The following is a 121,896-nucleotide window of genomic DNA, read 5'->3' on the forward strand; positions in this document are numbered from 1 at the left end:
AAACCAATCAAACTTTGTTGTCAGTAATAAAGTTCCTTCATTTGAAGTGCTCTTCCACTCATACCTGTGAGAGGTGCATGCCAGCCAGAGTTCCCACAGATTGGAAATAAGGCTGGTGGTTTGTGTCCCAGGAGAATGCCATTTTGCTTTATGCTGCATACACATGAGGGATTTTTTTTTTTCCTCCAACAGGAGAGTTCAGTTTATGTCTCAAACTGTACAAAGCCAGCACCTTCCATCCCCCAACAAAAGTCACTAGCAATAGGGTTCTATCTAGACCTCTTCAGAGGTGTTGAAGATAACAAGTGGTTCAGCTGTGACACTGAAACTAGTAGACAAGATTCTCACACAGAGGGGGAAATTACAGATATTTCAGTGCCATTTCTATTGCAATAACTTGGAATACCTCCAAGCACTCTGGCAGGCAAAAGGCAGTATTTTTCCACAAAGTAAGTTAGGTCCCTTTTCATCAGGAGCAGAGGGCAGTTTCTGTACCCTTTGCCAGGATCATCCACATGATGGACGGAGATGAAAGGAGATGGGAATGGGAACACCAGGTACAGCCCTCTGTTCACCTCCCCAGCACCAACACCAATGCAGGGAAAAACCAACCGCCCCAGCACCAACACCAATGTATGGAAAAAGTCCTGTCAAAGGTGGGAGTGAGGGAGGAAGAAGAGAATAGTGTGTTTGCCATGTCCCAAAGTTTTCCCTTCCACCCTCCACCCCCCTGCCAATCTCCATGGCACCCCTCAGGCAACACAAGGAATGGTCTGGAGGCTTTGTTTGATTTGGAGGAAAACCGAGAAGTACTCTCAGTTCTCTGTGACTTGTCTGGGGAAGAATCATTTTAATTGTAATGCCAAGGCTTAGCTTTAATGAGGATTTTAGCCCCAAGCCTTACCTAAAGATTAATAATTTAGATGGGCTGCTCAGGTTGTGCCAGTGCCAGTGAAAACAGACAGGCTCTTTCTCACCCTGAAAACAAGTAGGGAAGAGGTGAAATCCAGGAAACCCTGCAGGGACCCATTTCTCCCTTTCTAGAAGGATTGTGGATTCCTAGCCTGGGACTGCATATCTTACATTCTGGCAATTAAAATTAGGTCAGAGGTGTCAGGCTTTCTGCACTATGGCTTCTCTCTGTTAAACAGAGAGTGAAACTCATTCCTGCTTCACAAGGGAGTCACAAGGATGAATTCAACGTTGTGCACATCAACATTGTGCTGAGCACCAGCCTGAGCCCCTCAGCACTTCATAACTTTCATTCCAAACAGCACCAGCAACTCCTAGAAACAGAATTAAATGTTCTTTTTATGTGAGCTGGTGAAAGTTCACACATCAGTTTCATACTTTTTCATGTCAGGATTCAGCTAAATAATGAATCCCAGTGAGCATTTTGCTTTAGAAAAGGATTCCAAATAAATACCAACAGGTTTTTGATATTTTTGAAGCTATACTGAATGCATAGCTTAATGATAATGAATGGGTGACTGCTGCTTCTTATCACAGCTCTCGGCCATAGAAAAGTTTGCCAAAACCCTACTAATGGAATATTACAGATTGGGGAGCAACTGGCTGCAGGAAGGGAGTGCTGGCAGGGAATGAGTTACATGTGTGCTGGCAGCAGGGACAGCTGGCAGAGCCCTGGGCTGCACTGGCAGCAGCATGACCCGCAGATGTGGTGAGGTGGATTTTCCCCTTTGCTCTGTGCTTATTGGAGCATATCTAGACACGGTGTCCAGTTTCATCCATCCCATCCCCCCGTGCCAATACAGGAAATGCTCTGATAGCCTCGGGTGAATTCAGTGTAGGCCATTCACCACAATGGCCATGGCTGGAGCACCCAGCTTTGAACAGAGGCTGAGGGACCAGGAGTCATTCTGCCTGGAGAAGCTGTGGCTTTGGGGTGATTTATCAGTGGCCATACAGCACCTATGAGAAGGTTACCTTGAAGACCAAGACAGGCTCTTCAGAGGCACATGATGGGAGAATGAGAGACAAAAGCTGTACTTCAAAACAGGGGAATTTCTGATTGGATGTGAGGAAAGCAGTTTTCCCCAAGGACAGCCAAAGCATCAGCAGGTTGCCCAGAGACACCACAACATCTCTGTCCTTGGAGGTTTTCAAGATCAGCTAAACAAAGCCCTGAGCGATCTGGGACCTACTGTGAGCAGGAGGTTGGGCTAGATGAGCTCAAAAGGTCCTTTTCCCACCTGAACTTTTCTGACATTCTTGTACTGCAAACTGTTATTTGTCATGAAAGAAACAGTATCAATCATCACTGAGTATCCCTTGACACATAGGGCAGATAAGCTACAATGACCTGTGGGCCTTCTCTCCAAGAGCAATGTATCCCCTTAGTTAAGGGACTTCTGAGGCAAGAACTCCCAAAATTACTTTCATTATAACTACGTGAGCGGTCATGACTAAATGCTGATCTGCCAAGACCTGGTCTGGAGCCAGGTGAAGTAACTGGAAAGTTTGAGGGTACACATCAACTGATGTAGATGTCCAAATTTGAACTCATTATTGGCAACTCAATTACGCTCCGTGAAAAGACGCACTTAGGCAGAAAACTAAAATAGGTCAGAGTGATTTATGCCAAAACACATTTGCTCTGCCCTGCTACAAAGGCAGCCTGACTACTCCAGCCATAGCTTTGTGTAGTGCACACCTGTGCAGTCAGATCAGGAGGTTCCTGCCCCTACTGACTTCAGCAGGGGGATAAGGTGATGGATTATGCTTGAAGTCTATTGAGGTCAGCACAGTCAGACTCTGAACAAAAATGCAGAAAGTCCATGCAGAAATGTATTTCTGGTGCATCTTATTTGTTGAGAATATATTTTCCTCCTTCACTATGGGTGGTACTGTCTCAAGGATGATAACAAGAGACTGGGTGAAATTTTACCACAGAAATCATGAGGAAGGCCAAGGAGAAAAATACCTGACTACTAGCCTATCTTACAAGTTATGACTGTGCTGGGGGATCTGATAACTTTTCCCTGAAGCCTAGATACATTGTGCCAAGCTTTTTCCCAAGTCCTGGACAAAGGCAATATGGGCCTGTTCTCACAGCCCCAGCAGAGGAAAAGGCTGGTGCCACCTTCCATGTTATCAGGGGGAATGTTTCCAGCAGATGCAGTTGAGCTGCCCAGGCTGAGAAGGGCTTTGGGAAGCATGAAGAAGCTGGGGTTAACTCTGTAGTTTCACAGTCTGTTTCTGTTGGCAGAGGCAGGAGGCCATGGGGTGAAGCCAATCAAGGCTCCAGGGTTAAAAATAACAGCATGGGAGGAGAGGGCTGCTGGAGGGTGAGGAGGGAGAGAAGGACAGTGGCCAGCTCTGCTTCCAGACAGGCAAGTGCCTGGCAGGTGGCACAGGATGAAGGGTGGGACTGATGCTCCAGGCAGCCGTCCGCTCATGCTGGCTGGGACCTCTTCTAGAGGAAGCTCTGGCAGATGAGGAGCTGAGCCTGGGTGAGGGAAGGTGAAGGAGGGTCTGACTGCTGCCCCAAAACACCCCCAGTGGGGAAACAGAGCAGAAAAGAGTGAGTGACAACAGCTGAAAGACAGTGTCATTCCCACACACTGAAAATATGTTTATCCTGGTCAGTAATATGTTTAGGTTGGAAATTAGAATAAGGTTTCATTTCCTCTTCATTTCACTTATTTTCTTCAGTCTTCATCATTTTTGCCTCCACAAATAAAACAATGTCCAAACCAGAATCCCTCCGGCATTCACCCTCCATTAATAAATGCCTGAAAAATTACTTCTCTGTCTGCACCCTGGTGATGGGCAGAGCTACAGTACTACAAGAATATAAATGGCAATCAGGTCTCAGAGAAGCAATAGCTTGCATTAGGCAAAATGAAATTAAGAAAACAACAGAAAAACTCCCAAGTACAGAGGTCTGAAGAAATGTCAGGTGCCCAAACCTTATTTGTTTCCTCTTAGCAAATATGCCAGCCTACAAGTGTGAACTTCCCCCATTCCCCACATTTTTCTGAGTTGTTAGGTTTTCAGCTCACACTGTCCTTGCTTCCATTTTATTTCATTTCCATTTTGTTTTGCATTCCTCCTACATTTACTAAGCCACCTCCAGGTACTCACCACCTGTCTACCTACACAGTGGAGCTCAGGACACAAAGTGTTAAAAATGGGACAGAGATGATCATGAGGGACAGCATGAGCCCTGAAGGTCTTGCAGGCAGATCCAACACACTTGCCTAGGTACTTTGGAAACCCTTTGATAAAGATGTATCAAAGGCCCTGAGTATCCAGGCCTCACCTCTAGCTTTCTCCCTGCATATTTTACCCCTCTCCTCCTGCAGAGCCCTGACACTTGCTCTCTAAGTAGCTGGCAGCAGGCACACAAGAAACTCTGGCTTGTGCTGCCTCAGCTGCCTCAGAAAAACCCACGCTGAATGAGCTGCGCATCTAGAAACAGCTCCCACCCAAAGGAAAGTGTTACAATTACCATCACTATCACAATTACCACAATTAACATCTCATCTCAACTCCCAAACACGTAGCAGAAGATTCACATCCATTTCAGACCCTCTTTTCCCACTTTTGGAAAGTGGCTTTGCAATTCTTGTGTAATTACTCAGGGAAAAAAAAGAAAGTAATAAAGCCAATTATCTTGTCCTTGAGTCATGCCACTTGCAGGCTTAGTGCTGCGAACTGAATTCCCCAGCTGACCTCACTGAGACAGCTCTGTGGAAAGTTGACACAGTGTTTGGGAATGCCAAGCCAAGCAAGCAAGCAGTTTATCAAAACAGACTTTTCTAAATCTGTCCCATGAAGCTGAACAAGCACATGGGTAACACCATCTCTATGGAAAGTGGGACCCCAGTCCTTAAACCAACTCCATACTTTGGCTCTAGCATAGCTGTGAAAATAAATTTCTGTTAAAAATCACCCCATCTAAAACCTGCTCAAAGGGAAGGCCCCAGTATGGACAAAATCACATTAATGTCACAAGTCCTTCTTCTGATGGTAACATTTATTCCAGTTGGGAAATTATTCTGGGCTATAAATGGGTGTAAAGTCAAATTCTTTCAGCTTTCCAAGAAGTCAAAGTACATCAAAAAACAAGATATGTGTTACTCACTGCCTGTGCAAAAAGCCTTGCTCTGCAGTGTTTGTTTCAGAAGGAAGAGGAAGGCCTTACAGACAGAATCAAGAGGCTTTTTCAGTGTATTTGTTCTGCAGGCACTCATTCCTGGCCACGGCATGTTAAGCAGGATTGTTAAGGTATCAAACACTCACACAGAGGATGTGGATACACATACATTTTACCACATCAGTGCAGCTCACACATGCCAGAGGTTGCCCATGCTGACCTCTGAGGTGGTGGAGGCAGATTGCTCAAGAGTGAGACTGTTATCTCTACACTGAGTAACGACTCTGTGTCTCTCATTCAACTCCTGTCTCCCCCTCAGAGAGGTTAGTGAGCCCCTGCCTCTCACTCCTACTTACCTCCCATCACACCTCACACTCTCCAGAGTGCAGTCACTTCATGTAAACCAGAGGTGCTCCTGCTCCCCTATTATTTTCAATCTCCTAAATCAGCAAGGAATACCTTTGCAGTGTGCCTGCTACCTAACAGAGAATGCCCTCTCTTACATCCAAGAGCAGCCAATATCTAACATTCCATCCCTATTGCACCCATGGAGGAAAGCTGGCGACGGTCAATCTTGATTCACGTGTGTGCAAGCCAGTGCTTTCAATCACTGACAGGTTCCCACTGTCCCAAAACTAGGATTCAGATCCCACAGTTGACTGAGAAGCTCATCCTGATATAGACTTTCCTACGTACAGATGTGCAGTACATCTGTTACTGCTCAGCCCTTAACGTGTCTATGTACAGTTTGCCTAATATTTGAATCTACATTATTTATATACTGATGATATAACAAATTTGAGAAACAGTTGTGGCACAAAAATTCAGTGCCTCACAGGCCCACAAAAAAGCCATCATTTTTATTACGAACTTTGTTCTTTTATTAAGAACTTTGTCCTTTCACATTCTTCTTGAAAGGCTGCCCACAGCCCAAAAACTACAGTGAAAATCTTCACTTTTGTTTATTGCTTGCAATGTTCAGAAGTGAAGCAAACCCAATAGTAACATCCTGGCTGCAGAACTAAGTAATTGGTAGCCATGAGGTGAAAATGATTATTAGATCTGTATTTCATCCTTGCCTGTGTTTTGAACAGGTTTGTGATACTGAGCCAAAGTCTGGCTTTCCTCTGCGGGGAATTTAATCTCTAGAATAGCACAAAGCATGTATAAGGACAGACCTTCCTCCCTAAGGCCCCCACAGTGTTACCACAGAACCACCCCAGTGAGCCTTTGCTGGGTCTCCTCACACACCTCAGCTCCTGAGCACAAGACGCCCTTGCCCAAGGGACCAAGGAAAAGCCTCAGGCTATGGAGATGGGGGTGTATCCTGCCTGCTTTAACACACACCAGGAATGGCAAACTGAGCTTAACACAGAGTGCTGGATGTGGGAGAAATCAGCCCTGTCTAGAGCATTTGAAACTCATTAATTCTCTTGGTCTGGCCTGCTTGAACTATAATGCCTACTGTGCTTTTACCACAAATTCTTGTGCCTTTACCACAAGCTCTTCTTTACCAGAATTGTATTTTTTTGAAAAGGATTCAGTACTTATTCCATGTAACAGGCAAACCCTACATCCTGAGTTAAGCAGTCAGTTGCTGGCACTGAAAGAAAAAGGCATTTTTAGTTGCCCTTTTTCTAACCTGTATTTGTCCACAACCAGCACCTAACCACCTTGCCATGTCCAGAGATAATCTGCCATTATTAATTGTCTCCCTGCTTTCAGTTGTTAGTGGCAGAATATAAAATGTCATCTTTGACAAAATAAATTTATTTGATAATAAATTGATTTAGATTCTCTTGCCTCTTTTTGGACAGCACAGTTCAGCCCATGCTCATGCAGCTCAGGCAGTCTCTGTTCTCAGCCCATCTGTCAAAATCCTTTTAAACCCGTAAACACTTCAGAAACGGTCTCATTAATGCTGTACACATGGAAATGTCACCTCCTTGACCTTTACTCAGCAATCTGCTCCCATCAGGGACAGTAACATTTGCTTTTGGGTACACTGTATCACACAGGAAGTGCGTGTTTAGCTGGCTATCCATTACAAACAAGCCTGAGTCACTGGTTTCCAAAACACAATCTCCCAGACAAATAGCAAAGCTACGAAAGCACATCTTTGGTCTGTTAGCACCTTGAATTTGGCTGAGGGTTCAAATACATATTTTTGGGGATGAGATCAGTTTACCAGACAATGCAGAAGATGCTAAAAAATAGGCATGTCCTTGACATTGTCATTTATTACTTCATGTCTGGTTGCATCACCATCTTTGTCTTTGTCTAATGAAATAAGTCATGGGTTCTTAGGTAAGAGCCCAAGCAACTGAGTACTCTGAGCCTCAAAGAATGAGCCCCTTGGTAAATCCCTCAGGGACATCAATTCTGAATGCCTCCTCATTTACAATTACTTTAGAAAGCATGACTATTAGCTAGATTGCAATTAATTGGATGCCTTTATTTATTGTTATTGTCTAATATTGTTAGAGCGTGGGTGTTTTGTTTCCTTTTTTTTTTTACTCAGAGCATCACGTGGAACAAAATCACGTCTCACAGAAATTTCAATAGGTGTGTGTTTAAGTTGGTATCAAAAACTTTACCAATCAAGCAGACACCATTTTACCAAAATTACATTGCAATTAGTTCACAAGACAGTTTTACATTGATTACCATGAATTATATCACCTTTTCCTAATCCCTTCCTAACTTCAGGTCTCTATTGGCTTTCCTGTGATTTGCCCTAGAATTTATCAGATTGCTATCCACTTTTCAACTATTTGAGCTATTTTTTTCTTTATTTTTGGCTTCAATGTCCTGACAACTGACTTAATTCTTTTCCAGTTCATGGTGCTAAAACATGACAGAAGTACATATGAGTGCAGTAAATACTGAGAACACACGTTTTCTCAGGCTGCAGCAGAAAAAAATGATTTTTCTTGGTCATTCTAACTTCTTCTACATCATGTCTCCTCTGCTGGATTAGAAAGAAAATTTCTGCATATGTGCACAAACATGGCTGCTTAAGGAAAAAAAAAAAAAAAAAGAAAACCTTTTAAATGTTAAACTCTCAAAAAACCCCGAAACTTCAAACTCTCAAAAGTTTCACCTTTGCTCTTCTTTTGGTTAGGAGAAGAAACCTGTTGGAAGAGTTGCAGGTGGAATGTATCCCTTCTCACACCAACCTCTTTCTGAAGTGATGCAACTCCATCACTCCGAGACACATCATTTGTTAAGTTTTGGGCAGCACCAAAGTCAAACACAGCCAAATCTGACAGATCCCTGCACCAGCACTGCAGTGCAGTGATGAAAGGATAAACCAGTAATGAGGGGATAACCCTCCTGTCATCCTTCAGCACCACCTCCCCCTCTCCCCCTGAAAGGAGCAACAGGTTTAACTCAGGGCAAGGAAACAGGGCAGATCCAATATGGAAAGGAAAAGCCTCCTCTCTAAGCATATTAGCCCTTGACTCCTCTGGTTCCTTTAGGATAATCTCTCTCTATGGCACACAATTGGAGCAAAGGCAGACACCAGAGGAGGGAGGAAGGGACAAGTGGCCTTCAGGAGATGACCATTTCTGCTTGGTTCATCCCTGTGCGTGGCCATTACCATAGGTCTGCACAACTTGTGCTATTTAAAGAAGGGATAAAGCTGTGACAATTTGAGATTAGCTGTCTATGTAAAATGATAGTGAGAAGCAGAACAGAAACATCCCAGCCTGGACCCGGTAAAATGGATTAGTAAAGACCAGTATCTCAAATTTCAGGCTGGAGTCCGCTGCTGTTTCTTGTTACATAAATGGAAACACAGGGCAATCTATCAATTCACTGCTACCTCACACTCTAACTCGCTGCTAAACGCCTGCAACAGGAGCTCAGGTCACCTTCCAAATCCAGGTGGAAGGTTTTAAGAACTGAATTATTACTTACATACCACAGGAAAGTAACTGATACTCTGAAGTGTCTTTGATGAATGTATTTTGTCTAACATTTAATGTGCTCCAAAATTGAGTCCTATTTATCACTTCTGGCAAGAAATAGGATCACTTGTGTGGCAAGCTTTACTGATTAAGGTTGAAAACAATTTGTCCAATATTATTGCCACCTCTGTTGAAGAAGGAACAGCTGCTACCCCTCACACCAGCTTTAAAGGGCAAAGATGGATGGCTGGAATCTGCACAGGCATTCATGTGGGAAACAGGAGGAAAGGAAAACACTGGCAAGACCCATGCTATAAGCACATCTGGGCTCAGAGAACAGGCATCCACTATTTAAGGAATGGCTCCCTGATGCTCAGCTTTGAAACTGGAACAAATATTTAGTGCTGGCTCTGAATTTTCCAGCTTTTGAGTTTAGAGCAACATGAAACAGCCTTTGCAGCATGGAGCCATTCCACACTCATTTGCTCATTGGGTTTGGCTTACAGGGCTACTCTGGGGATGGCCAACCCTCAAGAGGTGATCCACTGTGCCTTGGCTGGCTCTGGAGTCAAGCCACCAAAGATCATTGGAGGTTTCCAGAGGCCTCATCATCGCCTCATTTAAGCACCATTTCCTTGCTGATGCACATACTTGGAAAACTAGGTAAGAGTTAAGGACTTTCTGGAATTAAACAGGGGTGTGACACAAGATGATTAAGAGGATTTTGGGAGGAAACCTTGCACAAAGTCTTGGACTCCACCTTTTTCTCCCTTTTCATCAGCAATACGCTTCCTCTCCCACAGCCTGCCATGGTGTTCTCCCTGTGCCAAGCCCTCCCAGCAGGAAGGGCAGCAGCAGCTATCACAACAGCAGAGTGGCTCAAGGGCAGGGAAAGCCTCACTGACCTAAGGTGTTTGACATAAAGCACGTTTATCAAGGAGCAGCAGGCAGCTGACCTGCTGGAAGGGACATTTTTGGTCAGCCTTTTTTAATGCAGGAAAGGGTAAGGATCATTTGTCTGAGGTGTCAGTGGAAGATGGAGCAAGAATTATTACATAAAGCCTCTTTCAACCTAGCTCATGCTGTTTTCTCAGGGCAAGTCCTCTAGGACTTCCCCAGCAGCTCTACTGCTGTGCTTGTTCCTTTGAGAGAATTCTCTGCAATTTCAGATTGGAAATTTTAAAATATCATTACAGGACAAATAAGTATTAAGGCTGCCCTTGATGGCAGCAATGGATGGATTTGCTCACACTCTGTTCATGGAGAGTCCTAGGCTGTGACTCTTCTCATTGGCTCTCAAAAGCAGCAGGGAGCAGGGGAGATAAAAAGGGAACAATAAAACTCTGAAGGAGGAAAACTCAGTGAAATAAAGCACCAAAGCAAAGAGGCAGAGAAGAGAGTTCCTGAAATTAAGTCTTAGAGGAGGTGGCAGAACAGAAGAGTAGGTCAGCCTCCAACGGTTCCTGCTCAATCAGCAAACAAATCATCGCTCCCAGGATCTCATCCAGATTATTTATAAGCCCATTTAGTGGCAGTGTCAGCAGCCCTACAGACTACACAGCATTGCTGATGGCTGTGGGACAAGCCCTGGGTAAGGAGGGTGAATGATTTCAGTCCTGCTTGGTTGGTCCTACAGGGACCTACCTGGTCCCTGTGTTGTTGGAAAACCCTGTAGGCACTGCAGCCTTCTTGAAAAGCCTTCTGTTCATCACAAGAGATGTCAAGAACACTCCCCCTTACCTACACACATCTTTGTGGTCTGTGGGGGAGACATCTCCAGCTCCTCAGCATGGCAAAAGAGGGTCTGGGCAGAGCTATCATGGCTGGGCCTCCACCTCCTCCACGGAGGTCTCTCCTCCCTTCCTGCAGGGTGAGGATGTCAGAGAAAGCTGGAGTCACTAGAGGAGAGCAGAGGAGGTAGGGTCAGGATAGAGCACAACAAAATTCAGTTTTCCTGTTGTCTGGCCTCCAGGTTGTTGTCCGGCCTCCATGCTCGTGCATTCAATGGCACTTCCCTGCACAGCCCAAACCTCCCCACACCCCTCCCTTCAGAAACACCATCATTTTTATTTTATGAGTGATGTCTGGAAAGCATCAGAGAGAAAGTAAGTACCCCTAACATCATGTGGGAAAGGCCTCTGGTTTGAGTAGTTCCACTAAGAGACTGAATGGGCCAGATTTCCTTCCCTTCTCAAAGAGCATTTGCAAAACTGTCGTGGGGGACACTGCTTTACTGCTGAATCCATAATAAACTGGACTAGACACAAATCTTCTGCATCAGAGAAAACATTTCAGGCTTTGATGGAATTATTCTAGAGAATAATCTAAACGTACAAAACAAAAAAAACTAAAATGCACCCAGCCCTTTTTTCTCTCGCTGTTTTTGTTGGGTTTTTTTCCTGGCTTTGAGGACTTCAAAATATATTGATTTTTTTCCTAGTTTTGGGGTCCTTATGACTGTGTTAAAATTAAGGTAATTTTGAGGCAGAGCTTTAGTTTTGAGCTAGAGTTTACTATGTAAAAAATATCAAAACAGGCCATTCAAATAAAAAATCTGAAATTTTTACAGCTAAGTCTCTCAGAACTACCAATTCTCATAGAAAAGGTTAGTTTTAGACAAAGTAGGATCTAGTTTTGATAAAAAAGGATCTGGAAAAAAAAACATTCCCAAACAGCTTATCTCTAACCAGGCCGTCAAATGCCCTGTGTTCTTGTCCCAGGGAAACTGTTTTGTAAACTGAAAGTTATTGCTATTGCAAAAGCAGGAAGACTCCTCTGACCTCCACAGCTTCCACGCTTAGAAAAGCACGTTCCAGTGCCACCAGAAAAAAACTGACCTCTTGTAATACTCCTCTGAATGCACAATCTCCTCTGTCATTTGCTCAACAACAGCAACAAAAAAGTTTATATGCAACTATGAGTTTGTGACAGCTGGCAGACCGGAGCAAAAAGATTGAAATTGCTTTCTGATTGCCCCTGTGTGCATCTGAGCACTGCTAGGGCCACCAGAAAGTTACAAATCCCAGTCCTGTCCAGTGTTAATCACTTAGCACATTTAAAAAATGTGTCACCTGTTGAAGGGCAAACCCATGTCCTCTTTCCCAGCGTTTGAATCTGCTGTCAGATTTGACAGAGTTGGCACAAGCAGTGGGATTCACTCCTCTCAAGGCAGATGGTTCCCACAGAATCAGGGGACCAAGTCATTAAAAAAATGGAGGAGTGGTATTTTAGACCTGTTTTCATTTGTTACATGTAGGGGCAACCACATATTTTTATGGATACAGCCAGGTCTGCTAAGATAAGCAAACAGAATGACCCCTTTCATTTTTATTTGCTACTTTTCCCTTTGAAATCATTCTCAGCTGCAATTGAACATTAGTTCATTGATGTTGTTCATTGCTGTTGTGCAGAACTAACCTGGGCAGAACCTCGAACTGTCAGGTCTTCACTGCAAATCGCTCAGTGGTTTCCCTCCAGAGACCTGCCTCAGGAAACTACAACTCTCCCTGATGCTCCAGTAGGTGCCTTTTTCCTGCACTGAGCTATTTGCACTGAAGACACAGCACCATATTCAAGGTTCTGCCCAGGTTAGTTCTGCACAGCTACACTGCAGTGAACCAAAGTGATCAATTATCAGATCTATCTGTAGCCACAAAGCATGGAATAACTGTTCCACATGCACATCCATCCAAACAGCCCAGAGATGAGAGCAACAGCTACAACAGCTCTTACTCCCACACAAAATGATGCGGTTGTGTGCTGTCCTGAACACCCCAGGGAAAAGGGATGGTCTTTCCCACAGGAGGAGCAGAGGACTCCAAATCATGGTCAGAGCTACACAACACACCACTGGACTGAGCCATTAACGCTACATTCTACAGTCATTGCCCTTGCAAGGGATCAAACTCTGGTTTGATTATCAGACCCTCTGAATGACAGCAGATTTGCAGCACTGTGGGCAAAACAGTCCCAGCCCCACACTGCACCACAGCCTGGGCTCCCACGGGCTGAATTCCCCTGGAGCAGACCCAAGTCAGGGTCAGGCTTCAGTTCCTCATACCGTCTCCTAGGGGTGCTAACCCCTGTGGCACAGCTGCTGGAGCATGAAACTCTCAAGAGTTGCTTTTGCACATGAGAAAACTGAATAACTGGGGTTATTTGCATGGGTGGCTGAGCCACCTCACACAGCACATTTCATCACAGCCCTGTTTGCCTGCCAGGGGGTGTCCACCCTGCTGCCACCCTGCAGCCACCCCCCATCTGTGCCCTGAGCTCATCTGACCCCCAAGTTAGTGAGTTCCAGGCAAGCATCCAATGCAATAATTCAGACCTTGCTGCAAACAAGTGTTTTTCATTATTGTTGGAGTTTAAGGAAAATAGCTTACAGAACTTTGGGGACAAATAAAAGGAAAACAACAAAAACAACCAAAACCCCATTGTATATATGTATATATATATACATCTATGTCAGAGGATTGCTGAACTTGGAGAAGCATTTGGTGCCAAGTGGCTTGCCCTTGTTTTTGTCAGCAAAACCAACATATACATTTGGGCTTGGATGATTGCCTGACTGGGATGCTAAGGAGATGTTTATCTAGGGATGTAACTTGCTGTGACTGGGGGAAGAAAAGAAGCCCACAAAAACACAGAGGAAAAATGAATTACAAAAATGTCACCAGTGGTGTTTCTGTATTTATTCCAACCCTGAAAACAATTACCCTTTGGCAAATTTTCAAATTCTGTTTATTTGACAGTGCTGCACGTAAGCCAGGGGAAAATAAGCATGAAAGGGAACAAACTGATATTCCTGATGCAGAACTGGATTGGCATTTAGAGGCAAGCATACCCAACTTAACCTCCAAATGTCATATGCACGTCATGACATAAAATGAACGAGGTACTATTTATAGGGCTTCAAATGAGTAACTGACAACTGATACTTAACTAGGCACATTTAAATACATATCTTTCTTGGGTAACTCCTGCCTTTCCCATAAACACATTTGGTTTCAATGAAAGGGTATGCTTGGGGATTTATTTACTTTTTTTCCTCCTGCCTCTGGCACAGCATACAGCCAGTGTAAGCTCGTGTATGGTCAGAGCTGCTCTTCTGGGTTATGTTCACACAGGCAGGAGCAGTCTGGGACAATGACTTCCCCAAGGATCCTGGTTGCACAGAGGGGTCCCATCTCCTTCCAAATACATGGGCTTGAACAGGGTGGAACACCACCCTCCTGACAGCTGCCTAGGCAGAACCTGAAAAGTGCCTGCAGCTCCTCTCCCCTGGCAGGCCAACCTTGGCTGCTCGTTTACTGCCTGGGACCATGCTGGTTCCTCATAAATTGAGCATGTGCACCAGAGACTGCACAAGGCTACGGGTTGATGCCTATCTGCATCCATCAGGCACCAGGGGGGCTCCTGGCATGCTGATGGGAAGAGTAGGACTCCAGGAGGCAGAGTTTGGCACCCCCCAAGGCTCTGCTCTGCTGCCTGTGACTCATTCTTCACCTAAATTAGAACACGAGGGCTCCTGCTGATACATGCACTTCCAACAGGACAGCCAAGCTTTATTTTTTGTTAGCTCTCAACTATGGTATTTACTTTTACATTAACTCATGTCTGCTCTGTGTGCTGCTCATGAGGCCCTTTAGTACTCCCTGTTCCATGAGACTTGCCTCCTCCTACCCGCACACACCCCTCAGGAATCAGTGGGTGGCAACCACCACGCTCACAACACTGTGAATGGGATTAGGTGAGTCTGTAGATTTTCCCAGGAGCAAGTACGTGTACAGTAGGTGTAATCATCTTCCCCGGGCACTTCTCTCAGTCAGGCCATGGGTTTGAAGCCTCTGGCTTTTCCACTGCCAGGCTGCACCTCCCAAAGTGTGGTGGGAAAGTGGCAGGGCCTGGTGCACACTGAGTGCTCACTGGTGCAGGACGTGATCCCTGTTGTTTAGAGGTTTAATCCCAACCAGAAACTAAGTGCCATGCAGCCACCCACTCTCAGACCCTGCCACCCCTGCAGTGGGATGGGGAGGAGAATTGGAAAAAGGTAAAGTCCACGGGGTTGAGATAAGAACAGTTTAATAATTGAAATAAGATGATAATTATAAAATAGTAATTGTAATGGAAAGAGAGACAACCAGAAGAGAAAGAGAAATAAAATGTGAGAAGGACAAGTGATACAGAGCACAGTTGCTCACCACCCACTGACGGATACCCAGCCTGTCCCCAAGCAGCCATCAGCCCCTCCTGGACAGCTCCCCCAGCTGACAGATTGAGCAGGATGCTCTATTGTATGGAATATCCCTTTGGCCAGTAAGGGCCAGCTGTCCTGGTCATGCTCCTTCCTGCCTTCTTGTGCACTTCCTTGCTGGCAGGGCATGGGAAACTAGAAAATCCTTGACTTAGGGTAAGCTCTACAGAGTGACAACTAAAACATCAGTGTGCTATCAACATTACTCTCCTACTAAATCCAAAAATACAGCACTGTGCCAGCTACAAGGAAGGAAATTGACTTTAACCCAGCCAAAACCAGGACTTGGATCAATCTCTTTATCATTGTTCCCTACTTGCAAATATGTTGAGAGAGGCCCAAAGCAACAGCTTATACCTAAAAGTTCTCAAAAGTGGAAAGTACAGAAGAGTAATACAGCGCTTGCATCCATCTGCTGTAACTGTCCATGCGGAATTTCCCCTCGTTTTCCTACTACTCTGCAACAGATGGGACAAAAGCTGTCAGACACTTCCAAGACGTAGCCCAGCTTGTTTTTTTCCTGAGCATTGAATTAGCACTGCTGAAAAACAGGCCTGGCACAGTTTGCTCAGGGAGCTGACAGAGCTCAACCCAGCAGCTACAGAGCATGCTGTCAACAGAGTGTCAGCAGCCTTTGCTGTGCCCCACAGAGAAAAGCTGCAACATCCACACTCCTCTGACATGGAAACACAAACAAATTTCATCCACCTCCAGGAGCAAAAGGCTGGAAAAACTAATCTTTGGTTTTGTTTTCTTCCTCTTGCTAACCTCAGGCAAGGCATTTACCATCCTGCTGCAACTTGTCGTGCCAAAATCAACACCTTGCGTCAGCAGGATATGTGCTGCAGCCCACTGTTTTTTTGTGAATTAATATGGCAAAATAACAGAGGCAGCCACCAAAACCTCTCTTCTCTCTTGTCCAAGTGCAGCCTCCCTACTGACACAAGAAGCATTGTGCATGCCACACTTAGCTGGTAGTGCAGGGCCCTGCATCACCCTGCTTGCTTACACCTCTCAGGAAGGCTGAGAAGCTTTAGGCCCCCACTGCCGAAACTGTCCTCTCACAGGCAGAATAAAGGCTGGATGAATAAAAAACAAGCATGGGTTTCACATCAGCATAAATGCTTTAAATATGTATGTCCATAGATGCACACACACATCAATCCTCCCTACAACATCTCAGTCCAGCACTACTAGCATCAAAAATGTTTACAAATTAAAAGAATACTGTAGCTACGAAGTCGAGTACTCTGAACCCAGACTGTACAAAAACAGCCTCCGTGTCTGCATTTCTTAGCTTTAGTCCTCATGCACATGCCCTTTATCACCTACTATTTGCCCACAAGTCCCTTACCTCCTTCAGTGCCAGTACTTCAAATGCTACTCAGGGGCTGTGCTCTAGTATCCTGTCTAGAAGAACCCTGCTTTATTTTCTGTAAAAAGTTATAATAAGCTGCTGAAGTAGTGAACATTGTATTGAAAGAAAAATCATGGCATCTTATATCAAAAATGCTTGCATAACTTCAGATTGTATCCATGACATTTGCACAGTTCCTGCAAAATGCCTATTACCTTATATAACCCCAGACTTTAAAAATAGTTAATTCATATTCATCTACTTCCAATTAGTTACACTGAAACATTTTTGGCCTGCTGTGCTAGGATGGTACATACATGCAACAACAACCAAAACCAGAGGGCTATACTTAAATTAATCAAGTAGCATAAGAAAAATGTTATGTATAAGTAAAAAGGGTTTGGGATTTCTTCCTCTTTATCTCACAGTTCATTTTGACCTTAAACAAATCTGGTTTTCATTTACACCAGCCTGTGAGCAAAGCTGGGTCAAAATCAGTAAATAGTTGTCAGCAAGTATAACAAAAAATTCAAGCATTTAGGTTTACTCTTTCTCAAAACAAAACTGTTTAAGAACATAAGTATCTAAATTTTGATATTAAAAGCATGCTTAAGTGGAAATGAAAAAAAATATTTTAGATTGCACACTTTTACATCACTAACCCCCCCAAAAATTGGAAGCAACAGACTTCAGCTCAAGAGAGGTTTTAGACATGCCTTTCCTCACCCACTGAGAAGTGGCTCAGATGAGATGCCTGATGGCAGGTGCAGCACATCCTGCCCTGGATGATGATGAATTAACTTACTGTGCTCCTATGCTCCTCTCAAAACATTGCCTCTCACCACTAGGCAGAAAAACACTGTATGGACATCTACAACAGCAGCACTACCTGAGAGCCAAACATAAAAATAACTACATTAGCTCTGGGCTGAAGGGGTCATAGAATATCCACCAGATCATGCATGGAGCCATACAATGTGAAAAGGAAACCTACTGAGTGTGCTGCATGACAGGGAGAAAAGTTTTATGATTCTCTTAACTTAAACTAAAGGTCATACAGATGACCTTGACTTTGGCATGTATCCACTATTGAAAGTACCATTAGAATTATTGAAAAGCACAAACTCACATTAATAGGATGCTCCTAATATCACTTAATGTTTTACAATAAATATACTGACACAACAGATTTTCACTTGTGAAAAGGGCTCTTTGAGCAACATTTACACCTCTCTGCTAGAACTAGTGCAATAGCCTATTATTACTCCCTTTGGTCCTCCCAAAAGGTGGGTGAGACAGCTTCCAGCAGGTTTGCAGTCTATTGCTGAAAAAGGAAATGCAGACCTGAAGGAGAGTGACCTCTGGGGTAATGCTCCTCGACCAGTTACTCTCCAGATTGCTTAACAGGCTGAGAGTATTTATGGTCTAAGTGTGGAGATTAAAGTTGCAGCCCAGTGCAGCCATCAGACCTGGCCCATGCAGCCACATCAGGAACTGGGACTGCTTACAGGATCTGTGCCTGTGGTTTGACCCCAAAGCCATCAGCCCACCTGGTCTAAGCCTGGCAGACCTGTAAATGTCGGGATCTTTAGCTTGTCAGAGTGACCCTGAGAAAAGTTCTAAGGTCTCTTTTCTCAGCCCGGCACTTGAAGACTCGGGGCTCTTCATTTCTCGGTCTCAAGGTTGTTTATTGTATCTTATCTATAAAATTCTTTCTCCTGTCCTGCCAAGGTCTGTTCATCAGGTCAGACAGAGGCATTCTGCCTGCCCCTGGGGTGGTGTTATGTCTTTATATGAAAAATTACGTATGTCTTTATATGAAAAATTACGTGTACAATATTTACAATTACTTTCCAGTACCTATCACCTAGGTTAGACAGTGAGCTTCTACTCTAAACCAATCTAAAAGTGCCACCATCACAGTAGAAGATGGAGGTCAAGAAGAAGAAGGAGAAAGGCTGGACACGCCCAGATCCCTCCATCTTGCCCCCTGAACCTCCATTCTAAGAATCCCAAAATTTACTTTTCCATCCCACAATAACTTCACTATTATTCTACTTAAACTGTTGTGGCTTGCTGATCTTCATATAAGGTTGATAATTTGCTCCACGGGTCATAATCAAAGCCACAGGTGTTTTGGGCTCCGTGTCAGGGCTTCTGAGCCCCCTGGCAGGGATCTTGGTCGTCCTGGAAAGCCAGAGGGATGTCCTGGGTTCCCACATGTAAACAGCTCCAGGCAGGATCTTCCAAGCCAGAAGCATCTGACAATTCTCACTGCAGGTGATTTGGAAATTAGGACACATTCCCTGAATGTAGGGTATGTTCTCAGTTCCCATGCACGTTCTGAACAGCAAAACCAAAGACTAACCAATCAAGGCTTATGTCTCAGCTATCTAGTGGGAGGTCTCTCTGTCCTTGGCAGTGGGTTGGAACTAGATGATCTTTAAGGTCACTTCATACCTAAACCCAATTTTGAGGCGAAGTAAGGTCACTTCATACCCAATTTTTTGATTCTATGATCTATCCCTTTATTTAGTCAGCTTCTTCTGGTTCTCTCCACTCTTACCTACCAACACTTTCCTTTGCATTTCTACACCTAGAATTCTTCTCACTGGCTCCCCTGTAAACACAGTATGTTAGATAGCTATTTCCAGCTGCAAGGGACTACAGCTGGAATCCTGCCATAGCGAATTGGCAAAGATGAGACCTTCCCATGATGCCTAAAACGTGGACTCAGTTGCCCAAGCCACCCTTACAAGTAATTTCAAGCCCTCATCCCAGGGCTCACTCTCTCACTGTTACCTGCTCAGCTCACAAGGATTGCCCCTGCAGCCTGTTCCTCAGACTCTTCTCCTAATCAGAATCCAGTAACTTCCTGCAGCACTTCATTTGTACCTGAAAGGGCAACAATTTGAAATACACTGGTGAAAACAATATACCTAAATAAAAGGTGAATTCGGTGTCAGGGAATAAATAATCTGTTTGTGAAGCAAAGGCAAAGAGCATTTGTTCATTATGGAGCAAGAGGAGGAGACAAAATCCCTTATGGCAGATCTGCAAGGCATGTGGGTTGTGCCTTATTTTCTTTCCTCACTGCTATGAGAGGGTACAAAATAAAACCATGGAGCACACAGAGCAGCAGTCAGCCCTCTCAGTACAGAGTTGTCCTTCTTTAGAAGAGGGGGGCTTAAGATTTTATGTTTGCATTTGACAAGGATTTATTTAGTGCTTTTATTTTAAAAAGTATTTTAACTATCTGTCTTTCCATCATCTTTAGTAGTATGGTTTACCCTCAAAAACCACATGGATCAATAATTTGCTCTGGTATCATCTGGGGGGAAAAAAAGAGTTTTTTGTGTGCCTCAGACTGCACTACAGAACTGAAAGTATTAATTGGAATGGCAGGGTACTGATCCCAAAACACTCATTTGAGAAACCCTTTTTTACCTCTGGAGTGCTATTTTGTCACCTAAGCTATAAAGTCAAGCTCAAGTATCCTGCAGGTTCATGGGATTTAGCATGAGGTCACTGCTGCCTAACACGGAGGCAAGAAATGCAATTTCCTTCAAGAGTCTCTGAAGTAAGCAAGAGAAATGAATGCTCTGAGCACTTCATAAACTGGTTTCATGCCTTACTCTTGGGCAGTGGCAAAATCCCACACCAACAGATGAAATAACATGTCAGCAGACTTCAGACTCGATGTCCTAAACAAAAGCCATTCTGCTTTGCTCTGTTGTGTGGATTCCCAAACCAGTGGCTCTCTCCAGTTCTGTGTTCCTTCCCAGGCTCAGCATGCATCAGCAGCTCCAGATCACATCTCAGGAAAGCAAGGGACTGCTAGGATCAAACATATTGCCTGTCCTGCCATAGCTGAGAGTTATCACTTCATAAATATCTCAAGGGGACTGAGCTACACTCTTGATCCACAGGCACAGGATCTGACACTGGCATCACTGCAATGGCATAACCTCACCCTACAGCCCTGCCTGCAGGATTCCCACTGCCTAAACTAACTCCAGCAGTGCCAGCACACTTCCTGGGGCACAGGAGAGATGTGTATTCAGCAGAAACAAGAAATCCTGCCCAAGCCATCACTCCCCTGAATGGACACAGGGCAGGCACAGACAGCCCTTCCTCAAGGTCACACCTTACAGAGGAAAAGGTGCCCTGGAGGGAATACAAGGGAGGGAAATAAGGCTCCGGCCCTGTGCCTCAAGAGGAGGGACAAAAGCAGCCTATGAGTCACATACCACAGGGGCTGGAGAGGAGGAAGAGGGGAGCAAAAGTGATCACTAAAGCTTTTTCAAAACAGGGTCCAGAGAGAGATGAACTAAGTAAGGCCAACAGCAGCAGTCCTGCAGCAAGGCAGAACATGCTGCTTTCATGAGGAGTCCCCTCAGAGCCATCTCCAACCTGGCCAAACTCTTTGGCAATGTCTGATCACAATTGTGACAATATATTGTACTAAATACCCTGGGTTTGGGGCATCACCTCTGGCTCCTTCATTCCTCTGAACTTGAGGTAGGTGATGTACAGAGAAGTTTTTGATCCTGTTCTTTCAATCTTCTGCAGGCTGGATGAGGAGTAAGCAGTTGGGTCCAACATGTTGAAAACATTTCAGAAGTTAGGAGGACAGAGGGAGTAAACAAGAAAAAACACAACCAGCAGCCAGCAGCTACTTGCACACAAAATTGTAATTTCTTTTTCTTTCCTGGGAAGTTCTGCTTCTGTGCTTAAGACCCAGACAGACAGGAAAAGCCCTTGCCGGGACATCAGTTTTCCTCATTTGTGGGAACAGAGAAGGGAGGCTGCTGTGCAACCTTTACCTACAGTCTTGCTGTCAGCTGAAGGACCCTACAGCTTACTCAGGGCCTTTCTTATAAATCTGTTTTGGTTGGGAGTGGTGGCAGCTGTTAATGCCATGATGGAAGCATACTTTAAGGTAGCAGTCATTTTGTGCTGTCATGTCTCCTGTAACTTTGGACAAAGCATTAATGTAGTCTAGAAGACCTTGGGGCAGGAAGGAAGTCATGCCTCCTGAATTCTCCACATGCTACCAAGAGAATAGTGAAAGCATTTGAAGTGCAGGAGCCACTGCCACAGCTCAGAGACCCCCCCAGCCCCAGGAAGCCAAAAGAAACAGAGGCATTTGTTACAACCCCTTTCCTGGATTTGGAAGTACAAATAGTGAAAGTTACCAAGCTCTACAAAAAAAAAGCAAGTGTGCTCTGTTTCCAAGGTTTCCTCCAGCCTGATTCTCCTGGCAAACAGAAAAGATCCCCAAGCCAAGTAACTCTACTCAGCCTCATCCTGTGCCTCGCATGCTCAAAGGATTAATTTATGGTTTACTGCAGCCATACCCGGAGCTCGCCTAAAACTTCACACCCTTCATGGGTAGCATAAACTCTTTGCATATTCCTTTAACTCACAATTTTCTCACAAGCTTGCTCAGCTATTTCCTGACACCTCCCACGGGTCATTTGGTGGGTTTTTTCCATGCAGTTCATCTTTGAAACGTGAAGTGTCTCAGAAAATTCACAGTGAGTAATTGGTTGTCGGTGGACAGTCACCACTTAATGCTCTGGAGGCAAATTCCATGCAGAATCACAGTTTCAGCATCCCTTATCAGAGCAAGGGTGGGGCCTCAGCACTGTTATGTTTATGTTTGTTGCCCAAGGCAACAAGCAGGTTTAAAAAACCAATCAAAATGACCTTTGAAAGTCGTGACAGCACAACTGGTCATTTTAAAGCTAGATTAATGATCTTCAGTGTAGAGATTGACCCTTTATTTTATGTTTGCATAATCCATATGGTGGGTCTGGCTCCAGACACTGTCCCAACAAGAAGAGCAAGAAAAATATTTTTTAGAAGTCTGAGTTATTCAAACTCATAAAGAATTATAATTTCAAACCAAAATTGTGATTTGGTTGTGCTTTGGTTTACCAACTGCATTTCTCTCAAAGCTTATTAGTGAAGCCCACAAAGTAGCTGATTTTACCCTGGATGAGATCTGTTTGTCCTTTAGGTTCCCCAGCACAGAGCTGCAACATAGGCTGCAGATATGCAGATGAAGGTACTGCTGAAATAAGTATTCCAGAGCTATTGGGTATCAGCCTCCCCCATAAATGTATAGGGAGCAGTAAAGTAAGGCTATGCAGCATGCATCAGTTTATACCTGCCAAAATTCCTTAGACCTTTACAGGGATAAAAAAAAGCCATGCCATTGATTAAAAACATATATATTGCTGATAGTGGCAAAGTTATTTAATGACATTTTGGAGAGAATCAGAGCTTTTTCCTGAGGAAAGTCTTGTGCACCATCAGGAGAGGCATGCAGGGAAACCCTGTGTGGAACAAAAGTGTTTGAATTGGCAGGACAGTAAGTAAATGGAAAGACATTTTCCTCCTTTGCTCATCTCTGTTTCATTGACCTTTTCTTTCAGAGGGTGGAAAAAAAGCACTTGGGTCTGTGAAGAAATATTTGGAACAAGGAAATCCTGCAAGTGAAAAGAAGTCCTACAACTGGGAAAGGCAAAAAAGCAGCCAGTGTAACCACAATACTGGATTTCCTATGGAGATAACCATCATCAATGCACAAAGCTCCTGTGTTCCTTCAATTAACATACTGTAGGTGGAAGCCAAAAACACTGGATAATGGTAAGTTTCACTTTCTACAAAGTCAAAAGCTGTTTTAATAGAAGCTTAAGTGCCTTTCTTTTCAGTTCAGCAAGAAAGAGAGTATTTTCTCAGAGGCTGACTGAACACCCACGTTGTTCAGAAGCCAGGCAGAGCGCTCCCTGTTAAGCTTGCTTGCAATTAGTTGTGGAGTCAAAACTAGCAAGAGCTGGTATCCCGGGTAGGGATAATGCTGAAAGTCCTGGTAGTAAATGCATTTTCATTGAGCATATTGCCAAGAAGATTTTCTCTGGCAAAGAAGGGGATAGCTTGTCTCTAGTAAATGATGTCTCAGGGGATTGGTACTGCCTATTGGGGTGCAGTACATATGCACAAAGACATGAGCAACTCAGTCCATCTTCCCACTAGACATGAACTTTTGAAGAACACACCAGTCATTTCTCATATTTAAGGGAAAGTTCTAGATGTCAACAGGAAAAAATTGAGTATCTCCTATACACAGTCTAAGGATATAGGAAGCCCTGTATCCAACCATTCCAATACCTTCACAAGTTCCCAAATTCATGCTCCCCATTTGCTGGTTGGTCCACAGCAGCCAAATTTCCCTGCACAGGACACAAACAGTGAAAGAAAATGAGATTAAAAATGCTGCTGATCTGCACATTTAATGAAGCATTTTTTCTTTCTGTCAGCCCAAGACACAAACATACAGGCATGTCTATGCATTACCAGACACCTACTCCTCAGCATTTGAAGCCTAGATGACCCTTGAGGCACGAATCACGTCATGCAGAACAAAGCACAAACTCCATGCCATCATAAACATTTTTATCAGTAATGAGACCAAATTGGAGCTGAACTACAATCTTAACTTTGCTCCTTAGCTTTCACACCCAAAGAACACTCATAGAACCTACATCCTTACATGGGCGATAGAAAAGATAAGGAAGTATATTTATGTTGTAATTAAATAAATCATGCTGGTCTCCAGTAATGAACCCATTTCTAATTATCCTGGAGTCATCTATTTTGCCTGTGCTGCTTGCACACTCATTTAAGGTGCTGCCAGACAGCCTTGTCCGTAGGACATGGCTGCCAATAGAAACTTCAGAGCCCAAATCTGAAGCCAAGGCTTGCATGCCTGTCCCAGTCTCTAGCACTGTATTAATTCTTGAGAAAACCATTTTAAAAGAAAACCACAGAGCAATTTTGAAAGGGGTCTGTGTGTAAGAAATCAAATAAGATCTTGGAATTGATGATTTCATAAGCAACATAAAATACCTTTTCCACTTCATTTTAATAAATGAAATGCTTTCCAACTTTCAACATCAAACAGCCCGAAGGGTTGGGTTTGATAAAGGAGAGAAAGAATCTCCAAGTTTTTTTTTTAATCCCCTAATATCCCAGATGCATCTCTTCATATTTTTCATGAATCTTTTAACATATGTCTTTTTCCAGAAGTCATACTTGTTTAGGGTTTACTCCTTGCCCCTTACATTTATTCTCCTCACCTTTTGCTGTTCCCACTGTAAATGAAAGTCATGGTTCCTTTTACCCCTTTTAAAGAAGATAAGCGCATAAATAACCACCAAAAATGCGTCCTGCATAAGGATGTCAGTTATACAATTAAACATTTTCTCCTTCTCGTGATATGTTTTATTGAGGTATAAATCAGGACTACGAGGCAATTTAACACAGACAGGAATTTTATGGAGGGGGTGTGCAGATCCCCTGGGCTTGTCTGGAAAATGAGAAACATACTCATAGATGATACAGCTTGCTGGGTAAAAGATCCACAGGAGCTAGAGAGCACTCTGTCTAGACTGAGATTTAACTCTCTCGTTTAAATCAAGTGAAAAAGGACTGTGCTGGATGCAATTGCATTAAAACCTTTCTGCGGTGGATTAAGGAGCTTTTTGCAAAGCCAAGTCACACTGAAGAAATTGTGCGGGCAGAATGAATTGGTGCCAAATCACAGGGAGAAAGCAGGAGCTGAAAGGCAGCAAAAGTCTCTCTGTGTTTAACAAGGCTTTAGCTACACTCACTGTCTACCACTAAGCAGAAACTTTCCCTTCTCTCCTGCTACTAAGACAGGCAGAGAAATCCTTGGGACACACTGCTTTCTTAAAGTCAGGAGTCTCAGTTGCAGAGCCCCCTTATTTCCCTCTGGGAAGGTGTAAATTGAGGTCAAATAAAGAACTTTGGCTTGCTTGCATCTGGAACGTGCCTGGAATCAGACAGCAGGATTCAGATACAGCTTTTTTCTTACCCTCAGACACTGGCCAAAACCACCTCCCTGCACTTTGGCCAAAAGGCAAAGTCCCCATGATGGAAGGGAAGTCTGTGCCTTGCAGTGCTGCCCAGCAGAGGTGATTGTCCCATTGCCACTGATGGAGGATGGAGTGATCCTGTTCCTCTCTTAGCTGGGCTGTGAGATGGGTACAATCACATTTGTCCCCATGTATCCCACTCAGACATTCCCTCCCACCACGTCCCAAGTCCATACTCAGGATTTAGAGAAGGAAGCACCACAGTGCTTTATCTCTCCAGCCAGGCCTGCACCCAAGGATCTGGAGCATTAGCATCCACCTCCCCTAACAAAGACAACTAGCCTTGGTTGTTCTCTCCATAGTCAATAGGATCTGGTGTTAGACCTAACAGGCCCTGGAGACACCTCACTCTCAGCATCTCAGCCAGGCAGGACACATTTCAACCTTCCTGCCCAGAGAAATATAACTATGTAACTAACACTAACAACTTCCAAAAAACAGCCAGCTGAGCTCTGCCCACATATCTTAATGCCTGCACAGTAATGGGGCAAGGGCAACATTTTCCTCTCTGTGCACAACCCAACCCACACCTGGATTCAGGGCAGCTACATGAGTCAATTATATTGTCCTCTTAGCTGCTTATTTGGAAGCAAATGGCAGAAGCAGGCACAGCAGTGACTTACAAGCTGAAACAAGTGCACAGGCTCAGATGGCCCCCAGGCAAGTTATACTTGAGTCAGGTACCTCCCTCTTGACATGCAGCACCTGAAAGCACACAGCATTCATTCTTTATCCTTATGAGCCTTCCATTGTCCAGCACTGCCAGCTCATGATACATTCTCCAGAGAACAAGACCATGTGTCCCACCAGCTCCCAGATTTTGCAAGAATCCCAGCATTCACCTAAATGTTTTAGCAAAAAATACATGATTTTTACTCAGCCCTCAATGCTTTATCTGCTTCTGCAGCTCAGACCACAAGACCCATCCATTGGTTTGTTCAAGCAGCAACACCAGGCCCTTCCTGAGGACCTTCTCTCCCAACGTGGATTTTCTCTGCACATTCCCTGGTGCCTTGCTCCACAGTAAATGGAACTGCTCTGTGACACTTGTACAGCAGCTCATCCCCAGCCCCTGACCTTCTGCACTTCCCCCTCGGCTTCCAGCTGAACATGTACACCCTGGCTGATTGTTAGGGTTTCCAAACAATAGCTAAACAGAGCTCTGGCATCAGCAGCAAGCTCTGAATCAGGCTTCAGTATAATTGCCTGACCAGAGGCTAGCACGGGGAGAGGCCCCTTGCCAATGGAGAAGGGAAACTGGGATTAATATTGTACCAAGACCCACAGAGAAAGAGTGGGAGGGCTGGAAGAACTCCTTGTAAAGAGGGTGAGGGTTAACAAGAGAGCACAGTGCCTTTCAACCCTCTGTTTTGTTTTGTACTTCAAGGTGCAGTAAAATGTATTTATACCCAATTCCTCAGTTTACAAGGAAAGCAGGTTGCCCTAAAGGTTTCAAAACTGAGAACTGCTTCTCAGCAGTTCTCCCAGACTGGATTTTGGGGATTACATTTCACTCCATTAATAATACTTTCATTCATTTTTTCCATCTACAACCTCTACCTCTAGTTGACAGAGATGGTTTATTTTCATCTCCACTGATAAACAGAAAGATAAAGGTCTGAAGTAGCAACTACCTAAAATACAGGCAATTACAGAGATGTTGTGCATAGAGCTTTAGGTCATTAAAAATCCTCATGGAGAAATTTGGGTATAGTGCTGAGTGAAACAGCAAGAAAAACAGAATGGATTTTGAAGAAAAGTGCCAACTTTGATTTTTTTATATATATATATATGTACGTGTATATATATATTTAAGGGGGAAAAAAGGAGCTTCAGACTAAATTAGCAGTGGAGGCAGAAAATATACAAGCATGCAATGTAGATAGAGTTTTGTATGCTTTCCATTTGTTTCCTATCTGCTGTGCAAGTAGTTAGTTCATCAATATATATTGGCCACAGTTTATCTAAAGGAAGCCTGGCCTTGGGAGCAGCTCCTGCATTTACTGATCTTTAATACAGCAGTGAGACCTCAGGGACAACTCATAAGCAGGAATTCCATCCCCTGATAATCCTCATACAAAAGAGAGCAGTCGTCAGAACATGCTGGCAGACACACAAAGTATGGAAAAAAGCCTAAGCCTGCTCTGTGTTACCCTGTGTCCAAAGCAGTAAGTCCTAGACTGCAGCCAGGTTCAAGTTTAAAGCCAGCTTAGTCCTCCTTCCTTTCCAAGTGTGCCAAAGTGCAAGCGAGGCATATGTCATGCTCCAGCCAGCTGGAGAGTAATGAGAAGCAGAGATACAGAGACTTAGCTGAAATTTTGATTATGGATTAAAGCATCCTTGGATTAAGGTATCCCTAAGTTAACAAGGATGAGTGCAGAAGGGAGAGCTCAGGGTCTAGATGACAAGTTTAACAGCTGTTGAGCTATTCAAGAGCTGGGCTCTTCCAGTGTACAGTTCTGTAATATTACCTTCACCAGGTTAAAGACAGCCTCTACTTGTTATGTTTCACTGTTGTGTGGGGTTACCACAGTGTGTATCTGGACACCAGGATTCACCTAAGAAACAGCAGAAGTAAACACACTGGGTACCAATATAAAGCCTTTCTTTGAATGGCCATTCTATATAAACCCCTATCACACGGTCACCATTGCTATTCCACTGGAGAGGGGGGGATCCAGAGCAGCTAACTAAATACAGATAGATATAAAAGGGCTGGAATAGGTCAGTGCAAGCATGAAATGCTTGGAAACAACGCTTTGATGGTCAGAAGCAGTCAGATATCAGGGACAAGTCAGAGAGAAGTCCCTTTTCATCCGGCTGAAGCCATTCGTTCTGAAGAGCACAAAGAGAAAACCAAAGCAGAACAAAGCCCCTACTTTTCACAGTTTCTCTAATGTCACCAAAGCCAGAAATACTCAGATTTTACAAGAAAGACGGATCTACAACACACCCAGCAATGCAAACAGCTCAGTGGAGTGTGGCAAGGCAAGACACCCAGAGGGCCACCCTGAGAGCTGCCCACACGAGCTGGCACATGCAGGGACACAGGACCAGCCACCACACCTGCAGGCTGGGCTCACACCCAGGGCAAACATTTGCCTTTCACAACACAAACAAATTAAAGGCTTTGGGTTGCCCCAAATGAACATAAATATTTTTCTCTAGGAATTTTTCGGTTTTATTTTTTGTGTGCATTTCTTTTTTCTTTAAGCTAACACAGAGCAGGGTACATGTGAAGGGGCTCTCTGAAAACACTATAAAGATTTATTTACTTTAATACTAAAGCAAGGGGATCTAGCATCTACTTCAGTTCCACGAATACACAAATTTCTTATTAGCAGCATTATAATGCCATTAAAGAACAGATTCACTCATCTGCCTACAAATTATTCTGCCTTTGCTCACAATGCCTGTTCATTTCCCAGAATATTTTTAAGAGGTCTTATTTAATGTTAGTCTTTTTCTCCCTTCTCTCATTCATGACATTTCTGTATGCTCATGATTATTTATCTGGCATGGCATTTTGATGTAAGAGAACAGCCAAGCCTTGTGTGCATACATAGCACAGAATTTCCACTTTAAGGGACTTGGATTCTGGAATTTATAGATGGCACAAAAAAATAACTTTAGGAGTGAAAGCTGAGAGGTGTTATCTGTGCATGGCTTTTGGCAAGACAAATTGAAGTAATATCATCAGCTTTAGCTTTAGACAACTTTTGCCCCTGGCCCTGAACACAATATTGCACCTTGAACCTTGCTCTGCTATTGAGCCAGAAAAAACATCTTGTCTCTATGCAGCTGGCCTGCTCTAGGGGACTGCCGTACCACCAGCAGTGGCACCCCAAGCCTGCTCAGGTGGACAGGGGAAACAAAAGGGTGGCTTGGCTCAAGCTCTCTGCATGAGAGCTTAGAGACAGACGGCTCTGTAATTTCCTCCCAGAGACACAGAGCTTCTCCCAGAGCCGGGTGACTTCTTTCACAGCTCAGCCCAAAGCCATTTGCAAGCAGCAGAAGGATTTAGTGACTTGACCGGATTGCGGAGCTCACCTTGCTGATAATTCATGCTTGCCCAGGTTAAGCAGCAAACAAAAACACTTCCCTGCATCACACAAAGGATGATAGCAGCAACACGGGCCATGCCTGCTGCCTGCTTGCCCACAGCTATGCAAACACTAATAGCTACAGACACCTGGAAAAGGAACTGCTGGCTGCTTCCCTCCCTGCTAATGAAGCATTTGAGCTACAGCCACTGTTTATTCAAGAACCTAATAAGAGATGACTGTGGCTATTTTCCACTTAACATCATTAGTTAAAAAGAAACTGATTGCAGATGGAGAACAGCCATTGTATTTTATTACCAATGATTTGTTTCCTGGGATTTAAGAGCAGATCTAGTTTGGCAGATCTGTTCCCTTAGGCTGCAGACACTACAAGGTGTGGCCACACTCCGTGTTTACAAGCCATTACCAGGGCTGCTTTTGGCTTTTTTCAGCTCCAGGCATGTCAATAAGTCTTAAAGGCTCTGTGTGAGAGAAGCTGAGTAGAGCTTGGTTTGTTTGTTGTCAGTCAAAAATTGCTGACATGCTTTATCTCATAATAGAAAAGCTATCCACTACAGGTAATCATTACTTGCTTTCAACAGAAGACCTCAGCAGCCTTGAACAGAAATGGGCAAAAAAAGGAACTAAATGGCTTTTATATATCTTAAGTCATTCAAGCAAAACACAAAAGAGAGCTCCAACCCACCCAGTTTAATTTGGCTGGGCCTTGCCACTCCCCCTATGCTGTATCAGATCAGATTCGAAGAACTACACCTGCAATAGCTGGCATGCAAGCTTGAACATTGTCAGGCCCATCTTTCCACATTAACACTGAATGCATACGAGATCCCACTCAAAATTTTCAGCTGGTGCTTATTAAAAATGAGACCAAGCTAATTAAAACAAGCAATGGGTGTTCTATCAAGCAAATAGCTTCAGAAATATTTACTGGCTCCCAGGACATAGTGGGAAACAGTGCAAAATACCACTGTTGAAAATCTTCTCCGGAGCCTGTATCAGATTTTTTTGCCTCAGATATCCCCCTTCTGTGTCTTTTCCCCTTTGATACTCCAAGGACAGGTGCCCCAGGTTCCCATTCTGCAAGGTACCCTCATTTATGGGGGATGTCAGCAAATGACAGCACTGCTAGGGTCTTGTAGGACGTGATTCTCAGCATTTAGCCATGCAGTATCTCTGGAGCAATGATGTTACTGGCAAATCCCTTTCACTGTGTGCCCTCACCATCTGATGGAGCTTCCCTCCCAAGCCTGGCAGCTGGAGGACATAGGAGCCACCACAAAAACTAACTGTCCTCCTGATCCATGTGCTGCTTTTGGTGTAAAGCCAACTGTCTTGCTGAGGTACAAATAACCTAGCAGTGTCCCCAGAGGAGATGTTTGTCCGTAACTTCCATTGGTTACAGTCAGCTCATGCCTCAGGTCTGAAAATTTATAGCCCTTCCACTGGCTTCTGACCCATACCAACCATAAAGCCATCAAATACCTGCTGGCACCCACCTTATCACTGGGATGGATAAACTCAAACAAAGAAATTGATAGATTGTCCTTCCAGGCTCCCCATGACCACAGGAGCACAAAAAAGAAATGGTCCACCCTGAACCTTGCCATCCTCACTTCGCATGACCATCCATGGAGACACATTTTCATGAAGGCCAGAGATGGCAAAACTGTATTTACATATTTTTTTTACCTTCCTTCCTCCAAATAGAAAATTTCAGGGAAAATATTTTCAGGGAGTTACCGAGACCAGTTGCAAAATGCTTTCCATAGTGCCACATACAGCAGCTGATATAGAAAACACATGGCATATATTGTAATATTTTAAATACAAAGCTCAATATTCTGCTGACCCTCCCTAATGTTATGTCACATTTTAGACTAACAGCTTGGCCCAAACTTGGACCAAATTTGCAGCAGGTACAAATTATGCAGGGCATGATTTCTAGCAAATCTAGTTGGCTAAGTGCCACAGAGTTTTCTTTCATGTGATTATTTCCTACCCAGTACAGTGGTGAATATCAAGTGCAACAATGGGAATTTCTTTCTCATATGAAAAATTCTGTATTATTTCTCAATAATAAATAAATAAATAAATTCCATAAATAAATACCATAAATAAATTCGTATTTCACAAGAATTAAAAGTCCATCTGCTGTGAAAATCTACACAGTTTGGTGTCACTAATGGGTGTGTTAGCACTGCCTCCTGTGTGACCTTGTATAGTGGTATGGCCTTTGTTAATTTGTTCAATGGCACTACAATCAACTTGCAAATTCAGATTTCATGGAAGAGTTTTTGTTCTTAGCAGCAGGACTGCTGGCAGCACTGTGTGTGTTGTGTGAATTGCATGTGGTGTTTTGTGCAATATCATCTGCAACATTTTATTTTAGATCATCCTCCCCGTTCCTCCCCAAAATGGGACTAGACCCTTTAAGTGTGAGAATAGATTTTACAGTGGATGATTGAGAGCTTAAACTTCATGGGGCCTCAAGATAATACTCCATCTGTAGAAAAAGAATAAAGAATCTGCTGCAAATACATTAAGATTAATGCAGTAATCATCTGCTGGCATAGCACACCCTGGGAAAGAGGCTAATTAAAAAGGATTTGTGGAAAGTCATGTAGGATTACTCTACTAAAAGCAGTGGCAAGATATTTGGGTTATCAGTGATTTTTAAAATTTCTAATTAAGGTTCTAGAAAACAGTTTTACCAAGAAATTGAGACCTTCAACTTCATCTACACTGGTAATACTCTTCATATTAGTTCTGCAAGCATTTACAGCTTTACAAAACTTGGAAAAGTAAAGACTAGCATTCTATTATCTCAATACTCTAAATCCTCTTCCCATAAACTGCTGGGGTAATGACTTCCATTTACATCAGTGACATGGTCTGAAGAGAGAAAGCAGTAAAGTTCTGCTGTTTTATCAGCTGAAGCTTGTGATGCACAGGACATGGCTCCCAGAAAATTAAACTAGCAACCAAATTAAGGAGCTGAAATGCCAGCTCTGCTCTTCTGGCAGTTATTAATTTTTCCCAAAAAACACATAGTGTTGAGTTTTTAAAAGAAAACTAGAAATTGCATCAGAGGACACCTCCTTTTCCATCTCTTTTCCTTTGAGGACACTGCTGTGCACTTCAGGAACAGATGTTCATACACCTGGTTTTCACCTACTACCAGGAAAAGCTTGATCTTTCTTGCATTCAGAGAAGGAAATAGTTCAATTACAGAACATCTGTAGCACGACCAAAATTCCGTCTAACAACAAAGAGGGACAGACACAGGCAGATGTGATTTGAGGAGCAGGCATCCTTTGGGGTGCCATTCATAAGAAGAGACGCAGATTGTGTCCCTGAGCACACAGCCTCCTGGGGAAACAGCTCAGGTGCTCCCTCAAGCCAGTCTCAGTCAATCACAAGCTACAGCACATGTGCAGGAAAGCTGCATTTCTGCACTCTGTCCATCACTGGGTCTTGCATCTTGTCCTGGCCTCAGAGCAAAAGGAGCTGCATTGTCAGGGCCATGCCAGCCAAGGTTCTGGCTGAGGAGCATTGAGGGGTGGTACAGAAGAGTAAATTTGAGGTAATCTTTACAGAAAACACAATTTCATGTCATGATAGGGCCTCCTGTTTGTAAACTGAAATGTCTTAAATCCCCAAGCCAGAAGGAGAAGAAAACCTTCCTTACAGAAGCAGCAAGAACCAAGACAAAGAACCTTTTTTCTTTGCTTAGTAACAGCCAAGAGAGATACTTCATGGTTTTGTAATGCCCTGAGAGGGCAGAAGTAGCTTTGTGCACAGATGTGGTTTGGTGGGATGAATGATGATGTGCATTTAATTCCTGTTTTGGGTTACTGGGGAATGATGACTAGAGAGGGTCATAAGCCATGAAGTTCAGATCCAGGTCTGAAACACTTTGAGCATTTCAGAGCATGGGGTGACAGACCTGGGGCTTGGGTTTTGCTCCAGATCATTGCAGAGAAAATAGTCAGCAACACAATTTAGCTGTGGAATCTATCCTGAATTTGTCTAGATTCATGGTTTTGGCTTGGACCCTTTAGTGGTAAAAATTGTGAGCGAAAGCACAAGGGAGGAAGAAAAGATAACACAATAGCATAAATTCCAGTAGCTCCTGGAAGAAATACATTTGACCTTTATTATCTACTAACTTCTAACTGTGATGCTTAGCTGTGGTTTTTCTTTTTAAGATATTGTCCCTGGCAGGATGGAGTCCAAGGAGAAAATAGACTCTGGAAAAAGTGTGAGACTCTGGGGAGACAGTTATTTACTGGCAGTTTCACAACCATCCCTGCACTTCTAATGAAATTGCGTTTGTCAAATTCAGTGCAACTTGGTGACAAGCCAAGCTTATTCTGTCTGCCTTTTAGCTTAGACACATCCCTTTGGTCTCTTGCTCTCAAGAAGTGCCTTTAATTCATTCGAGATTTAAAAAATAAAAAAATTGCAGCTTGTAGCTAAAAAACTGTCCTGAAGCTCTCATGGACACAATTTCTTATTTTATTGTGAAAAATGAGTTAAAATTTTGAACTGCTGTTAACACCATGTGTAATGAAACATGTTCCTCACCAATAGTACTTCAAAGGGAAATAGATACAGCTTTGCCAAAAAAAAAAAAAAAAAAACCAAACAAACCCAATCCACAACTGGTTATGATTTTCTATGGACTCACCACTGTCTGGGATGAGGCCACCTAATAGGAGTCTGGTCTTAACATCCTTCCAGCACTGGATGAAACTCATAGCTTCTAAAGAGGGAATGGATCTAACTCGTTATTGATGTCTCTTAACAAGTGAGGCAGTGTTTGTCCACATTCACTTGCATCACATTCCAGTGGTGGGTAAACCAGCTGAGCTATTTTGACTTCTCCTGGTTAAAATACTACTTTAAGCCTGTTGAAAGTTTTTGCATGTTTGGGTCTTAGAGTAGAGCTGTCAACAGAAACAGTCACAGGTTTTCTTTGGATTTAGGGAAAAGGAGAATTAATGAGAAGAGTTCGCACAAACAAAATGATCACACTTACTCCATTGTTCAGGAAAAAAAGAAGAAACGAACCCAGTGATTTATTTTAGACAGCCTGAATAGCTGGAGACAGAGAGCTAAAATATGGCAAGGAAATTGCTACCCTAAACAAGTTTCTGTGAGGAATTTGTTGATTTTTTTTTTTTTCTTTTCTGCCTGAATTATGGGCCCTTGGAATGCACATGCCATTGAATTGCTTGGTAATTTGCACAAACATCTCTTCCTGAGGTCCTAAAGCCACTGTATATCCCTGAGTGGAAATATTACCATGATAGAGAGGGACAGAGTCCAACTGTTTGCCAGAGTCTGGTTACATAACCCTGTAAAAAACAAGAGACACTCCAGCTTCTCCCAGGAAACATGGGAGCAAGTGAACATGTGCTGTCACACAGAGAGCGGTGAGCATGGGGATGCACACACCCACTCACCCTTCGCTTGAAAACTTGAAATTTCTGTTCAAAGCTACCCAAAATCTCACAGAAGCATCATTGCTGGGGAATTGAACTCCTGGCTGCATGTCTGGGGGTGTGAGCATCTCTACTGAATGGGGCCTCTTCTTCCTGACCTGTTTGTGCCATGAAATGTTTTCTTTTGTTAAAGAGGTTTGTTTGTGTTTTTGTCTAAAATATAAACACAACCATAATTACAAATAGAAACAGACCACAGTTTTATGTGATGAGATTTGTGTGGGTGGTTTGGGTGCCTAATTGCCATGTTCTGCTCAAAGCCTGTGGTTCCAACCATGGGAACCTCTGCCTGCAGACACTTGTTTTCTCTTCCATTAGCTCCAAACTGCTTTGTGCCTACTAAATGTTAAATACTGGTTAACTACAACCCCCCAAAATACATGCTCAAGTGGAGGCTATGAGAACTATGCCACTCTTTTATAAAGGGAGCCAATGGCCAAATTCGATTTCTGGGACAGCAGAAGCAAGAGGTCAAATTTTTCTTTGCCTGGTATGAAACAAACTGGTGCCTGACAAAGGTTTCTCAGACTCCCAGGAGCAGCTATGTTACAAGTTTATCTGGGAGTGATCCTCCCAGTGTCTCACCAGAGGGACTTACTCCATTCTGCTCCCTCACCTGAACCGGGACAGAGATGGCACGGGAAGTAAGAGGGTACATCAGTAAGTTGGGTGCTCATCTGGAAGCTGGGCATCAAGCTGCCTTTCAACATTCAATTACATCAGGGGCACTCACCATGTGCCACCAGGGAGAAGGAGACCTAAACTGCAGGACCCCCTCTTCTTTCAGTTCTTTGTTTTCCCTGAGGAACAGTGGGCAGACTCTGAACCCTTGCCCCAACACCCTGCCAGTCCCAGAGGCCAGGGAGGGACCCACTGGGAATGGTGCAGCTCACAGCCTCACCCTGGGGAGGGACTGCAGTGTCTCCATGTTCCCTCCTCCTCCAGCAGCACAGTTCCCAGGAGGGATCTGTTCCTCCCTCTCAGGGTGCATCGGGGACACCCCGATTTCCAGCAGTCGGGGATTGAGTTCACTGACTCACACAGCTCAGCCTCCTGTCTAATTCGAAATTTATCTTAGAAAATTAAGCCTGAAAGAGACCTGCTGAGATCATCGTATATCATTTTCTGCCCACAGGCAGGGTCTAATATCTGTGGGCTAACCCCAACACGTGTTTATTTAACATGCTCTGGAAGGCATACGAGAAAGGAGAACTCATAAACTCATTCAGATTCCTGCTTCACTACTTTATGCTTACAGAATTTATCTTTTTTGTCATACAGTCAACTAACTAATCTTTACTTCAAATTTATTTTCTTCCTCTCCCAACGTGTCTGAAAGGAAATATTAACTTGATGTTAAAGTACTGAAATTAAATTTCAAAGTTAAATCTGCTCCACTGAAGCTAGTAATTAGTAGGCAATTTTTCAAAGCAAAATAAAAGAGAATTGCTAAAAAGAGTCATATCTTAATGCTGTGTCACAGTGTATGGAACCTCCTTTTAGAGCTTTGCTGTGGATGTGGCAGCTCTTTGTTTATTTTGAAAGGATAAGTTAAGCAGTCGCTCAAGGATGGGTAGGAAAAGCCTGAGGCTGGAGATTACCATGTAGCTTTCTAATTAGACTGGAATGAAAATAGGTCTAAATCCATTGAGTAAACAAAATACTTTTGCATACTTGGTAATTGATAATAATTATGGTTCCCTTTAACAACACTAAATGCTTAGTTGTTATTTTGTGACCTCAGGCACAAAATACCCTACAAATGAGTAGGGTATTTGTTTTCCTTAAGCTGACAAAACTTGTAAAAGAGGCCACCACAATGACATTCCAGAGCACAGGGAGAGCTGTCATTTCATCTGCTGGCTGGTAAAAAAATAATATATGATTTCATAATGTCATCCTACTAAATGCTTGAGGTATTGCACATCTCACTAGCTGGAAGGATCTGAGAATTAAAGTTGAACAGTTCTAACTGTGAACAAACTTGGTCTTACCTCAGTGCAGGATAGGCAGCCATGTACACCAGCAGCAACACAAGAACAAGCTTGTTCTAGAGAAACCAGTGGAAAAGTCTGACTCTTGTTTCTTTACATTTAACAAATTAAAGAAAAGCAATCAATAAGTCAACTTTCAAAATACCCAAATGCAGACACAAACTATGTGGTGAACATGTGTTAACTGACAGGCAAAAAATTCATAAGGAATCATTGTGGTTATCTAGGGAGGGAACAGGAAAAAAACCAAGGGTATATTCATACAATGGATGGTTGTTAAAAGCTGACCTTTTTCTTTGGGATCTGACTTAAATGGTCAGGACTTATGCAAAAAGAGGAGAGATTTTCAGCTGCATGAATAGAAGTTATGCAAAATCACTCCCAAACACACAAGCCTGGTTAGCACGAAGAGAGGTTGAGATTTGTATGTTGAAAGCATGACAGCAGCCACACATTGCCTTGTGCTCATTTCTGAGAGCCACTCACCACTGCAGCCCCTGTAAATGTGCCACAGGACAAAACTGCACTCGAGGGACCAGCACAGTTTTGTTAAACTTGTCAAACTGATCCTTAAACTGACCTACAAAATGCCCATCTGTATGAGCGTGCACCTGTGGGGGTGGAGTGTGTGTGCCTGGTTTCCTAAGGAAATGAAAGCTTCAGGGATGCACGTGTATGTATTTATTAGAAACTTCACCATGCTTGCAGATGACCATTTATCTAAACTTAAGAAACTCCCAGCTCTTGACTTCCAGAGAGCCAAGGCTGGTAGCTCACTCACAGCCTATCGCAGTGAGGTGGAATTCCAAATTGCCTGTGAAACCCTGGATGTAGGTATAGTAACATCACCAAGAAAACCATCTCTTTGCAGTGCAGAAATCCCCTTTGTAGCGGACATGCAGCTGCAAGTTGATTTTGCATATTTAAAATTCTGGGGATTTGTCAGGGATTTCACAAAAGGAGATGATCTGTCTGCACTATTAGTGTCTCTGAATACTTTATGAGACAGCTTCTTTCTGCATTTTTGGTATTTGGGATTAAACTTGGCAAGAGATGTGGTTTTCAGGTCTGGGAGATATTTAATTTCTGGACATGCTCAAAGCAAGCTGCTCGGTTTTCCAAAGATTTGGGAGATTCATACATATTTAAAAATACTTCAGTGCATTTCAGTGGATGAGTTCCAGATACTACAGTGTCCTGCAGAAGTTTCTGGCTACCTCCTTTATGGCAGCCTGGATTTTAGAGAAGGTTTTATTAACAACAGGCATAAGTCCTTTACAGCACTACCTGAGAGAGCAAGAACTGTTCTGCTGGGTAGGCAGGCAGAGTCTTAGTCTTCTTTTGTTTATGTGAATAAATAAACTACTTCAGCTGTAAGCAAAACCATGATGAGCAATAAACACAGAGTTTTTAGTCTCCCAGTGGAAGGTGTTTACAGCAGTAGACGCTCATAAAAATATTGGCCTAAAGGAAGGAGAGGTGCTAGCAGTCCAAGTGCTCCTTGGAAGAGGGAGAAGTCGATCAAGAGCTTAAATTTATTTACATGTTAAACAAAATGAAAATAAAAATTAACCTCCCCAGTTATTGCAAAGGTTTTATTCTCTGTAATTTAAAAATGCAGGGAAATATTTTGATAATCTTAGGAGGCAAAGGGAATAAAACACTTTCATGCAACATCCGTACACTATTCACAACTAGAAACAGGGTACTACTTCCTCAGACTAGAAACCCCAAAGTTTCACCCTCCTTTTGTACATGAAAGAAAAAGGAAATAAATCAGTCAGAAATACCCCAAAATAAAAGCACATGTTGTCTCTTCCCAGAAACCAATTAATTACATTGAAATAAAGATCATTTGGCTCTTTTTAAAAATCTCTGTCACCAAAAGTTTAACAATTCCATGTAGAAAGCCATGCAGTTTTTTTCAATCTGCCTCATTACCTGCTGTAAACAGATATTTTGATACACATAATTTATTTGCCATCGTGCCACTATTCTCAGGATACAATTTGATGTCCATGTGGTTTCATATACCAAAATTACAGTCCTTAGCTAGGCTCTCATCCACCTGCATTTTCAATATAAGGGGACAACATTTGTGGGCAATACAATATTCACAGGTAGGGCATGGAACAGAAGGAAAGAAAGGACATTTTTCTTCATTGTCTTAAAGGTTTCCTTCAATAGTAAACTAGAAAATAATTTCCATAAAATTAATTTAGCTCATAGAAAAATTATCTTAAGATAAAGAAGAACGAACAGTCTTTAACTATCAGCCATTTATAAATCTGTATGGAAGAACTTCACATACATGTATAGTCCAAAATCTATGTAGCAGTTGGATGTGAGTGGTCATATTCCAGGAGAAATGAAGGCTACCCATTCTGAAAACATCTGCAGAGGCAAGTGGAAGTTCCCAAGTTCCTTAATACAAATCTTTTGCTAGGAGAATTGCAATTCTAAATCCTGTTTTGAAGAAGCCCAGGGAGGTAGGGAACAATGACTTTCAGCAAACACATCCTCAGTTTTAAAACTACAGAGGGAAATGGTGATGATATTCACATTTCCAGCTCTTCCTTGTTCTGTCACCCAGAAGGGGACCAGGTTTAATTACTCCATGTCCATTTACTGGTTGTTTGGGGGCTTTTTGGGTTTTTTTAAGCTGAACTAGAATGATGGAAAGATTTTTAGATGCAGTTTCAGAAAGTGAGTAAGGAGGCAAGGGGAACAATTTTTCCTCATTAGCCATCCAGAAGCCCATCCTCTCAAGAAATAGACAGAATTTTCAACCAGAACCATCTATGTTTCTTATTGATCTGATTTTTGTCCTTTTGCAGAGGACTAGCAACAACTACGGAAGTCAAAGGTCTATATAAAGGTAAAAGGGAAGCTTTTCCTTGATTCTCTAAGAAGAGGCAATTGAAAGGTGGGAAGCAGCATGCGCTAGGGGTCTGGTACATCTTCCAATCTAGTAGAAAGATACTGGACTTAATCCAATGCAAATGACTGGATAGTCAGTCATAAAAACCATGATTGATTATCATGTAGTAGAGATCATTTCACTCAGCCATTTTGAAAGGCCAAGTCCCTGATAGTGAAGATGTGAGTTGATTCATTCAAATCAGTGCCTCTGGGATGACTTATGCTAAGCCAAGGGAAAATCCTGCAGTTTTTACACTTCTTCTTCTTCTTCTGTCTGCACTTGACACCAACTGGCGATTTCTTTATGTTTCAGATAAATTGAATTCCAGTGGCCACTTTTAAAAAGAAGATTTTAGCCATTCCTTTTCCTTATTCAGGAGGATACCTTTTAAGTTGGAATACCTCCAGCTCTTCAACTCAACCTCTCAATAATTGATGTCATATGGCATAAAAGAGGAAAAAAATGTGTCACATTCATTTTGCATTCCTTTCTCTTTGAGGTGCTTGTTGCAAAATTCCTCACTACATTAATCAGCAGAGGTGCTTGGGTCACAGTTGGTTGCACTTCCCCAGCCAGAATATTTACTTTTCACTTGCACTAATGAAAGAAGACAGACAATTCACCCAATACCAGTGCTTTGAATGAAGTACGCATTCAGTACTTACTGACTGTGTAAAGGTACACTTATGGTACTTAAAAAACAGAGAAAATTTACCCTATGGGTTGTAAACTGGTTAAACTGTAAAGTGAGTATCTTTACACATAGATATAATTTTCACACATGTAGATATTTTAATATCCATTATTAAATTGGAAGTAGATTGCTGAAAGCCATCATTCTTTTCAGAAAGTACAGAATCCAACATTTGGTTATCCAGACTTAAAACAACTTGGTCAATGAGTAGCATATTGAAATCAGTCATGACACTTCACAAGTGAAGAAAAATCCTCCCCTAGACACAGTTTTAATAATCTGGCCTATGGACTTCTGTAAAACTTCTGTAAGAGCTGCTGCAGTCCTCACCATTGAGATATTTGCATGCCAGGCTGGTAGGAACAATTTGAAATGTAAGTGTTCAGAAAATATTCAGAGAAAAGAATGGCCTGGGAGCAGATCCTGTCACTGTTATTTAAAGTGAAGAGCATCCAGTTCTCCTGGCAAACTTTGTTCCACGTGAAATGACCTACACTATTAGCAGAACAAAAGATAGCTAAATGTACACAGAATCAGGCAGGGTTCAGGTTATTAGAACCACATCCTGGAGTGCAAATACAGAACGACACTGCTGTTTGATAGAAAGGTCAGGCCATTTTCACCTGTGTTTGATATTCTCTGAACTTGGAAAATTATATTAGAGAAAAGAGACATTCTCACATGTTAGCACATCAAAAGCAGTGCTGTTAAACTGAGGGCTGGCTCAGTAACCACCAGATCCACCCATGAGTGTGAGCCCCCTTGAAGCTCCTTCATTGCTTCAGGAAGAAGCTTCACAGCTGCAGAACAGGGCTGCAGTATTAAATTAGACATAAATATTGCATGTTGACATGGCTAGATTTGGAAGATAGACTGTGAAAAACCAAATAATCCAAGATTTTAGAAACTTTGAATCTTATGAATGATTCAGTAGACCTGAGGCTGTTTAACAAAAAAAAACCAAACAAACAAACAAACAAAAACTACAAAAGCAAAACAAAACAAACAAACAAAACCACAAACAAACAAAAACAAAAACCCAAACAAAAATACACAACCCACCTCCCCCCCCCAAAAAAAAGAGCTGGAGAATGTTTATTTGGGTTAATGCAAACACGCCCTGAGCTGGCCCTTTATTTTTGCATCCCCGCACTACCACGTAACTCAGAGTGGTTTGTTTTTTTTAAGTATGGGCTTAAATTTTGCAGTAACATGAGATCCAGCAGCACTTACCATCTCTTACCCTGAGTGGTCTTCTGCCATACCAATGGCAGGATGAACTGCTTAGGCCAGAAGCCATTTTGACAGCATTGTGCCACTCATTAAAATCCCAGATGAAATCAAGACCAAAAGTAAACGGTTGTGAAGCCTGTTTTTCACATTCAAAACATATTTATGGGAAAAGGAACCCACCCTATGGATGATGATTATGCTCTAAATATTTTCTTTTGAGAAAAAGATAAGCGAGTCCAGCAAAAATGAGATACTCTGGAAAATTATTAGAATGTAATACAAAGTAATGTTCTTGTTCTTTTAATAGCTCTTCTTTGAAATGAAGTCATGAAGCTAGGTCATGGTTTTAGGGAAGTGTTGCTTTTTTTATGAGGTCAGAGACCACAAATTATGTAATAATCTCAAAAGCCTGTCCTTAAATATCAGTTTACGAACTGGTGGGCAAATATTTCCTTCAAACTTTTTCTTTGGTAGCAAAGTTTCAAATGATGATTCTGAAGGATTTTAGATTATAAAACTTTTTCTTTTTTTTTCTCTGTGTCCTCTAAAGAAGAAAGATGAAGACTTGGTTCCAGTGCCAGCAGTAAATAACTCCATGTTGAGCATGATCCACAGCTCCAATTCTGTTAAATGTGATTCTGACATAAATGTATCAGGGAAAATTAGCAGGCCCTGACCCTCTGGCCAAAGGCAAGTGTGGCAAATGCCCACAGGATGAGGGCAGATATTGAACAGCCACACACATCTCCTGGTCACACCAGCAGCAAACAGCCTCAGCACACAGCACAAACAGCCTCAGCTGTTTGCCAGTGAGCAGAGGAATGTCATTAGCATGGTAAACCCTCTTTCTTCTCCATTTAATAGCAAATCTGTCACAAAGGAGGACAGAAAACCTTTGGTCTTCCTGTATAAAGATGCACAGACTGCTGAGCTCCCAGCAAAGACTGTATCCCTCCCTGAAGATATAACTCCTCTGATGGTGAGCAATGACTGCCTGCCAGAAAAAAAGGAAGGACAGTCCTCTTTCCTGTGTTATGACATTCACCAGGATTGAGTTGGGTAAATTAATAAAGCTTCTTCAGCAGCACAGCTAGTCCCTGCTGACCTAGCCCTGTGTTCCTAGAAACTAGCCCGTTTAGAAGATGCTTCAGGACAGCACTGCATTTGCTTTTCCCTTTCATTTGGTTTAAGGAGTAGATGTCCCCACCTACATTTCATCCCTGCTAAGCCTCTCATAACTGAATAAGATTTAGTTGCAGAAAGTAGCTCCCACAAGCTCCTCCAGCGAGGCCCTTTGCAGATCCCAGACCCAAAAGGGCTGACTCTTAAACACTGGCAAGGACTTGGCAGATCCTTGGAAACCAAAAAGGTGGCAGGCATATAAAGATTCCTTGTATAGGGAAGCTTTAGGTATGGAATCAAACCAGGAGGCAAATTCTAGTTATGTACCCACCTAGGAGGATGAAAAACTCGAGATTTATTGCAGTGATACCTTCAATATAAGCAGAAACCAAAGCAAAAAGTAAGGGCCAGTTGTACTGAGTATGTGGGCAAGAATCATCATGCTGCATATTTCCATTTGCCCTCCTGTCCTAGTTATTGTCCTACTGTACCCAGAAAGCAAGCTAAACTGAGTCTAGGCTTCCCAGCACACCAGTTGCAGTTCAGAGGACTAAAACAGTGGGTTTCATCTCTTTGTGAAGAATAAAGGCAAAGCATGGATCCCAGCTGGCACACTATACAGCAAACTTTCTGAGACCATTTTGCCCTTGCCGCTCTGTATAGCGAGCTGAAAACCACATCCTGAATGTGTGTGAGTTTGAAACCCCCGGTGTAAGGTGTGATTTCAATCTAAAAACACAGAGAGACACATTTTGTCATGGCAACTAGCAAGGCAGTCTACTGATGCACAGAGCAGGATATTGATGCATTAATCAGTGTTAGTTAATCAGTGATAGATTTGAGGGTCTTTTATATATTGTACAAATTAGTAGAAACAGAAACCTGGAGAGAGCAGTTTTTCTATACATTATTTTTGCCTTCTGTGTGCATTCCATCAAATGAACAGGCTTTTCAAAAGTCCTGGGAAAAACTTACTGACTACTTTGAGCACTGAGATGCTTGACTTCAATGAATCATTTTCTGTTCCTTGCTGGACCAGGGAAGAGGCCACATTGTTTTGAAAGGATCAAAGAAGCAGAGGTCGTGGTCGCCTAAGCAAACAGGCTGTGACAACTTCACAATGGATGAATTTTCACTTGGCTGAACCTTAGGGACCAGAAACTGGCCCAAATTTTTCTACCACTGTTACTCTAACTTCCAAATCTTTCCTGCTCCCAGAACTCCTGGACCAAATTTTCACCTGGAAGCAACTCAAACATATTTTGAAGATGTGATGATCATTATTTTATGTGTTTTCTCCTCTGCATGTCTGGCTCCTACCAGAAGAAATTATTTGAAGAGAGGGAGCAGCAGTTCTCAAACTCCAGCTCAGCTTTGCTGAGCCAGGACATTTAGGTATCTTGGCCATGATCCCAATAAACATTCAGGGGTAAGATTTAAAAGGCTCAGGCCCCCCATTCTCAACTATCCATGCAAGTGTGGGTATAATGCAACTGGGCACATTGACTATTGCTGTATTCCTGGAGCTGCAGCTGTATGTCAGCTGGGGCACCCCAAGACAGATGTGTCCACAGACTCCACGCCCAGGGAACCCAGTCCCATTCCTGGCAGACACACATTTACTCCTGAAGGTCTAGCCCTCAATATTCACATGCCTAAGTGAGCCAAACATCCAAACTACTTTGATTTTTGAGGACAAGGACAACACAGGCCCTAGAGCAAGTGAAATCCACCCTGGTGATATTTGTAGCACTGCAACACAGGCAATGATGTAGTGAGGGAGATGCAGTGAAAATACAGAAGCCCCATCTATATGTACTAAATCAGAATTATTACCCTACACATATGAATGCAACTATCAGCTACTTCAACACAAGCTTTATCAACTGGACTGGTGTCAAGAAACAAGTGATGACTCAGAAAACTGAGGAGCTTCAGTGTACTTGTGGGTTCTCAACACCACCAAGATCCTGAAGCAATCAAACACCATCTCTAGGATGTATGGCTCATTTAATCAAGCAGTTATATCATATATGCCTTTAAAACTGGCATGCCTGATGTAGCTTAGATTATCTGGGGCACCTGCTTGCAGACAATACATCTGAAATCTAGAACTACAACTATATAAACATGTCACATACATGTTTGTTTTCATGTTCTGCAGAACAAACCCTGTGATAGAAAACAACAAAGGCTAAAGCTGAGCTGAAAGCTGTCCAGAGCTGCAGGTGGAAAATTCCTCTCTCCAACAGGTGTCTTTCATTGTATCACCATGCAAAGAAAAGGCTGAAAGATGCAGACATACTTTTTACTCACACAGATTTTTGGGTGGTAATAAATAGAAAAAAAGTGACACAAAATCACAAGTTTTCATGGAACTCCAATTTTTCTAGATAGTAAAATAATGAAACATCTACTGTCATACTCAAAGGTGAGAACTGAAGTCAGCAAACAGAGCAGGCTCAAAGCCTGAGAGAAAGGGACACTTGCTACTCACCATATGAATGGCAAGCAAAGAAAAAAGCCGACCTGACCTTTCAGGGAGACCTGGAAACAGCCCCAAGAGCTCTGGTCATTAAAACAAAACAAAACACACAAAAAGGCATTAAGAAAACCTCACTCCAGCGGGAAGAGGAAGTGGTTTAAGGGGATTAGCTCCCAAAAAACAAAGCTCCACTCTTCCTCAGACTGCTGAGGAGCCCCAGAAATCTTCTATATTGAAGAGGGCTGTGAAAATGGACAAATGTTGGCAACCACTCAACAAATGATAGTAATGTGAGGTGACATCTCTGGACCTCAACCAGCCAGCACACAATTGTCTCATTTTCATGCTGTGTCAAATTAAATTCAGACTTTAGCGCTTTGCTAGTCTTGCGCTGTTACCTCCTTTCCAGAGCAGAACACAGAGGAACATTTACAAATTTACACTGACTTTGACCTGCAGACACAAATGCCAGCCCGCAAAAACTAGTGCTAAATCATTTCTTTCCCTAGCTGCGACCTTTTTACCCCCCCCCCCCCCCTCTCATGTCACACCATTTCTTCATGAGAGATGCTCTCCTGCATCTGCATCACAGCAGCTTTTGGGAAGAGCTGGTGGGTTTGCACTGAGCAGCTGCAGGGATGTTTTCTCAACCAGGAGCCTTTCATGTTGGGCAACAAACATGGTGCCCCTTTGGCTGCCCTGCAGCAACAGCCATGGCAACCACCACAGCAGCAACCACAACCCCGGGCAGCTCAGTAACCTATTTCACAAAAGTGCAACGCCCCAAAACCTTGGGACGTTAGAGAGTGGCAAAGCATTGATTGGATACAAAATAGACATCAGTTCTGTCTTGGCAATGTGAAAATGGGATAATTGATTAAGTCTTCTCTACCTTGAGGCTAAACTGATGATACAGTGGTGTCACAGCCACACTTAGGTCAGCTGTGACAGGACCAGGATTACACCCTCTCGCTCTTTTACTGGAGTAACAACCTCTTCAACTGTGCAAACCCAGCCCATCTGGAAGTACTGTTACTGAAACCAGACACTTTAAAAGCCTTGATGCTTTTTTTGGAATATTAGGAGTCCAGTGTCTTGCTGCATCAAGGCAAAAACATCAATCGCTTCAGTTGCAAAATTACTCAGAGATTTGAGCTTTAAAATGGGAGGGAGTTTATGGACTCAAAACGGGGCCAAAATTATAAGTCCTTGAAGATGTTTAGTTGATTGTGTGACTTCAGGAGACTCTGAATTTGAATTTGAATCTGACTGAACAGAGAGCACTTGCAGAGGTGGATGAGGAAGCAGAGATATCAAAATGAAAGCAGGCAGTGCCAGTTGTGGGTAACTGCTTGGGGATTTTTGAAAAGAGCTATCGGTATGACTGCTAAATTAGATCTGAATAAGCCTGAGTTTACCACAGAAAAAGAGGCATATCTTGTCCCAGCTGCTTCTGCTCAAGCTGGAAGTACTAGAAAAATTCCCTCTGCTTGTGGCATTTTGGCACTTCTGAGTTTAGATGATCAGTATACAGAGATGAATAAAAGTCAGGGAAGTACCTGAACCAGAATTCTATCCAACATCCATGTATTTGAGAACTCACTGCACATGGATCAAACTTTGTGGATAAGTTCAATGGGAGATGGATACAGGAGAGCAAAAAGCACAACGATTTCTCAAAAACACTGAAAAACTAACTCTTCTGGAACAGAATTTTGTTGTGCAAGTAGACAGAGACTTATCAGGGACCCAGTTCTGTGAAGCACAGACACAGAAATTAATAAAGGACTTGAGAATGTGTGTAAAATTAGGCATGTGCTCAGTTGCTCTGCTGATCAGAATGTAGATTCTACTCCCTAGCAGTCATTTCCCATTTGGAAAGCCTTGTCAGGAAGAGAAAGGGGAAGAAGGATGGTTGTTTAGCATGATATTTTTAGATAGATTTTTAATGGAGTATTTGTTAAGCTTTCTTCCACCCTGACTCCCCCATGCCTGCTGTCTGGGTTTTGTGTGTGTTTTTTTAATGGCTAGCAATGCATCACAGTGTGGCTGCTGTTTAAATATTTGCCTGAAAAAATGTAGTCTGTGCTTAAGAAAAGTGGTTTGGCACAAACTGGACATTTTCAAACATCCATTTACCAGATGGATCACTTTGTTCAATTACAAAGAAAAAAAAAGATGGTGAAGGAGTTGAAAATCGAGTGGAATGTTCCTAAGCACACAGCATTGTTTACTATCTGCATGTCTCCTGGCATCCTGTGAGAAACTATCAATAGGCTCTTCAAAAATGTTCCTTTCCTTTCAAAAGTCTGCATTTTTAACTATAATAAAAGGGCAGTAAATATATTCTACAATAGCCTGATGGAAAAATGTGCTAAAGTATTTCTATAAATCAAATGTAGCAGTTTGGCATTAGCTCTGAGGCAGTAAATTTAGTAAATTGGGACCAGATGATTTTAAAATAGAATCTTACATAACTTTCTAGCATGATATATTTTTGTTTTAATTTAACACAAGTTTGTCTGTCTTCATAAAGTTATCTTGGCTGCTACCAGAATGTGGTTCAGTCTTTAAGGACCGTATTTTTTGTTATTTATAAAGTGTAGAATATTTAAAATATCAAAGTAAGAAGTTGAACAGATTTCTCAAAAGACAGAAAAGGCCATAATATATACTGATCCACATAAGGTGTGGGCTGCTTTGTATCCCTGATGCCCCTATTTCACTCCTGTTATTTTGATTAATAATAGTTTATATCTCTATTCTTCTTGCTTTTTTTGCCCTCCTTCCCTTTTCCCACAAATTCAAGGAATTGTCTCCCCCCCATTACTCTCTAGAGTGCTTACAGCTCCTATAAAAGCAGCTTGGTCCAACAGACTTCTCCCTCACCCATGTGCTTAGGTCAGCATTTGGAACTTTGCATTTCTTATGTTATCCCACTTTGATCTCTGCACCAGAATATCCATCTCTGAGAAATAAGGAAAAAGAAATTATAAGAGGAGTCTAAGGAGCTCCAGTCTAAACCTTTTGGCCCTATCTACACATATATCCCTGAAACCTGCTCTCCCAGCACACCTTTGACTTTCCTTTCTGTGCCAACATTTACCCCACCAGACAGTCACATCAGATCACTGCTTATGATCTGAGGAGAGGGGATGTCTGGCATACATTTGTGCTCCGTCGTCTTCTTTTTGGGCAAACACTCAGCCATACCATGGTCTTTCACTGGAGGCAACAACTTGTGGAATAGCTACAGCGAGCCATCCCACAGCAGCTGTGCTCACTAGGGTGCTACAGTGATTGGGAAAGCATGATCCTCTTACAGAGCACCCTCACTGAGCCAGACCAACACCCTCTATCTCAGAACTTGCAGATAAGGGAGGGTCTCTGCTGTGCTGACTCATGGCTTCCAGACAAATGTACTCCAGAGCATTATGACACAACTGAAGAGCTAAGCCCCTCCTCAGAAGCTGTAAGGACACATGCAGACAGACCTTTACATCTCCCAGACAGGGCTGAAATCTGAGGATGTGAAGTGCCAAATCGTTGTGACTCAAGCCCTCATCAGACTTCAGAAGCAAACACCATGAGTCAGCTGGGATGTAAGGGAAAGGGCAGACAAAGACAAGAACTGAGGTGTTGAAGGTGAGGCCAGCCAGAGTTGTGCAGAGTCCTCCTTTCATACGAGCTCGAGACTGGTGCTTCCATCACCTGTGCAAGTATCCAGACCAAAGGAAGCAGAAGGATAACTGAGGTGGATACTTGTGAGGGCTGAGTTATCTGCAAGTGCTGTCTCCCTCAGCAGAGCCAGCCTGCTGCGAGGAGCCAGTGAAGTCCTCAGTCCAAGGCTTGGGATGCTCCATGGCATGACCAAATCCTTGTCCCATTCAAGACGAGAGAAGCTTTGCCAATGGGAGCATGCTCTGTCCTTTTCACCCTGTCTTTGGCTACCCTAGTGCTGGAAGCATTCAGAGTTTGCAAATGGAAAAGAGAGGGAACAGAGTTCCCACGTTCCTTCTCCTCTAGCATTGTTTCCTGAGAGTCCTGCAACACACAGCAATGCAGTGATCTTTTCTCTAAACGACACCACGCTGAAATGCTTGTTAAAAATAACAGAGGAGGAGGAGGGGTTTGAAAGTCAGTCATTTTCCTTTAAAGAATGATTTTGGGAGAGTAGACCATAAACAGATTTAGATGGCAGCAGAGAAAACCTTTTTTGGCAGTTTTGTAGAGATGCAAATTTACGCTGAGTATGAGATGAGAGCTTAAGCACCAACAACCCAAAGAAGAGAAAAATAAGTCAGACATTGTGAGACATTTCATATGCTGTTCTCTGTTGTTATGGATATCAACTGATCTCCACAGATCTGTTTGAAGCAAAAGAGAGAAAGATGATTGCTTTCCTATCTTATATCCTCCCTCCAAACGAAGGAATTCCTCAAGCTTCAAAACACATCTAGGCTGAGACTTCATGGGAAGCTTGGCAGTAAAGGCAAAACAGAACTTTCTCCACTGTATTTTTTTTTAATCCCAAACTTGCATTTTATTAAAGTTTTATTTTTGCTTCTCCTCCTACTGGAAAAAACTTGCTGCTGGCTAGTGAACAACCACTGAGCTGATGGCCTTACCAGAGAGAAATGCTTTTGGTTTGAAAGAGTTGCTGATGAGAGACGAGGAGAGAGAAAACATGAATATATAAAATACAGCAACAGCAAATATTTTTTTCTGAAAGAAGTGTGGGAGATTTAAAACAAAAGGTTTTAAAAACAGAGAGAACAAATCTAACAAGCTTTGCAAAAGCAAAATGATGAGCCCAGTCACAGGACAATTCATTGAATGATGTGTAAAACTGATGGACAAGTTATGGTCAGGAGAGATTATATTTTTGGGCCATTACTGATATTTTGCCAAGTTAGAGTAGTGTGCATTTTGCAAATCAGAGGAAGGAGAGAGTATTTTGACAAGGTTGGCTTTGGTCCTGACTCCCAAAATGGAGTTAAGACACACAAATGCTCTGTACAGAGGATTCATGGGTTTTCAAGGATTCTTATGCAGTATTTTAAATCTATCTAATATATGTATGAGGAGTTCAGCACACCCCCCTTGTTATACACCATTTTTGTACCTTCATGTGTCTGTACAAGCTCCTTCCACACAAGTTCAGAGCAAAGTGCTAGCATATGTGCCTGGAATTGGGCCTCTCCACCCTGCCAACTGCAGGGCTGGGAAGGCAGGAGGAGAGGAAGGAGAGGTGGGCAGGAAAAGCAGACAGGAGCAGGGCACTACAGACAGGAAAGAGCAGAGCTGTGCACTACTGTGCTCAAGAGAAAGCTTCTGGGGATGAGTGTTGCTGCATATTATTCTGTGTGCAGGTGAGGAGGTGAGAGAGGTTGTATTTCCTGAGAAAAAACTTGCTGATCTTAGTCTACAAAACCTTACCTTCCCAGGGTGTCATAGGAAAGTGAACCTTTTTATTCCTGATCACTCTTTCCTGCTTAATTGTCCACGCTCACACTCCTGCTTCCATTTAGAAACTCCTCTGCAGGTGGGCTATGTGCTAATTGAGTCAGGATTTTGTTCCCACAAGCCCAGTATGCTGGGTGAATGTATTCAAAAGAAAATAAATTCTCAACTTGATTAATTCCCATTTTAACAGTTTTAGTATCTAGTGGAATAATGTAATATGTTCCATGTGAATAAAATCCCAGCTCTGAAGTTTCACCCAGCATGGGGAAAGTTCAAGTAGAAAGTTCAGGTAAACATCTGAGCTTTTGGATGCCAGCACTATGAATTCTTACAACTGCATGAAAAGGTTAACATGCCTAAACTTTGTGCCCAAGTTTCTTGTCTGAGGCAATTCCGGTCCCAATTCTGGATTCCTTTCATCTTAAACAAGCTGTGATATCTAAACATACATTTCCTCTTGAGCAACCTCCCCGTATTTATCATATTTCATCCACACAATTGTGAACCAGAGAGAACAGAAGTCCTTTGCAGCCTCCACAGTTGTGCTATTTCTCAGTTTTTCTTAGGAAACACAAGAAAAACTCTTTTGGCATCAGTAGGTTGAATGGCATGCACGCCACATGTCTGGAAGCAAGCTGGAATTTTTTAAGCCATGCATTAAATATATTCTGTGCTGGAGGGGAAAATAAGGGAGTGTAGCCTGCAAGCATGACTGTTAGACTGGTTTGTTTGTTTGGGAAATGAATAACCCTTTGACAGTATCTCTGGAAGGAATAGGCTAGTGCGTGCTCCATGCTGACATTCTTTTCCCTCTCCAGTCTTCCCTGGATACCTCACATTCTTCCTCCCCTCCCAATAACATGAGTTCCTAGGCAAACAGGCACTGGAGACCCAATCTGCCAGTCTGTACCCACCTGGAAGCCATGGGCTTCTGACATCTCTCCTCTCACCAGTGGTGCACCAAATCTGTACCAGTGCATGTGCCAAGGTTCCCAGAGCTCCTACAAAGGGCTCATGACCCTTTGTGCTGTCCTCCACAAATTCCTCCCAGCACTGCTGAGAACATGAAGACTCAAGTGCTCCACACCAGCCATCTCCATGGGGAGCTGCTGCACGGATCTGGAAAAGCTTTCCACAGAATCACAGAATTTGCTGATTTGGATCATTGAGTCCATCTCCTGGCCCTGCATAGCACACCCCAAGGGTCACACCATGTGCCCAAGAGCATTGCCCAAATGCTTCTTGAACTCTGTCAGGCCTGATGCTGTGACCACCTCCCTAGGGAGCCTGTTCTAGTGCCCAACCACCCTCTGGGTGAAAAACTTTTGTCTAATATTGGCCTTGGTCATGGCAAATTTGGGAGGAAACTTCCAAAGGGGTCTCTCTAGAAAGCAGATTCAAGTGGCCCCTCCCCCAACTGGTTCAGGAAAAGATTTCCTTGGAGAAAAGTGGAAAAAAATAAGCAAAGTATTCACAAGCATAAAACCCCAAATAATATTACACAATAAAATCTCTTGCTCTTCTGAAGAGATGGCAAGTTCAGAAAGTCCTTTTCATGGGGTGTAGCTTGGCTCACTCAGTCTCTTATCAGTCCTTCCTGAGCTGGAAAATGCCGTGTCCCAGGCCCAGGTGGGCCACAGGTGCGAGCTCCCGGTGTTTTTCTGGGTTTTCAGTCCAGAGCAGGGCTGATTAGTTCCAGGAAAAAGAAAAGCCACAGTCCAGGGAACTTCTCTGCCTCAGCTAGCTAAAAAAACTGACTAAAAAGCAAAGGAGAGCTCTCTCCCACTGTCCATGCTGTGGACAACACAGTACATGAGAGAGAATGTGTGGGAGAAAGTGGAGCTTCTGCAAACAAACTCCACACTTCTTTTCCCCCCCTTTGCTCTCAGAACCAGTCTAAAAGGCGCAGAACTTAATATCCAGCATAAACAGAACAGACAATTGGGGATAAAACATCATAAAGTCACCCTAGGACAAATATCCAACCCGAACTTCCTCTGACACAGTTTCACACCATTCCCTCGTGCCCTGTCACTGGTCACCAGAGGGAAAAGATCAGTGCCTGCCCCTCCTCTTCCCCTCATGAGGAAGTTGTAACTGCAGTGAGGTCTGTCCTCAGTGTCCTCCTTTCCAGGCTGAACAGACCAAGTGCCCTCAGCTGCTCCTCACACGGCTTCCCCTCAAGGCCCTTCACCATCCTCATGGCCCTCCTTTGGATGGTTTCTAAGAGCTCTATGTTTTCTTTGTACCCATGTCCTTTTTCTTTGCTTGTGCCTCCCAGAGCTGCCGCCAGCACTGGAGGTGAGGCTGCCCCAGCTCAGAGCAGGGCAGGACAATCCCCTCCCTTGCCTGCCTGGCCATGCTGTGCCTGATGCCCCCCAGGACAGGGCTGGCCCTCCTGGCTGCCAGGGCACTGCTGGCTCATGTTCAGCTTGCCATTGATGAGAATAATTTCTGTGGCACTGATTTCCAGTGCTGGAACAGAGATAAATTTACTTCTTTTAAATTTTACATTACTTTTCTCCAGAGAAAGATGTGTCCCTCATGCTGTTTTAATAGCCATTCCACTGTTTCCCTTTCCCTTGTCCATTCTCCCCTGAGAAAGTGACTGCTTGCTTCTCATAACAAATGAAAATTGTAGTGGTATTTATGCCCACCCTTTTTTTCCTTTTTTTTTTTTTTTTTTGGTTTTTTTTTTTTTTTTTTTTTTTTTTTTTTTTTTTTTTGTTTTAACTGAACAAGGTTTTCAGGTTTTATTCACTGAGTCAGTCTGGTGGCTTAGTGACAGCCAGTGCCAGAATATCTAAATTCCAACTGCCTTCCATGATTTCTCAAGCTAACAAAGGCTGGATTCACTTTCAAAACCTTTTGGGTGGGAGGAACACCAGTATGTTTCTTTCTGGCTGGCATTTGAAGCAAAACAGAGAGGATAGAAGGAGCTGCATTTATTCCCCTTATCTGAAGGAGGGGCACTAAACAGGGCCTTGATGGTTGACTTACAAAGTTAAATGAGCAATTCCTGATGAAACACTGCATAAAATGCCCTTCTCAAGAATGTGAACAGCTTTTGTGCTTTATTGTGAAAGGAGGTGGGATGCCTCTAAGATTAGTTAGTATATATTAAAGTAAATGTAGAATTCTAAAGCAAGGCAAGTGAACTAACCCTGTGGTTAAAAGGCATCTTAGGCATCTTAAAATGGCAAAGCACAGGCAAATTTAAGAAGATAATTCTATGTCACAATTTTTATTCTCATAATTTGACCCTTGCATTTAAATCTCACCACTACAATGACTGTACCAACTCCTCCATCTGTCAGGACAGATTTCTCATACTGTTAAATGGAATAGAACATTTGCTTAAAAATATTTCCATCACTGCTCAAAGCAAAATCAAGCAGAATTTGTTTTGGTTTGCTGAAATGCAAAATATTCCCTTCTTTGGGTGAGAACAAAATCTTTTTCTTGTTATCTCCTAGTGAGGTGGGAGAGGGAGCCTCTCTATGCAGACAGACACAGAATCCTGCCTGTGTCAGTGGTGAACTTCTGTTAACGTTCCTCTCAGAAAACAAGAGCGTTTCATCTTTTTTAACAGATATATCCAAACAAGCAAATTCCACCACTCTTGAGTGCGTGTACAAAACCATTCTGCACTGAAAAAATTCCATCCCCTTCATATCTGCTGAACCAGCCTGGGTAGTATTACATAGGTGACAGGACATGAAGCTAATTATGACTCCTATGCTCAGAAAGTGCAGTGGCACTATAACTAAATTAATTTTAATCCAAACCCCCTGGCCAAGTATCACAGCAAGAAGAAATGCAGATGCCGCACAACATTATCCAAGAGATAGTTAGGCCTTTGTGAAGAGGGGGGAAAAAGAAAAAAGACAGCTCAATGTTTCCCAAACACAGAGCTCACAGACCCTTCCTGAAAAGACTCTCTCAACTGTGAGGGAGACACTCTGCTGTGTCTCTCTTTTCTCAGATTGTGTCAATGGGGAAACGGGAACAAGGGGATTTTTGTTTGAGTAACCTTTCAGAGCAGGATATCTGTCTCGTGTTCCCCTATCAATTGTCACAAGGTGATAGCTGGCTGCTGTGCTTCAGCGGGTATTCCCTCCCCAGCCCTCTGGCATCTCTGCTCCGTGCTGCATGCCGAGGGCTGGGGCAGGCCAGCCGCAGAGCCCAGCTGATAAGCAATCCCTGTGGCTGCCCCGTGGGATAACTTCACCTGCTACCACCTCCCAAACACCTCAGCACCCCAGCTGGCAGCCAGGAGGGCAGCGGGAAGACACAGAGCAGAGACATGATTGGACATAAAGCGCGCAATAGGCTCAGCAGGATGGGGTATGAGAGCAGGATACAAGCAGTAGGTTGCCCAAATGAGCAGAGAGTAATATTAATTGCCCTCAGCAAAAGCAAGGAAATAAACAAAAGCCACTGACAGAGGCACAAGACGAAGTCACAGAACCCATTTGCTACTCTGCTAGAATTGCAGTGGAATAAATATGAGGCAGTGAATCAGGCCATTGCTGTGCTGTGAAGCAAAAAAGGCACATTACATGAATTACCCTCTTGAGAACTTCAATGGGACCTTGCAGTTATAAATCCTGGCAATAGAGCTAAAGTTGCCTCTGAAACACAGACATCAGTAATGCCTGGTCCCAGCTTCCTCATCAGCAAGTTGCATTGTATAATTGAGCTGATTATCCAAGGCAACCGCCTCAAAACTTCCCTAGGCTGTGCCTGAAATACAATATTGCACAGCAAAGGCACGCCCGCCGCCAAGGTCACCAAGAGCAGCGGGGCGCTTGCACCAACCACAGACGTGCCTGCTGCAATCCCAGCTTCTTACAGCAAAGCAAGGAGCTCAGCAGATCACGTTTACAAATCCCTCTTTCAAGGTATATCCAATTCCCGATATCTGTGATAGACCACAGAGCTCCGCCATGCTGCCGGCTCTGCTGCGAGTGTCCCTATGAGTGGGAGTGTTCCACCCTGGGGGAAATTAAAAACTCCCTGAGGGGAAATGCAGTAGGTGAGAGAGGGGCAGGGAGGGTGAATAAAACGAGCAGTGGGACTTTGCCGCGCAGTGCTGAGCGATGGCAATCTATTTTTGTCCCCATAAAATACCAGTTCCTGTGCCTGCTCCTTCAGAGTTGTGAAGTACAGCTACAGACAGCACTGTAAAGTACTGTAAAGTACAACACTGACAGACTTTGGGGGTTTGTGCCCAAAGTGCCATTCCAGTGGCATCTAAGTAAAAGTATTTAATAAGAGTTGTGGAGAGCGATAAAGGCAAAACAATACATGCGCAGGAACACTCCAACCAGAATTTCATACTGACACATCTGTTGCCTCATACTAAAATCAGTCAGGGACTTTTTAAACACATTAAAAGCAATGCAAGCTAAAATAATAGCAGAAGGCACAGCTTCTCAAATGTGCTTAGGTTTCATAATGTGATTGTAAAGCATTCTGAAAAAACACCAATTACAAGAAAAGCACCACTATTGGTGGGATGACTGGAAACCAGATGCTCTCTGAGTTTAAATATAGGTGAAGTCAGAAATATTATGTTACTTATTTTTGTCTCCAATACTTATTTGGTTCTTGCTGACGTGGTTCTACAGTACTTAATGCATTTATCTTCATGGTAATGGCGCCATGGGAAGAGATTAAACAGAGTTTATTCAAGGAAGGAGATCTGGATGCTAGTCCAATATCACACTAACACCTTAGCCATTGCATCCTCTGTATCTAAAAGTAATTTTCTACTTGGAGTATGAAGAGCAAAAACATGCAAAAAGAAAAACAGTGTTTCTTTGATTCTTAACTCTTCAATTAAGAAATGCTCCAAAGAGATTTGCACTCTCTTAATAGTAAGCTGGTTATACATAATCACTGGAGGAATTCCTTTCTTAATTAAGGTGTCTAAGGACACAGCACACAAGTGAGTTTTAGTCTCTTGAAACTACCCACATTTATTTTGATGCTGCACTTGAAACAGCCCTGCCCTAAACCCAGTGCACATAAAATATCATCTGTCTCACGTTTCTTCTTGGGAAATCAGAAGAATCAACAACAACAACAAAAATGTAAAGAAAGGCCCAGAGAAAAACCCCTACAAGGGGTTGGAGCAGCAAAGCTACAGCCCAGCCACAGTGGCTCAGAAAGCAGGAGCTTGTCCTTCTCACAAATTTCTGAGACTTATTTTGTACTGACAGGGATACACAACCATGAGCTATTACAGCATGTGCAGTCAAGAAGACAGCATAAGGGGAAAAAAAGCATTTTTGTATTCAATTAGTAAATTTGTAGAGTACACATTTGTAGAGCCACATATTTTATGCTGGAACTGGAGAACAGAGGAGATTGCAGATAAAAGTATGACATTCTTTATCAGTCAAGAAGCCATTTTAGCAATAGGATCCCTCTCTAGAGGATTAGTCACATGAGAATTTAGGGATAACATTGTACTATGGAATGTAGTTATGTTTGTAATCTGGTAGTACAAGATTATTCTTTGCTATTTTTCCTTAGGCCACCAGAAATAGCCTTGAGTCCATCTGTGTCCTAAAAATGTTGGGTAAGATTCAGCTTGGGCAAAAAGGAGAGAATTTATTTCCTGTTCCTCTAAACAAGCTGGAGTATGTCCCATACACAAAGATTCCTATTACGTGCACCATATTAATCATGCCTGATTAAGAGATCTAACTTGAAAAGCATGGAGGATCACCACACATCTATTTTCCCCGCTCTTTCTTGCTTCTAAGATACCAGAGTTAATTATTACTCTCTTCCAAATAATCCTTATTTACAATGGTCACTCTTTATAATGGACATCTCCAGACCATTAAAGCATTCTTGGCCTCTGGAGTCTAATCAGTGTTAAAATTGCAGCCAGGCAAAGCCAACACTTGGCAGATTGATTTGAGCAGTAGTAGTTGAAAACGATCATCTTCTGAGGATGAGTGAGAACAAAAATAATTGCAAAGACATGAACAAGGCAGTGTTCAGCACCTCCAAGAGCTGCACGTGAGAAAAATGCCTCTGGGAGGGATGGACAGAAAAGGTTCACAGAATCAGTTAGGTTGGAAAAAGTCTCTGAGATCATGGAGTCCAACTCTTGACCAAACACCACCTTGTCAACTAGGCCATGGCATTAGGTGCCATGTCCAGCTGTTTCTTGACATTTGCAGGGTTGGTGACTCAATCACCTCCCTAGGCAGCGGATTCCAATGGCTTACCCACCCTTTGCATGAAAATATTCTTCCTTATGTCCAACCTGAACATCCCCTGGACATCTTGAGGCTGTGTCCTCCTGTCCTGTTGCTGGCTCCCTGGGAGAAGAGACCAAACCCCACCTGGGTACAACGTCATGTCAGGCTAGAGAGTGTCAAGGTTCCCCACTAGCCTCTTTTTCTCCAGGCTAAACACCCCCAAGCTCCTCCAGTCTTCCTTCACAGGACTTGTGCTCCAGACCCATCACCATCTCCGTTGCCCTTCTCTGGACCTGCTCCAGCACCTCAAGGTCTTTCAGTGAGAGGTCCAGAAGTGGACACAGGACGTAAAGTGTGGTCTCACCAGTGCCCAGTACAAGGGATAACTGCCCTGTGGACCACTGCTGGCCACACAAGTGCTGATCCAGGTCAGGATGCCATCGGCCTCCCTGGGCACACGCTGGCTCCTGTTTACCCGTTGTCAACGTGTGCCCCCAGGTCCCTTTCCGCCGGAGAAAAGTGAAGGCGAGCAGCTCTGAAAAGGCATGGCGGGGTCCCTGGGAGCAGGGCCGCCAGCCCTCGCTCTGCGGGGCTCTCTCTCGCCGGCCATCGGCGGAGTGAAGCGGCGGAAGGCGCCGCGCCCGGTCTCGAACTCGCGGCCCCGCCGGCGCCACCGCGGTCCGGGCGCGGTGGGGGGGGGGGGGGGGGGGGGGAGGGGGTGCGGGGGCGGGGCCGGCTCGTGCTCGAGCGCCATGCAAATGAGGGTGGCGCTATGCAAATGAGCGCGCTGGGCTGGCGGGGCGGCGCGCGGCGGAGCGCGCAGAGCGCGCGGGGATGCGGCGGGGCGCGGAGGCGGCGCAGCCATGAAGTACAAGGTGAGCGCGGCGGGCAGCGAGCCCGCACCGCGACCCGCACTGCACTGCGGGCCGGGTCCGACCGCTCGGGGCTCCCCTCCGCACCTCCTCAAGGCGAGCCTGCGCCCGCGGGGCGGCCAGGTCTCCCTTTTGCCTTCCGCTGCGCTGCCTCGGGGCGCAGAGCCCGGGAAGGTGCCCGCGCGGAGTGGGAAACGAGGGCGCAGCGGAGGGGTCGGGCTGCGGGGACCCCCGGGTGCTGTGGCAGTGTTGGCGGTGCAGGAGAAGGAGCTCCTCTCGCTTTTCCCGCTGGTGCTGGCTGTGAATAACGGGGTGAGCCCGGGATCGCGGTGCGTGATGGCCAGGCGCGTTTGGGACAGGTACCCCGATCCTCCCCGGAGCTCATTCACCTCCTTCCAGGCGCTTGTGGATGTTTCCTCATCGCGGTGCGGTCTGTTTGATGGATCACAAGCGAGGGGGAAAAAAAAACCCTAGCATTTTTAAAAAATGGGTAGCCTATCCCCCATACTAATTCCTATCATCCCCGCTTATTCGATAATCACTTTTAGCGACTTTTTACCAGAGGGGGTTGTGGTTGGTTGGTTTTTTTTGGTTTTTTTTTTTTTTCCAAAAGACACAAATGTGGAGCCTTTTGTCCTAATATTACTAAAAAACGTCTGGGCAAGGTACAGAATTGCCCACGGGGCATTAGATTACTGTACAGACATACCGTAATCTTGTGCGATTGGAAAAAAAGGGGGAGGGAAGGAAAAACTTTCCTTGCCCTGCCAAAAATAACTTCAGCGTCAATAAAAAGGTGATTTTGGAAATGTCACACGCTATATACTTACTTGGAGGCTGAGTTGCTTTGGAAGTGAAGTCCATCTCTGTACTAAAGTGAGGCATTGTGGTGTGAAAGGGTGCTGATGGAGTGGCAGTGTGTGTGAGAAGTACAGTGATACCCAGGTAAACGTGCAGGGATTTTTGTGCTCCTCTGTACATCTCTGAGCTGAGTCCAAGTTTTCAGAGTCTCTCAAGCCAAACTTTGGGAAAGGTCAGAGTTAAGTTTCCAAAGCAGCTGCCAGTTTCTCCATCTCATGGAAAGACAAGGGAAAAGAAATTGTGTTAGATGTGTAGATGTGGGTTGACAAGGTAATCCGTGGCTTTCACAATTTTGAGGTGGAGCTCATGGCTTTTTTTTTTTTTAAATCGTGTCTCAAACAACTGACTGATTGGAAGTCTGAGATGAATTTTATCTGTTCTCCTCTATCTACTCCACCTCTGATCAGCCCAGGTAGACTTTATACCTGCCTAGAGAAGGTGTTACTCTGAGCAGAAAACATCAGGCACTCGAGGGTAGAAGAGCAGTGTTGCTGTTAGTCCAAAGCTCACAAACTGCTTTCAGGCTGCCCAGGGACAAGGAGCACTTGTATCCCAGTAGCAAAATAAAGGTCCTGCATAGTTATACAGCTTCCTGATTTCTTGCATGCAGGCCAGTGGCCCTGCAAGAATAGGGACAGATAAGGTGGCTCAAAAGGGGGAAGTCTTCCCTGCTCTGTAATGTTTCCTTTGCCCTGTATTGTGGGAATGAGGATTTTGGATTTGGTTTGTGATGATGTAATTCTAGACAGAGAAGACTAGACAGAGAAAGAACAAGCCATTAAAAATAAATAAATAAAAAGAGAAGAATGAGTGGTTTGGCCTCAAAAACCTTCTTGCTGGATTACAGTGTTTACTTTCCCTGGGAAATGTAAAGTAGTTACAGTGTTTAACTGGGACAAACATTCTTAGATCTATTTCTTATCCCTAGAGTAATACACAAAGGAAATACCTGCACATTCGGTCTTTGTTCTTTTGTTCTTTCTGTATTTTCTCTCTTTCTTTTATCTTCCTATAGAAAAACATTATTTTTTTTATTGTACACATGAAATAAAGGAATGAAGAATGTTAATGGCCTGCCTGGGGACATATCATCACTTCAGAGGAGGCTTAGCATCCAGGTGCGGATTTGGCTCTGTTTACCTGCTCCCAGTGTTATACTGGGGCCTGTCATTCCTTCCTTTCATTGTGATAGTCTGTAAGGCCTCATTTGAAGAAATTATTGAAATGCTCATTGTAGTTTAATTCAGAGTTTTAACAGTAGGACAGAACAGGAACTGATTCATGGGTGAGACCCTGAATATGTTTCTCCATCACTCATGACTTTGCTTTCAGTGTGACTAAACCCAAGGTCATTTCTGGTCTAGAAATCCTTTTGGTACACAATCTATACATTTTTTATTCAGACATTTTCAAAACTTGTTCCCTCTCTATCTTCTGTTATCTAAGCTTCTTTTATTGTCCATTGCATTTTTCCATCTTAGCACTCAAGTCTGAATCCTCTGAAATGGAAGATCCCTGTGGACTTAAGCAAGTTCAGAATTTTACCTTAAATATGTCTCTACACCACTGTCTAGCTTTTGCACACTGTGTGAAATTCAGTGATTCTGTGACTATTTAAAGCAAAGAGAAACTTAACCCCAGGTCAGGTCCTGCTGTCCCATTCATGTACTGCTTAAAAGCCTGAGAACACAGAAGTTATTTTAGCTGAGCTATGGAAAGATGGGAAAGGTTAAGCATAAGAAATACTTCTGTTGGTTTGGAGCATTTCTTAGTCTTGTTTGTCTAAGAGCTGCTTTCAGAAGTAATTCCTGCAGGGGTGCAGTTGCATGAGGGCAGCACCTCAGCTCTTTGAGGACAACAGCTTGCTTTTGAGCTTAATCCCCATGTACAACAAAACTGCACCCCATCAAGTTCTCACAGGACTCCATTCCAGTGTTCTGTAATCTGGAGTAGGGTCAGCCTTTTCTGGAACCAAACACAGGCTGTGACTCCAAGGATGGAGCAGTTACAGCTAGCTACAATGTACTCTGTAGCAACAGAAATTCCAGTGGGTTTCCATGATGAGGGAGGGACATGGATGGGAGAGGGTGTATCTGGCCCCCAGTTCCTGCACTCTTATCTCAGGCAATAAAAGTGCAACAGAAGCAAAAGGGAGAAGACATTATCATAACAAGGCTTTTGTAGCTGGGTGGCTGTTCACATGGAAGACAAAATAAGAGGGGGAAGGATGGAAGAAAAGGGGACTTGTCTGCTTACTAAAACTTCCAAACAGTGAAAGAGGAGAAGAAAAAAAACCTGCATTCCTTACCTCATTTAAGCCAAAAGGAATGACGTAGATGTAAAGTATGAGGTCTTGATTATCTATTTTTAGATAATTTGTTGGGCAAGGAAGAAACCTAAATAGGGTTCGAAATGCCTGCCATTTGCGCTAAGGCACAGTCCTGTAATATATAGACTTGATTACAATGTCTGCACGCCAAGACAAACAAAATAGTGTCCCTGGGAAGAAATACAATATTCCCAACCAGAAGTGCTTGTGAAAAGCTGCTTGTAACCCTGGCAATGAAAGACTTTGAGTGCTGGACCATGTAAAAGGAAAAGAACTGTCTGTACTTTATTAACCAAATCCTCTCTGTTTCATTTATTCCTTCTTCCTCTTCGTTTCACTTTTTATTTCCAGTATCTCAGCAATCACAGGGTGGCAGTCAAACTCACAAGTAAATAAGAACTGTAAAGTCTTGTAAAATGTAGTTAGGAGAAGAAAAAACTGACAAGGGGAAAACCTGTCCAAGTTTGTGCTGTCTCTCTTACTGCCATGGGTTTAGAATGGAAGTTTCGTGATTTTTCTCTCACCTGTGCACCTGCAGGATGAGGTGGCTGAGGCCTAGCAGGGTCAGGCCCACGTCAGCAGCAGCAGCACCAGTGAGATGTAGCCAGAAGGACTGTCCCCTTCAAAAAGTTTGGAGGGCCACTGTCAATTTCAGGTTCTGGCTGTAGCCTCTGTGTGCCCTCCTTCCCCTCCCATACTCCCCCTGTAGATTTATATTTGTATACTCAATAGAGGAGAGTGCCCCAGTACCCCAGGGTAGTTGAGAAACTCCAACAGTTGTGTCCACTTGCCCTACCAAAGTCTTGGTGGGACAGCAGAGTGCTTCTAATTCTGTTTTATATGGAGCTGCTGAGGCTTAGAGATGTTACAGGGCTTATTTCAGAGGAAGAATAAGAGCCATGACAAAGCATTGCAGCCAACAGCAAGCAGTTTTTTTACCTGATTTCTAAACTTCTGTCTTTTTATGCTAACAGCTGCTCCTGAGTTATGTAGCTGTGAATCTATTGCATCAGAAACTGGCAGTCTAATCTGTCTCTGTCCAGTAGTTCCTAGTGTTTGATGGGGAAGCAGAACTACCAAATGAACAGCCTTCCCTATTTATTTGATTGTCCCAATTCAGTTTGATTCTAGATAGAGCAAGAGGCATTAGATACTTGTCTGGGATGGTTTTACTTTTGCTTTTAAGGTCCTGCAGGAGGTTGCAGGTTGCATGTTAGACTATTACTTGGCCTAAAGGTATCTTGACTCAAGTCTACTGATTCCAAACAGTGCCATACTATCAAAATACCTCATCCAGGGGGACCTATCGGATCAGAGAGCAGGAAAGCTGTCTAATAGGAAGACTTTATGGAAACATCTGCTGCAAAGGAAAAATGAAAGCACATTTCAATGGTTATTGTCTTAGGCTGCAGAACTCTGCTATTTTGTAGAATATAGTCTAGACATCAGAGAAGTCTCATGAAGTGTTATTGGGAACTTGCTAAAGTTCCTAAGACTGCAGACAAACTCATCTTTGGAATCTTACCATCTCAAGCCCAGCAACAAGTGGGGTTAGAAGACTATACTTGCACTGATACCTGATCACTGAACACTGAACTCCTGTGTGTGGTGTCTGAGGAGAAGTTTGTATTTGTGTATTGCCTGTGCTCCGTTATAAGTACCAGAGTAATTGCAGCAGGCCAGGTGCATCTAGAAAAGTAGAAAACCAGGAGCACAGAGCTTCCTACATGTCCTATTGCTGTTATCAAAGGTGTTAAGGGCATGGGAGTGCCTTCTGCACACAATAGATCTGCTTAGGTCACTTAAGGGCCAATGGGAAGTCACTCTTGCCATGCTTATTTTATTTGGACTAACTTATTACAGCATTTTAAGTATTTAAATCCCATTCATACCAGTAGCAATTAGGAACCCACCTGTCTCCCAGGGTCCAGAGTTTAATTCCATTTTTAAAGCACCATGAGTGCTTAAGAGGAGTATGCACAGTCTCAGCCTTGGCTGCAGCACTTGTGGAGGACCCTTATCTTGCACTGTTCCCATTTCTGGGTGCACTTGATGGAGACAAGTAGCTGAACTTCTTAGGACATAAAAGTCCACACGCCTCTCTAGGAAACCACTTTCAGTGACATTTGGAATCACAAATGCCTAAGTCACTTTTGAAGAGGCTTCTTTACATAACAGATGCTCTCTGAGCATCCATGAAAGCAGTGGACATCTCCTGTTAGAGCAGTGGCCCCTGAAAGGTGCTTTATGCCGAGCCTTCAGTGGGCTAGATCAGACTATGAAAACAGTATTTATGGCAGGTATTGAGCAATGTTTATTAAGTCAGGCCACTGCTAAGAAAAGCTGCATGTAGAGGCACTTCTGCCTGTAAACGGCTGCAGCTCTCAGCATCAGTGAAGCTGGGTCACTTTACAGCAGCTGAGAGTGCAGCCTCTGCGTATTATTGCCTGATTATCACAGCCTGCTCTTGGCAAGTGCCCGTTTTCTTTTGCCTTTTGGTCTAGACATTACAGTAGTGGAAACTGTCTTAATTTTAAGGAGCTCATTTTTCCACAGCAGATTTGGACGTAGTTTGTGTTTGACATGAAACAGGGCTGCTAAAGCTATAGTTCACAGTCCTAGAAACACAAGTGCATAGCATGACAAAAATTGTATATTTTTTTTTGTCTATAGGGATGAGGCCTATTCTCACCTTTCTATTTTTATGTTGGTTTTGAAAACACTTTCTTCACAGTCAGAGTGGATCAGCCTGCCAGAAAAGGAAGAGAAATGAGAATGGGTTCACTCTACAGGAATGCAAGTCAGCACATCAGAAGCCCTTTCTTAAGCAGGCCTCATTGACAGCAAGGTTGAAAATTTTAGCAATAGCAATACCATAAATAATTTGGCAACAGCAAGTCTTAGAAAATGCTGAAGGAGCCTAGGATCAAATCTCAGTTCTTCCAGCAAATGACCTGCTTAGCTGAAGACACAGAGAGGAAGATACAGATCATTAAAAAATCAATAATTCTCTTTCTAAAGAAGTTTCTGATCCAAAGGGTTAAGTACAAGACAACCAGAAGTGTGCACTCTGTTTAAGATACAGCTAGCAGTAGGTGGTGTCATGAATGCCCTTGTCCTGTGGACCTTACATCCCGTTAAAATGCTTAGGGTAATAAACCAATTTTTACTGCTACAGGAGGGCGTATTTACAAGCAGATATCTTATTTTGCTTTCTGTCTCTCTTTTTATACTGCTTTATTTTATTTGCAACCCAGGAACTGCCCAAACCAATCTCTCACAAGATCAAGATCTTACATGATGAAGCTGAAGTTGAGCTTCAGCCTGAGATTGAACAGAGTAACCAGAATTGCTTAAAACTCATTTGCACCTTCACCATCCCTCTTCTCTGGGGGTACACTTACCCAGAAAATGTCAGCTTGCCAAAATTGAGCTGTTCTGGGAGGCTTGGTGACTTTTGGCCACTGCCTGTAGGATGGAGATGGCTCTGACTGGACCTGGCAAACATCAGCTGCCAGCCAGGCTTGGCTCCCCTGGAATTCTCATTCACAGGCAATGTGCCTCCTGTCCCACCAGCCTGCTGAGGGCTGGAAGCAGCCTGGAAAGAGGAGTTCCTGAGCTTGCTTTTCTTTAGTTAGCTGGACTCTCAGGGCATCCCAAATTGTAACTGCTGTGTAGTATCCCAGATGGTGACACTGAAGTGACAGAGTAGGATGGCTTTCCCTTCTAATGAATTTTTATTTTTTGAGAGACCTGGGGGAAGAAGAGCATGTCCTAGTTCATCGAGGTTCTAGACTTTAAAAAAAAAATTTAAAAACATACTTTTAAAGCTGAAGCCGTCAAACAAGGGAATTGGTGGCAATACTGAGGTCCTGTGTCTACATAGCTGTGGTTTCTTGACAATCAAGTGGGAATTGTTTCCCCAGAGCCGCAGAAGGAAGGGTTAATTTTGGAAGGAGGGTTTGGGTTGTTTTTTTTTTTTTTAAGGAAACTTTGTCTGGGAGAGGACTGCTCCCAAATGCCAGAAAGTGGAAAACTGAGAGCTCAAAACACACGTTTTGGGATTCTTTCTTTCCGTACTTTTTTTTCCCCCCTTCTGCTCTGCTTCTTCAATTCTTTAGCATTTAACATCCGATCTCCTTTCATTAAGTTTTTAATTGCTTGCCTGAGGGAAAGAGGTTAAGTTTTACATCTGCTTTTTGATTCTGATGTATTGTGGTTTAATCACAGTGAGATCATATTTACTCTAAGGGTATTGTTTGCATGCTTGATTTTTTTTTTTCCTCTCTCCCTGTTGATGTCACAAAAGGCACACAGCCCTCAGACAGATTTGAAAAGGCCTTTTAAAGTCATGGAACGAGATCACACCCTTCCTTGGGTGGGGGTGAAGGAAACCAGTTACGAGGGTGAAGCATATACAGAAAGCTTAGTGAGTTAGGTGTGGTGGAATTTCCCAAAATATTAATAGATCTCAGAAAGGTAAGTCAGGGGATGTGATTTGTAATCCCAGAGAGAGTAAAGAGAATGCTATTTCGGCACTCCTGTCAAACCCCAGGAGTTCAGGGGGAATGAGAGGAATGAGAGGAACATGCGATGAGTGGATCAGCGCTCTGCCCGGCTCTAGGTGTTTCTGTCGTGCTCCGTGTGTGACGCCCGCGATGGCAGCATCGCAGGGTGGGTGGTGTGCCAGCCCAGCGGTGCCTGCTCGGTGCCAGGCTGTTGTCCCGGGCTGTTGTCCCAAAGGAGCATTGTCCCAGCCGTGTCCCCTGCCCGCGGAGCTGGGACCGCCTGTCCCACTGGCTGCACGCAGGGAAAGGGAGCGCCCCGCTCCCCTTGAGCTCCTCCTGCTCTGTGCCATGCACGTGGGGTTTGGGATGAGGTACAGCCCTGGCGGCATCAGGAACAGCTTATTTAACACCTAGGATGTTATGTTTCTGTGATTGCCTTTGTAATGCCTCTCACCCCCTCGAACTGATACAAAACTGGGCAAGACAATAAACCAAAACTCAGTCAACAGATGAAAGAATATTGTCTGAGCAAACAGAGACAGCCTGGGGTTTTTTTTCCCTTCTTGCCAATGGAGAATTATCATTTTGTTGCTCTCAATAGATACGAGCCAGAAATCTTTCTTTTCAACTCACTTTTCCATTGGGAAACATCAGGCATGGCAATAAGCTGATGCACTCAGTGCAGAATTGTGAAGTATTTTATTCACACAGGCTGGAGCACCAGTTGGAATTGTTTGGGTGAGCAGCACTTGACCAGAGAAGTATCTTTGTTAAACCAAAAGCTTGTGGGTTTTGGTGTTAGAAAGCAAGAGAGTGCCTGAAAAGCAGAGCTATGAGCTTTGCCTGAGGAGTGAACTGAAGCATTACCATGGTGAGCACTTGCAGCTGGGCTCCTTATTTTGTCATCAGCTGGGAGAGCCAAAGGAGCTCAGAGTTCCAGAGCCACGCTCAAGCTGGGTGCTCGGGGCCTTTCCCCTGCTGCAGCTGTGGTAGCTGTGACACCCTGCTAGTGCAGAGGCTCCTTGATAGGGGCTGTGGTAGCACTTCCTGCCGCCTCTCTGTAGCTGCACACTTCATCTTGACATAAAGGGCAAAAGCCTGCACACACTTGTTGCTGGCAGTGAGTTGTTTCAGGGCTGTACATGGATGGGGGCTGTTGTGGCCAAGCGTTGCCATTCCATGGTCCATTCCCCATGTCACTGCCCACAGGGACCTGCCCAGGAACATACCGGGGCAGCTTTGTGTGTATCAGGTACTGCCTTTGCTGTTCACACTGCCTTCTTCCAGGTTTGAGCAGACCAGCAAAGACATTTTTTCAAAGCTGAATGTCTTATTCAGTGACCTTATTCATTCGACTTCTGTTAAGTAGCCTTTGTGATAGGTTGCTTGTTACAGATAGACCTGTTACCTGCTGTGTCTCAAGAGTTGCTTTCCTTGCCAACACAGCACAATGAATGCTTTATTCCAGGGGCAGTGACAGTGAGAAATAGAAAAGGAGAAAAGAACCAAAGTTAAACTGTCCACTGACTCTTGCACTGAAACCCTTCTGTCAGAAGGCACAATAGAGCTAAAATTTTCCTCTCTTCTATGAGTCCTGCTTGTAGGCAAATGGTGTATCTCAGAATAAAACTTTTTACAGGGTTTTCAGAACAATCGTTTTATCTCACAGGCAGATCATTACTGCTGGGCCTAATGCAGCCCTACAAGGGTATGTAAATGTTTAAGCTTACTTTGGAATACCAGTCATTCATTTTTAAGAAATCTAAAAGATGGGAATCTGTATCAAAAATATTATGAGATGGATAACTAAAAGTCATCCAACCAAAATTAAGCTACTGGTTTGTTCACAGACATTGCCCCCACCTTTCCTTCCTTTGTTCCTCCCTTCCTACTCCCAAGCTAAACATAGGAGAGAAGCTGTTTCTCATTTTAAGAAACAGTTTGCCCAATAATAGAAAAAAGGGGTCCCACCCTCTTTCAGTGAAGAGCAGAGGCAATTTTCCCAGTCGTGTTTGCACATAAACTCTACACACAGGAAGCAATATTCTAAAACAAGACAAAGCTGAACCAAAAATACGCCTCAGCAGCCAAGAGCGGGGATCAGTATCCTCCTATTGCACCTCTGAGGGATGCAGCAGGAATCCTTTGAGCTCATGGTTGGTTGAGCCTTTTCCTCGAGCGTTCATTCATCGTGGAGCTGGCAGAGAGGTTCGAGTGGGCAGCCCTGTGCTGGGAGCCTGGCACCGCCGCACTGGGCCCTTGAGGAGACCATTGTGTTTAATCTCCTGGCATGTCATTTGTTATTCCTGCCTTCGCTGCCATGGCTCTGGGCACCTCACACACTCTCGTTACCCACGTCACTGCCTATGTTTACTCTAACACAAGTGGTAGATGTTTCCACTCTTCTCTTTAACTCTTGCCTCTTTTCTGCCACTTAGCCTCATCAACAAGCACCTTCTTCATCCTCCAGACTATGAATTACAGAATTCTGTCAGTTCTCCTCACTGCAGAGAAGGGCAGCCAAAACAGGTCGTGATCTTCAAAATATTTTCACGTGTCTTCATCCAACTGCAAATGTGTCAGCCACCAATTGCCACAGGCTAAGGAGAGAGCAGACACCTCTGACAGTTCTGTAATAGACTTCATTTATACAGCTGAATTTGGCATGTTGTTCCTCCAAGATTTGAGAAGAAAAATAGTTTACAGAGTCTTATTTTTTTTTGTTTGGGTTCTGCAAGTAGAACAGCTGACAATTTTCAGAGCAGCATCTCTTGCTTACTGGGTCATGCATCCTAGGTGCAAAAGAAAGAAAAATCTGAGGTGTACAGAGAATACAAATTTTCCCTTTCCAGCTTTTATCTAATGGACTTTAAATGGCATTAAAGGAAACCTCAGACAGAAGTTTCAAATCCCAGGTTCACTTTACCCTAGAGGGAGCTTGAAAGCTTTACTTTTGTCTCAACCAGTGTAGAAAGTTGGGACCATGGGCACTGTAATCTGCATTTGATCTTGAGAGTATCCATTTCCGTTCCCTTACTTTTAGACAGTTTCTGACAGAGTCAGCAGAGTCTGCTGAGCCTTTTCCTGCAATATGTTCCAGCTGAAATCCCCAGGCAGCAGTCATTAGGGTCAGGCTCCATTTTCACTTTGACCTGCTGACAACTGAGATAGCACTTTGTTAAACAGAAGACTGTAAAACTTCCGATTTTCAGTGATTTTACATAAGATGCTTTCTACTGCACTCATGAGCCCAAGGTTAAGAGGAATTTAAGCTTCTTGAGAACAAATGTGGGGTTTTTTTGTTTTGCTTGTACAGAGCATTAACACCGTGGGGGCCTGACCCTGGCTTCAGCTTCCAGACATCCCAGTATTGCTAGCAAGGCTTGACACAAGAAGCTGAACTGAGTCTTTCCAATCCACCATTAGCTGCAGAGAAGCACTCATGACTTGAAGTAGGGCTGTCACAACACTGGGAGCTCAGGAGAATGCAGCTGCTGCGCAGAGACCACAGGGACTTTAGGATTGTGAGGAGGGCACCACTGCTCCTGTCATGTAGTTAGTTTAACTGGACCAAAGGAGAGCAACAGACACTCCCAGTATTAGTCTTATTAAAAGAAGCTGGTAGCTGCCAGTATCTTCATTTTGTGAAATGCAGCTGATTTCTATAACAAAATGAATTTTTTCCCTATCTAGCATCAGGTAATTTTCCCCAGCCTTTACAGAACTTGATTTTGTAGCTCTGCATCTGTTGCCCTCCCTTTTTTTCCTTCTTTTTTATTGGGAATATAAAGTCCCTTTAAGGGGACTTTTGTGCAACTTACTAGTTTTGAAAACAAGTTCCAAGGCAATTTTCTCATTGCCCTTTCTCTAGGAAACAGACAAGGTTTTTTTAGCATTTAGCGATACAAAAAGGTCACTGCTGTACTTTTGTCTTCTCATATCAGATCTTAGTGCTTACTTGGTGCCAGTTCTCAGGCAGTTGAGTGGACAGGTCCATGCCTCTTCAGAGCAAGTCCAATTAATTTCATGTAACTGTCCCCACTCTCTGAGCTGATGAGACCAATGAGAAGGAATATTGATATATGGGCTACAGTGCCCACAGAATGAGAAAATGATTCAGATTTGTCAAATCTTTGGAGATCAGGCCCACAGGTGTTGAAAGATGTCTTTGATCAGAACTTCTTTCCGCGTGATGAAAAGTAGAGATGACCATCGCGATCACCACAGCAGGTAAAAGGTACCTGTGGTTTCCAAAGCTTGCTTTCTGTGGTCACAATTGCAATTTTCTCAAGGCTGATTCTGCTGACTTGTGAAAGTGACTGTGACACTGTTTCTGAAGCTCACACTAAGCAATCCTCTGAAGGAAGAATGAAGTGAGGGAAAACACAGGAGGTTTGCTTAGCAGGAGCAGCGCCTTTGCTGCTGGCACCAAGCAGCAGGCTTAGTGTTTCTGGTCCCAGTGCTTATTTGGAGGAATATTTTTCCTGCTTCACTGCTCCATCAGTGAATGGTGCTGGTGGCATGGCTCTGGGCTATTTAAAAGGCCTCGGGGAAATGGCTGTGAAACAAGTGGCAACCAATTAGTATAATTCACATACTGGTGCCTGAGTTAACACCAACAATGAGAATCTGAAGCTGTTTGCAGCAAAGAAGTTCCTGAAGCACATCCAGAAAGTGTTAACATGCTGCATGCCAGGTGGTGAGAAGGTCACTGGGACAGAGAAAATGAGCAGCTAGAAAAAAAAATTCACATGGGAACTTTTATCTGCTCTAATTCTACCACCATTTCAGTTTTGTTCTGAGAATTGCTTTGCTGCAGAAGCTAATCAAGCTTTTCAAATACCTTTAAACACCAAAGTACAGAAAAATACACATTTATCTTTGATTTTGCCTGCATGGTTAGTGCCTCCCCCACCTAGCTGTAATCTTCCTCCTTTAAACAACTCCCCCTGTGAAAGTCTTCTTAAAGTTGCACAGGCTCTGGTCCCATTAGTAGATTTCCCCTGTGAAAGACGTGCTAGAAAGAAATGTGGAAAGATAAGAGATTGACTTGAATATTCAGATTAGGCGGGGGCTTTTGTTTTCTGAGCTTCAGATCCACTAAGCAGCCTGGTTGACACAGCAAGAGCATAGAGGTAGTGCCCAAGAAAAGACTACTGGTTTTGACCATGCTTAAATAATAGTTCTACAGTCCTGCCAGGGTATGGACAAAAATTGCTCCCTGCTTTATCTGTATTGGGATATCTTAGTGTTGCTGACTGATGAGCTGAGTAGACATACATCAGAGGGAATGGTGGGCCCCAGTGCTGCTGTTTACATGGGAGTTCAAAATGGCAATCCTGCTTTTCCAAGCCAAAGCTTAATTTATACCAACCTCGCTAATGATGCTGATGAAAGGTAAAGCCAGTGTTTCTCATACATTTGAAAGCTGATCTCCCATTCAGAGAAGAGGAAACTGATCTCGTGCACCCCATTTCAACCCTGCATGTCTTGGGAAATGCATGTTCACCTACCTTTTATGTGATACCTGAGCTTATCCCCCTTCCATCCACCAGTCAGCCCTGCACACAACCTGCTACACTGAGCAAGGTCAAACTAAAGTCTTTGTCTTGAGGAAGCACAGGAATGATGGGAAAACATCAGTGTGTCAACAGGGAAAGATATAACAAGTGAGGGATGGTTAAGAGAAGAAGTTCTGAAGTGTCCAAGAAGGAAGATAAATATGACAGATAAAAACACTAAATTGTACTTGACGCTATTCCTTTGATATAGGAAAGATAAATCTTTAAGGCAGCTGCATATCCTTTTTGGTGGCATAGCACCATTTCAGTTTGTGTACTGCATCCAGATATTTCAGCTTGAACACTTCAGATCCAGGGCTCTGTATATTTTTTCAAGTGCTTACAATTGGATTATAACCACCTCTGCTGACTGCCTTCACTGAAAATCAGGCAATCATGGAGCAATTGTTTCCAATATGTCTGGAAATATCACCAGAGCCAAGAAATTAAATCTTCATGGCCTTTTTGAGGGGTCCAAGAATGTTAGTGCAGACAGCCTGCCTACTTTCCATTGAGTACCTTGGCCAGTTACTCACAACTGGATGTGCCACAGAGGCCTGCAAAGAAGAGGAAAGGGAGGTGGGTCCGTCTGGGAGAGGAGATGGTACTTATTGGTAACACATCACAGCCAACAGTCTTCCATCAACTCAGAGCTGGCTTAAAACTGCATAGCAGAAATGCTGCTGGGAGTAGAACCCCAGCAGGAGAGAAGTCAGGGCAAGCTGCAAAGCCTGCTTGGAACTCTGGGCAAATGCTTGGGGGTAGAGCTGTGTGAAGCTCCTTGTGTTGATGGTACTGCTCCACTTGACATAATCAAGAAAAGTGCATCTAAGAGTGCTTAAACTGTGTTGACACAAGTCAAAGACGCTCTTTGGCTGCCCTGAGTCTCCCCTTAAGTTACACACAGAGGCTCTTTGTGGGGCTGGTTGATACCTACATTCTTACCTTCTTTTAGATGGGCACCACTTTCCTCATGGCATGGGCATGACCCTGCTTGGGGTCACTGGGCACATTATTTTTTAGAATTATATTTCTCTCTTGAAGATCTTTCTACAGAAAGTGGGCCTCAGAGGAACCATGTTCTTTGAAGTTGGTTTGGAGGGTTTTTTTTTTTGTGGGGCTGGTTTTGAGGCAGCAGGGGAGGAAGGGTTTTATCTATTAAGCTACTGCTGTGCTATGCTGTGCCCCTGAAGAACTTTGCAGAGTGAGAAGGTACTAAGCTACATGCAAAGATGAGCATCGTAGCTCAAAACCTGTGATGTTTTGTCAACTCATTTTTAGATGGTCTTTCTTACTAGGTGGTCTACAGATTCATCACTTTTAAGGCCACCTGCAGGTGTCAGCTAAAAACGCCAGGCCACTGTCTTTACACTAAATGGGATCTGCACCTCCCTGGAAAGTCTTTTGGGACCCCACAAATGTAAAACTGGTTGGGAAAAATGACTCTGGATTACTCACTCCTTGTGAGTCTTGCTCAGGTTTATTTTTAATGGCTGCTTGCTGGCTGTAGCAGTACACAAAGCATGTTTGTAGGGAAATCAGTGTCAGGAGATGAAGGTACAAGCCCCTCATTCACAGGAAGAGCACCTCAGTGCCAGGAGCAGCACTCTCTTGACTTTCTGTCTGTTCAGGGGACTAGGCCATATAAAGAGCTTCTATCTGACCCACTGTTGCTGGAAAATTTCTCACTAGCAGTGTTGCTAATGCATAAGCCTCTCATTTTCCCAACTTGAGACAGAGGAATCCTGTGCTGTATGATTTTCCATTTTTTTTTTTTTTTTTTTTATTTCCTGCGCACTTCTTTTTCAAATTCAGTCCATATTTCCTATCACTTAGAATGTGCTTGAAGATACGGAAAAATTCTGGCTTGTTTGTTGACGTGCTATTCTTGCCTTTGTTTCTCCACAGAATCTTATGGCCAGGGCCCTCTATGACAATGTCCCCGAGTGTGCAGAGGAGCTGGCCTTCCGCAAGGGAGACATCCTGACGGTGATAGAGCAGAACACCGAGGGGCTGGAAGGATGGTGGCTCTGCTCCCTGCACGGCCGCCAAGGCATCGTCCCAGGCAACCGCGTGAAGCTCCTGGTAGGTGCCGTGGTGCAGGACAGCCCTCCTGGCCAGGACGTGCCCGGCTCAGGACTGATGAATCAGCCCTTCAGCCACCAGAAGATCTACCAAGTGCCGAGCTCGCACGCCTCGGCACGGGACCCTGTCTACCAAGTGCCGCCTTCCCACCAAAACCAGGGAATTTACCAGATACCCACCGGTCACGGTCTGGTGGGACAAGAGATTTACCAGGTGCCACCCTCCATGCAGAGGTGTATTGATGGTCCAGCTGTGACTAACAAGGTGTGTGCATTTGCTTTTATTTCATAGCTGCAGAGCAGCTCACTTGTGCTGAGAGAAGCATGGGATTCAGGCTCCTCCCAGGCTGAAGCACATTTGGCCTGTGGCGCTCTCACATTATATGTTCAAAAGAGCTGCTGCAACTCATCTTCATCTTCATGAACTCTCCCACTTCTTAATGAACAGTTACATCATCTGCCCAAGTAATTTTTGTTTAATTAAAAATTATATACTGTCTTGCTGGAGCAGTCCCAGTGGGTCTAAACTACAAAGAGAAATCAGTGATTGATGTGACAAGGGCCATACTTGTAAGAGTGAGGAAACAAGAGAATAATGATAATGAGGGATGTTTTAATACTAAACCTAAACCTTTTAAGAGTGCACTTGATGTTTATCTACAGTTAAATTTCTTGGTTGAGAGTGAGAGCTGCAGCAGCTCCATGATGCAGTCATTACTGCATTATTGCATTTTGCAAGGGTCGCCCCTTGTTCCTGCTATTCTTCTTAAGTTCTCCCCATCTTCTGCCACTCCCTCATTTTACCTCACGGGATACCTGCCAGGTACGCTGGTGACAGAAAAGGATTAAGGAAGATACCCAAGGAAGGAAGTATTACAGAGCCAAAAAGAAATTCTTTCAGTCTCTCCATTCCCAACAGCTCCAGATATCAGCATCCTGCTTACCTTAAGAGCTCAAAAATTAATATCCAATTTATGTGAGTGGATGATGGCTCTCTCAGAAAGTTCTTTACTGGTTTAGACTTTCATCTAATTTAGTTTGGCAAGACTGTCTGTTTTGTGTTTTCCCCCCACATCACCCACAACTCAGCCTTTTTCGTAGGCCTTTGGAAGACATCTTCTAATGCTTTTATTTCCTTGTTATAATTTCATTTTCCTTGATAAGAATAAATGGATTTTTTGTCTTCTGAGCAAGAAAGAAAGATCTGTGAAACCATTCCAAGTCAATTTATAAAGAGGTTTGCTTGCTCAGCTTTTCCATAGTTATGCTTTATAGGCTGTGCAGGCAGATAATACAAGAAAATTGCACTTGCTGCACAGGCAGAGATAGGAGCTTTGTTGGAGCAATTATGTGAGTTTTCTTGATAACTCCCATGTATTTTCTCTCATTTCCTTCTTTCTATATAGACTACATACATTGAAATATTTTCCAGGGATGGTATTGTTTGCATATCCACAGTGGATACCCTCCAAGGTAGTTAGTGAGCACCTGGTAAATAGTCTGTTGATGGGGCAGCAGAGAAGAGATCTCATTTTAGGGTATGGCTGCAGGAAACATTTTACAGCACTGTTCAGAGGTGCCTCAGCTATCCAGCCTGGGCACAGGAGATGCACCATACAGCAGATCTGCACTAAAGTCTGTAGGAAAGCCCAAGGAATTAGTTTGGAATGAGCACTATGTACCTTCATTTTAGTACCTGATTTGCGTTAATACTATTAGGATAGTTTGCTTAGCATAATTAATGTGCATTTCTACTCCACACAGAAAGAATTTTCCAACTGATAAGAGGATTTTTCTTCTCCCTCCTCCCACCCTCTTCAGCTCCAGTGAAAATAACAGGACATTCTGCATAAACCTGTTGGCTGCTAGGACTGTGTAAAACCCTCGAAACCCTAAGAGACTGAAATCTTTGTTTTAGTCTAAGTGCAAAGTTCTTGTTGAGATACAAAAATCAGAAGCTGTGAAGCTCCTGTTTTCTCCAAGTTTCTGCTGAGAAATTTTTTCAGCAGCCTTGATTATGAATTTTTCTGAATTCTTAATAGATAACTTTAGAAAGTTATCTATTTGTCAGAGTTGTGACTTGTTTTCATTTAATTCCTTGCCACCCATGAAAGACCAGCTATGCTGCTCACTGTAAAATAACTAAACATACACGTTTATAAAGCATTTCATCCTCAATCAAAGTAAATGCCAACCTGCTTAGCCCTAGCCAATATTTGCTACTTGCTTTAGTCCTGACTTACATTTATTTAGCCCAAGAGTCCTTAGTCTCAGTATTCATTGTGTTGTATTAGTGGCTGGCAAAGCTCATGGCAGCATCCTGCTTTGACCAGAGGTAGATATATCCTTGCTCCTTGGGATTGCTCAGTTCTACACTAAAAGGAACACATTGGGATTGAATCCATGGCAGGCAAGAGACAACTTAGCAGTGAAGGAGGTGTCTAAGGTAAAATACTTTGTTCTGTATCATCCTGATCTTGCTAAGCTGCTTTTTTACAGCTACAGCTGCAACTCTGCTAATGCCTTTGTGAAAGAAAAGCCTAATTAAAGGGAAGCACTTTAGCGCTTGTCTCCTTTGTATGGAGGAAACAGTCTGCCCTCCAAATCCTTCTCCTCTAGGGATCAGTAAAAACAATCCTTAATATTAAGAAAAGCTGGGTATCTTGAAGGTTTGATTTGGGGTCTCTTTGCCTTGTCTTCCAAACTGAATGATATCTTTTCTCAGACTTGTGACACCTGCTTCAAAGGCTTAAATGAGCCACTCTGGCTCCTTCCATCAGCACAGCCAGCTGGTCAGCAAGCTGTGTATTTTGGTAGTCGTAAGGACATTGAGAGGTTTTGCTGCAAGTTCTTGCTGTATGCAAGCCTTCTCCCTTCCCACAGCAGGAGCTAGAGAAGAAAACTCTGTCCTCTGGACACCATTCCAAGCAGGACCAGCAGCAGTTTCTGTGCCATCCCTTTCTGCACGTGTCTGCTTGCTTCCCTTGTGCAAACGTGCTTGGCTGCCGTGCAGGTTTTGCAGGCAGGGCTCAGGAGCTGCTGTCAGGCAGGAATTGTCTAGCCTGGAGCAGCAGTAAATCAACAGCAGGCATGTTATTAAGCTGTGCTGAGGTAACCCATCTCCTAAGCCAGCAAGGCAGAGCGAGTCAAAAAGGAGTCCTGAGGCAGGTAATTACAGTGATTAATTGATTCTGGCCAAACTGGTTGCTGACAACAGAGCTGTATTGGCTCCCTCTATCAAATGAAAATAGCACCTTTTAGAACTAACCCTACCAATGACAGAGATAAGGAGCCTTAAAATTAGCCTTGGTTAGCCCCAGGCTTTTGCAGCTCTGCTGCAAGTTCAGTCACAAAACCCCAAAGCGTGGAGAGCATCTGAGGGGTGTAAAGAGGTGGAAGCTGTGTCTTAGAATTTATTCCCTCTTTCTGTACTCTGCCTTGGAACTTACTCTCTTTTGCTGCAGCCAGCAAAGAGAAAGAACCTTCAGACAAATCTGACATTCAGGAAACCTGGTTTTTATCCTTGTCACAGAATTCTGCATGGTCTTGAGTGGTTCTTTTGCATCTCATCTGCAAAATATGTGGGTTAATTATGAGGGAACTCATTCTGTACAGATTGCTTTGAGAGCATCCTTTGGGAAAGGTGCCAACAGAGCACAAAGATTCTTTTGCATCTGATTAATCATTAGTGATTAATCATTAGTTCACACCTAAGCTGTGAAGTAGGGAAAGCTACACATGAAAAAAAAAGTCACTGCCATAATTTAAGCACTCATTTTCTGGTTCAGTGTTTCTCCTCACTGATCTGTTGTGCTGTCCCTGCCATCCTGAAAGTAGCATTGGCCAAAAAAAATTAAGGGAATTATTTCCTTGTTGGAAAACAGCTTTCTGTAGGAACCAGTAGCTGTCAGGAGAATTGTTGGTCAAGGAAACTCTGCACAAAACAGAGTGAGACTGATGTTTGTCCAGGGAAGAGACCGGACTGTGGGAGTTTACCAGCCCTGAACTACAGCTTCCACAAGGCACAGACCAAATCAGGCAAATAGAGATTAATGCCAGCTTGCAACAAATCACCTTTTTTGTTTGTTGGTCTGTTTGGACTGGAACACTTCAGTTCAGGAAACACTCAGATTTATCCACCTTTTAAAAGTGGATAGAGTGGAATACGGAAGGAACTCATCTTCATCCCCCACCTATTTCCAATTATAAACATGTCCTTGACAAATCAAGGGTTTCACACCCCACCATCCTACTTTATCAAGAGGTCACTGCCTTCAGCAGGAGATTTGGGTAAACCATGGCTATGGGAACCGACCTTGTTCCCTGGGTTTTATTTATGTTAAGAGTCATGCTGGTTCAAAGCACGAGAAAGTAGAAACACCACCCCACAAGCAGCACCACCCTGACAATTCTGGCACAGACTTCAGTATCAGGAGCCAGTTAGCCACATTGTGACATTTTTCCTTCCAATTACACAAGTACTGTCCTAGCTGGGAAGAAACAAATGGCTCCTTATAATGTTAGTTCCAGAAATAAGCCTGCCTTTACATTACTGTCTTCTTTTCCTTGCCTATTTTTACATTTATGAAATAAGAAGATAAAGACATTAAGCACAGTAAAGAGTTGTGTGACAGATTATTTTCTTATCAGAAAGAATGAGATCATATCTAGTGTTTTGCAGTTTGTTGGTAAAATGTATTTACATTCCAAGATAATGTCCCCATTTACCCTCAGGCTGAAATACCACAGTTTCCTGTGATGGGGTTTCCATAAATGGCCCGAGCAGTGATCATATAGTCATTCTTCTCTTCTGCTTTCACATTACAAACTCTAGTTTGGGGAATTGTATCCCTCATAACAAAATAGTGCTTCTGTGTTAAAGTGCTGAACACACAGGAAGTTTGCTGAGTGCAGCAGCAATGGTAACACATACCTCAACACTCAGAGCTTGCTTTCACAAGATGTGCTCTAAAGGATGAAAATACCTCAAGTTAAATGCAAGCTCAGTGGTTAAAACAGCTCACAGCTGTTTTCTTAGGCTCGGGAGTTTCCCTTGTAACTTTCCATGTGACGTTAATAGGAGAACAACCATTTTACTGATAAAAAGTCAGTGCAGTTAATCCCTCATCCACAAGGCAGAGTAAGCAGTAGTTAGTCACTGATGTGATTTGTAGAGAAATATTTCAAGAAAAAGACTGCATTTTATTAGGCTGAGCAAATATATGAGCTCAGCATTACTCCCTGTTCCTCCCTGAGCACAGGGCTCTTTTTCATCAGTTCTATTTGTAGACCAGAGGCGCGCATTTTTCCCCTGGAGTATCAGAAAAAAAAGCCAGTCCTGCAGTCTCATCCAATAGCTGAGGGCTCCAAGGGCACAAATCTGTCTCCCCAAGAGCAGGATCAAACCTTTGCTAAAAATAGTAAAACAATAACAATAGTAATAATAAAAGACAAATGCAAGCTTATGGGCTCTTTCTTGGTGGTTAAAAACCTAACTGAGCATTTGTTTATGTCTGAAACAAAACACCAAATTCAGGTAATCTAAATTGCCCTCTAAGTACTAAAAACTAAGCACAGCAGCAGAGCATTTTAGAAAAAAAAATCCACATGAGTGGAAAACTGATTATTCAGAAAGTGAATCTCATCATAAGGAGGAAGTGTGGTTTCTGGAGATAGGAAATGGGTAGATGAAGACAGGTTGCTGGCCATCAGAAAATACAGTTCTAGTGAAATCCAAAGTCTTGGCAGGCATTCTATGATTTTTTAGATGTTTTGATTTGAAGGATGACTAATTAGCATCAGAATATCATCATTCCATATGTTTGCATGAAGCATTTCAGTTTTTCTTTTTTATGTAGCAGTGGCAGTATTGCATCTTTTTTTTTTTTTCTAACATGAATCTAAATTAATCTTTCTCCCCAAACAGATTGTTAAAATGGGTGCAAAGTGAAATTAAGGTAGCTAAGTTCCCAGGAGACAGGAACCTTCCATAAACCAGTCTATCCCTAATCCTTAAAAGACAGTAATATATTCCCATTGGGTCTTACCATCACAGCTTTTAAATATACACAGACAGTCATGACTGAGGTCTGGCAAAAAAACAATTAAGGATGGAGTTTATATCTGTTTAAAAGGTGTCTTTGCCTTCCATAAACTTGCCAAAGCAAGCTGTGCTAATCTAAACACCACTTAGTAGAAGCACTTGTCTCTACAGCTGCCCTGAGACACCCATGCAGAAATGGAGCCAATACAGCTTGTGAGCCAGAGAGCCTCTACAAATGAAATAAAATCAAATCAAGCTTCTTCCTCATGGAAGGTTTTATTTGCCTCTCTCTCGCAGAGCAGTGTAGTTCCCAACTTAAATGATTTAGGGGCATTTCCATTGTTTCTGCCCAAGTGTACCTCTGAGAGCACTCTTGTGGAATTGAAACTCTGGCAATGCTTTGTCTCAGCCATTTTTTTGCCCACTGGGAAATGCCGATTCACAAAAACTGAAATTGATGACAGGGAAGGATCTGTTCTGAGAAATGTCTTAAAGGAAGGGAAACGAGAAGTCATGGAAAAACCCTGTTACAACAATTCCCAAATGAAGCTTTCTCCCTAATCTAGAAATTCAATGGAGGGGGAAAGAAATAACAGAAAAAAGATGAAGCACCTCAAAAGAATTAAAATTATTTGTATCAACTGAACCAAACTGGTTTTTGATTGTGAGCTTTAGGATTTCATGTCATTCACAGCAAGACACAATCTGCCCTATCTGTCTTAACACCTCATCCTTTTTCTTTCTTTCCTCTTCTCTGCCAAACTTGCCCTAAACTTGGGCTTCTGTCTTTGAAAAGAGACAGTCATAGTATTATGAGCACAGAAAACAAGCTCTGGTTTGCAGTTGGTTCTTCATGTGACAACCTTTTTAAACTGGGGAGACTAGACAGACTGGGATGGCCAAAGCAAGATATTATATTTTTTTTTATCATGGACAAGAGACCCAAATGCTGAGGTGCTGAGTTTTGCCACATACTTTTCGTTTATCAAAACTGCAGCTCAGACTTAATCTCAGTTTTTCGGAGAATGCTTTAGCAGTCATGCATATTTGTCCACTAAAAATTATCACACAATAATGGGGGGAGATTCTTTCTCTGTAAGACCCATCCATAGACATTATTTCAGAGTTCATGCCTGTTCTATCACCAGTCCTGTGACACATCAGCTTTTTAGCTCTGTTGACCAGTGCATGCAAAAATGATGATGTCTCTATCTGCCTAAATATGAGTAATTGTCATGGAGATGATATGACACTGGTAAAACTCTTACCAAGAATGTTGGACAACTATCCTCTTCACACTCCTCTTTAAATGCTGATAATTTAATAGTGATGGTATGATTTGCTCATCTCACTTGTTCTCTTCCTCTCCTCTCAAAAATAGGACATTCTCAGAAGTGTTAGTTTGACTGTCTTCAATTACATTTTGTGAGCAAGAATGACTCTTACCAGAATCTTGGAAATACCCCTTCCCAGTCAGCCTTGCAGTTCAAGGCCAGCCTGTTCCACTGAAGCAAGCAGAAATGTGCTCATAACACAACTGGCAGCAAGCCCCAGAGCTGATGTGAGAGTGAGTGGGATCATGTCACGAAAACATCATAAAATAAAGAAAAAAAAAAATTCCCAGTAAAATCTTGCCAGTGACAAAGCTGTTGAGATTTTTTTGTGTGTTTTGTACAGCTCATTTAATAAGATCTGGAGATACAGACCTTTTTATCTTCATTTAGTTTGCAATCATGAACATCAGTGAGAAAAAATTCAACGCTCTCATCTAAAGCTACAGCTAATGCAAGTTCAGCACTATTCCACCACACTTCATAGACCCCTGTCATTTTATAATAATCAGAGCTTAGAACATTTGTGTGACTTCACAGATTTATTTTTTTGAAAAGACTATAAACCTGCACTTCAGCTTCAGGAAAAAAATGAAACTTAAAAATATTGTAATGACTCTGCTTTTGTGTACTGATTAATGGAGGAAGTCATACCAGAAGTTAAAAGTTCAGGATTAGGCTAGTTGCAAAGCAGTTGGTTATACCCTTTTCACCAGCAGTGAGGGTTTAAATCCAGGCCAGTTTGTGATGTCACATTTTTTATCTTAAATTTGTTTCACAACTTGTCCTCTATATCTTCAAGACTCACAACCCAAAACTTGTGTAAGTCTTGTTGAAATAATGCATCCTCAAAATTGTAACACCCATTTCCCTTACATGCTGTTATGACAATACCACAGGAGTAGTTTTTAAGACTGGACGTCTACTGGTGAGGCACTTCATAGGCACGTTTGAAAGTTTCTGATTAAATGCCTGAGCCTGAAGAGCTAAGCATTTTTAACGCACCACGAATAAGTGACATCTGGACCTGCTTTAGGTTTTGAGAGCATTTACAGCAGAATCTTCATAGGTGTAGGTCTTGGACAGCAAATGGAGAAAATAAGCAGGTTTTTTAAAGATAAAAGTAGCATCAAGAAATGAACCAGCTCTCTACCAGGGTAGTGTTTGTCATGTGTCTGTCCTTATCTTCATACATCTGAGTATTCTAAGAAATCTCAGTGGTGAACGCCCCCTCAGAAGCAGGCAGAGGTGTCACAACACTCCTTGGTGCCGCGGTCCTTCTTGCTGTGTGTTACAGCTGATAACCCGCTCAGCCCAGAAAATCTATACAGCCATTTCTGTCCATTTCCTCTTGCCTGGCAGAGACATTTGGGCCTTAGCGCTAGAAAAAATGCATCTACAGACTTCCTCTCCTCCATCCTCTTCCAGCTTGTGAGACTTGATCAAAGCTCTCCAACAGCTCAGTCTTGGCAGAAAATACTACGCCAGAACATTTTATAGTGGTCCAATGTTCATGCATTATTTCGATTTAAATAAAGTGCTATGAGTTCATAATCTTAAGACCTTACAAAACCAAGCATTGATAAGAGTATCCTTAGCACATGTGAAACCTTTACTTGTTGGCAGCAGAGAAATACACTGTCATTGTATACAGCAAATAATGAAGTAAAAACATGTTTGCTTGGTTTTTTCAGAGCAGGCAACAGAAAGTGATATGGTAGGTATTACTGTCAGGAAATTTATTATCAGTCACTGGAAATCCTGATGCAGCTTGCAGCATACATGAGTGGAAACACTGTGTGCTTTCTGTAAAAATGACAGTTTTAGCCAGCTAGCCAGGTTCTTTCAAATACCTAAATTACCTGTGTGCTTTTCAACCCAACCTTCCTGCAGTTCAGCTTAGCCACTGAAACGTCCTCAAGAGGAAAAAAATTGCAAAACATTTAAAGAGACACACATGGCTTCCTAAGTACATGCGGCAGAACAGAAAGAAGGGCTAAGAAGTGGTTCACTGCCTGATCTGACATAATTCAATGGCCACTGTCCCTGCCTTGCAAAAGGCTAGGACTTCAAGAGAATAGGGAGTTCTTTTCTCCTTAATTCTCTCTGATATTTCCCTATAGTCTCTTTGTCTGTTTTATGGTTGTTCCAAGCCTAAGGGAGCCCAGGTGGCTGTTACATACCCACTTAAGGGGCTCAGCAACAGAATTTCAACACTTAGAGCTTCATGTTAAATCTGAAGAAATAATTTACAACAGTAAACAGACATGACTTTTTTTTTTTCATTTCCTTACACTTTGATTCATTTTTCCCACACCCATGCTTTATGCCAGCCCCCTTTTATGCACCACCACTGGGGCAGAACTCTTCCCAGGGTAAGCAATGGATGGCAGCAGCTCATCAGCTGCTGAGCCCTGCCCGAGGGGTGAAGAGGAGAGCATCGTGGGGGGAAATATGTTTTAATGCAGTTTTTTGTTCCAATTTAAAATATATGCCACTTCTGTCCCATCTGCAAAAAGCACTATTTATTTAAAAGCAGTCAGCGGGCATCAGTGGGCTCTTGGGGTTGAGAGGCCATACTGGGAAATACCAAGCTGTCCTTTGTAGCTCCCCTCAGGCTGGGCTGGGTGGGTCAAGGTGCTGCAGAGGTGCAGTGTACCTCTGATCAGTTTTGCCACCTGTAAAACTCACTGGTTTCCCATCATTCTGCATATCAGGAACTGCAGTTCATGAGAACAGGCCAAATTCTGCCCTCACGGTGCTGCTATAAATTCAGAGTAATTTTGTTTGCTTCAGTAGGTTTATTTGCTCTTTGTCGTGTGAAACAATGTAAACTACAGTGTTGTGTATCTGCTGTAAGCACGAGAATGAGAACGGTCTTCTTGTTGTCGCAGTTAGGAATGTTCTCTGTTGCAGCCCAACATGCCTTTTAATTCTGGAAGAAATAGAATGTTGGTTTTTCCCCCCCCTATATTTAGGAAAGCGGGATTTAATGAACCACAGAGCTGGATATTTTGTAAAGTACATGCACATTCAGCTCTTTTTTCTTGGTTAGGGACATGCCATTGGCATGGAAAAGGCCCAAGTAATTGCTTTTGGAAGAGCGTGGTCTTCAGAAAGAACAGAACAAACTTTCTGCTCAGTTGTCTTTGTTTTGCAGTACTGAAAGTTTGAAGGCTCATTACACGTTTCAGCAGAGCCAAAGCTGGTCCCTGTTAGCTGCTCTGCACGGATTAAGTGGTTAACAATGTTTTGAGAATGTTGTTGGGCTAGATAGTTTGTGGGAACACCATCTGTTTCCTTTAACACGTAAACAAGGAAAATTGCTGGTTTGAAATGCAGGATTATTTTTTTATACTTGGGTGACCACAGGCATTCTTGAAAGAGAAGAGGTAAAAGGGAAAATAATCCTTATGAGGTATGACGTGCAATGACATTTGTTAGAAAATGAATTTGTGAGTGTCAGATGGAGCTGCTATCCCTGTTCTAGAAGTGGCTAATGTGGAACGTTTCCCTTGCAGTCACCTCCTTCCTTCTGAATTCATCTTCAAAAGTAAACTACCATCAAAAATAAAACCATAAAAAATTGTTCAGCAATGCATTGGAAGGGCTGAGCATCCCATTCAGAAGCAGCAAGTTAATTTAATATATTTATGGGTAAATATCCAAAATGAAAATTACTTCTGACTGGGTTTGTTATCTTCCATACTTCATCTGCCCAGCTACACCTCTCTTCCTCAGACAGAAAAAGCAGCACAACCCCATGTCCTGATGACCCATGTGAGGTCATGAGAGTAAGAACAAATGCCCCACATTTTTCCTTTGTCAAGTAGTGCGGGCATTCTTTTAATTATTGTTACAAAATGTTTACTCAAGATAAGCTTTGGTGATGAGCTTCTTCTGTTCTGAATTGACCAGGAATAAGCAGTCCAGCTTAAGGAAAAGCATTGGAATGAAAGAGGGATGGAGGTACAACAGGAAATATTCTTGTACTCAGTACAGACCAGATTATCATCTGCAGGAGATTTTGCTGTGAAATTGCTCATAACATGTTGTTACTGGATAGTGATCCTCCACACAGGAAAATATACCCAAGTCACTGGGAGAAAAAAGCTGTCTTTCATGTTATCAGCAAACCTTGGTTGTTGCTGGGTGTCTTAAAATCATATTTTCTGCCTTTCATATGACTTGTTTGAAAGCCTAAAGAGGAGCTGACATAAAAGCATCTCATGCATTTCTATTTGGAAAATAAATGCCACCATAAGTAGAGTGCACTGCTAACCACAGCCCTGCAGGCACCTCAGGTCCTCTGTCCACAGTCGCACTTGCAGGCAGACTTTAGTCAAGAATACCCAGAATCAAGGATTTTGCACTTTAACCTCTCACTTTCTTTGACAGCAGTTAGGCACACCCAGAGCGCATTTTTGTTTCAACCAAATTAAGAGTGACACTGCTTGACCACTGCTTCAGGTCTGGGAAAGAGCAGAAGTGCTGAGATGATATAAAAAGTCCTGCAGTGCTAAGTGAAACTGGTTTCCTTTGTGTGGTCCATCTAGCTTTAGTGTAACTTTTTAGGGTTGTATCAGCACAGTAAATAAAAGCAGCACCCTTGTAGTACTGTAAATCTTTCATACAGCATCTGGTATGTCAGGATTTTTTGAAAAGTGGGAAAGGCCTCTAAAGATGGGCTACCAGAGTTACTGCAGCTGCATGAAACTCCTGTGTGCAGAGTGAGGGAGAATTTCTCAGCAAGTACTGAGCATGAGCAAGCCTCTCTTCCATGCACGTTCCAGGCTCCATGGTGCAAAGATATCATCTGTTTTGTGACCAGGGATTCTTGTTACAAAAGCAAAATACCATGTTTAGCCATGAGAAGAACAAGTGGTTTTACTTGTGTGTGCTTAGGGACATGGCTTAGTGGGACTTGGCAGTGCTAGGTTTATGGTTGGACTCACCGATCCTAAAGGTCTTTTCCAGGCTTCTGTGATTCTGTGCCTTATTGCCTGTGCTGCGTGGATCAACTCCTTTTTTATATTGGAGGGCTGTGACTTTGTTCATGGAGATCAATTCTCTGAGCAAGAAGAGTGGTGGTGTCTTTTATCAAAGAATCACAGAATGAACTAGATTGGAAAAGACTTTGAGATCATTAAGTCCAACCTGTGACCTAATACCTCCTCATCAACTAAACCATGACACTGAGTGCCACATCCTCTCTTTTTTTAAAAATGTCCAGGCACAGTGACTCCACCTCCTCCTTGGGCAGACCAGTGCCCAATCACTCTTTCAGTGAAGAATTTTTTTCTAACATCTAATCTAAACTTCCCCTGGCACAGCTTGTGTCCTCTTGTTCTGTCAGTCATTGCCTGGGAGAAGAGATCATAACCACCTTTCAGGAGCTGTAGAGAGTGGTAAGGTCTCCTCTGAGCCTCCTTTTATCCTGAAGCAGTTCAGTCATTCCGTTTCTGGAGCAGAACAAAACTGAACAAGTGGGTATAAAAATTTCACACTGAGCAACCAATATCTGTCTTTTTGGAGCCTGACACATCCTGAGTCCTGCATTGTCCATGTAGGCAGTGAGCAGCAGGTGAAGCAGAGCCAAATGCAGCAGTGCATCATTCCTCCTGCTTCCAGCGCTGCATGGGGCCTCTGGCTGCCTGCCATGAACACCCTGTTGTTTCTTTTCTCTGGGATGGTCAAGCACTTTCCCAGCATATTAGCAAGCAGCCTAATGCCACTGTGTTCACAGCAGCAGAAGGGCTGGTGGAGATGGGCTACCCAGGAAACAGCCCTTTGTTTTTACTGTACATTGTCAGTTCTCCCAGAGGATCACTTTAACACACTGAATGACTCATTGAAGCAACTCCATGGTTGTCATTTTGGAGCCCTTGGAAGGAACCTTTAAGTAAACATGACTTAAAACCAAATCCTTCTGTTCTTGACTTGGGTAGAAAGCATTTGACTGGTAGTACACAGCTGGAGGGAAAAAAGGATTCAAAATGTACATGGCAAACTATTCTAGTCTGGTCACTAACTCTCACTGGCAGAAAAAGCATGAAGAGGTGATGTTGATACAAGTTAGAATTATCTCTGGCAAACAGAATAATCCCAGTACTACATGAGAGTGGCCTGGGAGGGATACTGTCTGGAGTCGCTCATTATGGGAAGCTTCCAGTAACTTCAGAAAGAACTTCCTTTAAAGTTTAGCCCATAGATACCTTTAACAATGCAGTAAGTGACACTGTGGGACAGGAACGGCCTGTCATAAATGCAATATTTTTAGATTCTTTTTTAAAAAAACTCCTGTGTGTGTAAGCCCTATTAGCCCCATGCCCAACTGAGCAGTTCTTTCATCTGCAGCACTCTGGAGACTATCACTTCCAGTTCCTGTGTCTGATGGCAATTCAAGGAGAAGCACTTGCAAAAGCCATGGTCTTCCCCCGCCTGCCAGGTGTGACTGTTCCTCCTTCCCCCAAGGCCCACAGAGTCAGGGCAGGGCTGGTGCTGCTTTAGGATGCTCACTGAATCAGGCCTGTCCTGGTGCTGGCAGGGCACCCACCCGAGGGGGAATCCAGTGGTTGTTTCATGGGACAGGGACAGAGACTGCACAGCCAAATCTGGGCAGCAAGTGAAAGGAAGGAAAGCCTGTGTTGTTAACATAGCAGAGAAGAGGTAGGGGGTCAGCATGAAGGACTTGCCCTGAAGACCTCAGTCAAGAAGAGCTCACTGTGAAATCTGGCCAGGATGTGAGGATTCCTTTGAGCAAACACTGCCACGGGATCCTTACTGAGCGTTTGGGTAGAAATGCTGTTGGTATGCCTCGCATACATTTCTGAGGAGAGTTAGGTAGCTCTGGTATAAAATTTTCCCCAGCCGAGTACAAAGCCACATCTTATGTGGCCTATGTAATTTATCATGTTGTGCCTTTGAGTTACAGTATTTATATTTTTTTCTTAGAGCTAAATAGCACCAGCAGAGGTTCAGATGCCAGCATTGCCACTACAAACCCAGTTCTCTTTTGGGGTTAGGTAACATTTCTTTTATACCACACTGTACTGAAATTCTGCTGTGCAGCTGCTGTCTAAGACTTAAGGCATTTATTTTTCACCAGATTTTATTTGCAGTCATTATGGTAGTTAATGGTTTACAAAATGTCAGAAAATGTAAATTCTAAGCTTTCTTTTTTTTCAGAGGCTGTTATTGCATTATATACTTCAAGAATGGCTTGACATTTCCCATCTCTTAGCCACTAACATGAAAAAACCAAGCAGAGACAGCAAAATTGAATGTCCTGCTTTGGAAAGTTTAAGCATGGCATTTTTATGTAAAGAACTTCCAAAGCCTCAACTCACACTCAGTTCTCCAGGATGTTGTGCTATGGAGCACAGTAACACATGGAGTCCTGCTGGAGTAGCTGGGAAATACCACTACAAGCAAAGGTGTAGGTTCCCAGAGACTAAACACAGTATTTTAAGCCTCTGAGAAGGAGTGGGGACACTCACACCTCGTGGGATCAGCCCTGATCTCAGCGAGTGGGTGGTGCAGCCATCGCCTTGTGCAGTCTGTGCTAATGGGAGGTCAGTGGGAAGAAAGGACAGAGCTCTCAGACCTGCCCAGAATCTGTGCTTGGCAAGTAGAAGACAGTGTAGAGCACTAGCAAACAGTCATGTCAGGGCTGGTCTGGAAAGAAAAAATGGTGCATTTGTAGCTACTGAGACTCATTTAAAGTGTTCAGCTCTCAGAAGGGCATGCAGACTGGTGTTACTAACATTGCCAATGATGCATGAGTGTTAACAGGATTGGATTGTTACAGAGAGAACATCCTCAGAGACTTAACATTTCCTCTTTTTGCTTGACCCACAGGTAATAACACCAGTCAGGTCAGGACAAGGTTATGTTTATGAATTCCCTTCTAAGCACCAGAAGGATGCCTACGATATCCCCCCCATTCGCCCTCTCCAAGGGGTAAGTACCAATAAAAGGGCCAACAGGGTTGACAGAGCACAAAAGGTGATGAATTTCTACCAGACTTTTATAAGCAAGGCAAGTTCTCTCATTTCAGAGAGAAAATATGTTTTAATTAGATGCTGTGGCTTATTCACAGATCACAGACGTATTTCAAAGTTTTATTTGATGTTGACTAAGATTTGGCAGCACACCAAACACAAAAGTCCCATTTGTTCTCTCTGTTTTGATCAAAGAGTATATCTAAACAGAATAAACTTGCTGCCTGGGAACATTTTTTTCCCCTGTACTTTGTTGATGCATAGTTGACAGTAATTCACTCAGTAAGGGTAAAATTATCGCCCAGATGAACAGCTGCTATGCAGGGAGTTGTTTTCACCACCTATTGGCTGTACCATGTCACTGGGCTTGAACTATAGCATTGTTCTGGAGAGCACCCTTAGCAGTGAGTGCCCAGGACCACAGGCTTGTAGAGTGGATGCTGGCAGGACCTGGAACTCAACCCACCTGAATGGAAGGGTGTGATCAGTTCTGGTTACATGTTCACCCCAAGAGGTGTCTGCAATAGACTGACCCTGATTTACCTCTCGGGAGGGAAGTCAGCCTTGACTTCATCTCTGCAGCCTGCTGTCCACACCATTGCCCAGAGGAGACCTGGCAAAGTGCATTTCCTCCTAACTGTCCAAAATTCTAGGCAAATCCAAGATGTTCTCTCATATAAAAAAAACCTGAAGACCTCTGGTCATGTTCAAACTTTCTGAGAGGAAACACAGAAAATATGAAAATCCATCTAATAGCAGAGCTTTCCCTGAGGTGACTTGTTTCTGTAATCCATTTATTCTTTCTTCAGATATATGACATTCCCCCCACATCGGTTAAGGGGCCTGCACTTCCAGTTCCCATGGGAGAAGCAAAAGGAGTGTATGACATACCACCTGCCAAGGGGGTAAGCATTACTCTGTTTCCACAAGATCCTGTATTTTCATGTCTGGCCAAAGATGTGTTATAACAAGGATTCATGTAGAATCCTGAAGGAGAAGGAGATTCAGTACTTCAAAAACTTCCTTAGGTTTTTAAATTGTTAAAACTGGTGAAGTGAAGCACTGCATCAAAATTAAGGTTATGAACTATAAATTGATAATTAGACCTACATTATCTTTGTGGCAGCATGCTGCCTTTTTGGATTTTGCTGTTTGTGGGAATTTGTATCAAGATGAGTGATAAAAATGAGATATTAAAACTGACTCTCAGTCAAACTTAAGATAAGTATCTGACTCTTTGAAAGTCCATAGCAGATCTTCCATCCCAAATGGAAGATGGTAAAGATTTCACTATTCTAGTCAAAGGTTTCATGTTCTGTTTTCTGTGATTCAGGTCTATGCTGCACCTCCCTCTGCATGCCAAGATGATACAGCCCTGAGGGAAAACTTGCAGGATTTTTCATCTTCAGTGGGCCACAGTGTAAGACCAGAAGGAGTATATGATATTCCTCCTCCTATCACCAAAGCAACTGGAAAAGAACTTAATAGATTTTCTCCTGAGAGCCTATTATTGCCAGGTGGAATGCCACAGACACATGGTGTTTATGACATCCCTACAAACCATCAAAACCATTTTCTTGGACAGCAAATTGCACCTGAAAAAGATGTTTATGATACCCCGAGGGGAGTTGCATTCCCAGGACAACAGACAGGACTCAGTGAAAATCCCATTGCAGAAGGAAGAGAAGGTGTCTATGATGTGCCACCACCAGTCCTCCAAGACAATAAAGGCTTACAGGATGTGACTGATGGGATGAATAGGTTGTCTTTCTCCAGCACAGGAAGCACGAGGAGTAACATGTCCACATCGTCAACGACATCAAAAGACTCTTCTCATTCAGCATCAACTGCACAGGACAAAAGACTAATCCTTGATCCAGACACTGCTATAGAGAGGCTGTATCGCCTCCAGCAGATGGTGGAGGCAGCTGTCAGTCACCTCACAGCCTTCATCACACCAGACTGGCGGTCCTATGGGTATATGGAGAAACACATCAATGAAATCCACGCTGCTGTGGATAAGGTAGAGCAGTCGCTGTTGGAGTACCTCCAGTTTGCCAAAGGATCGGCAGCCAATGCCTCCTGCCTGCCTGAGTTCAGCCTCCTCAACAAAATGAGGAGAGAGGTGCAAAGGCTGGAGGACTCTCACCAGATCCTTACCCAAACCAGTCATGACTTGAACAGCTACAGCTGGTCTTTGAATGTCCTAGCTGTCAACAGAGTGCAGAACAAGTGCGATGACCTGGATCGGTTCATTATGGTGGCAAGGACGGTCCCGGACGATGCCAAGCAGCTGACCACCACCATCAGTGTCAACGCTGAGCTGCTCTTCAGACAGGCACTGGGCAGCTCCCGTGTCAAAAACGCAGCAGAGAACATAATGAATGCTGCTGACTGTGTGTATGACAGTCCTCAGATGCAGCGGCATGGAGAAAAGGCCCAGAACCACTGCAGCTCCCTTCCGCCGCTCCTGGGTAAAGGCCAGCACCCCTACAGTGCCACCAGTGAGGGCTCAGAAAAGAGCTGGATGGATGACTATGATTATGTTCACCTGCAGGTGGGTAAACCCAACATCTTGTTCTGCATGTAGAAATTGCTTGTAACCACAAGCAATTTCTGGAAGCTTCTTGTGGGAAAGCAGCAATTGAGTGCCATGCTAATGCGTATTCAAGATTTTTGATAATTTCACCCAGATGATTACTTCCTGTCAAAGAGGACTGTTGGATTTCTAATAGTGACAGCCTTTTGCTCTGCCACACTATCCTTTCATTTTCTGTACTCTTGGTGGAACACTACCAGTGAAAAAGCCAATAGAAAGCAGCCTCTTTCCTGACCTCTGAGCTGCCATTTAGCTCAGAAGCAGTTTTGATTTAACACAGTCTCTTATGTTATGCAAAACAGGGGAAAGAAGAGTTTGAAAGGCAACAGAAGGAGCTTCTGGAGAAAGAAAATATCATCAAGCAGAGCAAAATGGAGCTAGAGCACCATCAGGTATGTTCTCCCTGATATTTTTTCTCCCTGATACAATTGCCCTGAAATGCAGCATTCCTCCCACCAAGGGGCACTGGTCAAATAGAGAAGGAGGGGTTCTGCCCTTAGTAGTGTGCAAAGGATACAGATAATAAAAAGCAAAGAGTTTAAAAACTCTAAAATTTCACCACAGAAGAGAAACAAGCTTCTGTGTTGTCTCACAGCAGGTCAGGCACAAAGCCAGCTTGAGAACTTGTCTTTCCTGACCTGCCATCCAGGGCCTTAATCACTGAACCATACTGAACATGTGCCACCTTCACATCTGCTCAGGGAACATCAATACCATCAGCTTAAATGTTGTGCTGAACATCACTTCTAGTGCTAAAAACAGTAGGTTTACAAGATCGAGGGCTGTCACTTTTCCCTCATATTAATTCTTCAGTATGTTGTTGCCATATTGTATGGCAGAAAATTGTACAAGCAGTGAGGAGGTGAGATTTAAAGGGTTTTCATCTCAAAATCCCACAGAGATGACAGCTTTTTAAAGATTGTGTAGGAGTCATTGCCACTTGGATCCATCTCTCTCACTTGTGATTTCAGAATACTCCAAATGAGCAACAGCCTGTAAATTCAGGAGTTTGTGTTGTTGGGGTTTTTTAATGCAAATGAAGTATTTTAGATGTTTCTCTATTCTGAACTCTGCATGTTTGGATTTACGGCAATCAAAGCACTTGATCCTAGAAAACATACTGTTACTTTTTATTTAGCATAAGGTAGGATACCCAGGGATGTCCCGAGGCACAGAGTGAAATTGCAATACATAACAGCATCTTACAAGAATACTTGCTGATGGGAGCTTTTGTTTTTCCTTTCAGATCAATCAGTTTCAGCGTCTGGAGCAAGAGATCACAAAGCCAGTGGAGAACGACATCTCCAAATGGAAGCCCCCGCAGGCCCTGCAGACCTCCCACGACAGCCGCCTGCTTCTCTTCTACTCCGACCAGTGTGAGACTCACTTCAACTCCCTCCTCAACGCCATCGATGCCTTCTTCAGCTGTGTCAACTCCTCCCAGCCCCCGCGGATCTTCGTGGCACACAGCAAATTCATCATTCTGAGCGCGCACAAACTCGTGTTCATCGGGGACACGCTCGCGAGGCAGATGACGACTCAGGACATGTGCAACAGAGTGATGAACTCCAGCAACCAGCTGTGTGAACTGCTCAAGAGCGTTGTGCTGGCCACCAAGGCGGCTGCCTTGAGTTACCCCAACACGGCATCCCTGCAGAGGATGGTGGACAGAGTAACAGAGCTCTCTCATCACGCGCAGTTGTTCAAACTCTCACTGGCCCAAATGGCGTCCTTATGAAACCCAGCAGAATCCAATCCATGAGCGGCAAAGCAGAAGAGCAGACAAACTGGAGCTATTTTTATGTAAATGTTATCTTTTTTTAGATATTTTTTATTAAATATTTTAAATACATTCTTATGCATTAGAGAGTCTAATCAAATCAGGGATCTGGGAATGTTGTTTGGTTCTGTATTATGTTTCTTATACACATTTAGATTTGTATACACACCGTATATGTATATGTTGCTTCTTTCCCTAAAACATCAATTAAGCACCTTAAAAATTACGTGTCAGGTAAACAGTGCATATCTTTTGTATATACAGCCTGTTTCCTCAGCATATTTGTTAACTGGATGCTACACTCTTTTTGTTTCATTCCATCTTGATGCTGGTGCATGGACTTGGTTGTGAAACCTACTTGTAGCAATCCATGGAGCAAGTGTAATGGTTCTCATAGAACTCCATTCCCTTTTTAGAAATTACTTTCTATAGATTAATTCTGTGAAGTTTAACTCCTCTCGATGTTACTTTGTTGTGTAAAACATTTGGTCATTCTGACCAACATACATGCACAGCTGCAATAAGCAACATATCAAGCAAGGTGTACAGCATTTGGGAGAAAAGCATTTTTAGGCCATGTAAGAAACAGGACCTTCAAAGGAGGAAGGCAGAACTGTATATATTTAATATCTTTTGGCGTTCATATTTCATTGTTTCTAATAACTGTGCAACATGGGATTTCAAAACCGTGGATGGATTCCAAGCAATGTAATTTTATACATGTTTACTTTGTATGTCCATGCATTGGCAATTTAATTTAGCAGTCAGGCTTGAAAGCTTTATTGTTTATGGACTCGAGTTATCCTGAGGGTATCCCAGGATCCATTGGGCTCATCTTTTGAGGCTGTGGATGAGCAAAGTTTCAAAATACCAATCCCTTTCAGAAGGATTAACATACAAATTATATTTTGTATGGAAAGAAAAAAGTTTAATTTGAAATAACAGATATTTAAACATCTCTATAGCATATACACAATTTAATGAAGAAGTAGCACTTAATTTTCTAGGACGTATTATTGAGAATTAATTGCATCTGTTGCAATTCTGATTTCCATTAAACTACTGGGCTTTTTTTCCAGAATTCTGTTGTGTAGATGCTGGTCTTTTCTGCACTACACTGTTGCCAAAAATAATGTCCTGTTTTAATGGGACCGTTCCATCAGTAAATACGCACAGTCCTACCTAGTAATTTTCAATGTAGACCCTTAAAAATTGTTAGCAGAGTGTTAGGCTCCTTTAGAAATTTCATGTATGCTGGTCGCTCCAAAACCCATATAAGCTTATTTGTCATTGCTGCCTTCTGTGAACCCCTTAAAAATAAGTCACTGAACACCATTTGCCTGTGGTCCACAGGCTAAAACTGTGCTTCAAAGTGAGCAGTAGCTCAGGAAAATTCCAGGTAATTCTGGCATTTTTAAAGCAGAAACACTACTGTCCTTATTAATTCAAGGTGGTCCCACATTAATGTGTTCAGAACATTTGCCAGATCACTGGTAACAGCAGGGTTGTGAGATCAGTAGCACTTGGGAAACAGGCACTTCTCACTTCTGCCTGACTCCTGCCTTTCCCATTTTGTAGTCAAACACGTGCCTTACTGAAGTGGGATTTGTTGTCTGAGGTGACAGAACCATTTCAGCTGTGTATGAAACCCTGCAGCCTTAATGTATTGTCCTAGAGCAAAGACCACTGTTCACTACCATAACATTCCAGAGTGCATAACATTCCTGGAAGGTCAGTGGAAGCCAGCACAACCCAGCTGGCTCAGGATGGGCTCCAAGGCTTGGCCTGGTGTAACGTCCTGAAAGAGCAGTTGTGATTTTGTAACTTATAACCAGTTGCCAAAAAGCAATCGGTGTGAACCTGTTTTGTACTATTGTTGTTTGGGATTTCCTTGTCCATTTTTTTCACTGTATATTCTTAGAAAGTGAAAATGTGTTTCTAAGTGTAGTGGTTATGTTGATAGTTTGTGCTTTCCAAAGAAGAACCTTTATTACAACCCTGTATTGCAGTTTGTTATCTCGTAGAAAGTAATTTTTGAATGATTAAAATTGCTAGCTTTTTTATATAAAAAAAGGCTGCTTCATCTTGTTTTTTCTTGTTTTCAGAGTCTTCTAGGTATATTAAAAGGAAATATTGCTGCTTGCTGATGCTATCAAAGCCATTCTAAAATGAGGAACCCATTTTCCATCTTTTCACTGGTCATTACTTATAGTGTGAAATGAGAAATTGGTGATTTAAGAGGAAGGGACAGACAGTTTCTCTGCCTGTCCAGAAGCAGCAGGTGAAGCATTTATACAACTCAGCCACTCTATCAAGTCCAAAATACATCTGTGAGGGTCTGCAGTACACTGAGCCACAATCCTGCCCCATTCCTTGTGTGCATTCCTGGTGCATAAGCTGCATCCCAAACCACCTCAGCCTGGCACCAACAGGCACTTCACCTGAGCGGGGCAACTCCTCTCAACATGATCCCACAGGAAGGTGGGGTCACGGGACTCAGCTGTGCCTTCCACCCATTCTGGCCTGCTCCCCCTCCCCAGCACTTACTGGTGAAGCCATTATCCATGCAGGAGCTGGAAAAGCAACTTCGCTCAGTACAGGCACCTTTCTCCCCATAGCCAGTGGTAAGAGCACCCCTCTTCTACTACATGCCAAGCTGAGCATTATGTGGGTGTGAGTTCCATCTGAAACAACTCCATGGCTTTAAGGATCACAAAGTTTTCCCTAAAGTTACTTTCACATTTCACCGCTGCCAAGGCACTCACTGCCCAACCTCCTGTCAAACACCTAGGGGTGCAAGGAGGAGAGAGAAAGCCCAGGGCTGGCGCTGTCCTTGCCCCAGTTTTTGGCTGCTAATGCCAGGAGGTGTAAGAGCAATGAAAACCTTGAGAGCAAATGCTTGGTTTGGCTCACCATGTCCTTGCAAGGGGACAGATGGGGATACAGGGTTGCTCTGTGAAAGAGTGCTCCATTTTTGCTCCCCTGCTAAATGTAAAAAGGTCAACTAACAACAAAGGGACTGGACAAACAAAATAGTTCAGAATAGAAACCAGAGCCTCTTTGTTCCCCTCCCTCGAGCCACAATGTCTCCATGCAGTTGTCAAGAAACTGCTGTTGTTTGGCAACCAAGATGATGGCCAGTGTGAAATGACTGTCTCATGGCCAGTGTGGAAAAAAGTCTGCCTCACACTAGTGGCAGAACACACATGGCTCTTTACTGCATCCATTAAGTAATTACTGTTTCATGTTTATAAGAAAAACCCTTCCTCTTCCAGGATGATGAGTGAGGGAGAAAAAAGCCAGGCAAAAGCCATCCTTGAAATGAGCATTATTGTTGCAAGGAGCCTCTGACACAGAAATAAAGAGCCTTGACTCCATGCTTTCAGAAGGCTGAACAAAAGCTTTATTAAGCTATACTGTACTATATTACACTACAAACTATACTAAACTAAAGAAAAACCCCGTGACCCTTTCAGACAGTCACAACACAGCTTTGACCTAATAGGTGAATCAATCCAAACAACCATTACCAGAATCCAATTAAGAAATCTCTCTTTGGTAAACAATCTCCATAAAACATTCCACATGTGCCAAACAACAGGAGCACTAGAGATAATAATTGCTTTTTCTTTCTCTGAGCTTTCTCAGGATTTTTCCTGGGAAAGTTGTGCCTGCTGGTCTCTGTGAAGAGAGCTGTGGCCACATGGGCGTGTTTTACAGCCATTGCCAATTCATAATAATATGACACAGGCCATAATTCATACTGCACAAGGCCCTGCTGCTACCTCTGCCATCTCTTGCAAGCCAGGCTTGTGCAGCTCCTGCCCTTTCCACAGCAATGCACTGCTGCAGCCTCAGCAGAGCCACTGCCTGCTGCTCCAGCACAGGCAGTATGGGCGAAGGACACACACTTCCCACACCATCACCTGATGCCAGAGTACACCCCAGCATCTTCACATCCCCCATAACTTCTAGGCCCTGGAGCTTTTGGCACTCTCTGACACGAACATCTGGGCTGCATTTCACAAGTGTCCCTCCCACACCTGTCACCAGCTCTTCAGAGTGTTGTCACACCAGTGACACCTTCCCTCTGCCTACAAGACAAGCATCTGTAGCTTTTCAGATCCAAATTCAGCTTTTCCTTATGCAACTTCCAGGCTGCCTGCTCTACCTTAACATGCCTCAATCTCAACCTAAAGGCTTTAGAAGCTCATGGGATTTTCTCCAAAGGTAATTCTTAACCTTCCCTTGCCATTTCTCCTCTCACAATGTCCATAGCTTTAGTCAACATTTAGACAGAAACATTTCCAGGGCAAAGCCAGGGTCATGCCAGTCCCAGAAGACAACACAAAGCATTTCACCCTACTCTAAAATATGCCTGTTCATTTCATCTTAGCCTGTTACACTGGCAGTTTCAAAAGCTGCATGTGAGTCTCTTTCTTAAGTCAGCTGAGCCCTTTTACTGCTAGAAGGCTTTCCCATCTCAGAGATGGACTGTCTAGATAATGCAGATTTGGGGCCTTTTATAAAATAATTTATTTTTGTTACTTGCACACAAATTCATGTGACAGCATGCTTTCTCTGTCTAAGACCCTGGATATAGCTGTGTGGCTTTTCAACATCACAACAAAGCTACAGTTGTATCTAGTGCTGCAAAGTCCCTCCCAGAAATTCTTCTGACTTGAAGAGGGCATTGAAGCCAAGGCCTGAGAGTACCTGCAAAAAGTGAACAGCAGCAGGAAAAATATCTAATCCAGCCCTATTATAAACCAGTTGGCTTCACAGAGAGCAGGAATGATGTTTCACTTCCTGGGAGGTTGCATGAGGGGTAGCACAGACTCTCATAACTTGTACTACTTCATTTTCCCTCTGATGTGCTGCCCAGAGACAATTTTACTTTGATTAAATTAGAGCTAGATTTGGAGTGGAGTTCACATCATGAGCAAGGCCTGACCATGCTGGACATATTGCCAGCTGTTGGATTCATTTTGGAAACCCAAGTACATTATTCTCCATTCAAAACCCAAATATTTAGCCTTCAGTGCCAGGGAGTTATGGAGGGTAGGAAACAGCCAGTCAGCTGCCTGACCTTGGAAGAAACACCTCCCCAGAGCATTGATTTGAGCTCCTGGGAAGCTGCTGGGTTCACATGAAGGTGATCTTCATCCCCCCACCTTCCAGGTCAGTGGCTTTCCAGGACCACTTAGGGGGGGCTTCCCAGAGCAAAGGACCAACAAGGATAATTTCTGGTCAAAATTTCAGGGCACGGTCTGGGCATGCACACAGCTGCTGTAGAGGCCTCTTCTTCAGCTCTCAAAGCAGCGGACAATCAGTAGTTGCCCATCCCATGGGCAAAAGCTCTTGGTGCCTCCTGATAAACCCTTGTCTCTGCAGAAACAGCCTTTGCTCTCAGATGTTGTGGACTGCTGAACAGGAGAAGCTGGAATGCTCAGAGGGAGAGGCAGTGCTGAGCAGAAGATCACTTTCCCATCTCTCCTGGGGTTTAATTTGCAATAGTAACCTCCTCACAGCAGATTGTGCTTCAGTTCTCTCTTTTCAGCAGACAGCATCATGCTTGGCTCAACCCACAATCCGACTGCAGTTTGCTTTTGTCTTTCTGCACCTCTCTGGGTTTAACTTCTGGCCCTAGGCCCCACAAGCAAAGTCCACCAAGTCAATGCTTCTCACAGGAATTCACCTTGTTGCTATTGGCCTCTCCATTTCCAGGAGTCCTCCCAGTCCCTGCTGAGGGCAAAGCCCAGTGCCTGGGAAACCAGTGCCTAAGGAGCGCTGCTGCAGCTGCAATGGGCTCGGCATCCTCAGCACCGCCCTCGCCTTCCCTTTCTCTGCTGAACACCAAGGGAAAGGATGACTTCTGTACAATTCCACGTGCCAGGCTGTCTGTGGTACAACCAGGAGCACAGAGCAGGAAGTCTCAGGTGTCCAGGAGATCCATGAAGCTCAGCTCACCTGCTCTGCGCTGCCTTTGCAGCGGGAACAGCAGCAGCTGCCGCCCCTGCCCACAGCGGGCTCCCAGAGGGTTACACATTCCATAAGGCCAGGCACAAACCACAATCCCTGCTTCCGTGCAGGCTTGAGCCCACAGAGTATCTGCTCCTGTCAGCCAAGGGAGCGATGTAAAAATCCTGCTGCTGGGTTGGGGGAAGTTGTCCTCTGCAATCATGAGGACTTTTTTTCTCCTTCCACGTAATTTCCCTTAATTACAGAAAGAGCAATCAGGGCCCTTTCCTTGATGTAAAGCTGCAGGAAACCAAATTCAAGAGGCCCTTCACAGCTTCCTACTTAGCCAGCTTTATCTTGTTCAACACTGCAGCCAGGGCAGCCCAAACCATTGCCAACCAGGAAAGCACAGTAACAATGTCCCAGAAGTATTTGCTATTTATATGAAGACAGACTTAACTGTGATTAAATGAAGGTTACAGTCAAGGACAAGCAGAAAAATCTGGAGGAGAGCAGAGAATAAGAAAAGACAAAGAAAAAAGCCTGCTCTGGCTTTAAATTTTCTTACAGAAAGGAATCAAAAATCTTACAACTTTTGTGCAGTTAGAGGACCCCAGAGCATTTTGCTGCACAGTGATCCAAGTTCTCCTTTATTCCCAGTCAAGCGCAAAGAGAAAAGGCCCCAAGGGTGAGTGGCCATGAACATGAAAAAGAAAAAATAGACTTTTGCTGGTTTTTTACCCTATGCTTTGTTTTTATGAAGGATGTTAGGACCAGCCCACCCAAAAGCCTTTTATCTCAGGAGGTGACTTGAGTTGGAAACAGGTACTTGTAATTAGCTTGCATTCCAGAAGGGGAGAAGTTAATTTACCTGGCTTTTCTTCATGAGGCATTTCAAAGAGAAATTAATTTTTGATGAATGAGCATGTGCAGTCTGTTGTGCTTGACCTGAAGCTAGGTTTTGCTCTAGACACAGCTTTCACTTGTCCACCCACAGATGTACTAAAGGAATAAGTACAACAGCCTTGCTGGAAACCTGTATCACTTTCATGGGAATTGCTGCAATGACCAAATGGACATTGCCAGAGCAGGGCTGCACTGCACAGGACACCTCATTCCACCCGGAAACAGCAGCAGGTGGAGCTGCCTGTGCTCCTGAGAAGGTGGAAATCCACAGGTCCCTCAAATACAGGCATTACACAGAAGCAGCAGTTCCATCTAAGAAGTAGAGCTGCTGAAGACACCAAGATACACAAATAAGAAAGCTTCTTCCTCACTCCCTCCTTTTCTCTCCATGGGTGGTGATGTTCAGAAATGCCTCAATTTGGATTAGCCTGTATCTACTCTCAGTGGGAGACACCTCAGATGCAATCCATTCTGCCTATCTAAAAACATTTCCTTGTGAGAAATATCATCAGAGTCCCCTTTAAGCTGATCAGGGTGCAACCTATATGATTTAATCTACTTTAGGATGAGACAAATCCTTGACATGCTGCAATGATTGACTGCATCTTCTTAGATCTTCAAAGACAGCCAAGACAAGCAGCACATGTGCAAATGACCACATCATACACTCCTAAATTTTGAGGATGATGAATACTACCTGGAGACCTGCCTCCTGAAACTTGGTAGGGCCACAGGTACAGCTCAAGTCACAATCTGAACACTAAAACACTGTAGAAACTCATGGACTGCCCCCGGCCCACCAAGCCCAAAGCTGGTATTGGTACCATCAAAGCACTGGTCCTGAGGGTTCAGCAAGTCAGGGCACTCCCGCAGCCTGAGCCAGCAAATGTCACAACCTGCATCCAAGCTGAGTACCCCCAGTCCTGCCACCTCCTCCTGCCCTCAGACAGCCTTCAGGCTTTGCAATCAGCCCTGGCTCTACAGGCTCATCAACAAAAACATGCTCTGTGCCACATAGGGGAAAAGTTGGACATGCAAGTAACTGACAGCTCTGTGCCTCCACTCTCCCAGCAGTTTTCTTGCCAGCTCTTGTGCTTGTAGCAGTGCAAAATCCAGGTGGTTACAGAGCTCCTTTCTTAGGAACTCCCAGCCTGAAGGATTCCTGGGTTAGGTTGTTCTTCATTGTACCAGAGCAGAGAAACACAGGAGAAGAGGAAAATAAGGCAGATTTCCTTAAGGTCACGGGGCTGGTTGACAGGTGAGGTGTAACTCCCCTCCATAAGTAATCTGCATATATCTCTGCCCCACTGAAAAGTGTAACCTGTAGTTTCAGACACTCGTTTCCAGGGAGAGCATGCACCAGATGCCAGGTTAAATGGCTTTGGCACAGGAAGGGCTGAATCACCAAGAGAGGCTAAAGGAGAGTCAAATGATAGAACAACTCATAGTTTTGAAATGTTGGTTTCAAAATTATTTTCTGACAAAGTGAATTTGCTGTCTTCTTCTAGTTAGAAATGTTTTGTGAAAGTCTTTTTTCATTTACTCTGAATGCTTCTCCACTACAGCACATATGCCTCATCCCATTTTTGTCTGTTTTTCTCCTCGTATGGGAACGAGGATGACACAACTGCAAACAGTAAGTACCTTACATGGTGAGTATGTAGATCTAGCTGACAGAGATTTCACATTTTTATTTTCCTCTTGAGAAAAAAACCTAAACCTTCTAAAGATCTTATTCTTGGTGCTGCATCAGCCAGGCACTGCCTATGCAGTGACCTGCAGTGGCAGCTGGCAGCACAGGAATAGAGAGTCACGTATTTAGGCACTGTGCTCATTAGCTGCTAACCAGATAGAGAAGTGTCACAATACTCCTAAGCTACTTGTGTCCCACAAACAAACAACACATTATTGGACAAAAAAAATGCACCCACTTGGAGGACAGCACAGGATACCAGTACTGCCATATAATCCAGAGCCCTGCAGTTGACTGGTTTTCCAGCACGTGATTCTGCCTCAGGCTGTTCTAGCATGGGGGGAAATCCCATCATTCATATATTTCATATGGAGCCATTACAGCTCATCAGCTACTTATCAGAGGGGCTCTGCTACAGTTGAGTTTTTATGCTAAAATTCCCATATTAGGCAGAAACAGGAGCCTGTGGCATCTCTTCTACAGCAAACCAAAATCTTTGGAGCAACCCATCTGATCCATGTAAGTTATTCACAAGTAATAACTTCAGCAGAAAATGCCAACCTCTACTTCCAGGCAAGGCAACAGAGCATAAAATCTCCATGCCCTGTGATCATTGCTCAGTTTCATATCCTATGAAAAAACCAATCAAGGAGAAAAGTGAAATTCAGTGTTTGCCACATGAATGCATCCATGGATTCCCAGGAGGACATTGTGTGACAAGCAGCTAGGAAGCCATTTAAGCAGGCTCTGTTCCTCGGCAATGCTGCTTTTCCATGGGCTCAGTGATGAAGACACAAGCCTTACACACACACGCCACAGCTGTGGCTCTATCACCAGCTGATATCTATTTTTACAGCTGTCTCCATGTACACAGAAGCAAGTCCTCCAAGCCTGATTTTTCTCTAGCCCTTGCACTTTAGGTAAAGAACAAATAATAACTTTTGCACAAGTAGGAACTAATTAGCTCTTCACACCTCCCCTACACAGGAGAAATCAGCTACAGGAGGGTGGGACAGTCTCACACCTGCTGGCTGCAGCTCAAAGCCCAAAGGCAGTGCCCAGCTCTGATCTCTGCTGGTCCTGCTCAGTATGCAGGGCATCCCAGGCAGGAAAGGCTGCCATCTCCTCCCATGTGCTGCACTGAGTGCTGGCTTCTTACTGACTGTTCAGAGCAGTAAATAAAGCTGTTTGTGAAACAAAGGAAGGGTTTTCTTCATTCTCAACTTGGAAGACTTTTTTAGTTGAGGGAATGTGCTTGTATTCCATTGTTTTTTTCTCTGAGCATTTCTAGCTATCAGCCTGACAACACTTAAGTAAGAACTTACCAGGTGGGTCAGGCCATGGAGCACACAGCCCCGTATTCACTTTCTGAAGGGGCAGGTGGGTCTGTTCAGGGTACATACAGAAGCTGACTCTCTCTAGTGTTCACAGTCACTGGATATTGGATGTTAGGAAGCTCAGCACTGACTACACCTCTCATTATCCTATAAATTTGGGATTTGTCCATGGAAGTATCTATTAGTTGGTATCTGCAGGTTCACAGCCTTATCTTTGTGACATCCTGCAGCAGCAGATTGCAGGTTTTCATTACTTACTGTGTGAAGTGTTTATCCACATGTGGGACATCCCAAGAAACCTGGTGCTGCAGCCACCACTGAAGTGCTTGGTGATCCTAGAAAAGATACTGCTCCTGTCATGTACCTGTACTGTGAAATGGTGTCCTTAGTCTGTTGTGCTGTGTTTCCTGAGTGGGAGGCATGCACTGAACCCACAAGCCCCCTCACACTCCCCTCATCCTAGCACACTTTCTTCCTTTCCCTAGGACAGGCTCACACTCTCTCCATCACAATTACTTCTGAAGCACCCACCAGCCCTGGTTAAAGTGTTGATGACAAGCATATCTCACCTAACATGAACTGAGAGCAGGGGTCTTGGAGAATGGAGAAAATACAGTGTGACTAAAGTATTTTCTGTTTTTGTGGTCAGATCCTGGCTAGTCAGCCTCGGGCTGGAGTCTGGCCAAGAGAAAAAGAGAAGCCCTGTCTTTTTTAGCCTTAAACACTGCAGATACAAAAGGCTGGCTTCAGCTCTTCCCCCTGCTGGCCACAGGGCAGAGGCTTCTTCCTCCTGTCCACACTCCCGCAGGATTGTGGGTGGCCACAGCTGCAGTGGTCCAGAGCATTGCCACTACAGTGGCATCTGTGCTCCCCATGGAGCTGCCAGCTGCCAGGCAGAGGGGTGGTGCAAGAGCCAGTGCCACCCTCAGCCCTGCTTTGGTGTTACAGACAGCCCAGTTTTTAATCCCAGCATTTCATCTCAGTTTTGACTTGGAGAGTCTCGCAAGCACTAGAGATCGCTAACACAAGAGCAGCAGCCCTTCAGACCCAAGCAGCAGATGTCCTCAGGCACACACCTACACAGCTGGAATAAGCCTGAATTTCCCTGACAAGACACACAGACTGAAAAAAAGGGAAAATAAAAAGAAAAAAGAAAAAAGAAAAAAGAAAAAAGAAAAGAATTTTTTCCCCTTGTTTTTAATGCCAGCAACCCTCTAAGTGTAAATGCTAGATTTGCTAACAGGGACTCACTGTAAGCCTTGAGTAATAAATGAGGGACTCAATAAGGGGAAAATACGTTTCTCCAAAGCCCTTTGACTTTCTCTGAAGTCCTTCTCTTTGTGCAACAAAGTGCTTCCTCCTCCCTTAGCCTGAATACAGAGTCATCAGCAGCACAACTCAACAAGGCTCCCACCATATCTCTATCCACTAGCTTTTCTTAAGAATTTTGGTCTTTAATGCAAGGAAAATGTTACACAGGCTCTCTGTCCCCAAATCTAATATTAATATTGTGCTATTAATATTATATTTTGTATTAATGGTAGTCTACTATTGGACTAATACTAATATTAGACTTTGGGAGAAGGTTTTAAAATAAGCTGATCATAAGCACTTGTTTTACCTGCTCAGTAACTATCAGGATTTACACCAGCTTTGATGGGATGGAACGTCACATCGCATCTCAATAATTGTGAGAAGCACGAGGATGCAACATCAAGAACTGGTTTTGAAGAGATCTGGACAGCAGGGCAGCTTTCCCTTGCCATCAGACTGGGGGAAAACCCCACAAAACCAATACTTTTCCTAAGCTGCTGCAGACAATGGTACAGTATGTTTGTAACCCTAAGAAGTGGTGTGTTTTGTAGGCTTTTTTTCTTCCTCAAGCACGGTGAGAGTTAAGAAAAACAGACCTCTCTTGGCACTTTTGAGACCTCTCTTCCTGAAGCAGACAGCTTTGAGGTCACTTTCCTTTACAAAGTAAAGCAATGCACCAGTGCCCTTAGACTCAAGGCTCCATGCATTCCCATAGGTACACAGTATACAGCTAAAAAACAACCAGGCTCAATACCTACAAGCAGCTGCCCTTTTACTTCCCAATCCCACCAAACAAAAGCAGAATTACTATTAATTAAAATAATAATAATAACAATAATAAAGCGACAGCACCCGCAAAGGAGCTCAGCAGCATCGGTCCTGCCAGGAGGGCCCGTCCCCAAAGCCTGGCGGCCCGTGCCATCTAGTGGTGACAAGTGCTCTCCCCACCCAAACTGGATACAAAAGCCTCCAGGATTTTACTATCTATTTCTTTATTTACTGCAGTGTCCAGTTCAGGGATAAGCGTTTTCCACTCTCCATGACATCACTTGAGGGCTCAGGAGAAACGTGAGGACATCCTGGAAGCTGGGACAAGGAAAAGCAAAACCAAGTCTACACCCTCAATATGTGAATCTTTTGGAAAATGTAAAACTAAGGCTGCAAAAAGTGTCACTGCTAGTACTTCAGTGCCACAATTGTTAAATGAACATTGTGATTTTGCCCAGAGAAGCTGTCAGTGTCCCCCATCCTTGAAAATATTGGGTTGGATGGTGCTTAGAACAACCCTGTCTCGTGGCAGGGAGGGTTGGAACTAGATGATCTTTAGGGTCCCCTCCAGCCCAAACCATTCCGTGATTCTATGATTTTGGAAAATAGAAAGACTAACAAAGAAATTCAGTAAAAGACCTTCAAATCAGGGCCATAAAGTGAAATTCACAGCTCCCTGCCATGACATGGCCTCTCTGCTGGCCTGAAGGATAGATAAACATTTCCCCCTGTGGCTGTAGTACTCATGCTGGTTGGTGTTTGTCAATGTGCCCCTGACCCACTGACACCAGAGGTTGGTCAGACTGGTTCTGTTCTTGGAAAACTAAAAATCAAGCTGTGCCAGGATCAGAAGTCACAGCAGATGTGGTGCCACCCAGCCACCACCACAAGAGGGCTTTAGGGAATTATCATCACTGCAGAGATGCTGCAGACCTGGCACGTCCAAGCTAAGCACATCCTCTGCCTATGCCTTGCAGACAGCTGCACCAAGCTCAGCCCTCTTGCAACCATCCAGAGGTCACCAGGCAGCATCTTCTGCTTCTCCTGAGGATCTTCTCAAAGCAGGGTCTTTCCAGAACCTGAGGGGAGCAACTCTTTATATTTCTAAAAACTGAGACCACCAATGTTGGAAATAAGTGGTGGGCAGGGACAGGTTTTGATGCATTCCACCATGACAAGGAAGTTGCCTAACATTTTTAAACACGTTAAAGACCAACAGCTGATCATCTGGCATCAAAAGATTCATTTGCCACAGGAACTGTAATTAACCCAAAATAAACAAGAAGTTCTCACAAAGACAGAAGGCTCCTGATTAAGTCATTAAGTAAGAAGGAGCAGGGCACTGTGTTAGGGAGTTAAAGATTGACTTTAATAAAAATTCAGTGTTGACATAGCCCCAGTGGTACAACTTAGCACAGTTGTAGCAAAACTTGCTTTGAGCCACAGCCTGTGTTACTTGCGAACAAACAAATTTGCTGCCAGAAGGCTTCAGACTCCCCCAAAAAGATGGTAAAATACTCTAGTGCAGAGGAGAGGAAATTGACGTGACATAGAGCAAGGTATTCTCCTTTGTAGCGTTCTGAGGAAGACACAGGTTACATGTAACTTCTCATTTTGAAACTTGACTGTTACCTGCATAGAAGGCTGGATGTTTTAATAGACTGTGGACCGAAGTCAGCTGCCTGAATTGTTCAGCACACCCAGACCCAGGGAGAAAGATTTACAGGCAACTACCTCTCAGGCCACAGATCCTACATCTTCTTACCCTTCTCAGTTCAAGTACACTGCCAGCATTTGGGACGAGTCACAGTGGCAGTGACACAAAACAAGCCAGCAGAGACAGGTACACCACAATTAGTAGGTTATGTGTTCTATACTTGGACAGTGACCAGGGTGGCCACATTATGGCCCTACCCCATCTTTCCCTACATATTAGAGTCTCTTGGCTACCAAAGTTAAATGAACATTTGTTCTATTCATTTCCTGCTATGGAAAATGAGCCCTGTGAATAGAAACATGGAAAATAAAGCCCAAGATGTACTGGATCACATTGTCCCCCTTTGTGAAAATAATTCCTGAAGTGGAGTCCAACACTGCTAGACATGAATACTAGCCCTACACCAGATGAGAGCCTTCTCCCAGGTGCTGTGAAACAGTGCCAAAGTGTCTCACTTCCATCCAACTTTCAGAGATAACACTGTGATTATAAACACCCACAGATGATCAAAACATAAGAGCTTCTGGTCAACATGAAGAACACAACAATATTCATGTCCTTAACATTTAACGTAAAACTCAGCATATTGACACTGCCAACTTCCAGTCTGATCACAGAAAAAAAATGTTCATGAAAGCAAAACCCAAACAAGATGTAACACTGCTTATATTTTATAAAGATTGTGTATTTTAATTACATACACCCAAGGCCACAGGAGACCCCTGACAGCACACGAGCACCCATAGTACAAGTTAAAACAGCTTTTGGTGGAACCTGAGGCAAACTTATTCAATGGCACCTTCATTCATCCCATTGGAATGGGCCACAAAGGGGTTCTTTGGGATCAGCACCAAAGCAGAAAAGCAACCACGTGTTTCATGTGCACTTGACACCAGTTGCCCTTCACTGATTGTTCTCACTTATATTAGCCCCCAACACAAACCACCACATACAAATCCAACTTTCCCAGTGAAAAGATCCAGGTGCTCAAGTCACATAACACCAAGACATTTGCAGTACTCCATTAATAGCCCATTTTTAAAAGTAAGAAGATTAGAACAACAGCAGAACAGTTTGTTCTCTCATATTTCAGACTTTCCTTCAGAATCTTTTAATGTCTCATTATTAAATAAAATAACCCAGGATACAATGTATTTTACTCAACAGAAGCAGTAAAGGATGAAGCATGTTTTCACTTCCTTCTCCTGTACATCTTCATTTCCAAAATAAGAATTTCCTACTTCATCAAGACACTTACATTAGGAAAAACTAGAGTCTACAACCAGTCTTAGAAAGATCAAAAAAAGCAGAGTGGGGAGGTGGCTTGATTTTTTGGGGGAATTTGTTGTTTGTTTTGGGTTTTTTAGCTGCTAAAATGAAATTACAACTTTCAAGGTATAAGGCAGAAAAAATACATTTACTAACAGCTACTCGAAAAGATATACACAAACCTGCCCACTATAATGAAGTCATCTGCAGGTGTTACACCAGCTAGAATGTGACTTCTGACAAGTCCTCTTTTGTAGTGCTTCACACTCAAATAAGCAGTCTAATTCTACAGACAAAATCCACTCAAAAATGTAATTAGAAAATCACTCAGGTCAAACATTCATATCAAGACTGGTTATTTTATTTTTCATCTGTGCAGTCAGTTAAAAGAACAGTAATGATGAAAACAGACAACCACAGAAGCTTTAGGTACAGTTTTGTAACACTGAAGAAGCAAATGACCACACTGAACACATTCTTTATGCTGGTCATTTCCAAATGAAACAGAAGGACATACACAGGTCTAGTTCAGTGTAAAACCTGATATTAAGCAGCAATGTGATCACAAATTGCAACACTGTCACATACAACACAGGAAATTACTGCTTATTCAAAGTTACATAGCTCCTGCAACAAAGATGATATGACTGTATTTAAAATAAGAACCCAAAATACATTCAAGATAACGGCTGCAACAATAAGGCAATCGTTTTAAAAATAGATCCCACTAAACAAAACAAGACCAACCTGTTTGTTGCCTTCATAAGGTTTCAGACTTGGATGGGTGAGTTCAAAGTTAAGTGCTTACCCACCATAACGTTTTAGAAGGACATTGGTAAGAACACCTGAAGACATGAGTATATTGGACTGCCAGCAATCACAACCCAGGTCTTATCACAAGCACGTCCCACACACGCAGCTTCGCTCTTACACGTTTGCATCAAGTGCCCCATACAAAGATTTCACTACAGTTTCAAGAAAAATTAAGCATTGACAGAACACATTAGCATTTCAAAATTCTTCCAAACCACTTTATATTATATACCTTTGGCCTGCTACTAGTAAGATCATTAAAGCTACACACTAGGGAGACAGCATTATTGGCAGCTATGTCACAACATTAAAAAAATAGCATCAGCTGTTTAAGAAAAGAAAGAGACTGAAAATAACTTGGGGAGTGAAATGTACACCTACCGACGGCATGGAGGGGAGAAGGAAATTGTTTGGCTAGAGCAGATGAGCTACCCAGAGGTTTCATGTCCATCTTATTGCATATTTGATCAGTGTCCTCATTCAAACCCATATGGATTTCTCCTTCATTATCTTGCTCCAGAGTCTTGATTGTTGCACCTTCAGAGCTACACTAAACTAGCCATATATATTGCCATAATTTCACATTTCTTCACAGCTCCTAGAAGCAGGAACTAAGTTACTGTTTCTTTGCCAGGGACGCTATAGACATCAGCCTTTTGCTGTCTTCTGTACACTAAAGTCTAGATAAAGTGAAGTGCAGTGGAGTGTCAATATCCTATGTCAGTACAGAGCAAGTTTATTTGTAAGCTGTATTAGCAAAGCTTAAGACAAAGATGCTAATTTCTTCAGAAAATTGTCCCAGTATTTGATTAGCATTGCTAGGCTGGAAGTCTCACCATGTGACAAGACATAAGCACACAAGAAAATCATGACATTAAGTTATGTGAGGCAAACTGGAAGCAGCAGGGAATAGAATCTGATTGCTTCTGCTCAGTTTGAATAAATGGGAAGTTTACTAATTAAAGGAAAAAAAAAGAAAAGAAAAAACAATCAACCATCATTAGACATTCCCTTGCCAGCACGAAAGACAGAGGAGGAAACAATCAGTATTTCAACATGTTTACAGGATATGTGCATAGCACTGCCTAATCATGCTTCAAAACATAACCTTATGCTTAATATATACATGCTAGCAAATGAAACAGTCTTTTGGACTCCAAACGAAAGTCAGGGCTGATCTGTCTTACATATTTTAATACCGAAACATCTAAATGATTTTAAGAAGTGAATGGCCCTCATTGGATTTTGATCACTATCCAAGACTGACAAATTAAAACATAAAGGCACTAACAGAGTGCTCTTTTCCCAGATGTAGGCCTACTTGATGAAAAACCTAAATGCTGCTGCTTTCAGCCATATAACTGAACCAAACCACAATTTGGAAGCCACAGGTTTAAACTTCTTAACAGCTAAAAATACAAGATCGATTTTAAAGTCCTGATTAAGTTTTTATACATGGAACAATGATCCAAACACTACCACATATCCAAACTTTGAGAGAAAACTGAAGCTGTTCAAGATGAGACCTGTTGGTAGTTCTCTCTCATACACACAGAGGTGGTTACATGCATGCTCCTCATCTTTACAAAATCTCATGCATCAATCTTCAGAGTTCCTAGATACACGGAAGTGGAGCACTTCGTTGTGAAGTGCAATGTCAAAACAGCTGCAGAACTCATCCTCAGAAAAAACAGGAGCAACTGCTGATTACTGGTAAAAATCTGTAAGTCCTCCAGCAAACATGAGGTATCGAATTCCCTGCTGGAACACTGTCAGAGTGCCCCAGCAATATCTGACAAACTGCTAAGAGAGCCTTAACTGCTTCTAGGAAAAAAAGTTAGGTTAGATACCAAACACCTGACGTTAAGGTGTACAAGGAGAGCTAGGAGAAGGGCTCATTATCCAAATACCAAAGATGACATTTCAGAATATCAAACAGCGAGCAGTGCATAACCCAGACACCTTCCCGTCTTCAGCACAGGTTGGACTTGGAGTAAGGTTCAGGAAAAAAACATTCAGAAGCCTAGCAGGACTGTTTAAACTATAATCCTTCTTATATACCAAAACCAAGAAAAAAGGTCTTGTTTTCCAATTGCTTTCTTTGCATCTCCTTCTTTTTTAAAAAAGAGGAGATAATAAAAACCTCCAAATCAAGTGCACCTAATAAAGTTTTTCATATTTCATTTATACTTTTTATATATACAAGAACTTAACTAAAATCTCACTTTAGAATACATTCTAAAGCAGGATATTCTTTCAACTGATTTTTTAGTTCACATGCTTTCTCAAGGTTGAAAAAATATATATATTCATATACAGCTAAGGAAATAAAACTCAATTTCATTATATGTAGTTACAGTGCTGTAAAGAAAAAATAATTTATAAACTATTTTAAGTCTGAAATATTTACTATGTTCAGACTAATGCAAAGGCTAAGCCTATGGTCCAGGACCTGTTCTTCATCTGCGTGCTGAGACGTGAGACCGGAGATACAGGAGCTCAGCACTTTTGTGATGGAGATTTCTCTCTGCCCCTCCCCTTCTTCCAGTACTCTGTGACTTGCTGCCGAAGCCCTCCCCGAACCTCTACTGCAAGAGCATCATCCATTGGTAGCTCAGAAGTAAAGGTCCACAGGGATCAATGGTACCTCAGGTCAGTTTCTCAGTGAGGTCACACCACTGAAGGACCCAGTGCAGAGGTGTGACCCATTCACAGTTTACGCAGAAGTTCAGTGGATACTTTAAGTCGTGTCTTCCGTAGGTGCCCTTCGCTGCCGAGCCGATTTCTGTCTCCCTCTCTGAGGCGAGGGTGGAGTTTCCTGTTCAGTTTCAGCTTCTGAAGGCTCGTTGTCTCCCTGCTGGGACCCTGTATCACCTATCAATTCTCTCAGGAATTTGAATTTAGACAGGAACAATTGCCAGACCACATACCATCCTGCAGGAGAGAGAAAAGAGATACTGCTTAGTTACTTCATACAAATTGATAGTCAGCTCGCTGGCAAAGTGTATCACCAAAGGGAAAAAAAAATTTTGATCAGCTCCCATCCTCTATTTGCCAACCCCAACAGCCCTCCACAGCACATCCACTCCTTTTTACAGTCCTGTAAAAACAAATTCAACTTCGTCAAGTTCGTCCTCATCCAGAAGCAACATTTAAGCTCCAGGAAAAGCCCTACACATTCCAAAATGAACTGCCACAGCAAGCAGGTGGGTGATCACCATCACACAGAGAAAGGTCTTAATTGTCAGGAAAAAAAGAAGTCCTGTGGTTATATCTCAAACAAGGACTCAGGATTCATTACACAAGGTCTGTGAAAGCACTAGAATTTCTCCCCTCACCCAGCAAACATTCCATTCTGGAAATCACATTTTAAAAGTTGCATTACATAATCAATATTAAGCACACTTACTCAGAGCCTCAAATCAATATCATATTTTATAGTAAATCCTATTCTGAAATGGACAAGGTCTTCCTTATGTTCACTAAAAGACCACATCCCCCAAATTCAATGAGATCCCTCATCGTGCCAAAATCCCACTAAGTAAAATTAACATTCTGCAGTAAATCTATGTTCTGCTCCACTGCTAAAATACTCTAGGTCCCAAAATTATGCAAATAAAGAGCTGAGATGGCCACATTTCTAGAATCTATCTTAAAAAATACTTAGATCCACCTGCTCCTCCTCCTCTGTCTTGTCTAAGTGTTTTTGTAACCGGTAGCCAAAAAACCTAGAAAAAGCAGATATAAATATATCTAAACCTAAGCCAGAATCTTCATTTTAAGAGAACCCACCAAACAGGAATACAACTTCTCTGTGAAATACAGTTAAGTGGAGCAAAATTTAAACAGCTCATTGAAAATAAATGCTATACAAACATCGTTGGCAACACCACAACCCATCTGCCTGCACAGAGCTATATATTTAATATTCCCATTCTCTGTTCAGAAGGTCTTGCCAGCTATTCAAGCCCTATACTGCTGACCTATTCAGATATAAAGAGCCCTGTTTTACAGAGCTAGGGAAAACTGTCCTCTCAATTACACAGCTTCCAGCAGAAGCAGACTTCTGGGAATGGATAACAGGACATAGTAGAAAGGGGGGAGAAAGACTACCAACTAACTAATAAATAAATAACACCTATATAACCACAGCACCTCTGTATTTCTTCCTCTTCTATAATCAGAGTCAATACAGGCAATCCATTCCTTATGACAAAAACAAGATCCCACCCTTCTCCTCCTTCCTGGAATACTTTTTACATCCTGCGGTTTTTTAATTTCCGTAACTTCTCTGCTCCTGAGGAAATTGAAGAAAAGCTTCTATATGAAAACCTTTTATGATCTAAATTAATTCCTAGAACCTACACAATATCTCCTTTCCCATTAATACCTAACCCCTTAAATGACTTATGATTAAATAGAATCTGCTGTCCCACAAATGTATTACATTCCCTTGCACCTAGAAAAAAAAAAAATGATGGTAGATGGCTGGGTTTGGCTTCTCTTTTCTTTCAGAACTAGAAGTAAAAATTGAACTAGCAGCTCTTTGAAGGTTGCTTCCGTTGAAAGAGGAGAGGGAGGAGGATGAGGCAAAAATATTCAGGGCATTCCCAGAAGGGTTTTAGGGCACTTTTCAGAAGCATGACTTGAGTATATTTGGTGTGAATAGATATCCCATTAAAGGAGTTATTTTAACTTACGCTAAATAAAGTGAACTACATGCTTCCTCTATCACTGCAAACAGGTTACTTAACACCCAGAATCACTACGGGGTGTGTTTTGGGGAAATACTAAAGAACATAGGAAGTTCATTTGCACTCTCAAGAAAAACAGCACTAATTTCTTTTCAGTGTTTGGTCTGAGTTAGAGAGCAGAGCAGAACGGTCTAAGTATCCAAAACCCCAAGTGCCATAAACAAGATTTTGGAGCTCTCTAGCCTCAGACTACAAACAAGACAGTGGAAATAAACAGCCAAGGGAACTGGTTCTAGCAGGCAAACAAACAGACCAGAGGTAACAGGCAGGTGAAACAAACCACAAGACAGCGGGTTGAAAAGAAAATTACAAAAGGCTAAGCCAAAGGCATTAGTGGGAGGGCAACCAGGCTTGAAAACCAGAACAAAAAACCTCACAAGGTCTCCTAGCCTGTACCAGAAACATTTAGGTATAAAGTAATCAAAGTAGAAAGATTTCTTTCACTTGCTCTAGTTACTGTCCCAGCTTGGATGGAAAGGTAAAAAAAAAAATCCCCAAAACAAACACAACTTGTCCAAATTAAGTGTGCACTTGTCTCTTCAGCTGAGGCTCCCTGTCCCTAAATAAATAAGAATTTCCTTGGAAATAACCGGACTACTAAAGAATAAGTTATTCTGGGAACAGAAAAAAATCTCTCCAGCAACAATATCAGCTAAATACATCATTAAACAAAACCACACAGACACAAAGCCTGGAGGCAGATTCACATTGTCTGTGAGAAATTAATAGAAAATGCATTGTCTTCTGATTCATTCTCTTAAGAACACTGCAAAATGGTAACACCCGTCACTGTGCCATACTGAAGAACTGCAAGTTACATAACTGTGTTTAAAAAAAGAAAATAATTGTAAATTTAAAATACACACACAAGAAAAGGAAAATGAGCATCTCAAGGCATTCCTTTCTGTATGTAGCTCAGTTTTCCTTTGTGGGCTTTTTGCTGTAGAGCTCTTCCTGGACACGTACGTGACACCATTGGTTTGCACCTCTAACACTTCCACTCTGTTCAGGTAAGCTGCTCTCAAAGAAGCAGGTTTAGCTTCACCACACACAAAACATTTGATTAGAATCACTCTTTCAGTGCTTGCTTTATTTTCTTTAGCTATTTGATTTACCTTTTAAAATCATCCTTAGCTTGACTGAGCCTGTGGAAGCCAAACAGCACACCCACAACCTGCCTTCAGCAAACAAGCAGTGATGACACACAGACTATAACACATAATATTTCTACACTGACTGGTGAAAGAAGTTGCCTCTCAAAGCAGTAAGCCAGATCAAACATACCTCAGCACAGTGCAAAGCAGGGGATCCAGCTCTTGATGTAGCACATACCTGAATCCAGTGTTACAAAATCTAAGCTACCAGCAGCTAGGCAAAACAGCAGCACCCAGCCTTGCAGAGTTTAGTACTTATTAAAAGCTGGGTGCCACCACCTCAATTAAAAATGCCACAGCCAGATGCCATGCAAAGACACATCTGGTACTGTGCCATCAGTATGTCAACCCCCCTCTAATAAATCACAATGCAATGTGTTTGTGAAGGTGGGGCTGTGAGTCAAAGCCTTTGACTAACTCATAGAGGATGTAGGTAACATCCATGCAATTCAGATGTTAAACAGATTTTATGGTTTGACTAAACTTCATCAAAACTGCTTTTTCTGTTACTTCCCACATCAGCTCCCGGTTCTTTGTAAAGGAGAAAGAAACAGTGATCCAACTACAAAGTTACTCCCACTCCAAAAGTGAGGGATAACAAGTCTCAGGCCCATCTACTTCATTCACCTTTCACTGCCTTGTATGCAACAGCTGAGTTTTCTTTATTGGAGCACATTTTCCTCTTCCATTTGAATCAGGAGAAGCAAACAAAAGAAAACCCCCAGGGTTAATATGGAGCGCTGAGTAAAAGCAACTTGATCTTTCTTATGTGAAATAGAAATGAAACCAAGAAAGGCAGGATGGTGATGCAGTAACTGCAATAACAGCACAGAGAAGACTGAGCTTCCAGTTCTGACCCTACTGTGGAATTCCTGTGTAGTTTTGAAGATCATTTTACTTCTTTGTCCCTACTGATTTGAAAATAGGATCCTGTCATGCCAGAACATGGGTACTAATTTAAAATTGGGGTATCACCATGGTGAATGTTGCCTATATTCAAATGCTGAAGTATCCATCGCAGAAAATCCTAAACAGCTACAGCTAAAAAAAAAAAAAAAAAAAAAAAGAAATAAAAAAAAGGAAAAAAAAAAGCATGGAGCTCTTGAGATGCTAACCTGCAATTTGGGAGAACAGGGCTCTTCTCTGAGTTCTGTTACATAACTCCTGCAACCATGCACAAGTCACTTCATGCACATCTCTGAAACAGTGCAGCTCTAGTACACTGCCCTAGTGGATAGCTTTGCTATGGAGAGGATCAGCCTGAAGGAAGCACTACTCTGACACTGGGATAACAGAGGACATCAGGTGACACGGTGCTTGGCTCTGCACAGCTCCATAAACCTGCTCCCACTTAATGCAACAGTAGCACTTGCTGATTGAGCAAAAGGAAATTTGCTCTCTTCTCATCTCCCATTTACAACTGTTTGAAAACTCAACTTCAAATTAAAGGATATTTTCTCTTTACGAGTGGTCTAATCAAGCATGACTTTCCTCATCTGTTAAGGTATTTCCCAAGAATCACTCCTTGAAGATAGTTACCAAACTGTTTAAGCAAAGCATTAAAGAAAAGTTATGCAGGCAGAATTTAGGGCTGAAATGTTTTCCCATCTGCAACTGAACTCATACTTCTGAAGTGAACCACTCATTCATTTCAGCACTTAGAGTTACATGATTTTTATTTTAAGGTTGTATGTCTCAACCCGCATTTCATTAGCCTCTTTTGACAAATGAGATGAATGCTTCCATCTGTTCCAGTGAAGGCACTTTGGCAATTTCACTTGGCTTCATGCATTGCTACACTGGGAAAACAGAAAAAATACACAGAGGTAAGCAGTACCAGAGTTCACCTTGGCTGGTATTTTATTTTATCCTATATCCTTGACTATGCACAAGTTCCTCCCATCTCAGAGGTACATGGAATACACAAAAGCAGCAATAAGACCACCAGAAAAAGAAAATTAGAAAAGGTGGGAATAAAAGAAGTGGGATCAAGTTATCTTAGTTCCACTTTTTAAAGAGCAACTGAAAATTTGCTGTGTTTACAGTACCTCAGTGGTTTCTGTGTCAGATGTGATCAGTTTACAAATGCTAGCTGCAAGCCTCTCGTGCTTCTCAACTAATTCAGATTAACACTGAAAGTAGCAGTTGCCAGCATTCAGACATGTTTTAAAGAAAAGAAAATTGGGCCATTTATTCAAAGTACATTTATAGACATAAATGCCTAATTCACATTGCTGAAGAACCAGTCAAAATAACTTCTGATAATTTGTGCTCTGAATTTTGTCTTCTCATGTTGAAAAAAAAAGGTAAAGTGAATGTTTTACTCATTGTTTAATAGCCCTTATCACATTATATGTGGAGGTACAGCAGAAATCCACATGATCCTGGATATTTAAGTTTATTACTCTCTACAGGCAATCACACCATGAGTTCTTTTATGAGCCATTCAAATCCAAGTCCCAGCTCTTTACACTCTTGACCCTTTCTCTCAAGGCTGTTTCAACACGTCTTGTCAGATTGCTGGAAAGTATTCTCATCATCAGATCAGGCTTACTCCAGATTATATCCAGCCCTTCCTGTGTCAGATTTGTCCATTAATTTGTATGTCTCACTGGCTGGCTTTTGCTCACATCCTGTCCCACACAGCACTTAGGCAGTTTCTCTGCCACCTTCTCACCTGGATGTTGCTACTTTTTCCAGCCTTCCCAGGGAAACTGCCTGTCACTAGCACAGATAAACAATTAAGTTCAAAGTACTCTTTTTTTTTTTTTTTTTCAGTAGTGTTCTTGACACTGTTTTCCTTGAATATTTTCTGTGCAAGAGAAGTTAAGTGGTATAACCAATATTAATTAATAAATGCTGAGTGATGAAAAAATAATTACAAATACTATAAATCACTATCAAATCCCCCTGAATCACTTCTAGCATGGTAAGAGTTCAAATCCCTCCACAAAAAACCCAATTAATGTATCAGCTTCCTGTGTTCAGTACACCTGAAATCTAGGTGACTTTTAGCAATCATTTTATAAAGTCTGACACTGATTAAAGTAAAATACAATGAAGGATTCAAAGCAACATATTTATGGAATTTAAGATAAATGTCCAATATGTAACTCCAAACAAGCTAAGTATTTACAAGCCACTCAAAAATAAAGTTATTCATTGCTTCTGCTTTCTTTAACCAAGAAATCACTAGGCAAATGATTATATTATCGGCCAAAGTTAAAGCTTAGCATTCCAATTCCACTTGTCATATACAGACAAAGGCAGAAGGGCCTGAGGAAAACGATGCTTGTTTCTGAGTTTGAACAGTGGTTGCACAATTGTGTTACACTTTCAGCAAGATAGTAAACAAAGATCTTGTATTCATACTTCTATATAAAAGCCCTAGCTATTACCATGCTGCATCTTCCAACAGTTGAAAAGTGGCCAGTCAACACCTAATGAGGGTAGAGAAACATGAATAAAGATCTGCTCAGGTCACTGTTTAGTCTGTAACAACAGACAGTACAGGACATGCAGGAAAAGAGCATGAGACCAAGCAAAGTACAGCCTTGCAGTTCCAGTTATCAGCATTTCACAGATTTCCTCACCCAAGATCATGACCAAGACATTGACCTCTCTTCCAGGAATTTAAATGGCAGAAGTTTCAGAATACAAAATATTCCTTATTAACGAGCTTGCAAATTATTTCCCCGTAGTGTAAAAGAAAATTTTTTGTTTTCAGCCTGTTGCTTGACCATTTAACTTCATGTACTCCAACTCCTCTGCAATGACGACATTTCATAACGCTTCCCACTTCACTTTTGACTTGCTAGTCAGTGATATACCATCACCCCTTCTCCAGTCACCTATTTTCCAGGCTTGACAGATCTAACCTGTTTAGAGTTTCTTCATGCAGGAATAATTTCACAGCTCCAACAAAGAATCGCTATGGAAACCCTATCTTTTCAAAAAGAAACTAGGATTTCATTTTTTTAATGAGGTAATACACTTTAACAAGAAAATACACTGTGTGAGGCACAGGCACATGGATGATTCCTATAGCAGCATAATGACATTTTCTCTTCTATTTCAGGCTTCTGAAGTTTGATTGCCTGTTTGGTAGCTACAAAGGATGACAGAGATATTTTGGAGAAATGCTTGCAATTATTTCAGCTAATCCTTTCTTTGGGATAACAGCAGCTCAGTTTGGTTCCATTATATTTCTCCACACAAATTACATGTGTAAAACTTTCAGTTTCTACATGCCTCACTTCATACACATTATTACTTGACTTCACTTCCCATATCCCCATCCAGTCCCTTGATAATGCAAAATCTCTCCACAATGCTTTGTCATTTTGACAACGATTAGCATTTTTTAAACTATTAAACATCAGTCTTCACTTTGCTCCCTCAGTTTTTCAGATACCCCTTGTAAACACACGTGTCACCAAGGTGCCAGGTAGGCTTATAGGTGATTGTAAGTCTCACAAGCCTCACATCACCTTTTATGGCATAGCTTGAATTTGCTGGTGTGGTTTTTGTTTGTTTGTTTTGAGAGCTGCAAGTTCTCCATATTGGCCACAACATTCACACACTGCACTGCTGATTCCTTCCAGGAACTCCCAAAAGACCTGCAAGTCATCCCTTCCATTGAAATAACCCTTCTCTCTGTGTACTAAAAAAATAAAAAGAATTTTTAAAAAAACAGCCTTGGATGAATCATCCAGTCCAACCATTCACCCAGCATTGCCACTGTAACCCCTAAATCACTAAACCATCTCCCAGCGCCACATCCAGACATCTCTTAAAAAACCTCCAGGGATGGTGACTCCAGCACCTCCCTGGGCAACCTGCTGCAATCCCCAACCACCCTAACAATGAAAAAATATTTTCTAATATCTACTCTAAATCTCCCCTGTCTCAGTTCAAGGCCATTTCCCCTGGGCCTCTCACTGCGTGCACAGCAGATGGACCTCACTAGAGCCTCATGTCAGGTGGTTGCAGAGGGTGAGGAGATCCCCCCTGGCCTCTCCCTCTCCATCCACGTAAGGAAAAACCTTCTAAGAGCTGTCTTCAGCCAATTCCAGCAAACAGATGTCAGAACGTGAGGGATGCCAGTCCCAAGTTTACTTCCTGCGCTCACTGGCATTTCAGACCCATGCATGTAGATGCCGCACAGGGTGACTGCTTTTTTTTTTAGTGAGCCCCATCACTAAAAAAGCCCTCATTTCCAGAGAAAACGGCGAATTAAACAGCGAAGTAAGGCTCTGGGAGCACCTCAAGGCTGGAAACGACTCGGGAACAAAGAGAAGAGGGCGCTGCACAGCACACACGCTCCCCCACAGGCCGGGGCACGGTGCCCTTTTCCTTCCCGCAGTCAATCCGAGCCGAGAGGAACCAGCACAGATTGCGAGCCCGGCGCGGCGCTGCGAGGGCGGCCGGGGGGCACCAGCACCGCCCGCCGCAGCCGGGCCGGCAGCCGCCGCCCGCAGCCCGGCACTCACCGCACAGCATGAACAGCAGCACGCAGGCCAGCGTGGCCACGATCACCAGCAGGGTCAGCCCGACGCTCTGCCACATGGCGCGGCCGGGGGCAGCCGGCAGGACCCGGGCCGGGCCGGCGGCCCCGCTCCCGCTCCTGCTCCTCCTCCCGCCGCCGAGGAGCCGGCGGCCAGGCGGGGCGGTGCTCGCGGAGCATCGCGCCGGCGCGGGGGGTGCGCGAGTCGTGCTGGGAGCTGTAGTTTGTCTTCCTCGGCAGCCGTCGCAGCGAAAGGGCAATCCCCGCCAGCGAGGACTACAAGTCCCAGTGCGCCCTGCGGCACGGCGGTGATGGCGGGGGCGGTGAAGGCTGTGTGAGGGCGGGGGGAGCGGCGTGTAGGGTAAAGCCCCGAGGCGGTGGCTGGAGCTCCGAGTGGGGCAGAGTTC

General features: G+C 43.2%; 2 protein-coding genes across 4 annotated transcripts; one reads left to right on the top strand and one right to left on the bottom strand.

Annotated features, from left to right (window-relative positions):
- Positions 1-59,169: 59,169 nt before the first annotated feature.
- On the top strand, positions 59,170-96,370 carry NEDD9 (neural precursor cell expressed, developmentally down-regulated 9). 2 transcript variants are annotated; one of them, XM_059474690.1, is made up of 7 exons: positions 59,170-59,201; positions 74,366-74,806; positions 89,776-89,877; positions 90,728-90,823; positions 91,252-92,475; positions 92,820-92,909; positions 93,764-96,370. In XM_059474690.1, the coding sequence occupies exons 1-7, from the start codon at positions 59,190-59,192 to the stop codon at positions 94,253-94,255; spliced, it is 2,457 nt and encodes an 818-aa protein (XP_059330673.1). In that variant the 5' UTR covers positions 59,170-59,189; the 3' UTR covers positions 94,256-96,370. The 2 variants fall into 2 exon arrangements, with proteins under 2 accessions (XP_059330673.1, XP_059330679.1); XM_059474696.1 differs by having other exon boundaries at positions 59,174-59,201; positions 74,366-74,542.
- A 13,231-nt stretch (positions 96,371-109,601) lies between these two features.
- On the bottom strand, positions 109,602-121,631 carry SMIM13 (small integral membrane protein 13). 2 transcript variants are annotated; one of them, XM_059468369.1, is made up of 3 exons: positions 121,476-121,631; positions 112,815-113,009; positions 109,602-112,062 (listed from the first exon to the last, which is right to left on the bottom strand). In XM_059468369.1, exons 1-2 carry the CDS (start codon positions 121,549-121,551, stop codon positions 112,816-112,818), a joined length of 270 nt encoding a protein of 89 aa, XP_059324352.1. In that variant the 5' UTR covers positions 121,552-121,631; the 3' UTR covers positions 109,602-112,062; position 112,815. The 2 variants fall into 2 exon arrangements, with proteins under 2 accessions (XP_059324352.1, XP_059324344.1); XM_059468361.1 differs by having other exon boundaries at positions 109,602-113,009.
- Between the last annotated feature and the right edge of the window lie 265 nt (positions 121,632-121,896).

Source organism: Ammospiza nelsoni, chromosome 1 (assembly GCF_027579445.1).
Source record: "Ammospiza nelsoni isolate bAmmNel1 chromosome 1, bAmmNel1.pri, whole genome shotgun sequence".
NCBI lineage: Eukaryota > Metazoa > Chordata > Aves > Passeriformes > Passerellidae > Ammospiza > Ammospiza nelsoni.

Bases quoted from the DNA above. Each gene is read 5' to 3' on its own strand.
- NEDD9 (XM_059474690.1), top strand. The intron at 89,878-90,727 runs GTAAGTACCAAT...TTCTTTCTTCAG, and splicing joins CCATTCGCCCTCTCCAAGGG to ATATATGACATTCCCCCCAC. The intron at 92,910-93,763 runs GTATGTTCTCCC...TTTTCCTTTCAG, and splicing joins TGGAGCTAGAGCACCATCAG to ATCAATCAGTTTCAGCGTCT.
- SMIM13 (XM_059468369.1), bottom strand. From the start codon at position 121,551: ATGTGGCAGAGCGTCGGGCTGACCCTGCTGGTGATCGTGGCCACGCTG. The intron at 113,010-121,475 runs GTGAGTGCCGGG...TCTCTCCTGCAG, and splicing joins GCTGCTGTTCATGCTGTGCG to GATGGTATGTGGTCTGGCAA.